Here is a 144179-nt window from a genome sequence, read left to right as displayed (position 1 = left end):
AGGTGGTGTCCTGGATACACTGAACCTGCCAGGTGGATGTTATTGATGTTATTGACAGTGGAGTCTGCTGTCATGTAATTGCATATGGGCAAATAAACTGCAAATGGCCACCAAAAAAAAATCTTTCAAGCTACTATACCCCAAAGATAACTACGTGAACGGCTGGAATTTTCAGGGAGAATCAATATTTGTTAGGAAAACATTTTAGTCTGCTTGGGTTGTCGTAACAAAATTCCACAGACTGGGTGACTTAAGTAACAGAAATTTATTTCTCACATTTCTGGAGGCTGTAAGTACAAGATCAATGTGCCGTCAGGGTTGGTGTCTGGTGAGAGCTCTTTCCTTGAGTTGCGGATGGCTGCCCTCTAGCTATGTCCTCATGTGACAGGGAGAGAAAAGGAGAGAGAAGTCTCTGGTGTCTCTTCTTATAGGGGCACTAATCTTACCAGATCAGGACCCATCTTTATGACCTCATTTAACCTGAATTACTTCTGTAAAGACCCTGTCTCTCTAAATACAGCCACACTGGGGATCAGGATTTCAACATATGAATGGGGAAGGGGAACACAGTTCAGCCCATAGCAGAGGGATAATATCAAAATATTTACCTATTGGGCACAGACACCAACCTATCAGAACAGATGCGTGCTTAATCTGGTCAGAGGCCAACTGGACTGGTGGTGCACACCAGTAGAATATCGGATCTCCCCTTTAGACCCAAAAGAAATGAGAGAAGCAAAAGTCTTCCTCTTGGTCTCCTTCCAGGTCAATCTCCAACGTGCGTGTAAGAGATGCCTTCTGTTACATAGTGCATTGCCCAAAAATGTAAGAATAGGTTTCATCCATTCGTGTCTGGAAGTAAACGGGTTGCTTTATCAATCGAAACACATTTTGATTCATCAACCTATTAATAGTGTTTATCTGGAAGGAAGGAAATTATAGGAAACTTCTACTTTATAGATTGTATGGTTTTACCATGTGCACATGTTATTTTGTAACCAGAAAAATAAAGATTTTTCAACTTATTTTACATTTGTAAATATGCCCACTTTTTAGTCCTTAAACTTTTATAGGAATGAACTGTGTTAGCTGCATAGTTTGGCCTGGGGGGTTCCTACGTATTACAATTACTCTATTGCATAAAGAGTTGGATCTGTTCTGAACATAAAAACAATTCAAGTGGACATTTATTCCTTAATCCTAGGTTGTTTTTATTTTTTTAATGACAAGAATGGCAAATTTCTGAATGAGAAGTTGAAGTGTTTAAGAAGACAATTCTAATGATATTCTAAGGAGTAGCTGTGAGAGGGCCCCAGTCACTCTTTCAGCATGGTGACAGTCTCTTTGTAAGAAATGGAATCACCCCTTCTCTTCCTCAGCATTTGAAGAAAGGAAGCCTTTTCTCCCCCAAAGAAGGTACGGTGCCAAGAGGGAAGACACCGGATCATGATTCCCAACAGACTTCCTGCTTGATATTTGTATTAGTGTCACAACTGTCACACTGCAGGACACTTAGTGTATCCCACCCACTAAGCACTAGACTCACCTCCTGGGCATTGTGACGTTTCCAAACTCTCCCTGAGAGGTAGTCCTGCTGAGAACTCCTGAATTTAACTAGGCCAGACTCCTCACAGCCTCTCGAACACTCCACATGACACTGGGCCTCTGGATCACTACATATTCTGTTCCTTATAACTGAAGTGTTCATCTGACCTTTCTTCCTGGTCCACTGAAGTACTAGTCACCCTTCCTAACTCCAGGAAGGTTTTCCCAGTTCTCCCCCACACACTTCCCAAGCTCCACTTGGAATATTGTATGTAGTAGACAATGGGATCATGTACAAATAACTGAAAACCTGTCTAACAGTGACTTTGAACCAAGATACAAAGACGAGGCCTGGAAGGGGGTGAATTCAACGCTGTTTCAGCAGCTCAGTTTTATTATTGAAAATTCATGCTTCTTCCTTTTTTCAGCTCAGCCACCCTCTGCATTTTGGCCTTTTATCCTCTAGCTAATTGTCTCATGGTTGCAAGATGGCTGCTAGAGCATCTAGCATCATGCTCTCACATGACTGTTACAGTTGGCAAAGAAGGGAATAGTCAGAAGGCTTTCTCCCAAACATGTTCTGTCTGTTTATCTGGGAAGTAAATCTGTCCCCACAGACATCCTCCATATCTCATTAGCCACAACTGTTAACATGCTCCAAAATAAGCTGAGTGAGAAAGCAAGTCTTTGTCAAGGGATAATACGTGCAGTTTATTATATGAATTATACTTCAACAATGCAGGTTAAATTTCTACAACTAAGGTATCTTAACTGTTATTAGCACTATAGTTTACAATAGATTAATATACCATTGTATAAAAAATAAAACTGCTCCTTAGCATAGAGACAGCACTTAATTAATCTATCTAGAACTAAGAATGCCTTGTGATGGGAAGGAGGAGACCAAAATGTGCTGAAATCATCAAAATCCCCTGTCATTCAAAGTCGTGCCCCTATTATTTGTCCCTCATGGATGCTACACCATTCTATAACTAGATGATGATAATACAGTTACTGTTTATATTTTACATATCCTTTTGCAAAGTCTTTCATGTAATGTTACTATCTACCCTGGAGGTAAAATGTATTATCCCTGATTTACAAGGGAGAACAGAGGCTCCAGGAGGGTAAATCACTTGCCTAGTAGCTTAAGTGACGCTGCACTCCTGTGCTGCGTGACTACACCTGCTCCCATCATGCCTTGCACTTGTTCTCTCTGACCTAGAAAATACCCAAAATCTTGAGTAAGACTCCATGAAAACCTCTACCTGACCACTCCAAAAGATATAAATAAGCTTCCACCTCCCTCCAAGCCGCTGCAGAGTCAGTCCAGCATCTAGACTACAAGAATGAACCAGGAAATAATGTTTCTAGCCCCACTATAAAGTTGACTGGCTGACATTTCAGGATTTCATATGAGTTAAGAGGACCCAACTTCTTTTAAAAGCAAAGAGATGATAAATATTTGGTAAGTATTACGAAATCCAGTGAGCATAAGTAAAAGTGTCTACGGAGGGTCCAAAATGAGTTGGTTCCTAAACAAAACATAAAATCAGACCTAGATGTTACAGAAAATGTAGCTGCTTCACTGACTAGTTTATCAAGTACATATAAAAGCAGACTTATACATTATTCCAAGTAAAGATAACAGATGAATGCCCTTTTTAGAATTAAGCCCATATGCCCTATTATTAAGAGCATTAATACAAATGTTCCCTGAATGTTTAAAGGTGTTTACTCAGTTTCTATCCTGAAAATCAGGACATCTTGGTGCTGCAAATAATTCATGCCCAATAGTTACACAAAACCACTATTTCTTCGGTTTATAGCCTCTCTTAATCTCTTTGTGGAAATCTCCAGACCTCAACTACATTCCTTGAAATTTTACAGGGCACAAGAGGAACAGAAATCAGCTCAAAATGAATATGTGTATTCAGAAAGCATTGAGATTTTTCCAACTTTTCAAGGACCTCATACAAATTAATCTTCTTAAGGGCCCTAGTGGTCCCGGAATCACTGCTTCACTTCCCCACTTCTCAGCAACCCCCGTGGTACTCTCTTGATAGGAATAACTGCCAGATCATTAAGGAAGAAAAAGTTTATTGAGTCAAATCTGGGAGGGCCCGCACAAGGTCAGGAGCAGGTACCACCAATTTTACATAATTTTTGCATCTGTACCAATTTGATTTAAGGCTATAAGTGGAATTTATTGGTGAGCATTGCATTACAAAAAGTGGTTTATACCAGATTGTCTCCTATTTATTATGATTCAGTCAAAAGTGAATTGTACATATGCCATCTGCAATGAGCTGATACAGTAGAGAGAGAGGGAAAAAAATGGCTCTTGAAAAGCACATTTGTTCTCCTTTCCATTGTCTTTCATGGTTTACTTAGGTGGAATCAAAAAATGCTTCAATACTAAAACTGTGTCTTTTCCTGTGGCACTGATGACCAAATGGAAATTATTAGAACAACAACAAAAAAAAACAAAACAAAACAAAAAAGAAAGAAAGAAAGAAAAGAAAAGGGAAGTTGAACTTGATGTATTGGGATAGTTGTAATAGAGAAGAATAGAATTGTTTGAGCAAAATGTATAAAATAAATTATTTAGGATCTCCAAGAAGAAAACAAATGTGTAGAAATGCAGTAATTCCAGAATATTCAGGAATTCCAAGTTCCTAACAAAAACAAAACAGTTATTCACTTAGCATTCTTTATTTAGATTGTATCTCTATCAGGAGTTGGCAACCTTTCAAAAATGATCCAAGTGGCTTGTCCCCAAGCAACGCTCATGCTTAAGGAGGGAAGGGAATGGATACTTACACACTCTTAATAGGATGACAATTGAGAGCAACTTAAAGGTCACTGAAAACTTCTGTTTCTTTTTAGAAGGCAAATTGGGCATTATTTTTTTCTATACCAATCTTGTCATTTTTCTCCAGAAATTTAAAAATCCCTGATTGATAGACTTGAATAACTGATTCTACCATTCCAAGAGTCAATAACTCACTCTCTAAGCTGATAGGTATACCAGAATCCCATCTCAGATGACAACCAGGATCCCAGATTCTAACTTATTCCTCCATTAATATGTTCTTTGTCATGGTTTTAATTTTACTAGAGTGCAACAGAACACTGAAAACAGAAATGTTACTTCTTCACTGATTGATGCTTAAGAGTTGAAGACTCAGAACCAGGGGCATCCCTAGGAGAAGCCTCAGAATTGGGAAAGTGAATACAGTGTGGCTATTTCTTCACCCAATTGTTTTTTTTATACAGGCCCCTGATGAGCTCACAGACACACGAGATGCTTTCAGTTAGGTTTTGTTTTGTTTTGGCTCGGTGTTCTAGATGGTCTTTTATAATATGTATGGATGAAACAATGTGATGTCTGAGATTTGCCTCAAAATATTCCAGGGAATAGGGGAAATTAGGGAGCTATAAATGAAATAAGATTAGCTGTGCGTTGGTAACTTTTGAACCTGGGTGATGGATACAAAGGGAGTTCATTATACTTTTCTCTCTACATTTGTATATGTTTAAAATTTCCCATAATAAAAAGTATTTAAATATTGTTATTAGAAAGTGGTGTTGTTTGGGGTTTTGGTTTGGTTTGGTTTGGTTTTGAAGTATTCACATGTAACTCTCTACTGGATAAGCAGGCTCATGGTCTGTCTACTTTGGACGGCTGTAGCAGGGTGGCCCTTTGCAGACAGAGACAGGGTACAGGCTTTATTTTATTATAAACAGATGCTGCTACCAATCCATGAGCCAGAGCCAATGCTAAGTCCTATAAAACCCACTTTGTGGGATTCCCTCTAAGGCAGAATTCCATCCATTGCTCCTCGGAGGCTACATGGAGAGAGCCCTATGTTCTCAACACAACTCAGCTCTCTGTAGACCAGCCTCAGAAAATATGTCTCTAACTGGAAAGCAACTGGTGCCCTTCTGAGGCTTTGTTCCTTTATATCTTGAGTGTTTTCACTCTAGTGTTGATACGAAAACCTGCTCCATTTATATAAAATTATAACCATCAGCAAACTGTGTCCTTACAAAGGTTAATATCCTAGTTGTTAGATGAAAAATGATTCTCATCACCTTAAGGACTAATCTCCAAATTTTTGAAATTACCCACCCCATCAGTGAAAAACTGTAGGGCACACACATACCTACTATTTTCATATTTATTTACTTGTAAATTATTACCCTGTTGTAATAATGGGAAAATAGTGACAAACAAGTATATAACAGTGTACCATGCTCCTTTCTAAGCACTTTACATTTACTAATGCTTTTAATCTTCACAACAACCCTAGCAGGTGGGTAATATTTTTCCATTTTACCAATAAGGAAACTACATCACAGAGAGGGTAAGAAATTTGCCCAACAGAATACAATTAGGAAGTGGCAGAGCCAGAATTCAAACCCTGGTTATCTAGTTCCAAAGTCTATATCTTAACTAACAAATCAGCACATGACAGAACTCAGGAGGTGGGGCAGGGTGGAGAGATCACCAAAGATGAGATCCTTAAAAATAAAATTAGAATTTCCACCATCTTCTTCCAGCCCCCACCCACCCCAACAGTGAGTTATCTTGCACAGTCCCAGGGCTTCCTACTGTTAAAGTAAAATAAAATAGAGACCAGGCTTGAAAATCCCCAAAGCAGGCAACCATTTAAGTCATATAAGCAAAACCAAATCTAGCTTATTTCATGAACATGAGAAACTTGAGATTTCCAATCAAGCTGACAGAATAGGTAAATGCTGGGCTCACCTTTTCTCAGGACCACATAAGTTACAACTAAACCACAGAACAACCATTATTGAGAATCACCTGAAGTCTAGCTGAACCTAAGACCTAGAACTACAGACATTAAAAGAAGTCACCTCAAGACAGGCAGGGAGGGCAGAGACGTGGAATGGCCTGGTCCCACACCCACCTGTGACCATTAAAAATCATGGCCTGGTCCCACACCCATCTGTGACCATTAAAAATCAGGAGCGATATCTCGGCTGTGGAGGTCCCTCCTGAGGATGGAGAGGTCCCAGCCCCTGTGCAGCCCAGGGTTTAGTGCCAGAGAGAGAAGTCCCCATATCTTCTGGCTGTGAAAACCAGCAGAGATTGTGGCTGAGCAAAACCGAGGACAGCTGCACTCCCAGGTGCTCCTCTTAAAGGGACATGCATGGACTTACTTGCTGACAGACTCACTCACTCTGAGCTCCAGCACTGGGGCAGCAGCAGCTCAAAAGGCACCAGGGACATGCGGAGAGGAATTGAATTATCCAGCTTCAGGGTGAGGGCTGGAGGGGCAGCTTTCTCCCAGATGGAGGAGCTGGCAGTACCCATTGTTTCTTTGTTGAGCACTACCCCTCTCTGCATGCACACGTAGGCTGAGGCTATATCTGAGAGCCTATCACCTTGTGTCTGCCCCACCCTAATGATTCCCTGAGACCAACTCCCCACCCAACTTTTGGGCATACCCAAGGTGCTTCCAGTGGCTTTTCCATATAAATGGCCTGCCTTGGCTCATGCTTCAGACTTTCCTAAAACTCTCAAAGGGTCACAAAACCCAAACAAGCAGCATCTGGCTTCAACATGTCCTGTACTTCTGGCTGAGCAGCCTTATGCCCAGGACCAGTGTCAACTGGCCTCGGTTTGTGGCTAGGCTTCTCAAAGCACCTCAGAGCACAGCACAGGTGGCAGCCATCTCTGGATTGCTTTGTGGCTCATGCCAGATGGTCCCAGGCATAGCACAGACTGAGGCTGAACTTGGCCTGTAGCGGGTCTCCTCCCAGGAGACCCTAGGGCTGACAGGCCCAGTGACTAGCTTCAGACTGGGCCAGAGCATCATCCAGCCACCTCCAAGGACAACACATGAAAAGGGAAGACTGGGCAGGCACCAGAGCCCCACTAATAGGAAACTTGTCCTGTTGGATCAGCTTCTGCACAACAGTTCTTCCACTGTAGTCACAGCCAGTCCCACTGACATGTAAACAGCAATCAAATCTCTACTACAACAAGAACGAATACACAAAACCACACAAGGGACACATCTGGAGTACCTGGCTCTGGTGACCAGGGAGATTGCACCACTGGGCCCCACAGGACACCTACTACATAAGGCCACTCTACGAAGACCAGGAGGCATAGCAGCTCTACCTAATATATAGAAACAAACACAGGGAGGCAGCCAAATGGGAATAAAGAAACATGTCCCAAATAAAAGAAAAGAACAAAGATCCAGAAAAAGAACTAAACAAAATGGAGACAAGCAATCTACCAGATGCAGAGTTCCAAACACTAGTTATAAGGATGCTCAATGATTTTAGGGAGAACATCAACAAAGAGATAGGAAGTATAAAAATGGAGATAGAAAACACAAAAAATAACCAGTCAGAAATGAAGACTACAATAACTGAAATGAAGAATATATTAAAGGGAATCAACAGTAAATTAAGTGAAGCAGAGGATCGAATCAGCAATTTAGAAGATACGGTAGCATAAAACACTCAATCAGAACAGCAAAAAGGAAAAAGAATCCAAAAAAAATTAGGACAGTTTATGGGGCATCTGGGACAACATCAAGCTTACCAACATTCACATCATGAGGGTACCAGAAGGAGAAGAGAGAGAGCAAGGAATTGGAAACCTATTTGAAGAAGTAATGACTGAAAAGTTCCCTAACCTGGCAAAGGAAATAGATATACAAGCCCAGGAAGCGCAGAGAATCCCAGACAAGATGAACCCAAAGAGGCCCACTCCAAGACACATCATAATTAAAATGCCAAAGGTTAAAGACTGAGAGAGAATCTTAAAAGCAGCAAGAGAAAATCAGTTAGTTACCTACAGGGGAGCTCCCATAAGACTATGAACTGATTTCTCAACAAAAAACTTTGCAGATCAGAAGGGATTGACAGGAAATATTCAAAGTAATGAAAAGTAAGGACCTACAACCAAGATTACACTACCCAGCAAAGCTATCATTCAAAACTGAAAGACAGATAAAGGGCTTCACAGTCAAAATAAGTTAAGAGTTGCTCACCACTAAACCAGTATTATAAGAAATGTTAGAGAGACTCCTTTAAGACAAAAAACAAACAAACAAAAAGGTCAAAACTATAAATAATAAAATGGCAATAACTATATATCAATCAACAATTCCTTTAAATGTAAATGGATTAAATGCTCTACTCAAAAGATAGCGTGGCTGAATGGATAAGAAAACAAGGCTCTTTCATATACTGCCTACAAGAAGTTCACTTCAGATCAAAAAAACACACAGACTAAAAGTAAAGGGATGGGGAAAATATATTTCATGAAAATTGAAATGAAAAAAAAAAAATCCCTATCATAGTAATACTTATACCAGACAAAATAGACTTTAAAACAAAGGCTATAACAAGTGACAAAGAAAGACCCAGTAATCCCACTTCTGGTAATTATCCAAGGAAAACCAAAACAGTACTTCGAGGGGACATGTGCATCCATATGTTTATTACAGCATTGTTTACAATGGCCAAGATGTGGAGGCTTCTTGAGTGTCTGTTGATGGACGAATAGATAAAGAGGAGATAGTACATATATACAGTGGAATATTGCTTGGCTGGGGAAGGAAGGAAATGGGTTCACTCCATCTGCAGCAGCACGGATGGAACTGGAGGGTATTGTGCTGAATTAAGTATGTCAGACAGCAAAAGACAGATGCAATGTGATTTCGCTAAGTGGAATCTAAAGAACAAAATAAACAATCAAACAAAACAGAAACAAACTCATGGATGGATACAGAGAACATTTTGATGGTTGCCAGATGGGAGAGAGGATAGAAATGGGTGAAAAAGGGAAAGGGATTAAGAAGTACAAATTGGTTGTTACAAAGTAGTCATCGGGATGTAGGTTATAGCATAAGGAATATAGTCAATAATATTGTAATAACTATGTATGCTGTCAGATAGGTACTAGATTTGTTGGGGTGATAGATGGAAGGGAAGTGGGGGGCAAGGTGAAAAAGATGAAGGGATTAAGAAGTACAAACTGGTAGTTACAAAATAGTCATGGGGATGTAAAGTAAAGTGTCGGGAATATAGTCAATGATATGGAAATAACTACATATAGTGCCAGGTGGGTACTAGACTAGTCAGGGGGATCATTTCTTAAATTATATAAATGTCTAACCACTATGCTGTACACCTGAAATTAATATAAAATAATATTGAATGTCAATAGGAATTGAAAAATTTTAAAAGGGGAGGAAGATGAAGGAGAATAAGAGGTTCAAATTTCCAGGTATAAAATAAATAAGTCATGGGGATGTAACATACAGCATAGGGAATATAGTCAGTAATATTGTGATAGCGTGGTACGGGGTCAAATGGTTGCTGGACTTACGGTGATCACTTATTTAGGTACATAAATGTTGAATAATTATTGTGTACACTTGAAACTAATATGATATTGCATGTTAGCTATAGTTTAATAAAAATCTTTTAAAAAGAGAGAATCTTGACTTAGGTTGTGTCTTGTAAATGCCTCTGATAATCATAAAAGCAACTTAAGTCATCTTCCTAAAATGGTATAAGATACCACTTTTCAGCAATCACCCACCGCCTGGAAACCCCCATTGTAATAATTAATCATTGTAAAGGTTAAACAGCTTCCTCATTTCACTTTATAAGCCATCCCATAATGCCGTGCCTCTGAGTTTCATACCAGTTTTAGATTTGCTGATTCCCAGTTTGCAAACTGTTCTTTTGTGCACAATAAACTATTACTAAATACTATTTTACTGATCTGGTTTTCATTTTTACTATTTCTGGGTCTTTGGCATTACTTTCCCCTCCTAATACCAGTTTGGAGACCATTGACCTAAATGTTGCTCCTTTGGAAGTTGGCAGTAAGCCCTCTGAGAAGGCTTGGGGGCTATTGATTCTGCAAGTTATGCTGGTATTCAGTGTAATCAGGGTGAAGTAAATAAGTTTATACATCATAACTGGTTGTCTAGGTGCAGACCAATGTTCTCCGTGTCTCCCAGCTACATTTCTAAGCACTATCCAACTCTGCTTATACATATATTATCATTTATTCTCTGAAGAACTTTGCCTTGCATTGTCAGAAAAAAAAACAACGAGGTGCTGAGGAGTAAAGTGATTATTCACGATGTTGCCTTAGAATCACAGGTCTGCAAAGTAGCTGAGAGACGGTCTGGCATGAAGGCCCAGCTCCAGCGGAAGGAAGCACCATATGCTTCTTCCTCTTCTGAGCCCCAAATCCAATGACAAACTATAAATGCAGTCCTGGCTGGCCATCCAAGGAAAGCGTCCTCGTCTATGGCATGAGTCTTCCACTCCCTTTCTCCACCACAATCAAAGTCAACACCGCGGAGATCTAGTGATATTCTAACGTAGAGAAAAACTAGCCTTCCCAAGTGCCCCAACCAAGACAAAACTAACGTGTGCCAATCCTGGCGAACTAAGCAAATCATGTGAGGACGTTGACATCAAAAATGTCCCTGTTGCCAACTCTTGTGAGAGAAGAAAGATGATTCGAACTCCTTAAGTGCCTCCTAGATGCCAGACGTTTCACATTCTTTGTATCCTATAATCTCATAACAGCATAAAATAAGGAAACTGAGGCACAGACTGGACCTCACATCAGGCCGCAAACTCCCTGCAAGGCCGTATATGATGAGGCCCCACACTGCCCTGTGACTCTACTCCATGTGACACTTTTCCTTGTGCCAGTTACACTGTCCCCTTTGCTGCTCCTCTAGCATGCCAAACAAGCCCTTCCTCAGGGCCTTTGCACGTGCTGCCTCCTCAGCTTGGAATATATATCCCCAGAAATGTATCGGCTTGCTCTCTTGCTTCATCCAGATCCTTGCTTAAGCATTACATCCTTGAAAAGCTCTTCCCTGACCTTTGCATCTATAAAGCCCCTCACTGTACATCCCTTAATTGCTTTATTGTTCTTCAGAAGCCTTATCTCTATCTGATATCTTACTATATGTAGGTATTTGGTATATTGATTCCCCGCACCCTCCAAAAGGAAAAACTCTATAAGGACAGAATCATTGTCTACTTTGTCCCTGCGATATATCCTCAATGCCTACAATGGTACCTGGCTCGCAGCCCTCAATAAGTATCTATTGAATAAACTTAATTAGTAGAAATTCAAATCCTCTTCCTTAGAAAGGCTCTGTCTTTCATGGGAAGCACCCACGTGATGTATTCTTGGGGCCTGCTGCTTGAGATAGCTAACCCTACCCACTCTCCCCGGTTGGTCAACACGCACACCTACAGCTGCTACAAATACCACCCAGTGCCTCGGGGTAAGGCTAAGAGAGAGCATCTGATCCTACGCGACATCACTGTCATTCTGCTCCAACTACCTGTCACCATGTGGGAATCCCGAGAGTGCCCTCTGAAGGGCACCGTCTTCTCTCTGCCCTGGTTCTGTGGTACAGCTTCTCTTCTCTGAAGCCATCGTGCAGGACGTTATTTAGCAAACATCCAAAGAAAATGCAAAGAACATTTCAGACGTGGTGGAGGTCGGCAGAATGTCACAGACAGGCCAAGAAAAGGACGAACTGCACAGTTTCAGTAACCCAGCAATTGCCACAAATCAGGTGGCTTTTCCATAAACGTTAAATCAAATCCTCTATTAAGTGCTGTAAGGTCCTTGGAGGGCAAGGGTGCACCCATGGTCTTCTCTCTGGGGATTTGTACACTTATCACTTATATTTTCATTTAAAAGCATGAAAGGAGACGTTTTAAAAATTAATCACATTAACCCTCAAAGAGGCTCAAATTACAGCTTCGTCGTTTGTTTTTGTGATTTTGGTGAGCCTAAGGAACTTTTAAAAGGCAAGTTTAAAGAACTAGAGGTGATAAAATTCAGTTGGGAGTAACTTCCTCTGTGTAAGGGGCTTCACCTGAAATCCTTGCAGGCAAATGATGGTCTTGCTGCTGCCGGTGGCTCTGAGCATGGTGGGCTGTTCCAAGAATAGAATAGAATATCCCAGCGTGCTCTTCATGGGCCCCAGACAAATGGATCAATGGATTCACTGCTCCCGCAGTTGTCCGTTTTTCCCTCTAGCGGCTGTCTGCCAACTGAAGGAAGGAACACGAGCTCGAAGGCCCCCATTGCCTTCAGACCCGTTCTTTCCTGCATACTCGATCCTTTCTGTGATTCCTGCCGACAGTGAGAACACAGGCGGAAACACGGAGCCCCTTCAGCGTGCGGTTACAGATGGGATGAGGTTACACATAGAACCAGGAAATGTTCTTAGCAACACAGATGTCCCAGACTCCCACCATGCCAACTTCTTGGATGCTAAGAATTAGTGAGGAAGACTTGTCCAGCAACCATCAACAGCGTATGTTGCAAATAAAGATGAAATGCCTACATAAGTGGATAAACAAAATGCAACACTCCCGAAACAATAGAATATTATTCAGTCTTAGAGAGAAATGAAGTACTGATACATGCTACAAGAATGAACCTTGAAACCATGATTCTAAGTGAAGGAGGCCAATCACAAAAGGCCACATGTTGTATGGTTCCCCATTTTTCTGAGAAGGGAACAGGACCCCAGAGGTGACACACTTTGCCCCCCTGACACGTGACCAGCCAGAAGCACACCTTCCAGCACCCCACTGCTGCCCCATAACAAAGCTGGCCGTAGCCTATTCTTTTTGAAGAATTGAGAGAACTTGAAAAGAAGTACCTTATATCCTGAACTTTTCAGAGACATGGTTGTGCAAAATGCTCAAGCAGCAGCTGATGTGAAAAGAACCAAAGCCATATTTGGATCTCACTGAAGGGTTTTCAACGATACAAAGGCCTGGGAATGAGAACAGCAGGAGCCCCAACTACCAGGAACATTCCCTCAAGGCTCATGTGTGCCTCCTAATAAATCTCCTTTCTCCTTTTTGAAGTTCAAGTGCTCCCTTATGGAGTGGCCTTCTGATCACCAGGATCCCCTTCAGACACAATAGCCATTTTCTCAGGGTCTGGGCACTCAGAGTTTGGTTGGTTGGTTGGTTGGTGGTTGGTTGGTTGGTGTTTGTTTGGTTGTTTGGTTGGATGGATGCATGGATGGATGGATGGATGGATGGATGGATGAATGGGTGATTTTTCCCTCCCTCTATCCTCTCAAAACCCAGCCAGAATGCTAAGAGCTTTTGGTTTAGCTTCCCTAATTCCCAGCAGTTTCCCTTAAAGTCTGTCCCATTAAACATGAAATCCACAGAACACACACCAAGCTACTTTTTCTCTCCCTTAATAAATCAGGTAAATTACCTCCTTTGTTTTTAGGACCATTTCAAGTTCACATTTAAGATTCTTCATTAAGGTTTTATTTATGCTGTGATTTAAGAGAGATTTAATCCACTTTTCAGCACACAACCATATCACAATACCTCCTCAATTTTTCACTCATATTATTAAAATTGAGGAGAAAGTAGTTTTCCTCAAACATGACACTGATCATTTCCAGACTGCGTGTGTCTCCCTGGCATTTTAACCCACCTGAGTTTATAAAGCCCAATAAAATAAATAACAGTTTGGTCTGCAAAGGATTGGACTGTGTTAATACATGCATAGAGAGATCTATGTTTATCTCCACTTTCTAGAAACATAAGAGTCTTCTACAAATATGTTTATACACAGCAGAAACCATGTGAGTCTCCTGGTAAATGTTTGCCTTCACACTCCTGGGGTATGTTGTACACCAGATGGTTTGGTCAAAACAAAATCACACACACACACACACACACACACACACACACACACACACACATTTGAGTACTGTGCCTCACCATTTTTTTTGGTGGGGGAGGGATTTTTTTTTCTCCTTTCATGCATGAGAAAGAATGTAGAAATACTTAGAATAATGACCAGTATGTTCTGTGTTTACTGCTGCTTTGCCTCACTAGAGATTAACTCATAAAACTTTACTCCAAATTAAACAAACTCAGGCTCTCCTTGCAGCCAGTCAAAAGCTGCCACTTAATACCAAAGGAAATCTTGACTTCCATCTCTGAGAGGTTAAATGGCCACCCCTATGGAGAGATAACAAGGTTTCTATCTTCCTATATTCTGCCTGTCCTTGGAGAAGCCAAAATTTTCGTCTGGACTCCGGCACCCATGGCACTTCATCTGGAATTAGAATGGGAGCTGCAAGAATCACAGATAGACTGTATTTTAAAATATTAGCATCTCTCCTGCTGGTTTTTAACATTGTCTAATTGCTCCAATTATAGTTATTCAGAGAATCGGACAGTCAAGGATTTTACCAACAGGTATGCAAGAAAGAATCTTCCACTGCGGCAGAGAACTTCCAAAGAAAACCGTATCTAGAATAAATTTAGGAACCCCCTCACCATCCTGTCTTTTCAGCCATGACTTCTCTGGGGATAATTAGATGTTGTCTTTGAAGAACCCAAATGAAAGATTGTATATGAAACCATCTAGTTCATTGCCTAAAGCATAGTAAATTCTCAATGGATATTAACTCCACTGGAATCCCAGACTTGGGACTATAATGTAGCAAGGCATGTAAAAGACCTTGAGAAAGAAAACAAAAAGTCTCAAGGTCATGTCATTCTGGCCCTGACCTTAGCAGTCTATTTGTCTTCCTCTCCACAGCGTCTGGGTTTCATAGCCAGCCTCCAGCCCGCCCCTCCACCCCCCGACAATATTTTTACCTGGAAGAAGCTTAGAGAGAATTTTAAATTTAGAAGGGCATTTATAAAGATCATTTGATGCAAGCCCCCCGCTTCCTACTCCTGAAGGTCTGCTTATTTTCAAACATGCCCGCCTGGAGCCATGGGTGTGTTTTTGTGTGGTCCAGTCCCCGTTTTATGGATTATTCCTGTACTCTGGAATCCCTGGAATACTTCAATTACAAAAATTACCATGTGCTGGGTCCTTTCGGGTTGACAAGACTGCTTTCCTTTCCCCCTAAGTTGGGTTGTGTTTGTTTACGTAGGAAATGTACTCTTTCTGAACATTCAGACAGTTTCCACATCCACTTAGATAGCCCCATTAAAAATAGGAGGTTAAAAAAATTAAGAAGGGAGACAAGAGAAGGACAAAGAAAATACATCTTTACATTCTAACCAAGAAGTGGGTTCAGAACAAACTTAGAAAAATCTGACGCTGTTTTTCTTTTCATTGCTGAGACAATGCCGTGCTTGTTCTTGGCGGGCAACAAGGTCTACCCCAGTTTGAATCAGTGGGCACGTTGTGCAAAGTGATTTTCATGTTTAAACTCTCTGCTTTCTTAAATGTTATCTTTTCAAAGGAAAATTAGATAACCATGTGTCCCCTGACTATATCCTGTTTGTTTAAATAGGAAATGCTAATATTTTTCTACATGTTTTGTATCGGTGTCAATGGTAACTCAGTTTGGTGGTTAAGACAGGCCCCTTTAAGCTCTGGGACTCTTATTGGCTGCCTTCCAGGAGACAGAGGTTCGTGGTAATTTTGAATAATGATCTCCATAGCTATGTGAATTATCTGTATTATTTAGCAAGAGGGAAAGTTAGATTTACCTTTTATATATGCAATTAATGTATCTTTAAATGTGTCATTTCATGAAGATTTTTCTTGATTTATGTTCTTTTGTCCCACTCCCATGTTCCTTTTTCCTTCTACCCAGCCCACTGCCAAACCAACTTTCCAAACTCCCCTCCACCTCTACTTAAAGACCCATATTTAATTAATCATTACCCCCAAGGATCTCTGCCTGGGTCATCTGTTTCTATATTCTCATTGGTCTAATGCAGTGCCTGTCACATTATAGCCCTGCCCTTCCAATGAGTCCCAAGTTGTGTTCAGGACCCTGTATCCGAGGAAGGAAGCAGGAATAGCGCAGAAACACCTTTCTAAAACAACAGATTTCCCCTGCAAACAAGCACTCTACTAGGACACAACAAACATGTCCCCCATAGACAACACTGGCCTATCCAAAACTTTTAAGAGTGAAGCTTGTCATTAGCACTTCAATCTCCATTTTTCAGTACTTTTCTCTCTTCAAACACACTGTGAAATTACCCAATGCCATCTTGCTTGAAAACCTACTCCTAGGAAATCCAGCATCGGGCTTTTATATCTTAATGTAAACTTAAGTTGGTGTGTTCCCTCTCCCAAGGGAACTTAGATTCTGGCTCACATCTAACTAAAGAATGAAGATCTAGCCCCTCTTAATCGCATTTCACCTGTCAGTGCTCAGATGGCAGAGGTAATGCTTTAGGTAATAAGACACATCCATTGTCACCAAACACACCACAAAAGTGGTTTGCTGCTCCTAAAATCCTATCATGTCAGCTTAAACCCAAAGCTTCAAAGCTGAGAATCTTCCATGCTGAATGATGATATTCCTCTCCTGCCACTCTTTACTGAAAACCAATATCATTAGCTGTTATTGGTAAGCTAATTAGTTAATAGTGAGATGCCCACTATTCACTAAAGCACAAAGAAATAATGAACAGAGGCAAGCTGGCTGTGCAGTAAGGAAGCCTAGGCCGCAGGCCCTTCACTGGACCAGCCCTTCCAAGACCTAGGAAGAGGACCTAGCCATTTCGTATTCATGATTTTATATTCTTTTTAAAGAGGGCCCCAAAACTATATTAGCTTCAGGCCCCACAAAAGCTAGATCCACGCTGTCATGGACTGAATTGCAGTCCTACAAAATTCATGTGTCAAAGCCCTAACCCCTAAAATTACTGTTTTTGGAGGTAGGGCCTTAAAGGGGTAAGTAAGGCTAAATGAGGTCATAAGGGTGGGGCCCTAACCAATAGGACTGGTGTCCTTATAAGAACAGGAAGAGACACTAGGGATGCACACAGAGAGAAAAGGTCACAGTGAGAAGACAGCCATCTGCAAGCCAAGACCAGAGGTCTCAGGAGAAATCAAACCTGCTAACACCTTGATTTTGGACTTCCAGCTGCTACAACTGGGAGAAAATAAATTTTTGCTACTTAAGCCACCCACTCTGTAGTATTCTGGTATGGTAGCCCTAGAAGACTAATAAACACCCCTAGAAATTAGGAGCCATTTTTTTAACTTTTCACTAGCAAATTTTGTTAATGATACTATTCAGAGCTAACTGAAGTATAGTAAAACAGGTAATCTCATACATAATCAAACATACATTGCTGACAGAACATGATTCATAAAAATGCTCATTCCTGTTGCCCCAGTTAATTCCTCTTCTGGGAATCTATCATAACCAAATAAGTCAGAATAATTTTTAAAATATCCACAAAGAAGCTCATTAAAGTATTACTTGTAATTCTTGCCCATAACTAGAAGCCCCCCCTTCCCATGAGTCACAAGTTGCATGGCCCTTCGATTTCTGGGGGACTCTATCAACGACTTGCATATTCCCAAATTTGATCATATATCTTTGCATGAAATTGTGTTAGTTTATTTGCAAACAATAATTTTTTTTTTTCCATTCGCATGCCCTTTTGCAATGTGATATTGCTTCTCCACCTTTCAAGAGGTTAAGTCTATTTATCTATCCGTTGCTCTGGGTTTGGCCATGTGGCTTGCTATGGCCTATGGAACATTAGAAAATACTATGCAAGCACATTGAAAAATGATTGAGAAACGTTTGCACGTGAATTTTGCTTTCTCTTGCTGCACTTGAAACCATGAGACCACCATGAACGCAATCAAGCCTGCTAGAGAGATCGTGTGCTAAAAAACCAAGATACTCTGGCCAACCGCCTGCCAACCCCAGATATGTGATCGAGTTCATCCTAGGCCATCCAACCCCAGCTCAGTCATCCCAGGCCAAAATTCTCCCAGCCATCTCAGCCAACCAAGGAATCATGAGCTAATTAGGAAATGTTTGTTGTTTGAAGCTTCTAAGTTTTGGGTGGTTTGTTATGCAGCAAAAACTAATATAATAATTTCCCCCCATCGAATGCATATGGGACAGATAGAGACTACACAAGCTATGTTAATATCCTGATATTGGGCAATCAGCTCATGGACTGGCTGGCTAGCTCTTGGGCTCCAATCTCATCATTTAAATTCCTGTAAATGCTTCAATAAAATTACATGCCCTGGGCCTTTGGAATTGCTCGAGAACAGCTGAAATCTTGAACGATAAATCTATGGTCTAGTTTACTAAACCTATGGTCTAGTTTACTCTAAAATTGGAAGTGAGGTGAATATTGCACATTACACGCTTTCCCACAATTAAGCCACTTAAAATTATAGCTCTGAAGACAATATAGAAACATGGGAAATGTTTTAATACAATATTAAATGGAAAGAATAAGATACAAATTTGTCTTTAAATTACACTGACAAATATGTAAAGAAAGATAGATAAATAGTTAGGCTGAGGGAAAAGACCATAAAGAATTATACCAAAATACATTAGTAGCTGCTTTACAGTACTGGATTCTAAGTAAATTTTTCTTTTCTATATTTGCTGTAAGATAATCATATTACCTTCATAATTTTAAAAAATTAATATATAATCATTTTTTTAAATTGACCCATCTGTTTGCTTTATAATGTTTAACTTTGCTAGCATACTAACACTGCTAGTTTAAAACTGTAACATCCCAGAAGATGAAAATGACTATAGTTTTCTAATTTATTTCAATGTTACTAATAATGCACTGGAATTTTACATAAAGCTGTTTAAACCCAACTTAAACCACCTTTTGGGACCAGGGTAAGCCTAACCTCACTAAGCTATAAATTATTGAAACCTCATAGCTGAGGCTCAGTTTGGTTGAGTTCTAAAGTGAGTAGCAGCAAAAATCATGTTGCCACTTGTTAGGCCATAGCTTCCCTGAAAATGGCTATAGACTCAATGATCTAGCTCAGAATAAATAGACCTCAGTTATTTTCCAGAGAAAATACAAGCCTGAAGTTTCTGCTAACTAGTATATATGTATACCCACAGCCAGGAAAGCATTATGAAAGAAAAAGATAATAAAATCAGACTATTTAAGTGCTTTTCTCTGCCCTCCACCCTTGGACACTTTCTTTATAGAGCAATTCCCTTGACTTTTGGCCTCTGAGAGTTCCTATTTTTGAGCCAGTTTTCCCTCATCTCACATCTAATCATTAGACAATGTGTGTAAATGAGTGAAAACGTGGATTTCATGTCCAAGAAATTTTCTTGTGAAATTTAAACAGAAAAGACGGGTCAGTTTGTAGTCCAGCCTCCCCCAAACTATCACCGTGGATTTCCCACATCAGTCATCTTATCAATTCTTACTGGAACCATGTCAGTCTCCATTAATAAACATGGTTCTAACATACAAATTCAATCATATTATGAAATTTAATATGTCAAATGGCAAAACCATAACATAGAAAGTTTACGTAATTAGAATATTAAAGAACTGTCAATCAGTTGTAAGACTTTCAGTCCCACAACAGCAAGTGGCCCCATTAATATGGAAAGGAGCAGGATTTGGTCAGCTTTATTGTTTTGTCCATCAGCCACCCAGGGGGTCGTTCTAAGAGCTGAACTTGATTCCAGGAAAAGGTCTGCCCTGAGAAAATAAAGGGAAGGAAACAAAGCTTACAAAATTTCAAGCCAAAATTTTAACCATTTGCCTGCTGCCAGTCACTCTTTTCTATTTGCCAGACAGTGTACCTCCACCTGGTTGAGTGTCAGGACTTCAAGACTACAGAGCTGAACTGGAACCTTCAGGAAAGGGTTAGCTTGCACACCAATGCTCAGAGCAGCATTACTCCCAATAGGTAAAAGGCAGAAACAGCCCAAGTGTCCATCAACAGTTGAGTGGAGAAACAAAATGTGCTATATACATACAATGAAATGTTATTCAGCCGTAAAAACGTATGAAATTCTGATGCATGCAACAACATGGATGAACCACAGAAACATGATGCTAAGAGAAATAAACAGACAATAGGACAAATATTGTATGATCCCACTTATGTGAAGAGCCTAGCATAGGCAGTCATAGAGACAGAAGGTAGAGTAGAGGTTACCAGAGGCTGAGGGTAGTGGGAATGGGGCGTTCTGGGTTAATGAGTAGAGTTTCTGTTTTTGTTTAATGGGTAGAGTTCTGTTTGGGATGATGAAAAAGTTCTGGAAGGGGATAGTGGTGGTGGTTTCACAACAGTATGAATGTACTTAACGCCATTGAATTTTACACTTAAAAATTAATTATTAAAATTGTTAATTTTATGTTGTACATGGTTTTTCATAATGAAAACATTAGAGAGAAGGCTTGAAAGATCACATATTTGGGATAAAAATAAAATGAATCCCACTTAAACAAGACTGTGGAGCACATTTGCATCCTTCTGTAACACTTTTCTATTTTTCGCAGTCCTCATTAGGAGAATTTCTTCAAGATGTCATGTAGTATCTCCTACTTTGCAGATGAGAAGAATAAAAAAATAATAATTGTCCCAAGTTAACCCCTAAGCTGGATATTCAAATGAGGACACCCTCATTTCCTTTCTGTCTTTTAGCCCAATGACCTGTATTCCATAACTTCAAGGTTATGAGACACTTACCTTATGCTATAAAGAAAGAATATGTGTTCCTAATTTAAGTTTTCTTTCTCTGCTTTTCATATAGCCAACACCCACAGAATAAAATTACCCTGCCATGCACACATCACATGCTCAGTAAACATTTTTCCATCATTAAAAGCAATTTATTATTCACATATCTGATACCAAGCAAGGTGCTATCGTTAGTGAGTTAAACAATCCCTTTCTGACTCATGTTGGAATCTGAGAAAAACAATACTCATACAGAAAGAGACATGAAACAACCAGATGGCAACCCTTGATTTTATACTTGAAGACATTCAAATGATAATTCCTTAGCACAGATTATTTGAGGGGGGAGAAAAAGGTTGGGGGATGGGTGGTTCCCAATAAGATTACTGATGATCCATAAGGACCAGAAAGCATGAGCATTTAAGGATTATTTTCCAGATCCACTTATTACAGTTCTTTAGGGCTGAGGACGTGCTAGCTAATAAAGTAACATTGGACTTGCTGACATGGGAAGGTTTCAATATCTGGTTCTTACTCACTGAAACATTGAGTTTCAGAATTTTATATATTCCATTTACTCAAACTTTCAAAGCAGAAGGAATGTCTTTTCTAAGGTTAGTTCTAAAACCTCAATGGATCAGAGCAGCATTTCCCAAACTGTTTTCTGGAGAATTTGAGGGAATCAAGGAAAGGATTCTGTGGTCAATTAATTTGAGAAATTCTGCTAAATAAAATCTCCCCCTTGAAGACTTACCATGCACTTGAGCATCTTAACATTTACCTTCCCTGTAAGAGTATAATCCACTCCTCACCTCTGCTATGCTTGCATATGGAAAGAGTATACTTCCTGGCCCCATGGAGAGGTGTGGTCATGTGACTTGCCTTTGTCAATGGAATATGAGCAAATATCATGTGTACCATATCTAAGCAGAAGCTTTCAATGTGCTTGAATAATTTGGGTCAGCGTCTTTGTTCTTGTACTCTGCCATGAGAAGACTGGGTCCCAAGTAGGGACTGTTCCTTCAGCCTAGATCCTGGAATGAAAGGAAATGTGTGGGACTCAGCAGGGCGAAGCCAAGCCCAAGATGACTTACAGATCTGGAAGCAAGAAGTAATGTCAGGAGAAGCTTTTGGGTCTGAAAACAAAATACAAAGCCCCAGAAAGAGTAAGTCCAATACTAACTGCCAAAATATTAATCAGTGGTCAGGGACTTTCTAGTTCAGGGAAGCTGCTACCAGGAAGGGACTTGCCAGTGAGCAGAAAAGAGGTGTTAGCCTTGAAGAATCACTGTTTATGGGGAAAATCAGTAAAAAAGATAAGGAGCAGTGTCCCTTGGAGATGCAGCAATGAAGGACAAGAAGGAAGAAAGTAAAAATAAGAAACCTGCAGAAACAAAAAGAAATAAGACATCTCAGCTAACCCTGGGTCACCCCACCACCATCACTAATACTATCTATTTAAATAGACTGAACTTTATTACAGTGACAGAAAATCATGCTTTTGATATAGAAAACTTGTCCACAAAATGCCTGGGAATAGAAAAAAATCCAACCAACTGCATATAATACTACTATAAGAAGAAAACAAAAATGTACACGATATTTCAGTGAATAAAAATTCTCCCCAAAAATTTAAGCATAAAGCAGAAGATACCTATAACTCAATATTACAAATTGAATTGAGTATTTTCAAATGAACATATAAATACATATATTCAAAAACTAAGCATAAAATGGACAAGAAACAGGAAGAAATATAATGAGAGTTCATCTTACTAAGGACAGAAATTTTTTTAAAAAGACAAAAATATCTCAGAAACTACAAGATGCCCCAAGGGAGAATAGATTCAACTGGAAATTACATGCATTATATAATTGATCAAATGAGTAAATGGGTTGGTGTTGTTGAGAGTCAGGGTTCTAACTGTAAAGAAAAGAAATAAAAAATGGAATGGAAAAAGCAAGGAAGAACCTATGGGATTGGATTGGAATTGGAAGTAACAATATCAACTCATAACAGATTTAATCATTTTTAAAATTTCTTTGAATTGTAAAAGCAATTACACTCCAGTTAGCTGTGAGCACACTTGGCACCCTGGTTTTGATTTCTAAATATCATTCCCAACTAAAAGGAACCAGGACTTCTTGCAGAAATGACTGACTCCAGGGCTAGGACAGGGGAGGTAAAGATGAATCTGGAATATTTGGTTGTGCCAGAAAGGAAGGAAGTGCTTACAAAACTGATAGAGATATGTCAAAAGAATACAGGAACTAGCTTACAAGGGTTCCCACTGGCCAAATCTACTAGCAATTTGAGCATCCAAACAAATGGATTATAATTAACAAAATAGGAATCCGTGAGTAATTGATAAAACAGAGAAAAGGAGAGGAGAAGGCCTTTCCTTAAAATAGAACAAAGACTGATAAATGTGAAAGGAGTGGGGTGCACGCTGGCTTTAAGCTTCCATTCACACCCTTTGTCCAGGCGACTTTGTCCAGGTCACAATCTGCCTACCTCTATTCAGTGGTCTTGGGAGCAAAAAGAAGCAACTTTTCCAGATCATCGTTGTCTAAAACCAGAGTTCTCAAGAGAATCATTAAAGTCAGGGGAGCCAAGAAAAAATAAATTCATACATAAGGCACGGCAGGGTGGGGGGAGAAGAAGTGAAGCAACCAGAGGTCACAGTATATGGGGTGCTGATAAGTCCCAGTGATGGGAACGTTGAGTCTCAGATCTGCTGACAACAGAGAAGAAAGCTGATAACAAAGAAACAAAAGACTGCTCTGCAATTCAGAAGCCCTCAAAGCCACAGAGCAAGAATAAGAATTATGTGGCATGAGCTACATAACTTCCCCTCTTGAATCATCACAGACATAAATCATCCATCATGGAGCTCTTTCCTACCGCTCTTGGACACATCCTCAGAATCTTTCTCAACACAGCAACCCACTGGCTCTTCATCCAAAGCAAAGGACATCTTCTCTATGTGTGTGAACGTTTTATGAGGTTGGGGGTAGAAAGTGGAAGAAAACAGGAAAGGGAGCCTCTGGTGCTAAGCCTCAATTCAGCACCCATGTTGGTGACAGACCTAAATCAGGGACTGTCATACTTAAGAGTACAGTACATATATTTTTTTTTAGATACAGTAAATTTTAGAGAGCTTTCAACCCACACAACTACTAAAATTTTAATAATTATAGCAATCTGGCACCTTAAAAAGTTAATTCCTTCCCAGCAATAAAGAATTCTTTCTCTAAGCAGTCCAGAAAGTTTGCATTTAACTATGGAATGCCAGAATCAGGATGCCAAACTTTCAATAAATGTACCTGAAGCGCTGGAAATTTTTATAGTCATCTAAACCAAATGCCAATCAAAAGCTGGTGTTGAACTTTTACACCTCCATTTAAGAAATCAGCAGTGTAGACCAGGGGGTTCCCAGGGACATAAGATTTCCACCAGTTTTCCTACGTTCCCTAAAGTCACGGGAGGCTAGACCTCTTAACTACAAGCACTGGTAAGTATCTTAGGGAAACAGAATGTGCAAGAGTTTTAAAGTTTTCATAATAAGGCTAGACCGTGGCCCCATTTCTCTGAGGTCCAGCTTTCCAGGCCTCGAAGCCCACAATTAATTGCTCAGCTTCTCTAGGGTGACAGAACCTCCTACTAGAAGCTCAAGTGGGTGACTTCATGTGAAAATTGGTATCAGGCTTCATACATTAGAGCAGGAGTCGGCAAACTTTCTGTAAAGGGCTAGATAGGAAATATTTTCAGCTGCGCAGGTCGTATTGTGTGTCACAACTACTCAACTCTGTTCTAGTAGAACAAAAGCAGCCATAAACAACACGTAAACAAATGGGCATGGCTGTGTTCCAGTAAAAGTTTATTTACTGCAGGCGTTGGGCTAGATTTGGCCCAAGGCCACAATTTGCTGAGCCCTCCTGACAGTGTGTTGAGCGTGGAGTCCAGATGAATTAACTGCAAAGCAGTTTTTCCGATGCAGGCTGCCAACTCCCACCCCCACCCTTGGTATAGGACATTGCCTTCTGGTGGCTCCACACACCTTTGTTTTAATATGCAAGGGGACAGTCACATACTGTCAAATACATCACTGCCTCCTGATTTCCCTTCAAAATGCTATGGAGACTACTAAGAGTTAGCTTATCAGTGTCCTCTCCGGCACAAGAACCTGGGGGCTCCACCGAAAAGCCATCTAATGCACAATGCAAATGCCATCACTGGAAATGCATTTTTTGCACCCTGAGCTTGAGTTTGCTGGAAAAGTTCATGTTTTCTTTTTCATTCCTCACCCTGCATGATGATGGCTTCAGGCCTTTAGCCTGGGCCATATTTAGGTTGTCAGGAGATGTGAACAAGTTGTGAGGGACAGCCGCACACTGGCAGCAATTACTAGCGGGTAACAATCAATGGGGGTCTTTTGTTAGCATTGTGGGATCACCATTGCGTCAAGGAAGTAAGTGTCCCAGTGGTTTAGGCAAAAGCTGAAACGGACAAGCAATTACACCCTGGCTGCTCACAAGCCACAAACCTACACTTACTCCATCAATTAATCCTGCCCAAAAAAACAGGGGTTGTTACCATCCACCACCTGCAGTCTACTGAGAGTAGCAGTGGCGAGACTCACAGAGGTTCTATTTACAGCGCCAGGAAATGCATCCTTCTTGCTTTCCCGGAAAGCGTGATTACCTTATTCCACTGTGATTCCTTCTGTAAACAGGTAAAGGCCATGTGACAGCCACTTGGAAATGGAAGACTTTGAAACTTCAGTCATGTTTTTCAACTCCAGAGATTTATTTATCAGGCACAACGACCTGACCAATTGCTCCAGTATGGAGGAGACACTCTTGATAATCCATAACGCCCATGTTGACTTGCTCTTTTCCCCTGCATTTTTGCTTTTTACACTTTCTTGCCTTAAAGTCATGTGACTTGTACAAAAAAAATCTAAGGTTGGGAGTTGAAAGAAAGGTCCATTGTGATCATCGTCCAACCCTAATTTCCATGAAGAATAGAAGCACCTAGAATTTTTCCTTCGAGGGACATAAAGTCAAAATCTCATCCCCACTTTGTATCACCTAGTTAATACAGCCTCCTCCAAGAAGCCTGCTCTGTCTGCAAACTAGATGCAATCTCTCTTGATTCTGAACTTCCATAAGAATTCTTCTGCACCACTCAATACACCACAGTCAGGCGGGCCTTGTGCTTCCACACGCACATGCCTCATCCTCCCCACCTCGTCTACATCCTTGAGAGCAGGCTCCAGGCTCCATCCATCCTTACAGTCTCCACAGCACCCAGAACAGTGCCTCAAATCAAGTAGGGGCTGAACAAATGCATCATGAATGAACAAAGCAGTTCCTGCCTCTGTCTCTAGGACTCAGGGGACTCGCATAAGCACAATATTTGACACTACAAGTCACGATGTTATCACATGGGACTTCCCCTTCAATTAAGATTAAAAGAATACAGAAGATCTGTGTTTCCTTGATAATAAGAAAAATTCAGGGGTGACCGGATGGCTCAGTTGGTTAGAACGCGAGCTCTTAACAACAAGGTTGACTGTTCGATTCACACATGGGCCAGTGAACTGTGCCCTCCACAACTAGATTGAAAATAACGGCTTGAGCTTGGAGCTGAGCCGTCGGTGGGCAACCGATTGGCTTAATGGTTAGAGCATGGTGCTCATAACACCAAGGTTACTGGTTCAAGTCCCACATGGGCCAGTGAACTGCACCTCCACAACTAGATTGAAAAACAAACACTTGACTTGGAGCTAAGCTGCGTCCCCAACAACTAGACTGAAAAACAATGACTTGACATCCTGGAAAAACACACTGTTGCCCAATATTCACCAATTTAAAAAAGGGAAGGGAAGGGAAAGGAAGGGAAGGGAAGGGAAGGGAAGGGAAGGGAAGGGAAGGGAAGGGAAGTAAAGGAAAGAAAAATTCAGACAAAATCAACATCAGACTTTTCTATGAGGCTATTGAAGAGCTGTGGAAGCAAGGCTTGATGAACTCAATTTCAGAGAGAAACAGTGTAATTGCAAATAGGAAAACATAATGCCACTTGCAAAATGATACTGAATTAGTATCTTGTTTGTCCACAATAGGGACTTGCATTCAGAACAACACTGGGCTCTAAAGTCAGCTAGAAGATATGGGGGAAGCCAAAGTGAGTGGGATAAACAGAGATTCCTATGGTCTACTCCTTGGCAGCTCCAACAGACACCCTTCTGCACACTGGGTCAGTATCTCACCCCCTAGAACATTCTTCTCAGGGGGGAATTCCTGCCAAGTTCCATAGGATGGAAAGCTGGCGTGATGCCTCGAGATGAGAACAGATAATGATGAATGAGGCCAGTTCCCAGCGAGGCTTTCATTGAGAAGTTTGCTTCTGAGCACTGACACTTTCTCCCTGGATCACTGAGTAGTGCTATTCCACAGGGGCCCCCAAGAAATGGAAAGAACATCCAGCCGGAGGAATGTTTCTCATTTGGAAATTGGCTTTGTGGAGAGGTAATTATGTCCTAAGGTAAATTTTAAATATGAGAAAGGACAGCCAGTTCCATATATGAAATTACTCCATTTAACTTTATAACCATATCTTTCCTCAAGCAGTTAAGTTAATTCTTAGATGAAGGGCTTGACTGTCCATTTTTACTACATGTAATTTGGTATTCTGTAACTTTCACAGCTATTGGTCTATCATTTCTATGTGAAAAATCATGGAGCTTATCAGGAGTGTAGTTTCAACCACTCAGCCATATCTACAGGGCCTGCAGATTTATGACAGAAGAGGGACACTTCTCCAACACAGTTTGTTGTAAATAGATTCCTGGGGCCACTGGCCTGTAGGGAGGCCCCTTTGTGATGTTTTACTTGGCACCTAGGTTTGGCACAACCTGAACTAGACCTAACTATTTCTGACTTAGTACATACATGAAAAATGGGCTCTCCCCTGGTTCAGTGTGCAAATCTGTAAAGTGGAAATAGCAACATTTACTTATGTCACAAGAAAAACTACAGTTTACCATTGACATTTTTATATTATAATTATGAAAATGAAACTAAATGACAAAAAGGTATTATTATTATTATTATTATTATTATTATTATTATTGCAGCCAAGACACCAAAAGAAAGACATGGGAAAGCAGGATTTGTTTATGTACAAAAGAGAGTGCTATACCGCCATGGACTTTATTCAGAAAAAAGAAAAAGTGGGAAGAATAAGGGAAAAAAGTTATTTTAACTAATGGAAGATGGAAGAAAAACAGCAGTGACATAAAACATTGGTCGAATCTTCCTGGGGACCATAGGAATTTCCCCAGATTGGTCAACCTCACAAATCACATGTCTTCATCTTCCATTTCTGACAAAATGAGTTTGATTCTGTAAAAGGTTTATTCCCCAGTGGCAATATCAAAGACAGTGGTTCTTTCCCTGTTTGGTCCAAACCTCCCTCTGAAAATCTGGTAAAAATCTATGGCTTTTATATTCATTTAAAATTCACATAGGCACATCACAGTAAAAACGATAATTATAAAAATAACATCTAATGTTTAGAGAACACTTTGGGGCCAGGCATTGTGTTAAGAGCTTTATATGCATCTTCTCTTTTAATCCTCACACTAACCCAATGAGGCAGCTACTATCTCCCCCATTTCACAGATGACTAACAAAGCTTAGAGGTTGAGTAACTCATCCCCCGGGCAAAAATTGACCTATGATTATAGGGATTCTTGCTGAGGCCCACCCAGAGTCGACTGAACATGCACATCAGGTTGGGAACTTGCCCTCCACAGACAGAACAGGTGACACAGAGCTCTTCAGCATGTCACCAAGAATGTCCTAAATTCAGAGTTTGTTCTAAAACATCATAAAACAACCATATGGGGAAATCTAAGATGGCGGAGTAGATAAACACAGTGCCTGCGTCTTTCCGTGAACACATTAAAATTACAACTAAATTATGGAACAATCTCCAGGTTGATTAACCTGGAGAACCATCCGAAGTCTAGCTGAACAGAAGTCCTATAAAACTAAAAATATAAAGAAGCCACGCCAAGACTGGGGCAGAGACTCAGAACAGACCCCAAACCTCCATGCAGTGGTTGAGAATCAGGAGGGATATCTCAGCCATGAAGGTTCCCCCAGAGAAGCAAGGGACCCCAACCCCACACCAGGCTCCCCAGCCCCAAGTACTGGTGCCAGGAAGGGGAGCCCCCACAACATCTGCCTGTAAAAAAACAGTGGGTATTCCGATCATCTGGGTGGGAAGGAAGGCTGCAGGAAACCCAGCCGTCCTCTTAAACAGCCCACGCACAGATTTGCTCATTCGTAGGCACTCACCTTGAGCTCCAGCAGAGGGACGGTGACTCAGGAGGTGTCGGAGGCGTATGGGGGGCAGATTAAGGTGTGAGGCTCGAGGACAGAGAGAGGGCTGGAGGACAGCTGCCATTTTCCCTGTGAGAGGTCCTCCTTCCGTGCAACCTGCAGGTGAACACCATCTTTTCTGTGTTAAGCCCTCCCCCACTCGGCCAAATCTGAATCTGATTGGCCTGGCGAGCTCTGCTCACTCCACCCTGCAGACTCACTGGGACCCCACCCCTCCCAAAAGCAGGAAGTACTTTCTCCACAAGCAGCCAACTCCACCCACATTGCACTCTTTCTTGGAAAACGATCGGAGTCCGTTAGACCTCAGATGGGCAGCGACTGGCCTCAGTGTGCTCTAAGACTTTTGCTGAGTCTCTCCAGGCTCAGCACTGGCACCAAACCAGAATTTACATTAACCTGGTGACCAAAACTCTTCCTACTCTAGAGATCCCGAGACCCTGCCTCACCCAATCTGCCTACCACATGAGGCTCTATCAGTGGCTGCACCTTAAAGGGCCAGCAGGTGGCAGCAGGCCTCAGAGTGTCCTAGCTTTTTGCGGAGCTACCCTAGGCCGGATACTGGTAACACATGTCCTCAGTTCGCAGCATGGTCTCTCCCACACAACTCCAGGTTTAGCACAGGCAGCAAACAAATGCAGATGACTTTGTAGCTCCTACTAGGTAGCCCCCAGCCGGTCAAAGGCAGTGGGTGACCTGGGCCAGCACCAGAGCCCCTCCCAAGAGGCCCCAGAACCAACATACTTGGAGGTTGGCTTCAGACCACAGCAAAGCACCACTCAATTAACCCCACAAGCAGCACACACAAAGGGTGGACTCAACAGGCACCAGAGCCCACAGGGGTCAATCCCATTTAGTGAGGTAAGCACCTTGCACTACAGCCCATAAGCTGTGGACATAGCCAAACCCCACAGGGTCAATCCCACCCACTGACACGCCAATAGCAATCAAGGCTCAGTTATAACAGAAGGCACATGCAACCCACACAAGGGACACTCCTGGAGCACCTGCAGCAGGTGACCAGGGAGACTGTGCCAGGGCCCCACAGGGCACCTACTACCTAACGCCACCCAGCTAAGACTAAGAGACATAGCAGTTCTACTTAATACATAGAAACAAACACAGAGAGACAGCCAAAATGAGGAAACAAAGAAATACATCCCAAATGAAAGAACAGGAGAAAACTCCAGAAAAAGAATTAAGCAAAATGGAGGCAAGCCACCTACCAGATACAGAGTTCAAAACAATGGATATAAGGATGATCAAGGAACTTAGTGAGAACTTCACAAAGAGATTACAAGCATAAAAAAAAGACATAGAAACAAGTCAGAAGAATTGTTATTGAAGACTACAATAACTGAAATGAAAAATGCACTAGAAGGATTCACCAGTACACTAGATGAGGCAGAGGATCGAATCAGCAATTTGGAAGACAAGGTAGCATAGAACACCTCATTGGAACAGCAAAAAGAAAAAAGTATCCAAAAAAAATGAGGACAGTTTAAGAGACCTCTGGGACAACATCAAGCAAAACAACATTCGCATCATAGGTGTACCAGAAGGAGAACAGAGAAAGCAACGGATTGAAAACCTATTTAAAGAAATAATGACTGAAAACTTTCTTAACCTCGCAAAGGAAATAGACATACAAGTCCAGGAAGTGCAGAGAGTCCCAAACAGGATAAACTCAAATATGCTCACACATTATAATTAAAGACACATTATAATTAAAATGGCAAAAATTAAAATGACAAAGAGAGAATCCTAAAATCTGCAAAAGAAAGGCAATTAGTAACTTATAAGGGAGCTCCCATAAAAATGTCAGTTGCTTTCTCAACAGATACTTTGCAAGCCAGAAGGGATTGGCATGAAATATTCAATGTGATGAAAAACAAGGAACTACAACCAAGACTACTCTACCCAGCAAGGCTATCATTTAAAATTGAAGGACAGATAAAGAGCTTCCCAGACCAAAGGAAAAAAAAAATGCTAAAAGAATTCATCATTACCAAATGAGTATTACAAGGAATGTTAGAGGGACTTCTTTAAGATGGAAAAAAAAATCAAAATTATGAATAATAAAATAGCAGTAGCTACATATCTATCAACAATTACTTTCAATGTAAATGGATTAAACGCTCCAATCAAAAGTGTTAGGAGAGCTGAATGTATAAGAAAACAAAACCCTTACATCTGCTGCCTACAAGAGAATCACTTCAGATTGAAAGATACACAAAACAGAGAAAGAAAGTAAGTGGATGGAAAAAGATATTTTATGAAAATGGAAATGAAAAAAAAAAAGCTGAGGTAGCAATACTTATACCAGACAAAATAGACTTTAAAACAAAGACTATAAGAAGAGACAATGAAGGACCCAGTAATCCCTCTTCAGGGTATCTATCTGAAGAAACCCAAAATGCTACTTCAAGGGGACATGTGCATCCATATGTTCATTGCAGCATTGTTTACAATGGCCAAGATGTGGAGGCAACCAGGGTGTTCATCAATAGAAGAATGGATAAAGAGGAGGTGGTACATATATACAATGAAATATTGCTCGGCCATGAAAGGAAATGAGTTCTTGCCATCTGGGGTGGTATGGATGGATCTGCAGGGTATTGTGCTGAGTGGAGTATGAGACAGAGAAAGACAGATGCCATGTGATTTTGCTTATGTGGAATCTAAAGAATAAAATAAACGAACAAAGCAGAAACAAACCTATAGATACAGAAAACATTTTGATGGTTGCCAAACGGGATGGGGGCTGGGAGTGTGGGTGAAAAAAGGAGAAGAGGTTAAAAAGTACAAATTGGTAGCCACAAAATAGTCATGGGGATGTAAAGTAAAGCATAGGGAATATAGTCAATGCTATGGTAGTAACTATGTATAGTGCTAGATGGGTACTAGACTAGTCAGGAAGATCATTTCTTAAATTATATAAATGTCTAACCACCATGCTGTACACCTGAAATTAATATAAAATAATAGCGAATGTCAACTAGAATTGAAAAATTGTAAAAGGGGGGAAGAAAAAAACAACATAGACATGTGTGTATATACAAGCATATACTATATACACGCATCTCTATGTATGTATGCATGAATTGCCATGTCTAGAAATTAACCATTTTTATTTTTGATGCAGCTCTCTAAAGTTGCTTAAGAATGATGAACTCTTTCATCTCTATCCAGCTCTGTTACCTGATAAGAGACGGCTATCAGGTGTTTACACCCCACACACACACTCATCAAACAAAAACTGTGTTCCAGCCGCTGTGAGCTTCTGCATCGACCCTTGGGAGGTGTCAGATAAAGTGCTACCAACCAACAGACAGATTCACAGTTCCTCAACTGACATTGAAAATGAATAAAATATTACCCTGGGCCTTGAAATCCCTCTCAGACCCATTACTGATGACCCTCCCTGTCACTGGGCTGCTCTCTGAGCTGGTGTTTAATCACAGGCAGGCAATGACATCAGAGGTCTGGCGCTGGGCTTGTCAGCAGGTTCTGGGGGAGGGGTGGTTAATGTTAAGTGCCACTGAGAAATCCCGGGAGCAGTCGCCAAGCATCCCAGACAGCCTGCAGCCGGCATCCAGGTGAGCCAGCACGGACTGGAGTGGCTCCCTGGCTGGCCCTACGCCGCATGTCCACACAGGCTTGCTGAAGGGTCCTTCAGCATCTCATCAATCTTCCAAAGGGAGGTTCAACCTGAAGAAGTCAGTGTTACCTGCAGGCTTCCAAGCATCTGCTCAATGGCAAAGCAACTTTAGGAAGAGGGTGCTGACTATCAGGGTATATATTTCCCTCTTCCTTCCCAACAAAAGTCTTTGAAGTCCAGGTGGCAAGCAAGAAAACCTCTCTGATTATCGGAAGTTGTCAGAAGAAGTTATCCAGTCCTCCGATTGTGGGAATCAGCAACGAGCTGGCTGCAGTTCTAAAAAGATGAGTTTTCCAGCTAACAAAGAGCTGAGTTCTGGGTCAAACACGTGTGCTGATCCCCTACCCAAATTTAGTAGCTTGCCACCACCAGCCAAGGGAAAAAAATGAACATAAAGAAAATTCAATCAGAACGTCATGGAGGTCCTTTAAAACTACAGTGAATGAAATGTGTTTTGGTGTCAGCCATTTCATCCGGCATGAAAAATAAAATATCCACATAAAGCCAAGATGCTTTTTCCAAACACCATCCTGAAGTTATTTACCAGCCTCCAACTTTCCAAACAAGCAGTTGTTGATTTGTTTATTTGTTACAGAACCAGACACACATGGCTGCTGAAAGCAATCAGACAGGGGGGTGGGGGGGATGGTGTGGTGTGTGAAAAAAGAATTCAAAAATAAATTGATGTAAAGAGCAAAACATACTGCAAAAAAAGCTCAGGACTCAGGCATACCTTCCAAGTCGTGTTATTCTGTGCTATTCATACCACTTTCCTTATTTATGTAGAACAATTTTTGTTTTCTTTTCCAGAAAGAATGCTGCCAATCGCCAGAGGCAGACATGTTTATCAAGCTGTGCATCTTGAAGTCTGACATAAAATCTGTGGCCTTTGGTACAGCTGAAAAACACTCTGTCAACACCATGGAGAGAGCAAGCCCGTGGCGCTGGCCTCGACCCAAGGAGTGCAGGGGAATGGACAAAAACTTGACACGAGGCCAAAAATTACAAGATGAGGGAAAGTCAAACTTGAGGCGAACAAACCTTTTCCATCGAGTCTGTTTAATATCTCGTGCAAGCATCCAAACCACAAATCGGTCAGTGCTGAGGTGAAAAGACAAGTTTTTCTCCCTTTTGGAAAGCTCTTTTGCTTAAGCTCCTATGAATACATCAATTATATTAGCCCTGAAAGTGTCTGTCAGTGCAATGTTAAAAGGTCCACTATTTTACAGACTGCCCATTTTAGAAACAAAATACCCTTCAAACTCCCTGCCCTGAATTGCTTGGGCCAAAGAGAGCTCCAGAGGGAGAGAAAAAAAAAGTGTAAACTCTGCTGGGTTGAGACAGAGAAAAGCCACCAGTTTTAAGTAAAATTGTATTAATATTTGCCCGCTTAATAAAATCCCGCCAGCACTTGTGTGCTTTCAGATTCTTCAACAAGTCAGGAACAATGTTCTTTTGTGACAGAAGGTGTGAGGCCAAAGAGAAAGTTGTCAAAGAGCCCCCACCCCCTCCAGCCCAAGTGTGCTTAGAAGTTTGAGGAGACAAGCTTAGTAACAGATCTGCCACAGAAATACTCTGTCCTGAGTTTTTCCTTCAGGGCAGGTCTCTGGATTCCCAGATGAGAAGTCTACAATATCCGGATGCCACACTGCATCAGGATTGTATCGAGAGAAGCCCAAGATGGTTTGAAACAGCCCACAGGCCTTTGCATAGAGATAGAAAATAATAATAATGATGACAGTTCATAAGTGTGCAGCTTCCAATGGACCTGGTAATCATCAGTCAATTGCAGTCACCCTTGGCTAAACTTCCAGAAGTGCAGCAACCTCACGCTGTCATTTTCATACATCATGTGTTCTTTCCAGAGTCCCTCTACCCCTGCCTCTTCCTGTCGTGTCTGTCCCCAATCTCCGCCACCCTCTGTTGCTTACGTTGGCCAACCTGCCTGAAATGGGAGAGTCTGAAGCCTTCATGCTAAGAGCATAGCCAACATTCCACAAGATTTATGTCACAAAAGCCTGCAAAAATGACAAATAGTGGGAAAGAGGGCCAAAAGGGGATGCAAAAATAAATCCAACCATGAGTTAACCAAAGGTGGCCCAGTACCTGTCCCTAGTGGGTCTTAAGATATCTTAGGGGACATGGACCCAATAAGAGAGAAAGAAAATGTTACATGTCGTTATAATATCCTTGTTTTCAATTCAAAACTTCTTTGGAAAAATTTACTTTTTTTACCCTTAAGTCAAAATCCAAATGTGTCACAGTAGTAACCAAATATCTAGATTGATTAAGTGGATGGCTAGGCACAGGGAGGGGCGGTTCTTTTCTAAGATATTTACATCTGTTCTCTAAAAAATAAGCAAAGGTTGCCTGAAGTCACTGCTGTCATACAGCTCCCACATGAGGGATGAGACCGGTCACACTGGAGGGGAACGTTCCCATAAAGTAGTCTTTTGTCCCAGCCACCATTTAATGACATAGTGCAAATTTTACCCTACCAAAAGTCACCAACTTTAGTAAGCTACGACCTACCCAACTTTAGTAAACTGTGACCTACCCCAGCCATTGTGACACCAAAAATTATTCTTAACAACATATAGAGATGCCTCTGACATAACATTATATGAACGAAAGCAAGATAGGCAAACACATTTGCAATAGAATCACAGCTATGGAAATACTCTATACAGATGGTTGGCTTATAGATGATTTTTATTATTTTCTGTACTTTGTATTGTCTAGGTGTTCTATAACAAGTAGGGATTCATTTTATAATTAAAAATAAATGTTTTAAAATAGAGTAAAATCGCTAAAAATCATCACCTACTTCTTTCAAGCACAAGATTTTCCTTACTTCAATGGCTTGGGGCCTAAGACTCTACTTTTCAAAACTAAAATGACACTGTTAAAAATATATTTCTGTTTTGAAAGCTATTTTCCTCAGTATTATTTCTGATGCATAGTAGTATTGTTGTCCTTAACAGAAATGTGAGAGGACATCTACTTGATTTTATACATACATCTAGTTTATCAGAGCTGGAATTCTCTAGAACTGCATTGAGATGTGATGTGAGTATAAAGTACCCACCAAGAATTGAAGACGTGGGGGGGAAAAAAGAGAGAATGTAAAAATATCTCATCAATATACTTTACACTGATTACACATTGAAAGGATATTTTGGAGATGTCAGGTTGAATAAAAAATAATTTTAAATGATTTCCCCTGTGTCGTTTTACCTTTTTTAAATGTGGCATCTAGAAAATGTAAAGTTACCTATGTAACTCACATATTTATACTGGACTGAAATGATCCAGAAAAGAATTCTGCATATGTGTGATTCAATTACTCATCTACCATCTTTTAGAAACATAAGAATCCAAGTATGCACAGACTGCTTGCCCAAGCCATACCTACGGCCCCTGTTCTAATTTGTATTATATTTTCAGTGGTCTGATAACTTCAGTTGTTTCTGAGCGTGGATGAATTGAGGCCAATTCAAGGACAACCGCACTTACCAGCTGCACCTACAGGTAGTCTTGCCTTCCTCAGACTGACACGACCTACATAGTTCAGAATTCTCTAACTCCCCAGTGTCTGCAATGGGCAGCCTCTATGCCTATGAATTCGCTCACACATCTGTGCAGCACTTCCTTCAAAGGGTGCAGTCCCCACTTGCAACATCCTTAAATACTGTTAGGTCCCAAATGGCTGTGCCAAAGGGACTTCCTCTGTGTAGTTCTGGGCCATTTCTCAAAGGGCCCCTCGTGCGAGGAGACTGAAAGTGATTGTTCTTCAAAAGGACAGGGAAAATATGAAAGGAAGGATTATATCTGCCTGAACTGCCAAACCAAACTCTGAGAAGCAGGTTCTCCAGAGACTGACTCACATCCACGTGATGTTTTCCAGGGGCCATGTTTTCACCGGAGGGGGAGGTGTGCATTCAACCTTCTGGCCAAGGCTACTCCAACTTTTTTAGCCAGCCCACTCCACAGCAAACGTGTACCTAGGGTCCCTTTTTCTTCCCACTCAGAGCTGCAGCATCATTAGAATTAATGAAACCCTGATGATCAACATGAGGAGTAAGGACACACTATCTTTGCAGTGCAGAGAGGCAAGGGGATGATAAAAAGAAAAAGGGAAGGGAGGGGAGGGGGAGAAGGGGACAGCAGGGGAGGGGAGGGGAGGGAAAGAACAAGTAGCAAAGCCTGCTGGTGCACAGTACCCATCACCCAAAAGTAACAAGTTATATTCTTCCGTGAGGGGCTCTCTCTGACAAGGCAAATCTGTGATTCCCAATCCCCTTCAGGACAAAAGAAGGAAAGAACTTAACTGAATTTTCCACTTATGATAGCCTTCTCCCTGTAGTTTATATTGTTGTTTGAAGGAAAGGAGAGAATGTCTCTTGAATGCGGGCAAACCTCAGCCACTACAGCCTGGTCCAGGCAGCAAGAAGAGACCCAGGAAGCCACAGGTGGCAGTTACTATGTCAAGGCTCATGTGACTGAACTGAGTTACTAACTGCTGATTATTCCCTCAAAGATGACTAACGCACAGCCCTAGTCTAGCAGTTCTCATGTTTTAAAATAAGTTTCCATAGGTTTCTCTTTAATCAACCTCAGCAAATTCAGTGTCTTCATAAAACTAAAGTCCCTTTCATTCCAAAGGAATAGCTTCAATGTGAATTTTCCTCTGGGGATGAGAATTCAAAATCCTTACCCTGAGTGTGCCATGCTACCGAACTATCTTCATTTTTCTCCCTGAATTGTTTTGGCCCAGCCTACAAATTAAAATGTTAAAGGAAATGAAATCATAAACATAAAAAGAACAATAAAGATCATGATTTGTTTGATTTTTAGATTCTTACTATTAAGACAGGATTTCGGAAGCAAAAACTACACTTAATTACTTTTAAATATACCTCCAAAATCACTACATTAAAGGGTGACATTATAAGCACATTTAATTGACATGATGGGGAAGGCGGGCTGGCAGCCCACAAGAAAGAATCGAATTTGAAAGAGAATTTGTTAATTTTAAAATGTCATCCAAGTAATTACAGTCATTATACCTCCCCATGTGCAGCAAAGAAGTAAAAATACCAAGCTCTCCCGCAAATTTTCCAATATATGTATGCTGTTAAAACAGACACGTGCGCACACAAACACACACAGTGAAACCAGATTTTAAACTTCAGCTCGCGCTTGCCAAGGTTCACCCTAGAGCAAATATTTACTGCGGAGTTACAAAGTTTTCCTAAAAGAGGACCAAAAGGGAAGCGTTTACAAACGCGCTGCGAGTACTTTCTATGCGCGGGGGCCACAAGAAAGATATAGTTTAATAAAAACATTTATGGACTTTGAAAGCAAACACAATCCAAGAGGTTTGCACATGTGGGAAAAGATATTTCAGCCTAACGCGTTTTCTCTTGATCCTTTGGCTGTTTGCAGTGAACAAGCCCCCGTTTCCTCCGAGGCCCCGCTAATCCGTAGTGTAAAACATTCTCAGGAAACAAATAAAAGAATCCGATGCTGCCATCGGGGACAGGGGCAGAGATGTGGCTCTTTTATACGCAGACAAAAACTTTCCAGAATTTACGAAGGTCGCTGCACTGGGGTTCTCTAACCTAAACCATCCCCACCTCCTCCCCCACCCTGAGAAAGTCTCTAACTGCATTCCCCTGCGTTCATTCTCCCACCCCATCAGCCTACCCCGCTTCTTGGTTCCAAAATGAGCCCCACATGTGCAAAACAATTAGAAAAAAAATACACGAGTATGCGTCCTCATTGTTTCAATGCTTTTGGCCCTTGTCTGCACTGCTTTCTCCCTGCCTGCGAGCCCACTATCTGGTCTCAGAACTAAAGTTTTACATTTAAAGTTAGCATTTTGCACGTTCACTCCATTTTGTTTGGCCACTGAGTCTTAGGGGGTGTGGTATCCTTTTCGTCATTAGTGCTTTTGTACTTCATTCCCCAAGAACCTCATTCAGGCTGTATCCAACTACCACAGGGCTGATGACCAAATGGGATCTTAAAAGAAATAACTGCGCTATTTACAAGTCACGCAGATAGGAAAAGGAATCAACACCGAGTTTGACAAACTTTTGAAAAAGACCTTGTGGGGGGCCCTGCTGCTCTATCCTTGGGCTCTATCGCCCCCTGGTGGCATCTCCGAAACAAACTTGGTCAGGGCTCCGCGGCTCAAAGGTTCAAGAGTCCTGCCCTTGGTGGCTGGAGCCGCTCTCTGGGATGCCCTGGTGCCAACTGGGGGGTGTGAGGACGTGTGGTTTGGAGAAACAATAAACGTGGAGGGAAAGAGAACTTCGGGAAACCCATCCGGCAAAAAGGTTTCTGGATTCCCACCCCCACCCCCCAACAAAAGAACATTAGAGCTGGACAAAAATGCCAAGATCCTAAAACAGCCCCTTCATTTTACAGAGGAGAAACTGAGGCCCAGATAGATGATGTAATTTGCTCGGGGACTTCGGTTGCTATTGACTAATCTCCCCACCCTTGGTCACGCTGCTATTTCTGAATGACGAGGTTTGGGAGTCCAGGCCGCCGGCAAATATTGAGGAGTCGGCCTTATTCTGTTGGAAGATGCAAAGGAATGATCAAATGAGGGGGCGAACAGCACCGGAGACTTGCAGGCTTCAGCTACACCCGTTACACGGGGGATGGGGTGGGGCGGCTTTCGGGCCACATCGCCCCCTCGTGGGAACGCACTGCGCCCCCCGCACGGACCCGGAGCTGCGGGACCCTGCTTCCCAGGCCCGGGGCAGGCGGCTGGGCGAGACACAAAGCAGGCCCTGCGGGCGGCGCTCGGGGCTCCGGGGAGGGCGGCGTGGGCTTGATTGATTGATTCACAACGTTTAACCCCCGCCGCCTCTCCAGAGGCGGCCGATCCAGCTGTGGCCGCGGGCCTCGTGTGGCCGCGGGCCGGACCTGCGCCCCCTGCGTCCCCACGCCCCGCCCCAGCTCCGGAGTGAGGCTGGGGGCGGCAAGGGGGGTTGATTTACAGCCGCGCCGGCCGGACTCTAGAGAGATCACTTCAACCCGGGAAATCTACTCCCAAGGCTCAGCCCGGAAGAGGCCCGGAAAGGGGAGAGGCGCCCTGGCCAGCGACAGCGGAGGGGGCGGAGGGCCGCGAGCCTCAACTTCCCGCGCCGGCTGGGTTTCCGAGAGCAAACCCCACCGCGTTTCCTACCTCTACCCACCTTTTATGCGGGAGCTGAGCTCACGCGAGAGCTGGGGGCCGCAGCGTCTCTTGCCCCCCCGGACCGCTGCCCAAAGCACCCGCCGCTCAGTCCTCTGGCCTTTTCCACCCGGCTGGGCCCGGCTCCCGAACGCAGCGTCCCGCCGTGCGGGGGACGCCAAATCCGCACCTTTGGACCCGCCTTTCGTGCGGGGAGCAAAAGAAATTTAGACGCAGAGATTAAAGAGGGTCTTGGGCGAAGCCTGGAGAGTCCCTAGGCCCCACCTCTATCTGTTTAAACACATTTTGCTCCCTTTTTTGCAGCACAGAAAACAGACATTAAGAGAGCAGCGAGATTGTGCTTAGAAACTAGGTTCTCTTGTAAATGGCCTGAGAGTTTACCTTGCTGAGTTAGTTCTCTACCTCGCCTCGTCACTGTCCGTACTCACTAAGAGAAATAAGCGCTCGCTACAATTTTGGTTTTATCTTTAACCTCTGTATGATGCTCTCTGATCATGTCTTGCTTCGGAGAAAGAAAATACAATAGTGCAATAAAATAAGTAACCCATGGTTCAACTTGAACCGAAAAATCCGAGGTGGTAGTTCTAAAGTAAAAAATAATTTATTCAATTTTCCTACCTATATGTGACTGGGTGTGAGGAGTTTTCCTACCTACACTTTGGGAAGTTGATCACTAGAAACTGATGGGGGGGCGATGATGATAATGTGCAGCTTCTTCTTCTGCAGACACTAGGGACGATAAGGTGTTAGGTTAGACAATTACCCACTGTTAAGATGTCATGGAGACTGGAGTTCATGTGGGCACCCTCACCGTTCTTTTCCAGCTACACAAAAATCAACAAAGCACAAGGAACAAAAACGCAATGAATCCGATGCCTTTTTGTAAGCTGAGGGCTTAGTGGCAATTTTCAGAAAGATTTTTTAAAGTGATAATTTTGTCCACTTTAGATCTGTTTTTAACTACTTACTGCAATAATTATAGGATAGAGTAATGGAACGTGAATGTACAATTACTCTGCTTGTACCTATAAATGGACATGTTACTTAGGTATTGTCTTTTCTCCTCCCTTCTCTCTGAAAATGCCATTAGCTCTGAGTCTGGCCTTCAAGCAGGGGCAGCACAAACCCCTCTCTTCCTGATAAACCCAAACAGAAAAGCAGGTATAAAGACGAAGACATGAGACGTGGAGGTCCATACATTCCAGGGTCCCATGCCCAAAGTCACTGCCTAGGGTTGGCAAAACAAAGGAGCTGTCTCTGACTATAGCGACTTGTGAGTGGAAAGAAAGTCTTCCCTATCTGTAATCCGGACCCCAAAATGAACCCCTACAAAAAGTCACGCGGCTCTGACAGCAGCTCCATCCAAAAGCAGCGATCCAACCTCGGCCCCAGTGGTCCCGCCAAACTCCATTCCCGGGAAGAACGTGGCTGGGAAGTTTAGCTTCACCCTCCTGTCATCTCAATCCTTACGAAGCCCCGCAAACGACACTCTCAGAAAGGGTGCGGCTTCTTACCCTTACCTTTTAAAACTCGCTTGGTGCTGTGCTTGTGGTGCACACTCTAAGGAAATGTTTTTACAAACACTTTCACTTAATTAGTATTTTACTCGCAATCTTTCCTGGACAAAATTTCAAGAGGAAGTTTCATGTTAAAGCAGCAACCAACAAAGCTTATTTTCGTAATATGTAGCTCTTTAACAGTGCGAGTACATTCTCACTTCATTTAGCTATAAAATAGAAAAGTGTTTGGTTTTCAATTTTTCTAAATCACTGCGGGGTACGGGGTGAGGAGAGTGGAAGACGATCTTTATGCCATCTGGCGGTGCCGTGCGGAATTTCGCTGAAGATGCCAAATTTACTGACCATCTGTGCCTAGAGTGGGTTTCTCCAGGGAAAGGCTTTGTAAATCTCGTCCTTTTGAAATCAAGGGGTGGGTGGGGGGACAGCCTCCTTCACCAAGGATTAATTTAAAGACAGATTCCCTGTGTTGGTGGGAATAGAGAGGGAAAATCAGTGCGTTGGAAATCCACACTTACATTACATAGATTTCTAGACTAAACCATCATATATGTGCACAACGTAACTCTTGGGTTTTCTTAGAAAAAAAAGATCATTTATATTCCAGTGACATAGAAGTTTGGAAAGGCCAGGGCGAGTTGTAGAGTTGAACATTTTGCTACATTTATTCAGAGGGCGGTGCAGGCATCTGTGCAATATCCTCCACTGAACACATGAGGGCGTGCTCAAGTCTCTCAGGTCCCTGGTAATATGACTCCTTCCTTTATTTGCATGAATTGTTTTGATTGGATATTAGGCTTTTAAAACGTCAATTTTACGTCAATTCGTTATCAACCAATCAGCAACCTACTCCAGCGTGATTGGTTTCTACTGTAGGTGTCAATCATCTGAAATTTGCATACTAGTCCGTGGTAGCTAGGAGCTTGTCAGTAGGCTGTGGCAGCTGGAAGGGAAGGAATCGGACGGAGAAGAATGAAAAATCACTTTGTTCTAGCAAAGCAAAATAAAAGTATTATTTTGCTTGTTATTTTAAAATGTAAGTGTATGCTCACCTAATAAAATAAAGACATTCAATTAAACAAAAATAAGCAACGATCAAAGCTTTGTTTACTAATTTTACTTAATATTTGCTGCTTTAAAATATCAATTAGTCAAAGGCATAATAAAACACAAAGACAATGAGTGCTAATAATTTAATGTAAAAAGTGATCATTTTAAAATTAAAGGTAAACATTAAGCTTCAAAATAAAATTACTATGATAGTGTAAAAACACTGCTTTCAATACTTAGGTAGGCTAAAAGCTCTGCTTCAAAAGGAAAAAAAGTGCACCAAGTGGGGGATTTAAAAGAACATTATTTTGCTTTTAACAGTCACATATTTCTCACTCTGCTTTGTTTTATTTAATTTACAGTGCACTCACAGGCAGTATGTGCTTGAATGGAGCGTCTGTAATACTTGTATTTGTACATTTCTCCACACACACAGCCCAAAATAAAAACAAAGGAAAAAAATCTCAGGGCCTGCGAAGAGGTAATTGCCAGTTTTAAATTTCAGAATTCGTAAAACCGAAGCTTTGATTTGCCAGCTACAAAACTCTTCTTGGGCTACTGTAATTTAAAATATGTGCAGAGCTGTAAGACATTTATTATCTCCCAAAAATACGTGCAAATATGAACCAACGACCAAACACCTTATAAGAAGAAAACACTCTCGGGCCTTCCTCTGCCCGATTCTAACCCGCCAAAGAAACTTGTCCGAAGCTAGCATTTGGATGCAACAGGGCAACAGAGCAACGCTTCTCTCCACTCAGCCAGCCCTCGCCTCTGAAGAATTTTGTACTAGGCGTTAACCACCAGCATTGCAATAAACTGGAGTTGTTTCTACGGCATTAACCGGATTAGGAAGTTAATACCACATTTACATTTAATAGCCAATGGGTTTTTCCCTCGGTATTTTATTTATCTGTGTCACTACTGTTTTGCTGGTTGCTGCATATTTCTAGTTTTCTTTCTCTTTCCTCTTTTTTTCTTTCTCCTTCGTTTCTTCTTTCTCTTTTTAACTTCTTCCCCCCTTTCTTCCAGTTAAGGATTATCAGTGTTCCGGATGTCTTTGAAAGTTCACCCTGGTTTGCATGACTACAGGAGGCTAAGATAACGTGCGTACCTGTGCCTGACTACAGCAGAATCAAACCGGGCTAAATCGGCGCTAAAAAGAGGAGTAGGGGAGAGGTGTGTGGCACGTATGAAGGTTGGGCTGTGATACGAAGTGTGATTTAGTGTTTTACAAGAAATGCACAAATAGACATAGCGGTTAAATTAAATCTCTTCCTCAGGGTTTCTAAGTTATCTTCTTCAGACATAAAGTATGTATTCTACGTCTTTACTACCTCCCTAATTAGCCTGCTGATGGAGACCTTCCTCGGTAAAAATCGCTTCCAGAAGGTCTCCCGAGCCTATGAGTGCAGGCTCGGTGACTATCAGCCTTCTGACTCAGCGGAAAATGCCCGCAAAGAGGACTACAGCCTCGGAGTGGGCAGAAGCAGCTTCGATTCGAGCACTCATCGCCACCACTATCACCCCCATCACCCTCTCCCCCCCTTACTCCCCCTCCCACACACACACACAGACGCATACACCCACACGCGCACGCGCGCACACCTCTCCTTGCTGTCAATCATGCACTCACACCATAAGGCGCATGCGCGCTGATGAACTCCGGCCCAAATCGACCCCACGCCCTTTCTACGTCACCCTGCCCAATAGACCAATAAGAGGATGGATTTGGGGGCCGGGCTACAAGGACCCAGCGAGTGAGAGCGCGTTGGGAAGCCAAGAATTGAAAGGAGTAAATCCTTCCGCAGTCCACGTTCAGCCGCCCCCGCGATGATTTATGCGTCCCTTTTATTATTTGTAACACTTTGGGAAGTTATTAAAAGGAAGATCTACTGCTTCCTCTTTTTAGGGGTGGAACTGGATGGCAATATTTGTCACTAGGCCTTATTAGGGAAGAGAGGCACAGTGGAAAGTGGTTGGATGCTAGGTTTGTGTGCGTCCTGTTTTTTATTACAAGACAGATTATCCTTTTCATTACGAGCTGTAGACAGGGCCAACTTCGAAGGTCTTCGTGGCCGAATGATCTTCGATCACTCAGGGAGCTGAAACCGGATGCCTTCCCACTTTCGTGTCTACTCTTGGCGTTGGGAAGAGCCTCTCCGGAAGGTGTTGCAACCTCTGGTTGCAAGAGAAAGAAATAAGCAAACTACCCCACCCCCCATCACCCCAACACAGAGTAAACCTCGGCCTTTTAACGCTTGGATGCTCATTAAGAGTTAGTTGACTTTGTAGCGGATGCAATAAAACTTGGATGGTTTCAGGCCCCAAACAATCCTGGTTTCTGTTTTTCTCTCGCCCCAACCACACCCCCAAGGAAATTGCCTTTTCAGCAGGCGCCTGCGGGAAAGAACCGCAGGAGACAGATTCCCCTTGGAGAATAGCAGTTTGGGGGGTGAGGGGAAGGGGCGTCTGGGGGGCTGGAAATAAAAGGGGCCAAGGTAAGAGGGCAGGGCGGCGAGGGAGGTCCTCATGTTTGGGTTTGAATTTTTTGGCTACTAGGGGACGAATCCACAAGCCCGCAGGACCTGGAGGACTCAGAAATTAGTGGTCGCCCACAACTGCTGGCCACCCCAACCCTGGCTGCGCGTCTGCTTTGCGGGGGAAGACCAATCCCCAGGGCAGAATAAGCGGGAAAGAGCCAAAGAAAATAACGGATACAAATTCGCTACTCCCGACATTCAAATATAAATAAAGTTTCAAAAGTAAAACAAAGATTCCAAGAAGTCGGGGATGTAGACAGTATGCTGCCCTTGTTCTCTAGGTCACAGTCAGGAACTCCCGTCGCTGATCGGGAGATATTTTTATTTGAAATCATGAAAATCCATGCAGAAAGTGTTGCTGGGGGATAGAAGTGGAGTGATGAGAGACCCAAGGGGGAGGAGAAGGAGGCGGGTAGAAAGAACCAAGAACTGTTTGGGGAAGGACTGAGTTGAAGGAAAACAAAACCGTGAACTTCAAAGCTACAGCCTAATCCCCCTCGGGTTAATTTCTGCTTCCTAAAAAGTTGATCAGGGTCATAAATCACCCGCCCCGCCCCCGCCGGTCCTGCTAGGTTCCAGAGAGGTTCTCTCACAGCCGCTCGCTGCAGGGGGCGCGAAGTGATTCTCCTGGACGAGGTCGTCTGCGGCCTCCTGGGACTGTTGGGCCCCTGGGACTGGGTGGGCGGATGGATGCGCGGTAATCTGTTTACTGGAGGAAGTGAGGGTCTCGGGAAGATGCTGGAAAGGGGCAGGCTCAACAGTGCAGGCGTCCTGCAAATATAGCTTTCATTCTGCAGGGCCCTAACATAAAACTCAACCCTCAAGTGTGTCTGGGGCTCTGTTTGAAGAAGGTTACAGCGTGTTTAGAGATTTGCAAAGCTCTGTCGAGCAGTAAAAAATCAGAAAGGCCTGCCTGAGATTTGTCAAATGACTTCCGGCAGCAGGGCCCCTTTAAACCCCGGCGAGCCTTGCAGCCTCTGATCTTGGCTAGGTCGGGGCCTGTAACTCCGCGCTGGACAGCGCGCTCGTGCCACCGCTGGGCCAGTCGCGGTGGAGGATCAGGGAAGGGTCCGCCTCCGGTCCGGAGGGAGGCCTGCTTTGGGTGCAAGGGTAAAAGTCAAGTCGAGGCTTTTCTACCGCTTCTCCGCGCGAAAAGCCCCAGGCGGGGACCAAGAGTCTTGCAGTTTACTGTTAGATTGGGGGAAATGTCACCTGAGTCCAGAGGCTTGACCCCCTAAATAAAAGCCATCGCGGTGGAGGTTAGGGAGCAGACCTGCCTAGGAAGGCCAGGCAGTTCTTCGTCATAAAGGCCCATGTTCCCAGCAGCAACAATAACTAAACAAAATTTAAAAATAAAGGCAAATAACATTTTGTCAAAAAATCTTAAGAGACAGTGATCCTCACAGTCCAGGACGCTTAATGGACTGCAGCTCATAGGTATTCCCAGCCTTTCCGGATTATTCCCAGGCGGGCATAGACGCGGGATTTCTATCCTCTAAAATGACAGTTTGCTCCTCCGCACGTCCCAGAGCTGCGTGTTAGATCGTGCGGGATGCGACTGTCGTAGAACCTACCACACCACTCTGGTTTACATAAAGTTTACAGCTTGGGCTCACCAGGCTAAAATAAATAACTGAAGGAGACTGTTAACCAAGGGGGGGAAAAGAGGTGAGAGGGGAGGAGAGAAGAGGGGAGGGGAAGGGAGGGAGGGAGGGAGGGGAGGGGTATCTGTTCTTGGACGTCTCAGGTCTCTCAACTACAACTGGAAGATTTTTTTTTAATATTATTAATGTTCCTGCATATTAGATACAAAGGAGTAGATCCGAAAATGAAAAATCAAGTCTGATAGAATTCGTTATCCTAGATGATTAATTATTTATATTCACACATGCAAATGTTCTTTTTTCCGTGGAAGGGAGATTAACATGGTTTGTCTATCATAACGCGCGCGCGCACACACACACACACCCACACACACACAGAGCAGGGTTATATTTCTATTTTAAAAAACATAAAATAACTCTAAAGTCGGTCAGTGATGGATAGATTTTTAACGGATTAAATGTTTTATGATCCATGAGTAAAAGCAGGATTAAATTCCAGGAAATAACGGATTGGAGATTTGATCATTTTCCCCATTTCGGGTGTGGGGGGGAATGATTGTCTCCTAAAATAAAATTATACCATTGATAAAAATAGAGGACCTCAAGAGAGAAAGAAACTAGGGGAAAAAAGACTGTGTGATGCATTAAGGCATATTTAAAGATCAGGCGCCAAAATAATTACATTCAAGGACAAATTAAAAGAAGGCAATGAGAGTTTATCTGAAGCACTGACGCCGCCGTAGGTGGAGTAGCCACATCTGTCCCAGATATCAGACAATTTGCTCCACTCTTTTCATCTTTGGTTTCTGAACACAGCAACCAGTGCCGGAAGGGAGCGCCTGCAGCCCCAAAATACAATGCAGGCTTCGCCTCTGGATGCGTCATGAACTCTGCCCAGAAAATATGAAAGCTGAGCCTAGGACTCAGGTGATCTGTTTCCCAAACCACAAGGCGGGCATAACCAGAATAGAGTTTTCTCTCTCAGCAAGTCCAGCCCCGCGCGGCCGAGTGAAAGCAAATATTTTCGACAGCTTCGGAATTAAAATGATTTGCTAATAATCACTGCTTGCACTTTCCGGGGCCCCGGCCTGTCCAAACGCGTGGTATTTGTATTGCTAGAAGCCCTGCTGATGAACACGCCAGGCTCTGGTGCCCTGAGCACCTAGAGTCCTGCACCCTGCCTAATAACCCAGGGCAAAATATTTTCAAGACTTGCCCCCCCCACCTTTGTAAAGGACTTGGGGGCATTCATCAAGTCTGCAATGCGTTTATTCATTGCTGTAGTTCTGAGCTTTCTAAATGAATAGGAACCTATTATTCACATCCGTTCCTTGCACAGATATTTATTATCTGTAGGTATATTTAAGGGTCTGTATTGGCTGGTCACCTTTGACAGGCGCCGTCACCTCACACTCTCGGGTAATAGACCACACTGTGGCTGCATTTAATTTATTGAGGTGAGAAGTTACTGCGGGTGGGGGGGGGTTCCCAAAGGGTGACTCTGCCACGCAGAGAGTCGGAGGCCCTCTGCGTAGGTGTTTAAAAGATTATATTTTTGTCTCAGAAAGAACATACTCAAATGCAGCCCAAAATACGAAAAACATTTCCTTAAGGTGTGGGTTGTCAACTAGGGTCCACGGATGCTTAGGGGTAAGTGAATTGGTCTTAGAATTCCCTGAAACGGAAAGCTAAATTTTGGTTGGCTGTGGTGGAGCTAACCTTTGTAAAATCAAATTCTTAAAAATGTATGTAAACACCATCCACAGATAAAGGAAGAAATTATTAAGAAGCCATAGTTGAAATTTACACCAAGAGCTTGGAAGTTTTGCAATGGGCCCGAATAGACGAAATCTGAGAAGCCGGTATAATTAGCAGCGAAGTAGGCACGATTTTTCGCTTGCTTTAAGGTAATAGATCAAAACAAGCAATACTGAAATCCTTTAATAGCCATGCCATTGTGATAAATTCAAGAGAGCTTAGGGAACTGGCAACCGGCTACCTGGTGTTAATATTAACGAGTTTTTAAGCCAGAATATTTCTATGACTCCATATTCCATCTAAACTTCAAGGCAACCCAAGATCTCCTAATATTGTCATTACCACGGCGGACAGAGGGAACCCGATCCGATGTGGTTCTAAAACAAAATGGGATATTAACCGTGTTTGTTTTCACTTTGATCCATAGGAAATAGGTCCTGCGCCCTGTGACCCATTAAACTAATAAGATTATACACATCAGCAGAGCGGAGGTTCTAATTGTTTCCATCTGTCCCAGATCTTTGCATTTTAAAAACTGATGAAAATGAGACTTGAGTTACAAAAAAGAAAATATATTGACAGCGAAAGAGTGACAAAGCTGAGCTGGTCGGACCACACATGAAATCAATTACCGAGAAAAAAATAGGTGTATATGGTGTGGCGCTTCTAAGGAAGAAAAACGCAGGAAACAATCATTTAATTGATCTGTGCTCCAGGTTTCCTAAAGCTAGCACGCGTTTGAGAAAACCAGCCAATCAGAAGCGTATCCGGGAGACATTCTACACCTCCCTGCCTCTTCATGAATATTTAAACATTAGATTTCTAGCTTTCTCATTTAAATGTTCAAGGGAATGTGCCACACAAGTTCGTCTTTCATTGGGTTGCTCACACAGAGGTGGAGCCAGAGGGAGAAGATGCGTTTGCGCCTTCATTTGCTTAGACTGCCCTCTTTTATGTTTTCGTTACAGCTAAACCAATCCGTGAAGCTCACTTTGACAAGTTCCTCCGCCCCTCAGTCCGACACGCCAAGCCTGCCTTAGCCAATAGAATGGCTACATGCAAATATTCCTCGCTCCGCCTATTTCCACACCTCTTCCCGGGGCGTGGAGAACCAAGCTGGGTGGGACGTGCCGACTGAGGGCGGGGCGGAGGGAGGGAATGAGGAAGAGGCGGAGAGAACCAAAACACGTGGGACTGAGTTTACCTCCCCGTTTCCTCCGCCTGGTTCCACCTCCCGGCGGACGGGATGCCGTTTGGTCATTGGCTGGATTAATGAGGGGCAGGGAGGATTTATTTTGCATAAAGAGTGGGCGGGCATCCAGAGTGCGCGAGGTAACTCGAGAACTGGTGTCCCACCCTCTTCTCGGGGGGTGTGGGCGGGTCGGGGGTGGGATTTGGCCAGCCTCGCCCCGCTCTCGCCAAGGGCTTAAAGAAACAAACGGTTTTCTGAAAAGATTCTTTTTAATTCAACCTTTAAAGGGAATTATATATTTGTAAATGTATCTTCCCGTTTAATTTTTATGTCACTCAGGGATGCACCATGATATAGAGGTTGCTAATACATCCAAAAAAAATTTCAATCTGAGTAAGGTCCGCTGCTCCGGCTGGCCTTTTGTAAGGGAAAAGAATAATTTTTTTGTAATAAATTACTCTTTCACTAGAATTCATTTTTGCCGTTACTATGGATTCCCTGTCTCACTAATTTTGTACTATCGGAGCTAAGGGAAGCCGAGTTGAAGTGTTTAAAAAGCCGGGACAGGGTGGAAAATTCTTGCGGACTAAGCGTTGGTGAATTGCTTGTGGATGATGCAAGTGTTAAAATTGTTTCCAACGGTAATATGCCCCAGGGATACTCGGTTGACGTTTTTCAAATAAGAAAATTATTCTTGTGATTTATTTGGGGTTTTTTCTTACAAAAAAAAATTTTGTTTTATGTCCAGCTGAATGTGGACTCCCCTTTTCGGGACTTGTGAAAGATGTCAGGTGGCAAATAATTGGAAAATGAAAGGACGAACACGGATTCTAGAACTTGAGTTTTCAAATACCATTTGTGTGCTTATATTGGATAACATTTCTACAGCTTCCAGAAAAGTAATTACGGTATCTTGTTTGCTCCGAACTAAAATTTGGGAGTGGTTATTTTTAAATTTAGATTACTCATTAAAATCTGAATCCTCAACAAAGCCCTTTGATGACATAAAGATGGGGAAAAGAGCTGATTTCTTTGGGCGGGCTTGCGGGACTTTATTTAAAAGGAGAAGTTAAAATTCACAGCAAACACTAATATACAGTATCCCGCCCTCCAAATTTTGTCTTTGTCTTCCTCCGGGAAAACAAATGACACTTTTCCAATTCTCCAATTCCTAATCCTCCAACGTATATAAATAGAGGTTCCAAATAATTTCTATATCAGTAAAACCTTGAGGGTCTCTCAACGGAGAATAATGGTTCCAGGAAAGTTAAGATCAAGGGTAAAGGAAAAGTTTCCTTGATAGGTCAACGTGGTCTAACTTTTCTCTTTGAAATACCTTCTGACGTGTGATAAAGGTAGACAAATATGCTTAATTATAGCCTTCCTGCAGTTGTATAAATGTGTTGATTACATTTAACTCAACTCATACTTAATTTTGTAGTCTTAAAAGTAAGTGGCTTGAAACATTATTTTATGACTCCTCCATGAAATTATATTTAGAAATACTATTCATTGCTAACAGGCAATCTAAGGTTAAAAATACATGTTAATGCCTATGATAGTCCAAGCATTTAAAATAATGTAAATCCATCTTTAAGCCAAGAAACGTTGTCAGTTGATAATTTGTCAAAATTGTTATTTGAAATTGAACTATAGATAAAATAGATTAATAAAACATTCGAACTTTTATACACTTGATTCTTAATAATTATAAGTGGTTAATTTTACAACTTAATGGCAAAAAATTATATGTTCAGGTTAATCAGTTTTAGGAATTAGCTCTATATGACTGTTAATTCTGTTTTAATACTAAGCTTTGGGATGAGGAATAAAATACTGAGTTAAGATTAATCTAAGTGGAAATTTACTTAATCCAAACCATCACGTTTTTTTGTTGTTGTTTTTTTTAACAAATAAGGCTTTTCTAGTTCTGAAGTAATATATGTTTTTGGAAAAAAAACTGAGAAATAAAGGCATGAGGGGGGAAAAAACAAAATATATACATATTCTCAAAATCAAGAATTAAATCTAACATTTTCCTATATATCCTTCCTACATTTTTCTATGTATTAATTAAGTACTGGGATTGTTCTCTTGTTAAAAAATTCATATTGGGCGCTATATTTAAGAACTTACTGTTCAAAGTTCAGATTTACATTGCTCTTATTTTCTGCTTGAACTAAATTTAACTTTGTAAGAATTTAGTCTTATTACGTTCATATTTTTTATAAAGAAATACATATTCATAAAATAACTTAGAAACTACCAAAAAGTAGAAATAAAATATAATTATCTGTTCATAAATTATTTCCACTGTCACTTGTTTGCATTTTTTTAGAAAAACACAGTATTGTAATTTTAAAACATAATTAATGGGACTTTTGGGTCAAAAACAAAACAATACACCCCAAATTAATTTACCTTTTGCATATTTTAAAAAATAACTTATTAAAAGCATTTTAAAATTCAAACTAGCAAAGGCTGATTTGAGGGTTTTCTTCATGTTTAGCTTATCTCCTACAACATATGCAATTCCAGTATTGTTCATGCAAACATTTTTCTCTGCGTTTTACAAAAATCCTCCTTTCCTGTACTTTCTATTCCTCTTAAGATGCGTGTGTTGATTATTCCTATTTCAAAGCCTGCGAGAAGGCATAATCACAGCAAGCCAACACATTAAAGACATTGGTCTGTTTTCAAATTGCAAAATTTTTCCTTTAGCCCAATTATGTTTTACTAACAGCATCTGCTTCCAATCTATTTGCACTTTTAGGAATACAGATTTTTATTAATAGCACCTGAAAATACCAGCAAGCCACAAAGGACATGTAATTAAGAATATCATCAAGCAAGTACTTAACCAAATGCATGATTGGCTATGTTTGTGGTCTCTAAATGAAGCAAAAGTACATATCTCACCATTTTATTTTAGTCTCAAATGCTACTAACTTCTAACTCATCTTGATATTATGGTTCCAGTAACAAAGCAAATAGCCCTATTAATCATTAAATCATGAACTCATAGCAATACAGTCTTTATAGTATATCACATATCCTGTAAATTTCTAAGCCAAATTATTTCATTGTGGTGGCAGATGGTTGTGGAAAGAAATCCGTTTTTACATCTTGATTCCCTTTAGCTTACTGTAACATCCAACTCTAATATAGTCCAACAAGAGTTCAAATGATAAAAACGAACCTTATTTGAAATATATAAAGTAAATTGCCAAACGTGAGAAAGTCTAAATCTGTGTTCTCTGCTAGTTCATTTAATTTAAATGTATGGATTATGTGAAATGGATAATTTCTTCCATTTTCCCAGGATAGTTTTATAAGAAAAATACATGGAAATCGATATGCTACATAGAAGAGCAACAATTTAGGCCACTCTTTTTATGGATGTAAGAATTCCGTAAGAATATACGGTGGCATTTTAAAATCTCTCTGAATAAGAACTGATTGACCAATTACATACTCACAGCTGGAAGGCGCTTGCTCTCTATACATTTTAAAAGACTACATTTGTCTTTGTGGATAAACACCATCCACAAGAAAGGAAATTAAGAAAGTAGGGAGTGTTTGTTTTGTTTGTTTCAGGGTTTCTTTCATTATGAATGTTTGTTTGTTTGTTTGTTTGTTTGTTTGTTTTAACAGCATAAATTCACCATTGGAGATGGAGATAGATATATCTCCAATTTTTTTATTTTTTTTACAAGAACTGTTTTGTGAGCAGAGTGCCATAATTGGGTCATGAAAACAGACTCTTAAAATCTGAGTGGCTTTACTAATAGTTACTGTATTTAAGGATCCTGTACTCTATGGCTGTTTCTATAAGGTAGTGAAGTAGTTATGAAATACTTTCATTTTCATTTGCTATAAAATATGCAATATAGAGAATAAAAACAAAATAGTGCTGGAATACTAGCTTTCCATGCAAAGAAGAAATGTATGTGAAGAGAGAAAGAAACATAGCCTACCTCCAAAATGTAAAAGGAACTTTTTTTTTCCTTTAAGCTTGGATTATGTTGAAAATTGCTTTAATTTTCTCCCTTCACATCATAGATACAGGAGTTCGAGTGAGGTTTCAAATATTCAGCATCCCCAAAACTAAGTAATCTTATTTATTTAAACTTGATTGTAAAATGAATTTTGTATAGAAAAAATACCTAGAGTCCCTGATGAATCAACTTCTCGGTTACAGTGTTATTTGCACATTCTCATGATGGTGAACAACATGATGTGCAAAATTGTTTCTTTTTTGAATTGTGAAATAGTACTTTAAGTTCTAGAAGTGGCAATAGTACATATTTTTGGAGAAAAAAAATCACTCCTGGGAAAATAAATGTATTATAATGTTTCCCTTCTCTTTTTTAGTTTATCCTCTGTAACATGTATAAAATGTCAGTATTATTCATAAGAATATTTGAAGTATTATTCGAGGCAAATTAATAGTAGCTTGAGGACCAAATTAAAGTGTGAAGTTGGTAGGAACTTAATACATCTGGGATCAGCTTGTTTTGATTTTAAAGAGTCATTGATTATTGAAAATTACCATGTATGAGATAATAATGCATTTTCAAAACTATATGTATATATTTTTTTTCAACCAAAATAACATGTGCATTGTAGAAAACTTTTAAAGCTCAAAGAGGGAAGCAAAATTCACCGCCAACCATAGACACTACTGTTCAGATTTTATATGTAACCTTGAAATCTTTTTTCTGTGTACATACAGAGGGTGCCAAAAAAATGTACACATATTTTAGGAAAGAAAAACTGTATTAAAATTGTAATACTCAATATCTACCAATAACAAAAGATGAATACAAGTCACATTTGACTTCTGCAATTACAAGAGGTGCTTAAAGTGGTTACTATCGGCGTCCAGACACTTCTGATTACTGCAAACTACTGCTTGAGCAGCACTGACCAAAGTGTCCACTTGTATACATTTTTTCCCCGGGCACTCCCGGTATTTGCATTTCAAAAATTAAACATGTCACATGCTGTTTTGTAAACTGTTGAGTTGTTTTTTTCTTTGTCTAATTTCAATGATCATAACTGGATTTATTCAACACATTCCATGTCATGAGCCATATAAGTTGTGTCTAATTTTCTGGCATAAACATGTGCAGTAGTAAATATGACATTATATCTTCGTCAACAGCTGTGACTAGCTTTGTAGGGTTAATTCCTATGAGAGGCACTGCATATTTTCAAAGCTTTTCTTTTTTTTTTTTTTTACATTTTTTCTTTTCTTTTTTTTTTTTTTTTTTTTACCTTTTCTTTGTGTGTGTGGTTTTGGTTTTGGTCTTCAGATTGTTTTTCAATCAAAAAAGTGACCCACATACACTGTCTTCTTGCTTTTAAAAAATCAAAACATTAAAAAAATTTTAAAAGCTAAAGTTTCCATAGACCAGCTTACTCCTCCTCAGTTTGGTATGTAGTTTAATCCTTTGTCCATGCAATTTACAAATAACATATGTATATCTACAGATGTACATATAGAAAATATGTCGTACTGATGTACAGACTTAAATACGTTCCCATAATTTACATTGCATTCATCCTCAGTGATGATTATACATCACTTAACAGAACAGAGGGAAAACAAAGAGGGTAGGAGAGAGGGGAAATTGAAGGCATGACAATCAGGTAAAATAAAGATATATCCTAAGCTAAACAAAACAATGACATCCATATTTCCTTTACACAATTCAAGAAGCCTGCTTCAAGGTTTTTTTTTAATAGTGATTTTTTGTTTTGTTTTGTTTTTTTGTTTTTTTGTTTTACCTAGTGCCTAGTCAGCCCACAGTTTATTCAGTCCACAGAGGTGATGAGAAGGCCCCCTGGACTGCTAAGCAGGCATTCCTCTTCCAGAATCAAATCCCTAATAGTCCTATCGTGCAGTTGTGTACACTGGTTAACAGCATCAAAAATGACATTAGGAACTGTCCAAAAGATTTGTGGGAAATGAACGCAAAGAGAGACTTTTTCTGTTTTAATAAGCGATTTTAGAACTAGGAATAGAATTCCCTCAGTCAGTACCAAAGTGCCCAGAGAGTACCAGTGACAGAACTGAATTCTGAGTTTTCCACTGTCTTTTTCATAGTTTCAGGGATGGCGAAGGGAGACCCGGGAGAATGGGGCGTCCAGCAAGTGGGTGGCTTTGTTACCTCCTTAGTGAAGCAGATGCCTTGTAGATGAAGTGCTCCGGGAAGAGAGCTTAGCACATGGAAGTGCTTCTTGCAGGTATAACACGACCCGCTGAGCAATGCTGCCTCCCCACACTCCCTCCCTGACCCACCCACGCATTCCACACACCGAACAGTTGGAGACAGACGTGTCATGACGATAGTACAGGATACAGCTGTATCATCGCGGTGGCACGTCAGTTTCTTTCTTCCTGACCCTTCCACAAAGATGAGTCCCTAACTTCCTTCCTTCTATTGTGAGATCCACCATTATCTGTCTCCCCAGTGAGGTCACTCTTTCCTAAAATAAAGGAGGGGTATGGTGGGGGGGGGGTCGTGGGGGGTGGTAATGGAGGATTGAGAAGAGGGATAGATGAAAAGCAACGTAAATAATAAGAATAAACTATAACTCCATTTTTGTTTCTCCTCAAATTTTTTTCCTGTATGTAAGTCAACAAAACTGAACTGACTTAAACACAGTGGAATTTAGAAATTGACCAATTACTCCTTTTTCATTTCTGAGTGTCAAACTGATGCTAAAATGCCATGGAAACAAACTTCCTGTCAGTAAAGGCACAGGCTTAAAGCTTATGGAAAATACTTTTGAGGCATACTAGACATCAAATAACTGCTACAAAACATTTTGGTACATCAAGCCTAGAAGTATCAGAAACAGATGGGCTCACTTCCTCTCAGTATTTCACACAAACTCCAAAAACTAAAGGAAGAGCCTGGAAAAAAAAGAAAGCTTTTCCATTTGCTCATCCTATGTTTGAAAATTTTGGAAACACACCCAACCCATTCTAATTATATGGGTTTATTGCCCTGGGAAATTAATTATTATTATTACTCCATTAGAGGTGCTGAAAAACATTTGATCTTTCAAAAACGTCTGGCTCTTCTTTATGTAATCTCTTTCACAAAGGCATCAAGTCTTTGGAAAAAAATCCCACAGAACTTCTAGTTTCTGTCATCAGAGTTGATGCCATATTGCCTACAAGCAAACTAAATATTTGCACATGCATCCTTCTTGAGGTCTACTTTCATGGCTCAAAAGAAGGGAGATATTTATTTTATTTCTAATTAATAGGAGAAATAGTAGTCCTAATCAGAGGAATCCTTCCTCTCCCCCTCCCAAAAAAAAAAAAAAAGAAAAAGAAAAAAGAAAAAGAAAAGAAAAAGCCACCTGGATTTTTCTAGTTTTTTTTTTTTTTCAATTTTATGTATCAACTAAATATTTTTCCAAACCTCCACTTTCTGAGCTATAGAAAAATCTAGAGACTATATCTCCATCTATGCCTATCTATTTAAATGTTTGTAAATGTGTCTGAATGTATGGATCGCTAATATGGGAGTGCTTGGGGTGGTACCATAGTTCCTACTTCATGTGAAAAGATGGTAAAATTCTGGACTTGGTAGATTGCGTTTGTAAGAAATATTTATTCTTGAAGATCCCACCCAATCATTGTCTGCTGCCCTCTTTAATTGGTCATTCTGTGTTTTTTTTCTGGTAAAATTCATCAAAACTTAGGATCAAAGATGGAGACCCAAAACTTAAACCAGCTCATTTCCTTCATCTTCTGTTTATTAAATCAAGAGTTAAGACCGGGTGAATTCAATTACTCCTTTGAAGACCACATCTTTGTTTTGAAAGGCAGATCCCTCAAAGCAGCATAACTCGAGCATCTGTTCATCTGAACAGCCCAGAAACGTGCCCAGATTGTGCCAACTTCCAATTTTAAACCCAATCTGAAGTGTAGACCCTGGAGCCAGGCTGCCTGATTTGCTGGCTTGGCCACTGGCCACCTGTGTGACCCTGGGCCAGTTTTGTAGCCTTTCTATGTTTCTATTTCCCTCCTAGGTACAATGGGAATAATCACAGTATCTACAACCTCATGGGACTGGGGTGAAAATTACGTTAATATTCATAAAGCTCGTAGTGCCTGATACTGCAAGCAATCAAAAGATTTCTTTTACTAAATGTTTAAGAGATAGATAACCTATTTGACTAACTAGAAATTCCTTTTACCTAGAAAACAGGATATTTAGACTCTTTTAGGATTTCTCACAAAGGCAATTTGGTCCACATATTGTTATGTAGCAGGGGGCCTGGGACTATCTATTCCACTATCATATTTAGGTCCCTTTAAATGCAAATTCTTTCTTTCTTTCCCCTTCCTTCCTTCCTTCCTTCCTTCCTTCCTTCTTTCCTTTCCTTCTTTCTTTCCTTTCTTTTTTCTTTTTTTTTTTTTTTTTTTTTGGGGGGGGACATATAGAATTAGTGCCAAGCCCATAATAGGCACCCAATAAAAATTTTCGGAATGAATGAATGAAGAAAGAGTGGACTATGATTTCAGGTTTTAATAATGGAAGGCTGGACGGGGACAGTGTATGTGAAGGGTGGATGTGAAAGTACTTCCCTGAGCACCTGCTGCAACTTGGGGTTATCACCAAGGACAGAAACTGAGAATTCTGAGTCCAGTGACCAAAGAAAGAGGTTTTAACCACAGAACCAGTGGCAGCTGACAGAAGCAGAGACAGCTGTCCTGTGTTGGGAACAACCCCTAGGAGTCAGGTTCCCCCATAAATGGTATAATGTCGGGCAAAAATGGGGACAATGGCAGTAACAGAGTAGAATTTTCCTCCCATGGTCCTGACCCCCCCATCTACTAAGCTAGACAAGCCTTGTACCACCTGAACTTCAATTCTCCTCGCTAACAGAAGGATGCTAACGCAGCAGGTTCTGAAGAGGAAATGAGTATGTTCATGAAAGTGTTCTGTACTCTTCATAAAACAGAACGAAAAAGAAAGTGAAAAGAATTGTCATATTGGAATTAGAAAAGAAGTTAGGGTTAGCCATAAGGAAAATGTTCCTAAAAACGTTGATGATGTAATTGCAGGCCAGGTTTTAAAAGGAGATCGTGGAATCTCCATTTGGAAACAACTTGAAGAAAAAAGGAGAGGAACATCTCTTGGAGGGCGGGGGTTGTTTATAAGGTTCTTGGCCGTGCTTTTTGGTTCTCGGATCATATAATTATGTGGCCTCTAAGAATCTGAACTGGGGTGCTGAGAAGCGCTTGCAACTGAGTAGGTGCCACCTTTCCTGTGGCGTCCAGAGGCACAAGCCAACATGGCCCAGAGGTGTGCTGGGATGTGAAAGCGGATGGCATCTGGAAGAAATAGAAAAGCCGCAGACTGGGCTGGTTTCACAAGATCTTGTGTGATGAAGAATCTGTTTTTAGAGAGAACAGTCTACCCGAGTCCCATTTCATTTTAAATACTACAACCAGGCTTTGCACGGCCTGAAGCTTACACAATTCGGGGGCCTCTCTTTGAGGAAAAGATCATGAAATTACAATAAAAGTAGAAATGAAGCACAGAGTCTTGAAATGGGTTCGTGCAAATGAAGGGCCCCGAAGTCTGAGCTTCCTTAGTGGCCTGATAAACCAGCCTTGCCTACAACCATATTATTATCTTTGCTTTACAGATTGGGAAACTGAGGTACAGAGAAATGAAAGGATTTGTTCCAGGGCATACAGCTCACGAGTGGTGGAACTGAACCAGCTCCCCTCCCAGTCATCCTCATTTGCATGTACTTACAACAGAGTGGAGAGTCTCTCTTCTCACCTGTGTAAATAGAGGATTGCTTGATCCCCTACTTCCAGGAGAAGTGTTTGCACCTGACTCTGAGAAAGCACTTAAATGCTGAACATCCTCCTGTGTGAGGGTTGCAGAAAACCTAGAGGTTTACCAGGCCTGCAATGTTTGGAGGTTTGATTATGGGAGCCTTTAGTGAGGGCAACTGACATCACTGATCATCTGTGTTAAAAGAAGCAAGTTGATGGAATGATAAAAGATGTAAGCTCTACTACCTACGGCAGAAGACAAGAACATGGTCACAAAAGTAATCTGAAAACTTTAAAGATGCCAAGGACTCAGCAGCACCATCTTTCTCCAATTGAAGATGAAAACTGAGGCCCAGAGAGGGTAAGTGACTTGCTGATGGTCACACAGCTTCCAGGGGCATAGTTGAAACAAAGAATCTGTTCCTGGAGTTCCAGTTCTTCATTGCCAACATCATTGGGGCTCCAATTCCACACAGCATTCTTCATGTACTTCCTAAACAAGGATGGGAATGCTGCTTTCAAGTTGAACACTTAACCGTACACATTGATTTTTACCTAATCTCAGTGACAAAACAGTCTCCATGTATTTTTCTCACCCTACAAGACGCTTAGGAAAACCTCCAATGATGATCCTTGCAAAAAGAAAGAATTTCCCCCAACTTTTTACATTTAGCTATTTAATTTAACTTCCTGGTGCTTTCTACAGTTGACTACAGAGTTAGCCCAGTTGGGAATAGTAGTGAAAAGAAAAGTTACCATGTCCTTTTGCTTTGGTGTCAGTGAAGGACATATTTTCACATTCTTCTTATTAACTCTTTTATCAACTTTTAAAAGATCATTGCCTATGACAAGACTTAAGATGGTTCATCTCTAGTAAGCTAGTTCCATCATTCCCACGATTCCACACCCATAGATAAAGTTTAGTGGTGATGAAGGCAATTATCCCTTTCATTTCCTGCCCTCCTCCTGTTTTTTCTACCCTGGTTCCTTCCCGGGCTACTGAGAAAAGGTTCAAGATTGTTCTTTAAGTCTGTGCTACCCAAAGAGAACATTTTGCGATGATGGAAATGTTCTAGATCGTCACTGTCCAATATGGTAGACACCCTTGTCCACTGAGCACTTGAAATTTGGTTATTGGGACTCAGGAACTAAAATTTAAATTTCACTTTAAATTTACATAGACACAAGTGACTAGTGGCTATCCTATTGGAGAGTGTAGATATAGAGCATGTCCACAGAAAATTGTGACACAGCATGGATCTAAAAGGTTTAACCCCAAACAAGAGCCTTGAGACTCTGCCCTTGTCTGACCCTGAGCTGGGCTTCATCTTTTGGGCTGAGGTGAAAGAAAGGCCTCTAAGAGGGCTTGCTGAGGGATTCCTGGGGCATTGAGATGAAAAGACAGGGTGGAATAACCTCATTGGTCCCTATACAATAAAACCCAAGCATATAGAACAGAGAAGGGACCTTAGAGATTCCTCGTCCCTGCCCCTCTTTACAGATAAGAAAACTGAGGAGCAGTGAATGAATGACTCGGCAAAAATTAGCATAACCAGTTAGTAACGGAGTCAGTCTCCTAATGCCCCAGCCAGTGCTTTCCCTGGTTAGGTGCAGGCCTGGACAAATTCTGAGAGGCCAGGACAAGTCCCTCTGCCTTTCATTCTTCAACATATCCACATGTGTGTTTCCTCTATGCAAGGGTTCCTGTGTGTAGGACGCACAGGGTAGGAGATGTGAGGTGGTGCCTCTTGGTGGAGGAAGAAGTGTACTTACTCATTAGCTCATCTCAAAGGGCGGCGCATGGGACCAGAGAGGGTGACCCAGCATCCCAGCTGGCCCAGGACTGACCCAGTGTTAGCATTAAATGTCCCACATCCCAAAAAGCACCTCAGTCCGGGGCATCAGGGCAGCTGTTCACCCAAAGACAGATAATAACATCACTGACCTTCTGGAATCCAGATGAAGCAGAGAATCAGGGCAAGTACTACACTTGTGTGGGTGGCTCGTGTCTTTCTTGTATAGATTTGGCGAGTTTCCTTGGTAATATCCTGGTATTTTTCCCTTCATCTGCATTCAATTGTTCTCCACCAGCAACCTGCAAGCAGCCCTGTGTTTAAATGGGCCATGCCTCCTTGCAAAACAGTACATTTTAAAGCATACTTTTAAAAGACCATAACATGATTTTAAAACAAAGATATAGAGTGATTAACCCACAATGTAGAACTGTGTTCTGGAGGCGGAGACCGGCTGTTACAAGGTGAAAGCATTTACACAGCCGTCAGTCATCTGCAGCAAACCTTGCCTTAGTGGAGGTCTGGGGATTTCTAATTGCCTCTTTAAGAACGTCCTGTTTCCAATTGAGTCAGTCCTGGACAGAAGCATTATTCAGGTGCTTGTTGACCACCTACCTATGGCATCAATTTTCCAAAGCCCCAGGATGAGGGAGATGAGGGAGACAGTAGAGCATATCAGAAAGAGTCCAGGGTTAGGAGACAAGAATTTAGGTTCTTGTTTTAATTTTGCCATTAACTAGGCTGTGTGACTTTGGCAAAGTCACTTAAAGTCTCTGGGCCTGCGTCCTTATGGGGACAGAGCCAGGAGTGCAGTAAAGGGCCATCAACTGTGATTGGATGGCCATCAGTTGTGGCTAGTTGGCCGTCAGCTGTAACCAGTGAGCCATTGGCCACTAATATAACTGCCATGGCTTTCCTAGCAGAAAATGGGGGCTAGCAAGAAGATGGTGGCTGGGCTGGCAAGCGCGGATTGCAGTTCGCATGGCGGAGTGCGGGTTGCGGATTGCAGGGAAGTGGACAGCAGGTTGCAGACAGTGTGGCTCCTGCCTCCTGTGTCTCCAACCCAGCCGCCAGTGAGACTATAGTGGTATGACTCCCGTAGCTATGGCTCCGTGGGTGTTCCTTTTTGGCCTCACCATATCCTGCGTTCTTATGTGGGGAGCGGGAGCAGAGACCCGCAGGCCGCCCTGCATGACAGTCCTCATCTACGAAAGAGCAATTTGAATGCCTGCTCTGACTGCTCTCACAGGGAGGTTGTAACGAATATGAAAAGGCTTTGAAAAGTACAAAACATTACACAAGGATAAGATATATAGTGTGGGGCCTCTGAGAGGTGAAGCTGACCTCTAAGAATGTAACTGTAAGTGCAAATCAAGCATAATTGCTGGGCCCTGAGATGAACCTTCACTTAAATCACCTGCCTCCCTGAAGGACGAGGAAGGAGAAACATGAAGACAGGAAAAGGACAGCACAAACAAGCACTAGTCCAGAGAGAACATATCAAAGGTCTAGAGAAGTCAAAAAAGCTACATTGTCTTCTTCTGGCATGCTCTTCTGTAACAAAGACGTAACCACAAACTGGGTCATTTAAAACAAAGCACCAGAACAATGGCAAGACCCCAACAAGACAGCAATATGCATTCGACATATACTCTATTAATGTTTATTTATCTATGGAGTCTCTAGCCTTGGAATGTATGTCCAGATACTTCTTTCTTGCTGTTTCTGCTCGGGTACAGGACATCACAGCACTTAGCTCATCCTCATCTGAAGCCCAAATCGAGTTCCTTTTCCTAGAACATTTTTTATGATAGTCTCTAAGTTAGTTAGTTTCGGTCACAATAATACTGCCTAACAAACAACCACCAAAGCTCAGTATCACACACCAGTGAATATTTACTTTTGCTCATGAGTCTAAGGGTTAGTTCTGCTGATCTTGGCTGGGCTCTCATGTCTGTTTAGGGGTTGGCTAACTAATACAGAGTTCGAATCATCAGGCATCGCCTCGAGTGAGCTCACAGATAAAATATAGGACACCAAGTCCAATTAGAATTTCAGACAAGCAAAAAATAACCTTTAGTATTAGTATCAAAATATGTAAGGCATAAAAATATTTTATATATAATGTATATCTATTAATTTTATATGTGATTTAAAAATACACAAACTATATAAAAACATATAATAATGTTTATAATTAGTCCCAAATAATTACTAAATCTGGCAAGCCTACCCGTGTGTCTCTCCCGGCCCTCTAACACGTTCCCATGGCAAACTAGAGAAAAAGCAACAGAAGCACACACAGCCCCTGAGGGTCTGGGCTCAGACTGGCACATCACTGCATGCTATCAGCCGAAACAAGTCAGACGCCCAACACACATTCAAGGATGGCAACGTCACCTTGAGAAAGACATGGATACAGGGAAGGTGAGGAATTGGGGCCATTTTGACAATCCATCTACCACAATCCCCAACGGCAAAATCACCACCAAATGTCAGCCCAAAAGCCTACAAGAAAATGTACACAGATCTCCTTGGCCATTCTACTCAAATATCGGAGAGGCGTGGCTTGATGAAGTGTTCAGGGCGTCCAACTCCAGGGGAGAAGGCCTGGTGCTAGCCTGACTTTGTAATTCATTTCCTTTGTTTTCTTGGGCAGACCGGTTTTTCTCTGGGGCTCAGTTTCTTCATCTACAAAATGGTAAATTTGCACTCTGAGGGCCTCGCAGCTCTAAGATTCAATATTCTTGAATATTTTAACTGGAGCTACTTGCCTTCTTCCATCATTTCCCTACAGCAAACTCTTCCAGCCTAATCGACTTTATGACTGTATTAGCAATGCTATAACTTAAAACCGCCCATTATGGTCCTCATTGACTGCTCCTGTATTCAAAGTAAATTCAATCTCCAATATATATCCAATAAAAAAAATGGAAATCTCCAGGCCAAGGGGACATCAGCTCCTGGCAAGGAACAAGCCTCTTGAATAAATAAATCTGCTTTGCCCAATATTTCCCCCTCTTGATTTGAAGAGAGACAGTAACCCTTATTTCTGTCATTGAATTAATTTGCTAGAAGTGGCTGTAATTTCTATATAAATCCTGAGATTGTTTCTAATTTACATGTTATATATGAATGTTTATGCATGTGGTGCCAGCCTAATGTTCTCCAGGGATCCTCTTGGAAACTGTATGAATCATGTAAACAAAATTAGACTGAAATAAAAAGAATGTATGATATTTTCTTCACTAGTACTAATTTTTTTCTAAGTTTGGTTTTCTCCATAATGGTCTTCCTGCTGACTTTAATTATATTTATGGCACAATTATCCTGTACTGGGCACAGCCTCATTTGGCGTCTGTCTGATTTGGGGGGTGCTCGGCAGACAGAGGGGTGGTATGGCTCATTCGCTGTTTTTCCTCTTTGGGGCTGGTGAGGAGGGAGGGAGATAGAAGGTATCCTAGTGGCATCTATGTGGCTTTTTCTTCCTGCCCTGTCTCACCTCCCTTCTTTTCTATGAGGATGAATTCAGGTCATGGGCAAAACTGAAACCAGGTCAGGGAAACTCCTCTTTCTGTGGCCTCCCCAGAGAGCTATTTGAAGACCATTACTGCTGTTAATTAATGATTTGCCAGCTGTCTGCACTAATTTTATAGCATTTATGTATGCACATGCATTGTACTTTAGTCTGTTTTCTCCAACTAAACCAAACGCAACAAACGTGAAATGCGAATTAAAGTCTCTGATCTCAGCTTTGGGCAAAAGACCTGCTTAGTGGAGAGTGTTCTATCGCATAATCTCGGGGGGGGGGCTATGCCCACCCACTGGTTGGTAAGGATATGGCCTTCTGAAGCTCTGCTTTCCTGGGAGATCCCTTCAGGACTAGTGTCACGAAGGGAGCAGACTGCCATTCCTATTCCGGGGTCATTATCAGCTCAATAGTCTGGATGGAAATGTCACAGCTCTTTTCAGAAAACTAAACTGGTCCAGATTTCCCAGTTTAGAAAACTTGGTCAGAAGGAGGTGTCAACATCTCCCTGGGATCCCTTCCTCGTCTGAATCTCATTTCTCTAAATAGTAAGTACTGTCTTTGTGATCGTTTTGGTCTAAAAATGGGTCTGCTCCTTGTCATAATTCATCCTAGAGGCCGTCGTACTCAGAAATATGAGACGTTTGCCCTGGCTCATCTCCAAAGCCCCTTGGGATTCAGAATTTTGGAGTGTTTTGCCATGAGTATCTTGCTTTCTGTCACTTCTCTAGGTTAACCCACATCACAGCGGGTCATCCCCATCCAAGCATTTGACCACTCCCTTCTCGAAAAATCAAGGAAAAGTATAATCTGCCTGTGATAAAGTAGGATACAGCACAGTGGCTCGATTTTTGCTTCCCCGTTCAGCAAACAACACAAAAACACTGTGAGGTATAGAGGAAGATACAGCAAAGATGTGACATGATCCTCAGGAAGAAAGGAGAGGCCACCAGTGTTTATTAATCACATACTGTGCACCAGGCTTTGTGTTCTGTCTTGTTTCATCTTCACAACTCTGCATATACAGGTAACCCACGTATAACACAGTTGTTAGTTTCCTTAAAAATGCCGTATTATACGAAGCAAAGAACTAGTACAAAAACGGGGGTTAAGTTCCAAAAATAAAAAAACATACTATTATATTTTTATAATTAAGAGAAATATCTTTATTAAAGCAATTTTCACCCAAAGTGTAACATATTAATAGCTATTAAATAATGTTTTCTTCAGCATCACTACTAAGCTTTTATTACGTTCCATGTTGTTCGAGGATTTCCCTAATTTCGATGAGATATTTTTTGCTCTTAAAAGCTCTTATTACGCTCCGTGCTGTTCGGGGATTTCTCTAATTCTCAAGCCATGTTAGAGTGAAACTGTGTTCCAGGGTGCTGTGTTGTACAAGGGGTTTCCCCAATTCTCGAACCATGTTAGGGCAAAACCGTATTATAGAAGTGCCATGTTATACAGGGGTTACCTGTATTATCATTTGGCAGTTGATGAATCTGAGACTCAAAGAGGTTAAATTATCTCTAGGGGAGAAGAAACACCACTGAAGAGAACATATTATTAAGTACCATGCCAGGCTGTCCCTGCCCGAAATGCAACAGAGGATTGAAAAGAGACAGATGAGCAAAAGCTGAAGTGGCTGGCCAGGGGAGCACATGAAGACTTTCGTGAGAGCTGGACAGCTGCAGAGGTAGGAGAGAACATTCCATGAAAGCGTCTGAGTGAGGAATGAACACAGGAGCAGTGAGGGTTTTGGCCGGCCTGAAGGCCCAGGGTGGGGTGGGAGGAAGCTGATGGGCTCGAGACTCCACACTCCAGACTGGATTTAAAATGGGAAGTTGACCCAATCTGGGCACATGTCTGAGCATTCAAAGGGTCATAGAAGGAAGCATGTTGACCCACTGGGACACAGAGTTCCACAGGTCCTTCTGCCTCCTGGGTGGAGCCCTCAATCTAGCCAGAATCCCTTCTAGACTCACTGGGACAATTAAACTCAGTACATAAACGTATATGTAAACACTGCTCCCCAAAATAATCATTAAGGTGAGTGTCACAGTGTGAATATCAAAGCTGTACAACCTTATGATTCTGGACGCCTGAGAGGAAGCGTATTGGCATGAAACGTGTCTAACATAACATCACTACATTCGGGGTTTTTTTCTTATTTCTAGGTTTCTTTAGGACATTGCAATTAATTCTGATATGTTTATGTTCTATTCATATACCTCACACATACTATCATGTTTATTCATCTGTCCTTATGAACATGACGATTTGGGTTAAGGTGGGAACGAAGCGGAGTCAATTTGGGGAGATGATAAGGCAGAAATCCTTTTTAAAAAGTTTTCCTTTACCATACTGAATCATTTGGAGAAGAATTCAATCTACAAGGTCAAACCTGGGTCACATATCCTGACTTCCTTACACCCACAGCTTAATAACCTAAAACTAAAAATCAATTCTTGTCGGAGAGTTGTGAAGAGCTCATAATTGCTTTAGAGTGGAGCTCAGTATGGCTGTGCCTGCTCCCGCCTTCCATTTCTTAGAGATGAGAATATCATTTTTCACATCCTGGGCACTGTCAGTATTAGATTGCATGGTAACCAAGTAGAAAAATCTCTGTTTAAGATTAAATCATTCTCATCATTACACTCTTTAGGCAGAATTGAGGTGCCTTCTTTAATGCTGCCTATAAAAATGGCAAAGAAGTAATACAAACCATTTGTTGGTTAGAAATGTTTTCCCTTTAAAAAACATTGCTTTACAATTGTTTTTCTTCCTGGTATCATAGTAGTATTTTGAATCAGGAACTTGCTTTGATTTTTATAGAAAACTGGTTGCCCCTTTCCCAGCTACTGAATTTTTCTTTCTCTTTAATCTCAACATCCAGATGGGTTTGGAGCTTCAATACAGCACACACTTTAGTTGTGAGCCTGGGTGGGTTGAATTTCTGATTTGTTTGTTTTATTAGATTTTGTGCCGTTCAATAAAACCTTGCATTTCTAGAACACTAATGTATTTTCCATCATTGTTACACATCCATTTGCATATGTGGATATTTGTAATAGGGACAGCTTTCCATTTTTATTAGCACCTTCTTATAGAAGTATTGAGCCTTCCAACGAGTTTTTAAAAACCAATTCCCAGAGTTTTCATGAAATTTTAAAGTACCTATCAAGAGTCTTTTAACTGTAAAGATCAGCCGTAAGATGGAAATGGAAGAGTCCATTAAAATCTCATTATAGGAAGAGAAATTCTCTGCCACTTTTTCTTAATTCTACCCCACGGGAATGTAACTGCCCTCCCTCCTTCCTCCCCTGGCTATATCTATAGGGCCCCCCATTAAAATCCAAGGGCCGGTGTGGGAGGTGTCAGTGGAGAAATGGGCAAGCAGTCTGCGTCCTCAGCCTCGGTGGCGAGTACATACATGCTGGCCTCTGCTGCGTCCATCCTTGCACATCACCCCAACCCTGCTTCATCCGTTCTCCATCCACCACCATCCTAACAAAAGGAGCGCCACAGCCCTGGAGAAACAGAACATTCATCCTGAGTCTCCCATACCCTATTTTTAATCAAACTTTAGACATTTCCACAACCTGATTTCTTTTAGACCAAGCCAACTTTCTTTTAAGCCTGGTCTGTTCTGTGAGGCCAGCTAATTAGCCTGCCTGTACCAGAAGTGCTCACTTTTTATTACCTTTAGAAAACAAAGCCAGGTTTGAGGAAGTGTTGGATGTAAGCTGTCTCCAAAACCTCAGGAAGGGAACCCCCACCTTCCAAACCCCCTCCTCCTCCCCAGTAAGATTTGTGGTCTGGTTAGAAGGACCATTTAGATGATGAAAGGAACCAGTGGACAGCCCCTGATTTATAACCAGTGTGATTTTTTTTAATATCCACCAAATTAATATTTTTATGTCTGTTCCCCCATCAAGTTGCTTCGGTTTGAATTTCAACGAGGGGAGCCTGCCAAGATCATGTAGTAAAATACAAACTGGATCGTAAATCCCAGCAGGGGTGGGAGAACGTAAGACAGATTGCTAACACCTTTAAAAAAGAAAAAAACATTTAAACAAAAAAGGCAGGAATTTCCTTTAAAGTACACCAGGCCCAGGAGAGACTGGGAGAGACACAGCCGTCTGAACACAGCAAGCTGGTTTGCTTTCCCAGTATCCCTTCTTTGAGGACTCCAACCTATAGAAAGCTGTTCTGGCAGGTAAATCAGTAAGTCGGGCTTTTCATCCAAAGCCAGTGATGTCTCTCTGGGATGTGTGTTAGAGATAAGGCAGAAATACTCTCAAATGAGCACCTTCCAAAAAGCTGAGTCTTTCTGCATCCCTCCCTCTCGACTGACCACTCACACAGCTCATCAAAGTCTCCTTTCATTAGTGCCAGGCCGAGGGAAATAAATGCAGCTGGCAAGACAGAGTTTGAAGCTATAAGAAGAAAGCCATGTGTTTCCTTCCTAAGACTAAAATCATTTCCCTATGAGGAATAAAGAGCTTTTACAAAATTTCTGGATGGATATGTCTTAGAGGGGAACAACTTGATTACTCTTACACCCCCACTGGGCACCAGCAGGAGAAACAGAAGCCCTTATTTGCTTGGTTTTATAACAGGTTTATTATATGTGAGCATATATGGAAAAGTAAACACCCTTATAACCTAGCTTATTAATACACCGATTTGGATAAACCACAGGTCAAATCACGTCAGCTGAAACATAACTGCTACCCACAGGAGAACCCTGATATAACTCAGTTGATAGCCTATAAAACCTGTCTGTCAACACCGGCATTATAAAGGCGTTTCACTAATCCTCCTTGGTGGACAGCACTAAATCCTGAACAATTTTGTCTTTTCTTTCTGTCCCTGGGCTATCTCTGGGTCTTAGGACACAATTTGATCACAGGAGCCAGATGACCTACTCGTTAATAATGAGTGACATCTCCAGCGTCACAACTTCACCAGGAACTGAGTTTCACAGAAATCCATTTACAGCCAAATTGCCTTTTCTCATAACACTTTGCCAAACAAACAAACAAACAAACAAACAATCCAACCCCTTTGGATCTTTGTTTGACCCACTCTGGGTTCAGAGCCAAAGTCACTGCTGAGACTTTCAGAAACCTCTGCGCAGACAAAGAGGCAGCTCCCGAGAAGGACCAGCCCGGGTATGTAGAGACTTAGCACTGAATGGACACACACTGCAGAACCCAGAATCTGGTTCTATATTTTTGGTTCAAGGATATAAGGATATAAAGATTTTCAATGTATCAGTTACGGACATTTAATTACAACCATAGGAGAAATATATATGCTGAGTTTTAGTTTAATAGCCTAACACGTTAGCAAACTCACACAAGTCCCCACAAGTGAGACTCAAGTTTCACACAAACCAAAAGTAAGTGAAAGAATTTTTCCTTAGAAAACGAAAGTTGTAAGAACAATTACCAAAATTTGAATAGGACCTCTAAGTTAGATAATAATGCTGGAGCAATGCTGATTTCCTAACTGTACTTAATAACTGCACCATGGTTATTGAAATGAATTTAGGAAGTACACACTGAGGTTTTCAGGAATAAAGGGGTAGCATTATCTACAACCTCCCACACCATTCAGGAAAATATTCATGCGTGCCTGTGCTCGTTTGTACACACACACACACACACACACACACACACACACACAGTGATAAAGCAAACATGGTAAAATATTAACATTTGAGGAATCTGTATGAAGGGTCTACAGGAATTCTTGGTGCTACTTTGGCAACTTGAATGTGGATCTGAAATTACTTCCAAATTAAAAGTAAAAAAGAAGTCTTTCTATTTAGGCCTCCCAGAGTTACTGTCTCTTTTTCTTTTTAAATTTTTTTTTTTTAATTTTCATTTATTTTCTTAATTTGGGTATAAATGACACATAACATTATATTTGTTTCAGTTGTATAACATAATGACTCAATATTTGTATATATTGCAAAATAATCACCTCAATAGGTCTAGTTAACATCCATCATCACAGTTACAAAATTTTTTTTTCCTCGTGGTGAGAACTTTTAAGATTTACTCTGTTAGCAACTTTCAACTATGCAATACAGTATTATTAACTACAGTCACCACACTGTACGTTACATCTTCATGACTTAGTTCTTTTATAACCGAAAGTTTGTACCTTTGACTCCTTCACCCGTTTAGCCCCGCAACCCTCATATATACCCCACTCTTATTTAAAATAGAAGCCTAATAGAGTATATTTATAAGTTCCTTTATTTGTTTCCCCACATTAATCTAAAAATGGGTTTGATGTAGATTCTTACCATTTTGGATATCATTTAGAACTCTTAACCTTGAAGAAAAACAGATAGGGGAATCCAGAGATAAGCCTGGTGAAATACAAATTGCTACCAGTCAAGCAAATGTCCAAGAGAAGCGGTACTCTGGAAGCAGAAGGCTCTGAATTCTAGGCTCATAGAGTTCCTACCTATGGGCTATTGACCTCTGTGACCCTCAACTTCCTCGTGTTTAAAATGGGCATAAAGGCAGGGCTGTGATCAACATAGGGCATCACGTCTTGTGATGTCTAGTCTCAGCTCTGCTACGTCTCCCAACCTCAAGTGTCCGTTACTAGAGCAATGGGATGGCACCCATGCCATGTGGTAGGGGCCACAGTCAGCTCCACATTTTCTGAGTATCGCTGACAGCCCCTGGGAAAGGCAGTGATCACCAAGGCTCTGCTTAGGTTCCCCGGGGGACCTTCCTCAGCCCCGAGACAAGCCTTTCCCTGTATCCCTTTGGTAATGGAAACATCCCAACCACACTCCTTCCTGCTAATCAAATCCCATTTGAGCTGAAGGCCTGCTGACATTCATTAGCCCAAACCTGCTTTTCAGAGATTTCCACTCACTTTGAGCTAAACATGTGGGCCCCAGCCTTGGACTGAAAGGAAGACTGTGCTTTCTTCTCTCTCTTTTCGACCAGAAACACCATTCTGCTGCCACTGGAAATTGATGCATCTAAGTACAAAATGTCTGTTCCCTGCATCCTTCAAACGTGGTGCAGGTTCAACCCAGCACACACACGCGCGCATACACGCACATGTGCATATTCTCAGCCCATAAAAGTCAACTACACCACCGAGCATCTAAAACCCACCACTCAGCAGACACTATCTCCTTTCTGGAACTTTTGGGGATGTCGACAGCATCCTGTCATGGAGCATGTGTGCAGCTTGAACTGGCGATAAATTGAGGCACTAATCCCGAGGCACAACAGCACCTGCAGTCACGGAGAAGAACGTCTCTGCAGACGATGCACGTATAAATCACATTTATTTTCACAGCACATTTAAATAACGTTTCGGCCCTGGGGATTTTTCACCAAGTAATGAAGCATCACCCAATGAGAGTCTGCAACGTTGCTCCGATCTGTAATGCCCCTCACAGCAGAGGGATAAAACCTATGATTTATGTGGATGTCATCAGGGTGGTGTAGGGGCTTCCTTTCCTTTGCACAAGACACTGCTCTGCATCCGGATTAGAGATGAGATTTATCTGCAAAATAAACAAAGAACAGGGCCCCCGTTTTCTCCCTTAATCACACCGATGAGATATTACACACTCATACACTCACTCAACAGTGCACACATACACACACATGCAATAGAGACAGGTTTATTATGAGATAGGAGAGAAAACAATCTTGATAAAAGATGGTAATGTGTATGTTGATAAAGCTTTGTTTTATCAATAGTTCCTTGCAGGAGGCATCTAGTGTGTGGGCTTCAGCTGTTCCCCTGCAGTGATGTCCTGCCTGTGTCAGTGTGGGTGCCTGAGACCCAACACACATGGAGAGAAAGCAAATCTCTTCTACACGTTGAAATTCCAGTTCACCTGCCACCTTCTGTCTTCTTGTTCTGAGGGAATATATGGCCTCACTTTAACAAAATTTTCCTTTGGATGAGTTATCCCCTGGTCATTTAGGATGAATTGCAAATTGTTCTGCTGAAACCATCAAGAGTTCTTCCCCCCCCCCCCCCCTTTTCTTCCTTTCTTTGCTTGGCAGCCATTGTTCTCTAGGGCTCACAGGGACTCCATATAGGTCTTAAGTTGAGGCTACTACCTGCCTTGCTAAGTGCAAGTTGGTTCTGACAGTCAGAGAAATATGTAAACTACATTTCAGTGGAGCATAACCCTGTGAAAACACGATTTATTGTGCGTGGATTTGGACATGCTACACTTCATTCTGCAACTGCCAAAATATTTCAACTCTGTCTAGAACACACTGAATTACGAATAGTAACTCATACTGTTACGGTGCTTTACAGTTAGCAAAACACATCCATATACTATGTATTAGTATCACAGTTGGTCTTCACACACACTTGTGTGACAGGTAGGGCAGGAGGCAGGCCATAATCTTAGATGCAGTTCTTGTGCTTAGAGAAATCACTGTTGCTTCAAGGACCCAAAAGTACTTTACATTTTTGCCTTAGGTTCACATGTCTCAGGATCACTGGAGAAACCCAAGAGCAGAAAGTCTCATACTTTAATACAGAAAACCATTCCTTGACCAGCCAAGAGTGGATAATGGATGGCTGATGGCAGCCTTGAAGGCAGGGATACTACACAGCCAGTTTCACTTGAATCAACCTGGAGTCGAGTTCAGGATCTCTGGATGCAACCTGGATATTTCCAAATGAGGGTTATTTCCCAGAAAAACACATTCTCATATTTACTGATATATATTCCATTTTCAAGCCAAAAGGTGAACTTTTCATTTGTACAACTCTGACTTTTGTGTAATGGAAGGAGACTATACTATTACTTTGTGCAAAGTTTTCTAAGCCTAAGGTGAAGATAAGTACATTTACATATTTTGGCCCAGGCCACAAGTTTGAAGTACAGAAATGCCTGCCCAGATTTCCCCTTACCCTTTGCAGAAGTCATGTTAGAAAGTCCTAAGTGGTCGCAAATGTCTGGATGTAAATATACTCTTTGTTTCTTGTCATTTTAATGTCTAAAAATTATTCTGAAGTTGCACAGTCGCCATCCATAGAGCAAAGGAAAAATTTTAATTTATAAAGATAATTGCCCCAAATTAACATAAAAAAAGACAATTAGAAATAACAGCATTACCTAGCAAGACTAATTGAGGACTGTTGGAGAGGAGTAGCATGACCTTAAAAGTAGGGTAACCACCCTACTTATGGTAGTTTGCCTGGGGCAGTTCTGGCTTATGTTATTGTCCTGGCTAAATTATTAATAGCCTCTCTTTGACTTTCACAATTGTCCCCGTTTGGATGCTAAATTATAGAGTCACCCTACCTAAGAGCTCTAGGAAAATCCAGTTGAAATAGGTCATATTTTTTTAAGGGTTTTGAAAACAACCCAGTAATGAAACTAGAGGAGTAAAAAAAAAAAGAAAAAAAAGAAAGAATTTGTGCAGTCCGTTCAATTGCTCAGCCATAGAACGCTTGGTGAGATTGTATCTGTTTTGTTCATGTAATTGTAATTATGAACCAATAATGTGGAATGGAACTAATTCTATTATAACCACTAGTCTGCAATAAAGCAAATGCACAGAATAATTTGTTGAGTCATGAGGCCCAGACATAGATTAACTCAAGAGCTCCTGTGGGTGGCAACAGAAAGAGCCATCACGTCCTATCTCATCTCATGCCTCATGGGTGGTGGGAGGGAGGGAGCTTGTCTGCCCTGAGTTGGGTTCGTGAATTCCAAGTAGATGGAAATACCATCCTAATTAGATTCTGGACAGTGTGAAAGCTGGGCCCATGGGGATGAGTGAGCAGTGGACACAGCATGCCTCCCTGCCTGGACCGCAGGCGGCACACACAGGGGCTGCAGGATCCATATGCCCTAGCGATGGATAGACCCTGGCTTTAGCAGAAGGAATGGTGGCACTTTTCAATTATGGGAGTTTGGTCTCCCTTGAGAAAAACAAGGCTGTGTCTTTTCACTCCTGCTGGCATTTGATGCTCTGCGTAAGCATGCGTTGGTTGGTTGGTTGGTTTTTTATCTATCCCCGCCATAACCACCTCAATGCCAAACGTGGAACCAGCATTCCCCAGTCCCGACGTCAGAGAATCCAGATGCATCATCTCTGCCTGACAGCTCCATCTTGTCCTCTAAGACAAAGGCCCCCAAACATTCCAGGAAACCTCCTCTGACTAGTCCCACCTTTATTTTCACCCAACCCCAGGGTCTCCCCACAATAAGCTCTCAGAGAGAGTAAAGCTGGTCTTGGAGTTTCCACATCCTGCTGATCACCTTCCGGCCATAGCTCCCGCACCCTGAGTAGCAACTCCCTCCCCTTCTAGAGCCTCTGCTGCTTGTCAATGACAGTGTTGTTCCCACGGACCTCCCCGGCTTAGCCCAGTGTCTTGCATACAGACATTTGGTCCTTGTTTGTGGAATGAATGTGTGATGCGGGCAGGCTGAGACCCACCTGAAAATAAAAGGAAAAGTCTGATAATAGATACAGTGTATTTATTTGTTCAGCCTTTAACCTCTCTCCCCTTTTCTCTCCATATATATAAACTTAGTAAAAAAAAAAAATAAAAAAAAATTAACACGTTATTTACCATCTTAACCATTTTTAAGTGTACAGTTCATGGTGTTAAGTATATTCACATTGCTAAGCAACAGATCTCTAGAACTCATCGTGCAAAACTAAGTGGCACGGTGTATTTGAGTGTTTTATAAGAGTTACCTCATTTAAATCTCACAGAACTAGAGGTACTTGGGGTAATTCTTAATCCCATTTTGAGGAGAGAAGTTAAGCAACTAACTTAAGGTCACACCGCAAATGACTGGTAGAGCTAGATTTGAAACTCATGCATCTTCAATAGACTCTGCCCAGCAGTTTTTATGTTAAGTAAAAATTCCATAATATTGTGGATTTATAGAGATTGCAGGGTTTCATTTCACCTTCTTCCAGATCTTTATCTTTTAAAAGCAGTCTTAAATTTTTTACTGGAAAACAGTATGAAAAAAGAAATCCATGCCTCTTTATGAAGTTCATTGTCAGGATCTAAGAAAAATGAGGCAGATCTACTATAAGAACAGCTGCTGTAGACGACAGTAGAATTTTAGCATATAAGGCGCACCTGACATGTAATTGAACTCAGCTCCGTTGTTTCACACGTGTGAAAACTAAGGTTCAAAGTCATGGTAGAAGGAAATCAAAGCACAAAGCTCTTACCACACACTCTGATGCTAGTTAGAAGACATCTTGGCTTGATTGTTAATGATTGTTTCTTTCTGGTTAATATGTATGTCAGTCCTCGCAGCATTGTAAATTAAATGTGCTTTCGTCTGTGTTTCATTCAGGGTCTCCATACCCAGCCCCAGCCGGGGCCCAGCTCCAACCAGCTTGATGCTGACCACTTTCCCTGTCTCTCTTCCCCCATCAATGGTCCTTACCCTACAGCCCCTTTTGAGAAACACTCTTCTGCTAACACCCGCCTTTTCTCTCCAGAAATGAAATTCATGCATAGCATACTGAAACACGTAAGTTCAACACCACCGACAAAAAGTCAACATAATAGCCTATCTGTAATTTAAAGGAAAGTGAAAGTAATTTGTGATAAAATATATACAGTCAACAAGTAAATGTTCCAGCATGAGTCTGAGAAGACACGCCTGTTCCCCTGGGTGGAACCCCTGTGGATGCTGCAGCTAGAAGTGTGGACCCACAGAGGCACGCTACGTAGGTGACTCAAATGCCATCCATCGGCAGCATTTGTCCCATAGAGCAGAAAAATTGGTAGTAGGGCTCTCAACACAGACAGGTACCACCCTCTCTTCATGTTCATGGTGGATGTTCAGAGTGCCAAAACTTTTTTTTAAAGTAAATTCTTTCCGTTTAAATATGACATTAGGCTTGGGTAGTTATAAGCAGGTGTCTCACCTATCAGTGACGGTCGGGTGGGGCACCGACTGTTGAGCAGAAGGTAGGACGGCGCTTTGCTATGTGTCTTCGGCACGTGGGAGCTCTGGCAGGAAAGCCTGTCCACTGAATGGTTTTCACCGCCCTCTCCATTTTGGTGACCTCCACCAACATCAGTCCCAATTTCCTCAACACACCACAGGGTTCTCCTCACACCCTTCTGAGAACCTCTGCCATAGACCCTGCCCTCCTTCAGAACGTGGACTTGTCTTTGCATCAGCAACCCCTGCTACACTGTCTGCACAGGCAAACCCTCAACCCATGTTTGCTGAAGGGAGGGAAGGAGGGAGGGAACACGTTGGACAACGAATTAAGCTACACCCAAAGTTGCTCATAAAACACCCCCAGGAGACCAGGATTTGAGTTCTAGTACCAACACAGGACTGGCCTGGGAATGTAATCAAACTCATCCAGTCTCTCATTGTTTTCATGTTTGTATAAAAATAAATAAATACTTCTATATTTATATAGAAAGAGAAATACATTAATCTATTTCATGAAAATACACACACACAGAGATTCAAAGAAGGCTATGTGAAACCTGAAAACAGCGCATAGTATTAACTAATTATAACTATCTACAACTGTCATGCAGGGTGGTCTGCGGGGTCTCTGGTCCGCTCCCCACCTAAGAACACAGGATATGTTGAGGCCAAAAAGGAACACCCACGGAGCCATAGATAGGGGAGTCATCCCACTGTAGTCTCGCTGGTGGCTGGGTTGGAGACACAGGAAGCAGGAGCCACACTATCTGCAACCTGCCGTCCACTTCTCTCTGCCAACCAACCTCACTTTCTAGCTGCAATCCGCTGTGCTAACAGCAATTGCTCTTGCTAGCTCAGCCACCATCTTCTTGCTAGCCCCCATTTTCTGCTAGTGTAGCCACGGAACTTATATTAGTGGCCAATGGCTCACTGGTACAGCTGACGGCCAACTAGCCACAGCTGATGGCCATCCAATCACAGTTAATGGCCATTTACTACCTGAGTGAGCACTTTCCATGTGAGGCCGAGAGCCTGGAAACTGCACTCCTGACTCTGTCCCCACAACAACTTTTGTCTATACAGTGACACATTTTGATGTGAATTTAGTGATGCAAAAGGAGTTATTGTTTTTAATATTTTTTTAAAAATGTAAAGCTGAACACAGGATAGTTTGTCATTACTTCAGAGAATACGTGCGGTACCATTATTTGTCTTTCCTGCCTTCCAGAACAGTGAGCCAGATGCTGGAAGAGTTTTTTCTTAATCAGTAAATTCAACAATCAGTAATAACAGGTTTGGGTGTGTGCTAAGGGTTTTAAATGAATTATCTTGTTTAAGAAGGACTCTGCATATAAAGCAGCTCATCCCCTTTCTGCAAATGAGCAAAGGGAGGTGCAGGGAAGTTTGTGATGAGGTTGGAACTCCAGGCCAGGTCATCCTGACTCGGAAGCCAGCTCTCTCAGCCACGACTCATTCTGTCCTCCCACCTGGCTACAATGAGGACACGAACGGCCCTAATTCAATGGCACTTTCCCAAACAAGTTACCAGTCCCAGAATCATAGGGTTATGGGCAATATTGCCCCCAAACGGAGGGCTCCTTTACCAGTTTTTACTTTTGTCATCACCCTCGCAAGATAAGATGTTGGCAGAGCTGCCCCCAGCCATTCTCCTTAGTCCTTCATTTGATGCCTATTTTTTATTGTCTTAGAGCAGTTTTAGGTTCACAGCAAAATAGAGAGGACGGTATAGAGATTTCCCATATGCCCCCTGCCCACTGCCCACAATCTCCCCTACTGTCAATGTCCCCACCAGAGTGGTACATTCGTTACAATCAGTGAATCCACAAGGCTCATCATTATCACCCAAAGTACATAGTTTACATTTCACTTCCTTCTTGGTGTTGTACATTCTATGAGTCTGGATGTCTAATATACATTGTAAACATAGAATATACATGTACATATGATACACATTGTAAGCAACATTGTAAACACATGATATACATTGTAAGCAAATGTATAATGATATGTATCTATCTTACAGTATCATACAGAGTAGTTTCACCACCCTAAAAATCCTGTGCTATTCATCTCAGCCCACCCCTGGCAACCACTGATCCTTTTATTGTCTCCACAGTTTTGCCTTTTCCAGAATGGCATGTAGTGGGAATCATACAGTACGTATTCTTTTCGGATTGGCTTCTTTCACTTAGCAAAATGCATTTAAGGTTATCCATGTCTTTTCATGGCTGACACCTCATTTCTTTTTAGTACTGAATAATGTCCCGTTGTCTGATGGACCACAGTTTATCCATCACTACTGAAGGACATCTTTGTTGCTCCCAAGTTTGGGCAATTATAAATAAAGCTGCTAGAAACATTTGTGTGTAGATTTTTGTGTGGACTTAGGTTTTCCATTTTGGGGGTAAATTCCAAGGAGTGCGATTGCTGGATCATATAGTAACAATACGTTTAAAATGGTAAGAAACCGCCAAACTATCTTCCAAAGGGGCTGCGCCACTTTGCATCCCCACCAGCAACGAATGTGAGTTCCTGTTGCTCCACATTCTTTCAGCATTTGGTGTTGTCAGTGTTCTAGATTTTGATCAACGGCTATTTTTAGCACCAGTAGTGCACATGACCGAGGGTGACAAAGTAGACACAGTCCCTGCCCTCATGGGGTCTACAGGCCAGAAGAAGGAGCAGGCATTAATTGTATAATCATATAAAAATATTTAAGTGCACACTATGGATGGTTTCAGGAGGCTGTGAGAGAGCACACAAAGGCCTAGCTTGGTGTGGAGCTTTAGTGATATGAATAATTTTCACTTTAATAAAGATTAGGTATCATTCACAGAGCACCTGCGACGTTCCAGCCCTTCTGCCAATCACATCTGAAACACCTTCTCCAGGCCTGTAAAGTAGGCATCATCGTGCCCACTTTACTCCTGAAAAAAACGGAGGCTGAGAGAGGTCAGGAAACCTGCTCACGTTGGCAGGGTTTAAATGAGGACCTGTCAAGCGCCCAGGAGCTCTTGCCTTTTCTTCACCCTGCACTCCATCCTCATATGACAAGGATCTCCATAAGCACCGGTGACTGTTCTCACAAAGCCAGGACAGAGAACTGGAGATGCCCTACTGTCGCCCCTGAAAATCTGTGGTCTGTCTTAGCTGGTTCCCTCCAACCCAACCTCCGTGGGCTAGGTACCAGGCTGCTCATGTCCCTCTCTTGCCTAAATCCTCCAGAGCACATCAGCACTCTGGTGTAAAACCCCTTGGCTTAGTACAGCACACTGGCGGTCCTCTCAAGATCTAGCCCTCCTTCCCTCCACACACCCTTGCTAGAAAGCAGTGCTATGCTGGTTTCTTGGCCTGTGCTGGTCCTGTTCCTGTAACGTCCTTAACCCTCTTTCCCACTGGGCTAATGTCTGTCATCCAAGGTCATGTCCTCCAGGAAAATGTCCTCTAATTCCTCCATCGGTACAGACTCATCCCGTGTGCTCCCTCTCTAGCACAGTGTCCGTCCTATGGATTGTGAATGGCAGGTGTTGCCAGCGTGTCTCCCTTTGGGCCTGGAGCCTGAAGGTCAGGGACCCCACTATGCCACCACCAAGCACAGTATGTGGCACATGGAGCTACACATGAAATATCTGCAAACTGAATTAAATTAACTTTCATCATCACAGATGGCGGAGGGCGGGGGGGAGAAAAGACCCTTCTTTTTTCATCATTCCACAATTTTGGCTGCAGCATTTAGAGTTAAGCCAGATTCATCAGTAAATAACCAACAACCCCAAACTCTTGACAATTACCTTTCACCATTTTCACTTGCCAAATCTGTGTAATTTAACTACTTTCCCATTCCTTGGACTATAAATATCCCTATTGGAATAAATTTCAATAACACTTTTTAAATGACAAAATACTGTCTTTCACAATATTTTAATTCTTTGCACAACATTCTTATTTATAGACTAGCTCTGTGTGTCTTTTATTTAAATGAATAGGTCTCAAGAAAAAAAATAAAGAATGGCTCAATTAATACATGTGATAATCTCTGAAATTAAAAACTGTCTTCTGTCCAACTGATTTAGAAAGAACCTCTTAATGGGCAAAAGAAACTGCTTAATAATCTGCCTTCCAGAAAAAAAAAAGCCAATAATTTTTTGGAGGTAAAAGAGCTTTTTTACAAGATAACAAATGGCTTCAGTTTTTAAATCTTATACCAGGGTTAATGTACTAGTTATGTTGACATTACGGTGGAAACCCATTTGAAAAGGGGCTGAAAGAAAGGATTTTTCAAGCGGCAGTGCCCCACTCTCTCGCCAAGTAAGCCTGCCCCGCAAAGTACCAGACTCATAAATAAGTCAAGAAATATGCTAATGACTAGAGCTGAGCACAATTTCAGGCTTTGCCAATTCCAAGGAAGAGGCACCAGGGGGCACTACAGGACCATGTTTTGTGATTTCAGGCGCCATTTTACCCTTGGATTTGAGAAAATAATTTCATGAAAAAACTTAACCTTCTGAGCCCCGGACATCGTTTTATTTATTATTTTCAATATGCTGTTACCGCTCGTCTTAACTAGACGGCATGGAAGCTTATTTTGAAGGACAGTGCCCTAAAAAGGAAGATACAATCAAGCTTCCTCTTCGTGTTACCTTCCTGGGGGAATGTCGCCCTGGGGGTGTGGGTTTTATTGTTAGCTTTACAATTAAGGAAGCCATTCAGGAAATCCATAACTGAAATGCAGGGATTACCCCAGTGAGAAGGTGGTTCTTTTCGCTCCTGCAGCCAGGTTTAGTCTTAAAGCAACAAAATCCCTATGTGAGAGGTGATAGGTCTGTTTAGATTATTTCTCTTTTCACGGCTCTCCAGAAATATATTTTTTCCACAGAAAATAGTAAACATCACTGCTGTCTAGATGTAACAGTCTCAGACTGAGCACAAAGGCTTAAAACTTGCTTGCTGGAACTAACTGCATGCTAAGTGACTGAATTTTTATTAATCAAATAAAATAATGCTTGTGGAGGTTTTGTGTTTTCCCTTTCAAAGTCCTAAGTCAATTAGAATTTAGCAAGAGATGGAGGAACATGCCACCACTCTTAGCATCTAATGGAGCATGTTTTCTGGGCTCAGTTGGGTCTCACTAAGGAGTCCTGGTACCTAGGGTTGGTCAAAATGGGACACAGGAAGTCAGTCTGTTTCCTCCTCCACGCTCCTCCATCTAGTCCCAATGGTTTGTAAAAACAAGGTGAGACTGTAGTATGACATACACATTTTACACCTATTATCTCATTTAATGCTCACAATGACCCCACGACCCAAGTTATCCCCATTTCCCAGCTGAGCAAACTGAGACAGGAAGAGGTTAATTCTTTGCCCAAGTTCACACAATCAGTAACCAAATCCAAGTCCATTCACCTGCAAAGATCATGTGCCTTTTCCTACTCAAGATAAACCTGCCATAGACTAAAAATGACATAGCTGTGTTATTGTCCATACCCATTCATCTTCTTCCTGAGCACACAGTTGGACTATATTCCCCAGGCTCCCTTGTGAGTAGCTTCTAGCCAGTGGGAGATGTGAGGTACCCCACTTCCAGACCTGCCCATCTCCTACATAATCCTGCACTCTTCTCTGTCTGTCTCAGTCCAACAACTAACTTCAAGGCCCCTGAGGATGGGGGAGCCAGCCACAGGATAAAAGATGCTCGTGTCCCTGAATCACTGCATGGAAGGTGCCCGCTAAACACTGACATTAAATATTTCCACAAGCAAGATATAACTTCTGCTGTGTTAAGCCACTGTGATTTGGGGTTGTTTAGTAAACAGTTAGCCTTCAATAAATAATACACAAGAAAAAATTATGGCATCCATGAAGGTTTCTGTTCACCCACCCGGGGCCCTGGGGCCTTGCTTTAGTTCTGTGATAGTGAACTGGTCACAATCATGGGGGAGGGGCGGGCGGGCGGGGGGATCAGTAAAAGAAGAGCATTGAACCAAGTGATTTTTCAAGTCTTTCTCTGATCTGAGAAAGTCTTGTAATTCTTGGCGCAATCTCTTACTCACCCAATTTTCCTTCACACATAACACTTTTTCCTCTACTCTGCTGAGCAGCTACAGACAGCTACACCCCTCTCAACCATGGCAGCAACATGAGATGTAAGATGTACCATCAGGAAGATGGGAGTCTTCAAATGGCTTTGCCCTGTCATGTCATAACCTGCCCTGTCCCACTCCTGCTTCCTTCGTGGCATGTATGGGAATATAAGCATCTTCCTCCAAGAGTAGGGCTGTCTGTAGACCAAGACCTTGAAAACAGGTGGGCACCAGAAGAATAAATAAAAGGAATTCTGCTCTTTGAAAGCACTGAAACTTCAAATGATGTCACTTTGACATCTATAAAACATTATGCCTAAAATATTAAGAGTATCTTTAGTGGTTCCAGTGATATCAGTTTCTGTCACTGACTATGACATGGTCAAAATGAAGATAATGCTAATATAGAGAAAGGCGGAACTGAGAATTTTAATCACACAGACTCCTGGCCAAATCAGGAAAGGAGTGAATCGTTTGTAATACTGTTGATTCCAGCTGGGTCCCCTGTGCTGAAATTGATTTCGCCCTCTTCTGGTCTACCACGGCACTTCCAGCGAAAAGATGTGAATGTTCACAAATTACTCCTGTCACTGCCTACCTTGCCTTCTGAGGCCTGCACGTGAGACCTGCCCCTGATAGAACTTGGCATTTTCGTCCCCGTGGCCTCACTGTGTGTATGGCAGGGGTTTGTTGCATTGAATACTGTTGGGCTTTCTAGAAAAACCAGTGAAGGATTTTGAGAGTTGTGACAGATTGAGAGTGCAGACGTAAAACCCCAGGCCTCAGTAGCATATGATGGCAGTATGTGGCTTTCTGGATGTGTCTGAAAAGAAAGAGGCAGCGTAGGGCCTTAAAACATGCTCTTAATATAAAATAGTAAATATGAAAATAAATTTTATTAACTATTATGGTAGACACTGTTTGGGGGCTGGTCACTAATCTCCTCCTTCCTCGCTTGTCTGTAACAGACTCCTGTCTCTCTGATGTCAGGAGGGAGAGTTGGGGCATATGGGGTGGCTGCCTGACACAGGCCCTTCAGAATCCCTTCTCCTCCTTCACAGTCATTGGCCAAACAAAACCCATCCCTGGGAAATTCCTGCTGAACCATGGCCCCTCTACTTCCGTCCTTCCAAGTTGTTTTTCTGTCCTTTGTGAACTAAAGAATCCCAACAACTCAAGGTATTGACAGGACCCACACTAGGCATTATTCTAAAGCACTCGCACCTGACTCAACCCAAATTATAAATTACCGTAATTACCAAGGGTAACATCCAAGGTTAATGATGAAACAAATTAATGCATAGTTAAAATATCTAAAAGTGTTCTATAACTACTACAAGATGAAATAAGGTTAACTAAAGTAATTTTCAAAATATTAACAGAACCATAGTTCCAGCGAGTTCAGGAACATTATCAGCACATTTGAATCATTAAAGGATTTAAACAATTTATAGAGCCATGGATAGAGCACTTATATTTATGAAGGTCAAGAAGAGAATAAACCATTTAGCTTACTTTTGTGTGTGTGAGCCTATTTTGTTTTTTGCATACTGTGGCATTATTACCTACAGGAGCGCAAATGCTTTAATATCATTTGTCGATTTCTATTTATGAAAGGTTACTTTGCTTATAGAAAAAAATAACCGATTAAGTTTGACCATTCACAAATGGACAGTTATTTGTAGGTGCTTAAACATGATGATCTAGCCAAGCTTGGTCATTTGTCATTTTTAGTGCTTATTTGATTGCCTGGAAGAGCACAATGGACTGTAAAACGGCAACGTTTCTGTAGTGCTTCTGCTACTGTGATTGATAATGAGAAGATACGGCTACCATTTTTAATTTTTAAAATGCAAGATTGTCCCAGAGTAAGTTAACCTAATCACACAGTGCAAGTAAATTAATATCAGTTCATTACCTAATAGCAAAAATAATATTAACCTAAAGAATCTAAATCCACTTCTGACACATATTCAATTTTTATAATGTTGCATCGACAGTCTTTTCTGGGTTCTATGTGGTGGTTCCCAGCATTAGCTTCTCTGCTAATTGCAAATGTTGGGAGTGAGGACACAAATATTCCAGAGGTGCTGCAGAAGGTTGCTTCCAGAATTGATCTAGCTGTGTTACAATTCGGACACCACTTCACTCACACACCATTGGGTATTTTGCATGGCAAGCCTGCTAGTATAAATTCCTCCAATGAGAATGTCTCAGGGCTTTTGCTCCTGTGGCATTATGTGGATTTTTGCCAAAGCTGCCCAGAAGCTCACATTTGGAGAATTCAGGTTTTCTGGCCCTTGTTTCTCCCCAACTGTCTGCCCTGGGAGAGTCCAGCAATCCAAAGGCACTGCCTTCCACAGCACCCCAAGGGGCGGCGCCCATGTTTTCCCCAAATGGGGCTACATGTGGGTCACACAGACTGGAGGAAAGGGCCTGAACTCATAAAATGTCTCTTCGGCCTGAAGAGCTTTCAAAGTTGGGAAATTTATGTTGCAACCTTGAGAAAGGCAAAGTAAATAGAGAGCATGCCAGCTATTTGTTTTCCTGTTGATGAATTCTCCAAGTTTAAACTGGAGGCCCTCCAAGGACTGGAGTTGTCTCAAAAAGCAAAGTGTTAACCCTGGAGCCCTCGGCGTCTTTTCCCACCAGTTCTGTACTTCTTTCTCTCCCACCTAGAAAGTTCCAAAGTATCTCTGGGCTTTTGCTTGCTGTGTCTGTTGCTCTCTGATGAGTCTGCTCCTCTTTATAATGCAGAACAAACCAGGGACAAAGTCAGTGAAGGAAGAAGCCAAAAGACTACGTGGAGGAAGAACTTTTAAGACCTTAGAGCGAGGCTTCCCAGAGCCAGCTCCTACACGGTTAGTAAAACTTGTTTAGATCATAAAAATGAGTCAACTGTTTAGAGCCAGATTTTTCTAGCTTTAAATGTTTGCCACACATTCTATTGCAATTGTGGTTTTCATTTTGTATCATAAATCCTTAATCATTTCCTTGGAAACATAACAAATTAGCATTACACTTGTTTGTTTGTTTGTTTGTTCGTCTTTTCTGAACATGAGACATACAGTTTATAGACAAAGCTAGGTAAAACGATGACTTTAATCCCTTAACCACTCTTTATTTTTAGTGTTTACCCAACTGTTGTTACCATTTTTAAAATGTAAAATATAATCCTTTTCTAATTATACAATCACTACATTCTCTTTATAGGAAACATGGGAAATGGTTATAAATTTTTAAAATATTATTTGTCATCTCATCACCCACAGTTAAGCATTGTTAACATTTTTGTATATTTCTTTCTTTTTTTCTTTTTAATCTGCTAACTACACTATCTGGACGCTGAATTTTTTCATTCGATCTTATATTTATAAATATCTTCTCAATATTTATTATTAATAATCTTCAAAAATGAAGTCATTTTTAATGACTTCAGTAATATTTCATTGTTGGAATGTACCATAATGTTCTTAACTAGTCTCTATTGTTGGATGTTAAAAGTGGCATTCCAGTAAACACATTTCTCTGTAAATCTTTGGCTGTAGCTCCCATGGATTACTTAGATTCCTAGAATTACAATTACTGGGTCAAAGTGTAGGAACAGTGTTAAGATGCTTAATACATTCTCCTGAACTGCCTTTTTTCAAAGGATGCTTACCAATCTGTGCTCCCACTAGCAGTCACTAAGATGCCTGTCGCCCATGCTGAGGATTGTTGTTTTTTCATCTTGGCCAATACAATAGATACTTCCACTGTTGAAATAAGTGGTGTGGCCCAGCAGTAGGGAGGGCTGTAGACTGGGAGTCAAAGAACCTGAGCTTGAATTTGGGCTCTTTCATTACTTAGTTATGTGACTGTGTGGAAAATCCTTAGCAGGAAGGGTGAAAATTTGGAACAGTATTGACTGCCCAAATGAGATGATGAAAATGTGAAAATACTCTGTAAATGTAAAATGTAAAGTTTTCTTATTACTGCAAGGTGCCTAGCCATTGCTACTAGGACTTAAGAAAAATTAGGAATTGAGTACGCAAATTATAACACCAAATGAAATGTTATGGGAATATTGGTTTAAGGTTTCCTTTTAAAAAATAAGAGAAGGTAACTTTCTTATTAGCATATTTTCTCACATCTCTTTCTGAATACACACACACACACACACACACACACACACACACACACACACACCAGTATCTGAAATCCCAGATGAGCCTAACTGTATGAAATAAATATATGAAATATATGCGATAAAGTTGACTACTGTCTTGGATTATGCAGACTCAACCAAGAGTTAACACTGCAGGTGTAATTGGGATTTAGATGGAGATGGCATGAACTCAAGAAATCTTTCAACTTTAACTGCCACACCCCAATACAAAGCTTTCCCTCCACTCTGGCTGCTCCATTCCAGGGTCCTCCATCCATATTATTTCCCTCTTCTCAGCAATCTATAGCTGTATTTCTGCTGATCTCCTTTCTCCTGCTGTATTTCCCAGCTACCCAGAGTAGGAAGAGCAGAAGGCTCTCCCTTCCCAGGATTCTCACCTGTGCAGCTCACAGGCCAGCTCTGGATTACCCACTGCTTTGTAAGGTCCTTTCATCATTTCTAATCCATAAATGTTCCCCCCCTCCCCATTGGCGCTGTAAATGATTAAAGGAGAGAGAGTCTTCCTTTGCATTTGCAGCTCTGCACATTCTCAGCCCTAAATTAACTGGTCCCTGAGGCTGATAAAAAGAGAAAGTTTTACCCAGGGCCAAGGAGTCACTTTCCCAGTAACTCCCACTGGGGAAACTTTCTCTAGACCTCGTCGCTCTTGGCGTGATGGGAATGAAGGGCAGATCAGTGCCTCCAGCCACATTTCTTCTGGGGACTATTTTTCCCTCATTAATTGTGCTGACAGGATAAGAATAGCTCACAACCCAGCAGCAAAGGCTAATATGGACAGTTTTGTTCTTTCCTAATTTTTTCCTCACCTTCTACCCTCCTAGCTAAATATATAAATATATACCTCCTTTCCGATTAAATGTCACTGTTGTGTGTTTGGTTTTTTTTTGTTTTTTAAATGCAGACCGAGGCTGCATTTCGGTCTCATCATTATGATTCCCAAAGAAATATTAATGTTCCAAGGGCATGAATGTCATAGTCACATTTTGGAGGGTGAAACGACTATGTTTTCGTGTCAATTCTAGATAACATTCCAGTTTTCAGAGGAAACAGAAAGCTACCAAAATTATTCATGTCAAAGGACAAAACAGAGGCTACGTTGGCAACACCAGCCTTTCTGTCACATCGAGCTTGAGCTCTGATTTATAAAAAAAGGGACACAGGCTTTACAAGCACTGAGCAGGACTTTCAGTGCTGGAGGAAGGAATTGCTATGCTAACAGAAAGGTAAGATGCTCGGCTTCTCATTTGGCAACTGGTAGGGCTCAGAGAACCTTCCTAGTGATTGAGAGCCCCCACTTTCTAGTTGAGAAGGTTGATGGTGCCTGGTTTCAGCTCTAATGGAATCTACAGATTGCAGCCATGTATGTCTACAATTGGGGCATTAGGTCCTGGGCAATGACCCAAGACAACTTTCCTCAGACTTTACAACACAATTACAAAAAGAGCATTTGGCAGCTATCCTGAGAAGATGTTCTGAGAAAGAACTCAGCAACCCAGCCAAATATAATTGCCTCCTAAAATTAGGTCAAAGTTGTCAGCATTGGTTGAGGACCTAGAGGCTAAAGTTAGAGCACTGGCCAATCAATCTGTAAACAAATTCATTATTGGCCTTCTTCAGAAACCAGTAAAGGGGATCTTGCTGCTATACTGGCAATAGTGTTTTGAGAAAATACATTAGGAGGAACAGTTGAAATTTCAGTTTCCCATCACTACCACCAAAGCAAATTATTCCATAATCCAGAACTTTCAACTACTCATATCTTTCCATGCCGTTTCACATTTTATTTTTATTTTAGTGCCCTTTTCATTTAAGAATCATCTCAACTTTTTTTTCATCAGTATTGAAACAAAGATACTAGATAAGACTGTGAACAGCTTTCAATCCCAGGCTTTCCACACTTTGGGGAATGGAATAGTTTTACCCTGGCTCCCAGACTCAATCCTGCCAGCTCCATCCCACCCACGTCCTTCAAATCTTTCCTCCAATCTTCTCAGCTTCCACAAACACAGGCAAGAAGAAGCCGAGCCTATAGCTGACACCGCTGATAGGGAACAAAAGATACGGTAGCCGTGTACCAAGATTTAGTTCCCATCATGAAATAAATACTGCTTCTGACTAACTCTGCGTGATAGACCAGTCCCAGGGGTTGAGCTCACAGGATGTACCCTCCTGACACTGTAGACCTTGTTTCCCGGGTACCACAGCTGTCGAACCTGAGAAAACGAAAGGGAAGCACAGCAGTCCCCTTGACTGTCAGAAATTCTCTTTCTGTTACAATCAAATTAGATGAAACATGTGGAAGGCCTTTGAAAATAATAAAGTATAAGGAAATGTGAGGCCATAAAAGAAGTATTACAAGGGGAATCATGTCACCCATTTCAGGTAAAACTTGAATTACTGTCATCACGAACATTTTGAATTCAAAGTTTAAAAGAGAGAATTAAAATCAAACCAAAATCAGTCTGTGGAAGAGGCAATAATGCTCTCCAAATGATGCACGTGCTCACCGACATCTCCAGCCTCAGTTGTGGTTAGTCCAGGGGCTCGGCGATTACCTCTTGCCAAAAGGCTGTGAGCAGAAGGGCTGATGGACTGGGTATCACCTTGGTTCAAAGTACTTAGCAACAGAAATGAGTTCTCCACACTTGTCTACCTCCTTTTTCAGTGACCCTGGAAACCACTTACCGAGATGAAGGAAACCTGGATCCCCGAATCACTGGGTGGAAGAGTGCCTTCCAACCTAAGCCACAGAGATTCCAGTGGGTATTTAATACCTTAGCATAATAAAGACCATCTTTTAAAATACATTGATTTTTTTTAAATTAAATTTTATCAAGAACTTAGTGCTTTCCAGAGATGCTCATGATGAAAGGAAATAATTGTAAATGGTGTAGTTCTTGCACTAGGTCTACACCATCAATGATCTGGGTATTAAAGAAAAGAGAGTCAATCCCAAATCAGAAAATGCCTTATACAGTTGCATAAACTTCTAACCTAACGGTTCAGTGGGTGAAATAGAAGAGCAGACTTTGGCACTCAAAGGTCTCATTCTGATCCAGTCATTTAGTCTCTCTAAGACCCTAAGTAATTTAATCTCTTCTCTTTGTTTTGGTTTTAAGACATAGAGAAGGACCCACCTCAGAGGGTTTTGGTGAGCAATAAAAATAACTGTAAAACACTTTTCCGGCACAAAGTGCTACATAAATGCTTAATGATTTCCTTTAATGATATCATGGACAGGGAGGGGTACTGTACTTTTAGGTGAAATATTTTCATTTGAGTTATAGCATGTAATACTCTAGATGTCAAGGCCTGATGGATGGCTGAAATAAGGATCTTTTGTTTTTTTTTGGAGTCTGGATAATTTAATCATTTCCCCTTCATCGCCAAAAATTATATCTAATTAAACACATACAGGACTCGGATCTCACAGAAGAGGCTAATGATGGCCTATATAAAGAGAGGAAACTTTGTCATATGCCATGGATGATACAGTCTTAAGGTCATCAGTTTTGGTCATGAATTCTGCTTTGGACAAAAAGCACTCAGGAAAAGTGGAAGGAAAAGTTTGGCTTTTTTCATTTTCTTCCTTTTTTCCATTTAAAAAAATAATTTACTTTGATTTTAAAAATCACAGCCTTATGTTATACTGAGCCCAGGTCAGGGTCTCATGGGACAGGCATTTACTCTCTAATGCAGGTGAGTATTTTGTTCTCTAGATCAGAAAAGAGAGCAGTTGGTTAAATATATCCAATCATGATAGAGAGGCCGCATTCTTTGTAATTATTATGGATAAATAGTAAAGAGTAAGAAGAGAAAAGGTAGGGAATTTTTTTTTTTTTACAAAAATGTAGTTATAGAATCCATATATTATTTTCTATATTTGTCATAAAATAAATGAGTTTGAGAAATTCTGCCCTACAGGGCAGTTTGCAAACCTCTAAACCTTCATTCACATAGATGCGCCCACCTCTGAGTTATTCTAATTCTCAAATGCCATATGTGCCCTCTCCCCTTCCCACTTATCCTCTCACAACAGCTATGATGTGCTGAATGAATGCTTACTTTGCGCCAGATTTCGCACCACGCAATGCACATGATCTCATAGAATCCACACTATAGTCGTATAGGTAGGAAGTGTTTATCCCATTTTACAGAAGAGGCCATGATGCTCTGCAAAGTTAAAGAATTTACTCTAAGTCATACAGCTAGTAAGGAGCAGATCCTTGTTTCAAGCCTGGTCTAGCTGCTCCCACAGGAAGAGCTTGGAATTTAGACAGGAAGTGGGGCAGATTGCGATTCCAAATAGGATGGCCAGAGCAGGCCTCATTGAGGACATCTGAGCTTATCTGAGGGTAAGGCAGTTAGCCTCGTGAACGTCTGGGGGGAGAACATTCTAGCAGAGTGAACAGTCCGTACAAGGCCATGAGGTAGGAGCAGGAAGCAGGTCTGCGGTGCTGAAGCAGAGGGAGCAAGAAGGAAAGAAGGAAAGAGGTGAAGGAGTTAAGGGGGCCGGGGTCGTGGGGGAGGGGGCCGTAGATGATGCAGTCCACTCTAAAGACCAGGCTTTACTCTAAGTGAGATGGGGAGTCACTGAGGCATTTGTGGGCAGAGGAGTGATATGAGACTTAGGCTTTAAAAGGGTCACTGGCTGCTGTGGGGAGGGGGGCAGGGATAGAGGCAAGAAGACCGATTAGGAGATACTAAGGTATCTAACACTGATACTGTGATTTATAATAAGAAATATATATTTATACTTATAATAAAAAATATATATATTTGGTCTGTAACCCTTCCTGGCACAGAGTTCCTAAAACCCCTGTAATTTCCTAAGTAGTGTGAGAGTGATGAAGGTGTCTTTTGTTATGTTAATGAGGTGACTTTTGCAATGCCCCTAGGTCACCTAAGGATGGGCCTGGTCATGCGAGGAACCAAACAGGTGGTTAGAGGGTTGGAACTTCTAGTCCAACCCCTCACCTGGCCTCCCACCTCTGGGGAGTGGGGGAGAGGGGTTGGAGGTTGAATCAATCACCAATAGTCAATGATTTAATTACTCATAGCTCTGTAAGGAAGCTTCCATAATTAAACACCCCAACAGATGGATTTGGAGAGCTTCTGGATTGGTGCACACATGCAGATTCCAGGCGAGTAGCACACCCAGAGGGCATGAAAGCTTCGCACCCTTCCCCCAAACCTTATCCTATGCATCTCTTCCATCTGGCTGTTCCTGAGTTACATCCTTTTATAATAAACCAGTGACCTAGTAAGTAAAATGTTTCTTTGAGTTCTGTGAGGTGCTCTAGCAAATTAATCTCACACAAGAGGGGGGTTGTTGGGACCTATCTGTAGGTCAGTCAGATGCACAAGTGACAATCTGGCCTAGCAACTGGCCTGTGACGTGAGAGGAGGGTGGCAGTCTTGTAGGACTGAGCCCTTAGCCTGTGGAATCTGATGCTATTTCCAGGTAGATGGTGACAGAACTGAGTTGAATTGTGTGGACAAAAAAGGGGCCACATACTAAACCTGACAAGCTCAGGGGAGGCCAGCATGGTGGGCCTTACAAACCCAGAGACCAAAAGGAACCACACAAGGTGGTCTGAATATCTGAATATAAAAATTCCTAACTAAAAGCGGGTCATGGTGGGTAGTCAAGTCTAGGCCTGTCGCTGCCTTGACAAAGGTCAATCTGCAACTTTAAAATTGTCTGTTGTCTTTGTGCATCTAAGATAACATACCTTTGAAATGTCAGAGTAATCTTTTTTTCCAGACCCCTCGAAGGCACAACCACCAGCACCAGAGCACAAAACCATTGTTATCTTGTTCTCCGAATACCATGTCTGTGTGCTGTAAATGCTAATGCTCCTGTACCCATCACTGAAACAGAACTGTGTGTCTCTCCGTTTTATTTTTTATCCAGTCTCAGAGACTTCTCAGTTTTGCTTTCTCCTGTCTCCCTAATCTACAACCAATGGATTTCCTGTAACCCTCCTTACGTCTCCTCATTTGATTCTAATATATAAAATAAGCTACAGAACCGCTATTCTCCGGAGCATTTTCTCAATCCGTTGAGGTTTTGCTTGCCAGCAATTGTTATCAGCTTGGGTCACATAAACTCTTATAAGACTTAGGCTGGACATTCTTTCATTGACAATTGTAAAACACCCAGCTGGTGTCAAGAAGTTGCTTATTGAGTTTGTGGGGAACCCACCCCCTATACACACACACGCGCACACACACACACATTGGAGGTGGGTCCAGAATCTTCACTAACTGAAGTAATCCAGATGACAGATGAAGGTGACCCAGACCAGAACTGTAGCAGCAGAGGTAGGAAAAATGCTTGGATTATGGATATATTTTGAAGAAAGAGCCACAGATTTTTCTGGCAGACTGGATGTGGGGAGAGGGGATGAAGAAAAGAGAAGAGTCTAAGACGATGGCAAAGTGTTTAGCCTGAGCATCTGGGAGGCTGGAGTTGCCATTTCCTGAGCTGAGGACACCGTAGGTGGTGCCGATTTGCAGTAGTGAATTCAGGAGCTGGGGGGGTGGCCATGTTAGAGATGTGAGCCTGTCTTGGGAGGAAGGTCTGGGCTGGAGATGAGAATATGGGAATTAGCCAATAGGAAAGCCACGAGACTGGACTAGACCACTAAGGAGTTATGCTATTGGGTGAGAATGACCCGTTCATCCAAATGGAGAATTTCATTTCCCCAAACTGGTAAGAACAGGGAGAAGTGATTAAGAGCAAAAGGATTGCTTGACAATCAGGGAAGCAAATTTAATTTTTAAATTTATTTTTCTCAACTATGGTAACAGCTTTTGGCCAGGGGCCCCAGACCTTGGTACAAAAAACTCACAGATGTTTGGACAAGGAGCAACCATGGGATTTATTGTGTGCATGAAAATGTTGGCACGAGACAAAACCAGAAAGTGCGGTCGAGTCCCAGAGGCCATGCTCTTTAATTACTGTCACTGGGAGACTAAGCTTCATGTCTGCAGAGCTGGCCTAGCATCTGACAGCCCTGGACACAAGGAGAGAGGGGACACACAGGTCCTTGGTGAGGGAATCCTAATTAAGTCCCATGTCACCTCTACTGCACTGGCAGGTACTTACATTGAAATTTCAACCCTTTTGGAATCTACCATCATTACTATCATGAATGGGAGGCTGAATATCTTGCACTGCACTAGAATTTCCCCCAAGTGGTAGGTTTGTGAAGTTACCAGTGCCGATCATTCATTCATTCATTCATTCATTCATTCACTAAGTAGCCATTTCAGCTTCATCCCCGTACAAGTGAGAACTGGGCCTGCCCTGTAGGACTCAGCTGATACCTGCCCCAGGGAGGCTCCTGCCATCCTTGCTCAGCAAAGGAACTACCGTCTCTCAGTTGGCTTCCCACTGGCCCTGCCTCCGTGTCGTGCCATCCCATGCTGCTGACACAACCAGCTGAAGCTTGTTGGCAAGGAATCCAGCTGTATTCAATCTGCCCTCCTAACGTACACGTGCTCTCAGGAACTCACTCGATGCTGCAGTTGGTTCAGAGTCACTGGATGGATTTGCTTTATCCTCAGAGTTGCAAGCCGTCTGCAGGATTCTACACTACATGGCCACGCAACCAGACCCCAGCGTTCTTCAGCTCTGCACCCTCCCCATGAACACTGGGGCGTTTCCTTCCCTCTACAGTGCTCCAATTGCTACATATCAAATTCTCTCTTTCTCTCGCTCTCTTTTTTTCTCTTTTTCTTTTTTGGTCAAATTACACAAGCCGCGGTCTACAAGTGCCCAATAACCCAGATGTTGTGTGACAGGAAACCAATCTCTTCTCGCTTTGTGACTCCATATTCCCCTGTAAGCGATAGACGGGAACCCTGTGTGCCTGTATTTCCACAAGCCAGTTCTCTCGTTCCAAGCAGTCCTCCAAGGAAATTCTCATTCTGCTGGCATCAGTGCGGCTGCTGTAATTGCTCATAAAGCCATCCTTGGGACTTTGCGGCAGCCGCCTTTACTAAGCTCTGTAATTAATTCTTGGAAAGCCATCGAAGGAGCTTGTTCAGAGCACAGTTAAATCAAAAGCAGGCTTCCTGTTGGCCCGCTCAGATGGAGCTCTGATACTTTAAAATAGATAATGAACCAGGCCGAAGAAATCTCCTCACAACCATTCATTCCTCCCGCAGCCGAACCCATGTGCCACCCACGACAGAAATGGTGTGCAGGGGCCACATGCTGAAGCAGACACTGTTCTCCTCTCCCGTGCAGAGAGGTCTCGGAGCACCACCTTTCACTATTAGCCAGACACTTGTTTGCTTCACATTATTTTCTTGAACTCATTTGTTTCCTTCTCTGTTTGTTTGTTTGTTCATGGACACTGAGATCGTTTGGATAAAAACATTTCAGAAAGATGTGTGGGGGTGGCAGGCATCACGAAGGGGGGTGCTAGTGAAGCTGGATGATGGGCCCTGGTCTATATGCGGGAGCTCGGTTTGGGTAACAATAATAGTAAAAGCTGTAGTTTATAGAGTAACAGCAACGTCCCCACAGGCTTTGACCCGTGTACACACAGTCTCCCAAGAACTCTAAGAGGACAGAGCGATAGCCTCCATTGTACAGATTGCAGCCTGGTGTTAGAATGTCACCGTGTAACACAGGTGGCTTCATGGGAATGAGGCAGATTACAGCTTTCCGTCTCTGTGCCTAAATAGAACAGCTCTGTAAAAGCACAGTGCCTTGTACACATGAAAGACTCAGGAAATGTGCTTACTGACTCAATGGCCCTCACACTTAGTCACTCGTTTTAAAAGGGAACTTGCCATTTCTCAACTGGGGGTGATTTTGCCCTCTAGGGGCCATGTGGCAATGTCTGGAGACATTTTTAATCGTCACAAATAGCGAGGCACGGTCTTTGCTCCTGGCATCTAGTGGATAGAAGCCCAGGGTGCTGCCAAATACCCTGCAGTGCACAGGACGGCCCCGCTAACCCTCAAAAAAATGATCGGCTCAAAATGTCAACAGTGCTGGAGTTGAGAAATCCTGATCTATAGTTAAGGTCAACCAACAGATCACATCTGCTGATTAATATTTAAATTATAAAATGCCAAACCCAGGAATGAAAATGGTTAATCTCACAGGCTTGGACATTAGATTTTATACCACAATTGGCCAAAAATGTGTCCTTTGCATTCCCAACTCCAGACAAGTATCTAGCATAAATATTAATACCATACACCTTGGTTTGGGAGCTATCTGAGAAAGCTCGAGCTGTCAAGCCCAATTTTGTGTACAAGAATTAATTCCAGCTACCATGTGAAATGAAAATCCAGCCAATATACCAGTATAAAAGTCGGCTGCCCCTAAGGCCTATACCAAATCAGAAGAAATTTTCAACAAATTCCAAACAACGAATATCATGGAGACTATGTTGTCTGTCCACAATAATATAAAAATTACAAACCAAAACTAAACTTGACAGCAAAAATTTAAAAACAGTATTTTTGGAAAAGAAAAAAATACACATCTAAATAATACTTGGATTAAGGAATAAGTCATACTACTTTATCATTTGCCTTTATCAACTATTAATCAATCATAAACATTTCTGTTATACCTTTAAAATCTGTTCTAAAATATGACTTTTCAGGGCAGCATAATAGTCCTACATATGGATAGCATATAATTTCTTTAACCAATCCCTCATTTAGGTACATTTATAGTATTCTCAATTTTCATCTATTATAAATAATGCTATGATGAACATGAAACATTAATATTTTTACTTCATTGTTCACAACTATATTTTGCACCATTGAGTTCTTCGTATGTTTCTCACCATTGAGTTCTTCGAATGTTCCCAGTTGGAGACCAGTTGTACAACAACTTCGTCTAAAGGAAGAAGAGCCATAAAAAAAAAAAGAAACCCAAAATCCTGTATTTCAGATCTTTCTAAAAATATCATATTGCTCCAGGAAAAAAATTCAAGCCAAATGATGGAGGTTTGTGTCACCATTTCAGAAAGAATAAGGAAAAGGACAGTACAGATACTGCATTTCAGATGCCACCATTATAATTTAGAGATCTCACACATTAACGCATAAGTTCCAGACACCACGTTACTTCCTCTGCAGGCTGCCTCTAAATTGAACTAAAAACTACATTCCTGAAGCTAAGGCAAGCTAGAACAGTAGGACGATAAATCAAACAATGATATGAGTTTCATTTAACACTGAGAAAACAAGCGTTTCTAGATAACTACGTGTCGTGTAAGACAAACAATTCTGGAAACAGGAAACAAATGGGTGAGGCAAAACTAAAAGGAAGAAAATTGGATGAAATTCATCAGGACTGAAAATATTGGCAGTTCCAGGACAGGGGTATTAGCTGAGTAATCAGGTGAGATGCATGTGAACACTGACACAGTCCACACTGCCTAACTCTGAGGGAAGTAGCACACGGCGCCTGTTAAGAGCCCACCCTGGCATCAAACTGCTTTGGCTCAACCTTGGCGGTAGAGCTGGGTGGCCTTGGCCAAGTTCACCAAGCCTCGGTTTCTATATCTCTAAAGTGGCTGTAATAACATCTTCTACCTCATAAGGATGCTATGAGAATTAAATGCAAAAACCCACACAAATAAAGGGGTTAGCACAGTGCCTAACGCATTTGTGTGTGCTCAAGAAGTATTAGCCATTACTACACGAGCTTCAAAAGATTAAGAAAAGCCAGATGGCCTGTTGAGAAACAGGAACAGGATGTTGTTACTATGCCTCTGTGATAAACTCTGTAGTTCATTTTAACACAAGGACATAAATTTGGTTCTACAACCATTTTCAAAACATTATAAATTCCAAATTTAAAGTGCTATGAAATCTGTGTGCAAGTTTCCAGTACAGAGTCTGGTCATCAACATAGATATTTATAGATATTAACATAGATATTAACCTAGATAATAACATAGATATTAACATTGATATTCCTCATGGGAAAACTTTAGGCAGAAGTGTAGGTAGACCTGTGACTTTAAGGGACATAGGATTGGGTAGCTTGGGCCACCTCGAATAAGCTGCCTCTGATTAGAGGTTGATTGCGTTCTTTCAAGTGGTGAGGAGGATACAGGCCTACGCTCCACGATTTGGCATAAAACAATAAAATTGATATATATTTGCCAAACACATTCCCTTGATGACGGCTGGATGCCAAAACATTGTTTTCTGGGTTTTTTTGTTTGTTTTGTTTTGTTGTTGTTAAGGATTTGGCTTTGAAATATGGAAATTCCCAGGATGAGAGGCCACTCAGTAAGGCCACTCAGTAAGATGATGCTGAACACTTAGCAACTACTGAGAGCTCCTTTCCACTGAGTCCATCAAACTGTCCCAACTGGAGATGACTTCAATTTCCTTCTAGTCAGAATCCAGTCTGCCTATAATGGACCTTTTTTGACTTCATTATTTCCCTAGGTAGTATTTTAAAGCATCTTATTCATTTATAAAATTAACCAACAGGTCATCAGCTTGCCCTATCTGAAAGCAAGTCTGATCTCTTTATTCTCAAACAGCAAACATAATAATCCTATAAATTATGCATGGACAAGATTTATATTTCCAGAGATTTTTTACCTTCAAAAAAAGTGCTGCTTATGGAGTGGCTGTCTCTCTGCGAAGTGAAGGGGAAGTGAAGTAGTTGCCCTGGCTTTCTCTTTGGCCCCTCAGTGCGGTTCCGTCTGTTTTGCCTCTGGTTAGCAGCTGGATGCTTTGCCTTGGCAGAGAAAGGTATTGTCTGTTTTAATGCTGACCTGTGATGTTTTATTCACATTTTAAATCTTTTATCGCCTGTGGTTCCTGTGAGATTTTCCCTTTCGTTAGCATTTTTCCCTGATTGGTATTGATTCTCTGTTTTGCCAAAGGGTTAGGATGCTACTGCCCTGCTGGCATGATTGCAAAGAATCTGACTGCTGTTTTCCTCCCACAAAAGAAGTATCTATAGCCATTTAATTATATAGTTTATTTTTAAAGCAAGAATGAAAGGACCAGGGATCACCTTTCACTTAAATTCAGCTTAGCATGTTCTCAGAACGTTTAACATTCTCAGTTCCTTCTGTTAGAGAACTGGGTGTCCTCATCTAAACGAAAATCAATGCATTGGGTTTTACCCAGTGTAATGTCACAAGATTTTATTATATACTGTTTGCTTTCTTCAGATAGAAATAGAACCCATAACCTCAAATATTATCAAAAAGAAATATATATGCTCTGTGGGAAAAATAACTCCTAGGACATTACAGCTGCAGAATAAATCCTATACCTTCCATCAGACACAGCCTGCATATAATGGTGACCCCAAACTGCCTTAAATACCCAAACCGAAGCTGTTCCTGAATTTTATACGTAGAAGACACCAACATGTTCTCTGGTAGCCAACTTTTAATGTAATAAAAAGTGTTATTCATGGGTAAGATCCATAGCAAATAGGCAAGAATACATCTACTCATGTACACTGTCAAAGGACAAAATGGATGTATCCAGAGACAGCTGACCATCTAGATTAGAGAGAAATGTTTCCTCAATGGGGAATGACCCATTCTGGGCCTCCCAGAGTTCCAGATGTCACAGTGCTCTCTGCTCCACAATCACCTTCCATTCACACATACATACTCTTATCTGTGAACTTGATTTTCCAGGAGCCTCCACTTCCTCGATGCTCCAAAGCTCCAGTTTACTGCATGGTACTTACTGCAGCAATTTCAAAGACTTTGTAGATAGAGGAATTACAGGGGAGAAGCCTGAGGGTTAGAGGCTGAATCTTCCTGATGTGGAGGAGACTCCTTTGCACACATGGAAAGAAAGTCATCAGTCTGGTGCTTTCTGTGTTCATCTCCACCCCAAGGAACAGACTCAGATCTTGCGATCTCTAGGAATGGCGGAAGTCTCATAATGTACCCTACGACTCCTAGTCCTTCTGGGTCTCCCCCAAACACACCCACACTCTGCACTCTCCAAGCCACTTCAGAGGAGTAGAGAGCTGATACCTTTGTCGGTGCCAGGACTGGTAGCTGACGCAGACGCCCGCTGCGTATCTCCAGTGCCCTCTGGGCAGCAGGAAACACCAGGACACTCCCACTTGGGGGTACTCCAATGGCTCTGCCAGCTTTGGGGAACTCTGGCCCTTCCTTCAAGGGAAAAGGATGAGCCCCTAAATTTCTAGTGGAGATAGGGACACACAGGTCAGGACAGAGCTAGGAAAACAAGCAAAAATGTCTCTACCCCACATCTACCAGGCAGATGGGGCTCCAAATACATAGACGGAAGCCACAGAAGTGCTGGGGGAGACACGTGATGGGTGATACTTTCCTACTATTTTGCTAATTTTTTTGTGTGTGGTGGTAATCGAACCATCCTCAAGCCTTACGAGCTTAACTGCAGGTTAACATTTATTTATCCTGAGCCCAGGAACACAGTTAGGCCTCACCTGCCCAACTAAGGACCACGTATCCTCCCCCAACTCCACAGTTATTTCTGGAAATCTCCCATGAGTGTTCCATTTGCTCAAAAACAAACCCACCCAGGTTCTCCAGGGTGTGGCCTCCTTGTGGGAGCCCCTGAGCCACTGGAGAGAGGAGCCACTTCCTGGCCCCGGCTGCTGTGGTCCCAAGAAAGACCACTTTCTTTCTCTGCCACACTCTTGGGCACCACCACTGCTCCTCAGTTCACCAGATACTGGCCTTGCTTTCCTTGCAGAAGTCAAGGTGTCCATTTCCCCTCCTCGGGACTTAAGCCTCACAAGGATCCACACTGAAAAACAACCCCTTTCCATCGGCCTGCATCCACTGTCTCTATAGGAGTCTCAGAAGCTTTTGGACTTCGTCACGCATGGGATCACCTGGGGAGTTTGTTAGAAATGTAGAGTCCTGGGCCCCACCCCCGAGAGCCTGACCCACTAGCTTTGATGAGGGGTCCGGAGCTGCTTTTAAACAAGCTCCTCAGGTGATTCTGAAGCAGGTCTGGATGGCACTTTGACAAAAAAACTGGAAGAGACCACATGATGAAGAGTAACACACAGTAGGTTTTATATGGAGAGGGAGCCAGAGAGCATTTGGAGAATCTCCATAGTAAAGAATTTGGTCAGTATAAATGGTAGGTGCACATAAGGCTAAGAGAGGAGAAAAGAAACATAAAGCATTAAAATAGAAACCCTGGTAAGGAATCAAAACTCAGAGATTGCCCAAGAAATGAATGAAGCACCACCCTTCCCAGCTTCTTCCCACCCAAAAATAGGGAAAGAATCCACCAACCAACCACTCCTTCCCATTTACCCAATCTTTCTATGCTCTTTTTCAAGCTGGCCAAACACAGCAACCAGAGAAGCCATCTCTGTTGCAAGGATCCGTCATATGAAGCGGGAAAAAAGTGTAATGCAAAGCAGTCTGGACATGGCATTTCTGATAACGTCTTTTAACTTTGTGATGAAACTTGAGCTCTTTGTGCAGCTAACCCTCTAGTGCCACAGCCTCACCCCACCTCCTCTTCCTGTCCCTCTTTCATCCGTCTTGTCCACTCCATGACCAGGGTAAGAAAAGACCTCACATAGGTGAGAGAATAGGCCTGAAAGAACAAAAGAGAAGTGGGTTTGGGAGAGTTTGCATTGTTTCAGATCCCAGAGCAGATTAAATTTACGGAAAAGCAGTTTTTCATCTCTGCAAAAACTAGATGAGCATAAACTCAGTTCTCCTCCACTTCTCTCTCTTCCTGGGGGAACACTGGGTTGACTCCCCCCAATAGCCACCTACCCCCACATGATTGGTTTCAGCCACTCAGCACGTGGCCTTGCTATCCAGTGGCTGTCCAAATTGTGTCCATAGTTGGCCACATTAGACCAGAACACTGGTGTCCAATAGAAATGTAACACAAGCCACAAATGTAATTTAAAATTTTCTAGAAGCCACATTTTAAAAAGTAAAAAGAATCAGATGAAATTAATTTTTAATATAATTATGCAACTCAATAGATCCAAAATATTATTTAAACACATAATCAGTACAAAATTATTAATGAGATATTTTACATTCCTTTATTTCATACTAAGTCTTCAAAATTTAGTGTGTTTTTTATATTTATAGTATATGTCAATTTGGAATAGCCATATTTCAAGTGCTTAATAGCTGTATACAGACACCACTACCATAAAGGACAGTAGAGTACTAGAAGGTAGGGCACCACGTTTGAGATTGGGGTGGAGAGAAGAGGATCTCATTTCTTCATTGTCCTCCTCCTCCTCCATTTCCTCCAGGTTATGAATAAAAAGCATATGGCCCTTGTGGCTGCTGGCAGCTATCCTATGACCATGAAGTGATCCAGACTACCTCCTTGGATCCTTGGTCATGTAAGTAGCTTTGCTACTTCAGAGCCTGTCTGCCTCTGAACTCCCAGTGATAGGAGCTAATACATCTCTCTATTATTTAAGTCATTTGAGTCTGCTTTCTGTTACATGGAACAAAAAACATGGTAATCTACATACTCCTCCTGTCCATATTCTAGCCACAAAGGCATATTTCCAGTCCACGGTGTGATGAGTTTGCTTGCCATTTCAAGCAAGTGAACACAAGCCAAACACATTTTTCCTCTAGGCTACAAACTGGAAGAGCCAATAAAACTCTAAGCTGCCTATTTCCGTGATGAGTAACTCTTCTCTTTACTCTTGTTTGAATACTACTGCAGTTGAACTATTCTTAACAAAGTTAAGGTAGCACTTTACATTAAATATTTTAGAAGCAAACATAGACTCATTTCATCTGAGCAGTATTTCAAACAAAATGAGTCCATTGTTGGATATAGACATAATCACAATAAAACATAATTACTTAGGTCCAAAATAAAATTGGTTAGTGCAAACTTGATGGAATTGTATAAACAGGAAGAGCCCCTCCAAAGTCTCAGATGCAAAAATTGCACGGAACTCTGAAACCAAAACATAAGCAGTGGGCAAGACTTTAATGAGTGTACCTCAGCTGGGGTGAAATGCGGCCAAATGTTCACTGGATTTTCCTGCAAAGCTACAAGAATAAGTACATGTAGATAGCTCCACTTAAATATGTTCAAAACACATTTAAAAAAAAGAAACGTCTCAAATAAACAACCTAAATTTATAATAGCAGGAACTAGAAAAAGAACTTAAACACAAAGCTAGTAGAAAAAAAAAATAATAAAGATTAGAACAGAGATTAACAAAAATAAAAAATAGAAAAACAATAGAGAATCAAAATCAAGAGTTTGTTCTTTGAAAATTCAACAAAATTAACAAAACTTTAGCCAGATGACTAAGGAAAACAGAGATAACACTGAAGTCAGAAATGAAAGAGGGGACACTACAATTTATTTTAAAGAAAAAGGATTGTAAGGCAGTACTATGAATAATTGGACACCAACAAATTGGATAACCTAAATAAAATGGATAAATTCCTAAAAACACAAAATCCACCAAAACTGAATCATGAACAAACACAAAATCTGAACAGACCCATAATTACTAAAGGGATTAAATCAGCGATCATAAAACTTCCCAACAACAAAAGCCTAGGACCAGAGAGCTTCACTGGTACATTCTTCCAAACATTTAAAGAAAAATTGACAGCAATCCTCCTCAAACTCTTCCAAAAAATTGAAGAGGAGAGAATACTTCCAAACTCATTCTTTGAGGCGGGTGTTAACCTGAGAGTAAAGTCAGATAAAAATACTACAAGACAAAAACAATAGACCAATATGATGAATGCTGGTGCAAAAATTCTCAACAAAATACTAGCAAACAGGATTCAACAGCACAGTAAAAGGATTATACACCATGACTAAGTGAAATTTCTTTCTGTAATGCAAGGATGTTTCCATATACAAAAATCAATCAATGTAATACACTATATTAACATAATGAAGGGGGAAAAGCCACATGATTATCTTGGTTGATGCAGAAAAAGTATTTGACAAAATTCAACACTATTTCATGCTAAAAAACACTCAACAAACTAAAAATAGAAACTACCTCAGTATAATAAAGGCCATATGTGAAACACCCACTGATGACATACGCAGTGTTAAAAGACTGAAGCTTATTCTCTAAGACCAGGAACAAAACAAGGATGCTTCCCTTCACCACTTCTAGTCAACACAGTACTGGAAGTCCTAGCTAGAGCAATTGGGCAAGAAAAATAAATAAAAGGTATCAAAATTGGAAAGGAAGAATGCAAAATTATTTCTGTTCACAGATGATATGATCTTACATGTAGAAAACCCTAAAGATTACACATACACACACATAACCTGTTATAAATAATAAACAAGTTTTCAAAATTGCAGAATACAAAATCAATATTGCAAAAATCAGTTGTTTCTACAACCTAAGTGTCCTTCGATGTGAAGGGGGCCAAATATATGGTGACAGGAGGAGACTAGACTTTGGGTGGTTAGCACACAGTGGAGTATACAAATGTTGTATTATAAAATTGTGTACCTGAAATTTATATAATGTTACTAACAAATGTTACCCCAATAAATTTAATTTAAAAAGAGAAAAAATCAGCTGTTTCTAAACACTAACAATAAACAATCAGAAAAGGAAATTAAGAAAACAATTCCATTTACAAAAAGAATAAAATACTTAGGAGTAAACTTAATCAAAAAGAATAAAATACTTAGGAGTAAACTTAATCAAGGAGGTGAAAAATTTGTACGAAACTACAAAACATTGCTTAGAGAAATTAAAGAAGACACCAAGAAATGAAAAGACATACCATATTCATGGATTGGGAGACTTAATATTGTTAAGATGTCAATACTATCCAAACAGGTTCAATGTAATCCTTACCAAAATCCTGATAGAAATAGAAAAATCCATTCTAAATTCATATGGAATCTCAAGGGACCGTGTAGAGCCAAAAGAATCTTGAAAAAGATTTCCTGATTTCGAAGCTTACTACAAAGCTACAGTAATCAAATCAGTTGTGGCACTGGCATAAAGACAGACATATAGATGAACAGAATAAAAAAGAGAGCCCAAAAGTAAACCCTCTCATTTATGGTCAAATGATTTTCAACAAGGATACCAAGACTATTCAATGGGGAAAGGAGTCTTTTCAACAAATGGTGTTGGGGAAACTAGATGTTCACATGCAAAAGAATGAAGTTGGATGTTTACCTTACACCATATACAGAAATGAATTCAAAATGGATCAAAGACTCTTCAAAAAAAATGTAAAGGGAAAGCTTTATGACATTGAATTTAGCAATGATTTATTGAATAGGACACTAAAAGCACAGGCAACAATGAAAAATAGATAAATTGAACTACATGAAAATTTAAAATTTCAATGCATCAAAAGATACAATCAATAAAGTGCAAAGGCAATGTACAAAATGGTATATATGATAAGGAGTTAACGTCCAGAAAGAACACCTGCAAATCAACAACAAAAATCAAGCAACCTATTTTTAAAAATGGGCAAAGGAGTTGAACAGACATTTCTCCAAAGAAGATATACAAATAGTCAATAAGCGCATGGAAAAAAAAGCCCAACATCACTAATCATGAGGAAAATACATCACAAAACCACAGTGAGATACCACCTCACACCCATTAGGATGGCTGTTATTTAAAAAAGAAAGAAAGAAAGAAAGGGAGGGAGGGAGGGAGAGAGGGAGGGAGGGAGGGAGGGAGGGAGGGAGGGAGGGAGGGAGGGAGGGAGGGAGGGAGGAAAGAAAGAAAGAAAACAAAATAACAAGGCCTTGGCAACAATATGGACAAATTGGAACCCTGTGTACTGTTAGAGGGAATGTAAAATGATGTAGATGCTATGGAAAACAGCACAGCAGTTCTCTTGATTAAAAATAGAATTACCATATGATCCAGTAATTGCACTTCTGGGTATATACTCAAAATTGAGTTGAAAGCAGGGACTCAGAAGAGATATTTGTACACCCACATTCACAGCAGCATTATTCACAATAGCCACAGGGTGGAAGCAACCCAAGGGTCCATGGACTAATGAATGGACAAATAAAATGTAGAATATATACATAATAGAATATTATTCAGCTTTAAAAGAGAAGGAAATTCTCATGCTACAATACGGATGAACCTTGAGAACATTATGTTAAGTGAAATAAGCCAATCACAAAAAGATTAGCAATGGGTGATGCTACTTGTCTAAGTTATCTAGAGTAATCAAATTCACAGAGACAGAAAGTGGGATGCTGGTTGCCAAGGGCTGGGGATAGGGGAATTGGGGAGTTACTGTTTAATGGGTACAGAGTTTTAGTTTTGCAAGATGAAAAGATTTCTGGACATGAATAGTGGTGATGTTTGTGAAACAACATGAGTTTACTTAATGCCACTGAACTGTACACTTAAAATTAGCTAAGATGATAAAGTTAGGTGTATTTTACCACAATTTTTTTTAAAGTTTCAAATCTTGCTCACCTTAGTTCCTATAAAACTTAATCATTATAATTCAGTAAGTCCATTTCAAACATTAACAATGCTTTTTATCTTATCCCTTGACCAGGACTAGCACCCCTTTAAAATAGGAAGGGGCCAAAACCAGATGTTTTTCCAAACTCCAGGGGGAAGCAGTATAGTACCCGTGCCTGGATTACTTTCTCAGGAAAATTTCTGACCTCCAACTCATCAACATCCCTCTCTTTATATCCATGTGCCTTGTTCAATCGACATTTATTGAGGGCCTACTATGAGCTAGGGATCAAGGATACAAGGAAAATCAGGGGTTGACTCTATCAGGCCTCCTTCCAACAAGAGCCTCGACTTGAGCTAGATTTTGAGGGGTAAGTAGAATTAGCCAAGAGGCAAAAGATGGGGATTGGCATTCTCAGAAGTAGAAAGAGCATGTGCCAAAGGTACGTAGCTGTGAAAGGCCTGGGCCCATCCTTGGAAATGGGAGACATTTTCCTTGGCTGACCTAAGATGCTTTTCCTCAGGTCTCTACCCAACACCAGAGACGGATACCTAGTTCTGCTACTGCTGAGCTGTGTGAGAGATGCTCAGAGGGCAGAGAGCAGGAAACCCATTCTCCCTGGCTTCATGCCTCCACACTCCATGCCACACATGGTCCTGGAGACCTCGTCCACTGCCACATTCCACATCTCGAAGTCCCATCTCTCCTGATCACCTTCATGCACATAATAGATTCTCCCTCCAAAATTCCCTATAGAAGGGATGTTTTAAAAATCAAATTACATTTTAAACACATAGGGGTAGCTCATTTTAAAAGCTCATGCCGTGGTAAATCCTTTGGAAAGTAAATTATTATCCTTTTTTTTTTTTTTTTTTTTAAATTATTATCCTTAATCTATCTGTTGTGTAAATACAGATTTTTACATTCTGGGTTTACTTGGGGGAGAAAAAAGTACATAGATGAAGTCGGGCAATTAAGTTCACGAATTGTAGCAACAATGTTGCTAACCTTTTTTTGATTATCAGAGGGATTATTCACGATGAATTTGTACCAACTGGACAAACAGTTAACCAAGTTTACTATTTGGAAGTGCTGAAAAGGCTGCATGAAAAAGTTGCATGACCTGCAATTTTTGCCAACAATTCATGGCTCTTGCATCACAACAATGCACCAGCTCACACAGCACTGTCTGTGAGGGAGTTTTTAGCCAGTAAACAAATAACTGTATTGAAACACCCTCCCTACTCACCTGATCTGGCCCCCAATGACTTCTTTCTTTACCCAAACATAAAGGAAATATTGAAAGGAAGATATTTTGATGACATTCAGGACATCAAGGGTAATATGACAACAGCTCTGATGGCCATTCCAGAAAGAGTTCCAAATTTGCTTTGAAGGGTAGACTAGGTGCTGGCGTTGGTGCATAGCTTCCCAAGGGGTGTACTTCGAAGGTGACTGTAGTGATATTCAGCAATGAGGTATATAGCACTTTTTATAGGATGAGTTCGCGAACTTAATTGTCAGACCTCGTGTGTGTGTGTGTGTGTGTGTGTGTGTGTGTGTATTATATATAAAAATTCAAGTGTATGTATAGCATATATATCATATATTTTATATGATATATGACATGATATAATGTAGCATTATATACATATATATCATATATTTTATATACGATATATATGATATATATACAGCTACATATCTGAACTAAATAGGCCCTAGGAGTAAATTGTTCCTCCGCATCAGCTAACAAACTGCTGTTCTGGACGCTGACTGCTTTGGCAGCAGCAAGTAGAAACTAGAAGGAAGACAATGGATCAGGTCTCCAGCTCCACGTGTGGCGATGACTCATTCAGAACCCTCCACACTCTTGTGGCATTTGTCCCCTTTTAAATGCAAGGCGATCTGAGTCATAACCACCTAGTTTTATTACATCAATTCTAAATAACATAGTTGTCTTAACTACAAGCTCCCAACTACAAGAAATATTTTCTTATTAAGCATAGACTTTACCTGTGTAAAAGTATGCCATGCAGTTTATAAGCATCACATATGCATGAATTAATAAAACAAATATTCAGAGAAAAGAAACAGTAAGCACCTCAAAGATTATGTACTTACTCTAAGGATTAACTAACATTCCTTTATTAATAACCAATTATACATCTAATCTAAAACACAAATGCTCAGAAGTACTGAATCATCCCTTTGGCAAAGCAAATGCCATAAATATGAATGAATAAACATCATTTCCTTGGGTCCCCTCCCTCTTGCATCTTTCTAGTCTGAAACCCTCACTTCCGGAACTAGTTGGGCACTGCTTCCTTGGTGCCACCCCCAGCCTTGTAAATAGCCCCCTGCCACAGTGTGGTACAGGGGTTTGTTTACACTTATCCATCAGATCAGGTTCCGAGTTTCTGTAGGACAAGAACTGCATCTTACTCATCTTTGTAGAACCAGTACTTGACAGTATCTGGTAACAGGCCCTCAAGGAATGTTAATTGAATAAACAAATCCTTTGCTGAGCGGGATATTCGCTCTGAGCCTGGGGTCCCTGCAGCCCACCAGCATGCCTGCACTCGTGTGCCTCTCTGCTCTTGAGTGGCAGTTGGCTGGTTCTCTGGCCAGAATCTCAACTGGGAACTGTGCCATGTGCTCCTTGGACAGTGGCCTGACCCCAGAGATAGCTGTTTGGGGGCACACTCGTTTACCTATAAATGCTCATTTGTAAAACAAGCAGACAAAAGCCACTATTTTGTGCCAACTGTTTCAAAGTCAAATTATGACCCTTGTAGATAAGAGAAACGACTTTAGTTTATACGGAGCAGTTTGATGGTAACCCCACCCTGAAATGTACCGTTGTATAAACCTCGACATACTGAGGTGTGTGATATCAGCTGTTAAGTTAGGAGTCTGTGAATTCTGCAACTTTGGCACTTTTCAATCCATTTGGTAACAGTGACACTAATGATTTTTAGGGTCAGGCAGTCTGAAGTTACTTAAATGGTACGTTAAGACGCTGTGGCAGCTTCTGATGGTGGGTACATTATAGGATGAAAGGTGGCCAGGAGGCCCTAAGGAAGGAAACCCTGAAGGACAGCCATCAGGCATAGAAGCACCCGTGGGGACCCGCTGCCACTGAGCTCTGCAAAATGGTCCTTGGGGATCCGGATGGGATCCTGGCTCCATGTCCTGGCTTTGCCATTTGTCAACTTCACGAAGTTGGGCAAGTGACAGCTTTATGCCTTCGTTTTCTTATAAATTGGAGATAACACACCAGAGTTACTTCATTGTGAAAATTAAATGAGATAATTTACGGAAAGCGGCTAGCACAGTCTAATGCCGGTTAGCGCCTCATAAATGTGAGCTCTTAATTCTATTATCATTAAAGCAGAAGAATCAGTATCCCCGAACCAGACTGCCTGGGATTGAATCCTGGCTCCACCCTTTCATAGCTCAATGCCTTCGAGCAAGTTATTTCACTTTCCTGGGCCTCATTTGCCTCATCTGTAAAATGGACACACGATTAGGTCGTTGCAAGGAATAAACGAGGTGAGGTCTGTAAAGTGTTTAAAACAGTGCCTGGCACATTAAAAAAGACAGCCTCCAGGTTGGTATTCTTTCCAAGGGTGCCTTTAGGAATAAGATATACAGGACCTGGGCAGTAATATTGGGGGTAGTAATTAGGGTTAGAGTTAGTACTATCATACTAGTGAGCAGTAGCAGCTGCATTACTTTTTACTAATTAATGATAGCTTACATCTACTGCATGCTAGTGCCCTGCTGGTACTCATGATAGTCTGGAAGCTTCTCCTTACTTATCTTCCCCCCAACAAAGCTCACCTGATCCTCCCCAAGAGGTTCATACCAAGCCCAGCCAAGGACAGTTCATGTCCTTTTGCTTACCAGCACGTAATCAACCCTTAGCACAATGCCTGGCACGTAGTACATGCTCAATAAATACTTGTTGCATGAAGCACAACAGAGCTGCCATGTCCACAACATGGGGGGCTGCACATAATGAGCAAGCTCTTCCTAGCACAAGGTTCTGTCACACTTCACTTTGTTCATGCAAAGTCCCTGTGAAGGGGGCCCCACAGCCATCACGCTTGTGCCTGAGTCTGAATCGCTCCAGGATTATGGCTGCAGCATGTCTTAGAACAGTACCTTAATTTTGTTATTATAACTTTCTGGCCTCTGGAGTTGACAATCCAAAATGACTACAAAATTTAATTAACTCATATTTATATATTGGTCACTTAAAAGCAGTGATTATTAAGTCAATATTTTATGTGATCTGCACACTTTTTTTCTAGCCCTCCAGGAAAAGCTTTAGTAGATTCTGCCAAATATCAGTTACAGCCAGGTAATATTGTCACATACAGAGGGTGCCAGAAAAGTGTATACACATTTTAAGAAAGGAAAACTGTATTAAAATTGTAATACTCAATATATGCCGATAACAAAAGATGAATACAAGTCACATTTGACTTCTGCAATTACAAGAGGTGCTCAGAGTGGTTACCATCAGCGTCCAGTTGACTAACATGTCCGCTTGTATACATTTTATTGGCACCCTCAGTGTTTATTGTGCCACTCCACCTACCAACTCCCTTTCCAAAAAACATAACCGATAGTTTGGTCTTTACAAGTTTATTTACATAGTCCCCCAGTCCCTTTTGCCTCAAGAGCTTTGAAAAACAATGTGCCCCCTGCACAAATTTAAGTTGATACTTAGTATCGTTCATAAGTTTAACTAGTTACAAAGGATGTAACTTCTGGTAATCATAAATATTGAGATTTAAAAATTAAGTTGTGATATTATTCTTTTATATGTACCCAACGAAACAAATATCATAGTAATTTGATGCCAAATAATTATCCATTTAAAAATATATGAACACGCTCTTATTTAATAATCAGAATATAGTATTCTCCTTTTTCTGGAAGCTATAATTCACTCTACTTTCCCCACAGAACTTTTTTAGGATGTAATTTTTATACTTTTATTGATTATCCTATGATACTTCTCAGTTGTCAAAGTACATATATGAATTGTGGTTTAAATTTGTTTTAATTTCCCATGACCATGACACTCCACGTGTTCGATAATTTTTCTAGATTGAGTCTTCATGACAATCATTACAAGTATACAACTGAGAAAAATCAGGTAAATATGGTGTAAGTTTTGATTAATAATTATTAAACATATGAAGGAAAAGTTTCCTGGAACCCATTTTTCATGAGGTTAATGAGGAGGCTATAGGGCCTGGATGAGAGGAAACCGCCCAGCTAACACTTGTCTTGCTTCTGAGCATCTCTTCCTGCTGGAATAGAAGCCCCTGAGGAGAGACTCTTCACTGTGTCGTTCACTGCTGTCGCGCAACATCTAGAACTATGCCTGGTACATAGCAGGTACTCAATAAAGATATGCTATCAAATAAAATAGTCTCTTTGTTTGATATTGCAAGGGTTTTTAAAACCCAGTCAATGCACTTCAGGAAGATTTGGGATGAGTGATTGCAAAATAAAGAAAGCGTAGAGTGGGAGATGGGTGCTGAGAAAAGGAGAGAGAGGCGAGGATGCATAACCTCAGGCCCAAAATGATTCTGATGAAAATCACTGCTAGTGAAGCTGAGGACACAGAATCGATTCTCTTGACACTTCCGTGCCTGAGTTCCCCCTAAAAAGTCTTCATATACCTACTGGGGTGTGCAGGTCCGAGTCTGAAGATCTCTGGGCTTTATAATATTAATCCAAGTTGTAATGCTATTGTTTTAAAAGAGAGAAGTGGGTGCGTTGGCTTCAGGAAGAAAAAGGAGAAAAGCTTCTTTCAACTGTAATCATTCCAGTCTGGAAATTTCCCAATCCAGGATCAACCTAAAAAGAAGTGCTGGAAGAGAAATGAATGCTTTAACTAATTCCACAGAAGAAAAACTTGGAAAGCAGATATTGTGGAAGGATGTGGTTATCTCACCTATTATCGTATCAAACATCCAAGGAGCCAACATTGAAAATGAATTGACATTATGTTAACTCTCAAAGTAAAGATACTTAAACACACACACATTAAGGTCTGGACCCACAAACTCATTCACCATTCAAATATTTATGGAATGGTCACTATGTGCCAGGAGGAATGAGAACTATTGCAATGTAGCAACAAATTAAGTACAAATGGTCCCCACCCTCAGGGAGCTTAGAATTGAAGCCAATGTGGAGAATATTCTGGGTTTTGTGCTACAATTTATGTTCAATAAGTCATATTTCAGAAACAAAAAGAAACCTCCATGATTTGCATTGGGGAGGAAGAAATGATATAAGAGAGTGAAAGTTTCCTACTATTTCCTGGTTTTCTATTCAAATTCAGGTTTTCAAGGCAAATTATGCAAAATTTGTTAACAGCAAAGAGCCTAAAATAAATTCAAATTTACAGTTTGAAAGCTAGAAAGATGAAGCTAATTCAATTTTCAGTTTTCACAGGATACAGATAAATCCTGATCAACTGTTAACATCAGATGGTTTAACAGCCCCAGCTGGTTTTACTTAACCATCCTCTTCCTTTTATCAAATCCCCAGACACAACCTCATGACACCCTAACAAACCAATTCTCAGTGGGCTTTCAAAAGCTGCATTAGTTGTCCTTTCTCTCCCCCTCCCCTCTGTCTCTGTCTCTCATACACACACACACACACACACACACACACACACACACACACTCACACACAGCTTAGGAAGATTTGAAAAACTGGAGGCGTATTTTCCATAGCACTTCAGCTCATGGTAATAACTTCAGTATAAATGTTGACTCACAGGGAAAACAGTAGCCAACTGGAATCGTAGCTTAAGAAATGCAATACAAAACAAGAGCTTATCTGCAGGTACCGGTTCTTTTTCTGTGCTGCTGTGGATTTATCCTCACCGTTGAGATGAAACACATCTTTTTGACAGCAGGCAGCACGATCAGGAAAACAATTCTAAAAGTTCTCTAATTAAGGGAGCCATTTCTACCAATGAAGACCAATCCAGTTCCAGCCCAAGAAATTGATAGACACAAGTCCCCTCCCAAATGCATGCATGAAAATGGCACCTCCAGCCCCTTCTGATGATCTTTCATAATAAATATCTGCAGTTTGTCACATCCTTTCTTGAAGACCTCCTACCCCCAAGAAGAGGTATGTGTAACTGAACCTTTAAACGGAGACATAGGATGATTTTAACGTTGATTAGAAGCTCTTTAAGATAATTGTCTCTTCCTGTTTCATCCTCTAGCAAGATTTCCTCTTCTTTAATTTGGTCACAAAGTGGTTTCCTTCTAAAAGGACTATTCAACTTTTGGAAAACCCACAAGAAGAAACAGAGAATATTCACACACCACAGAAAATGGGTGCTCAACTGCTAATAAATGTCATTGTCCTCTCATCTCCAATCCTTCCGCCATCAAACAAAGTTAATCTGAAATCTAAAATCTTATAGTCCTTTTGAATCAGTCAGCTCTTGTTCAAAAAGAGAGAAGGGCAGGGTTGGGGACAAGGATGCCAGAGGGAGGGTTAACTACTCAGTCCTCCCCAGCCCCGAAATAAAGGTCCTTTACAGATGAAAACCAAGGAACACAAGCCTTGGCATAGGACTTGGCTCAGACTTGTCTCCCTGCCTCTTCTAATGAGACAGAAGCTTTACTTCACTAGTCAAACCTCAGTTTTATACATAAAATGATGGTGTGAGGACAATGCCCAGAGCTTAGTAACTGCTCAACCAATGTTGGTAGAAATGTTCCTAGTAACAATTACCATAATAATGGGTAACTTTATTGACAATTTACCATGTACCAGACACCAAGAATTTTAATCTGCTCAATGGTTCTGTGAGGTAAGTACTATCAATATCATTGTTTTAATGACTAGGCAATGAAGGAACAAAGATGTTAAATAACTTGCCCAAAGCCACATAGCTACTAAGAGACTAAGCCTACACTTGAAGTTAATGCAGCCAGGATGAGTAGCACTGTGCAATAGACCTTCCTGACATGACTAATTATTCTATAATCTAAGCTATCCAACACGACGGGCACTGGTCATATGTGGCCGCCGAGCACGTGAAATGTGGCTGGTGTGACTGAGGAAGTGAACTTCTCATTTTATTTTATTTTAATTAATTTACATATAAATAGCCACATATGGTTAGTTGCTACTGTACTGGAAAGCCCAGTTCAAGAAGCTGCACTGTTAACTACCAAAGATTAGGTGCATCCAGTGTGGGCATGAGACTTCAGAAAAAATAGTAATTAAACAGGGATTAATCGATTTATACATGTGGCTGTACTGTGGGAGAATAGTATCATCTAATTACTAGCAATATACTATTGCCATGGTCATATTCTATTTCCGTCTTCCCATGGGGCAAACTTAATTTTTTTAAGTCACCAAAGTATTACATTGTGTTAAAACAAGTCAAACAACCAAAAGTATATAACCTATTAAGTGTAAGTTTCTCTCTCCAACACCATCCCCCATCCTAATTCCCTTCAGATCAGAACACACAAACTCTAAATATCTATTTCGATTACATGTGTACACGAGTGCACAATGAAAGAATCAAAACCAGATCAAACCCCCTTTATTGTTCTATAACATTTTCTTTACTGAAACAACATCTCATTCATCAGCCCATATTAATTGCATACATACCTCGTACCTCCCTCTTTACTAATTATTTTGTTGTAAGGCTTTACCATAATTTATTTATCCGATCCTCTATTGATGGGCATTTTGGTAAATTCTAAATTTTTGCCTTTAAAAATACTGCAGAAGACAACCAAGATGGCGCAATAGGTAAACATTGTGTTTATCTTCTCTCACAACTATATCAAAATTACAACTAATCTACAAAACAACCATTATTGAGAATCGCCTAAAATCAAGCTGAACTGAAACCTTTCAACTAAGGACGTGCAGAAGAAACCACCTCCAGACTCGTAGGAAGGTCAGAGACATGGAACGGACTGGTCCCACACCCGTGTGTGACCTTTAAAGATCGGGAAGGTTATTTCAGCTGTGGGGGTCCCCCCCCAATTCCCTAGAGGAGTGAGAGATCCCAGCCACACCAAAGCCCAGGGTTCCAGTGCCAGGGGGAGAAGTCCCCACAATTTCTGGTTGTGAAAACCAGTGGAGATTATGACTGAGTGAGACAGTGCAGCTGAACTCACAGGCGCTCCTCTTAAAGGGATTATGTGTGGACTTACCCACCAATGGAATCACTCACTCTGAGCTCCAGCACTGGGGCAGCAGTGGAAAAGGTGGCAGGGACAGATGGTGGGGAATTGAGTTGTCTGGCTTGGGACCAGGGCTGGAGACGTGGCTTTCTCGTGGGCGGGAGAGCCGGCGGAGGCCACTGTTTCTTTGTTGAGCCCTCTCCATTCCAAGGGTCTGAACATAAGTGACCACCATTTCTGAGTCTCCGCCTTCTATTCGCCCTGCCCTGGTGATTTGAGATCTGGCCCCGCCCAACTTTTGGGCACACCCAGCCTGCTTTCAGTGGCTCTTTTATGCAGACCATCTGCTTTGGCTCAAGCTGCAGACTTTCCTAGGGTTTCTCAAAGGTTCGTGGAACCCAGACAAGCAGCATCTGGCTTGAGCATGTCCTGTACCTCTGGCTGAGCAGCCGTAAGCTGGCACTAGCAGCAGTCAGCCTTGGTTCATAGCTTGGCTTCTCAAGGCATTTCCAAGCACGGCACAGGCAGCAGACATCTGTGGATTTCTTCCTGGCTCCCACTAGGTGGCCTTAGGTGAGGCACAGGCTGTGGTTAAGGTAGACCTACAGTGGATCCTCTCCAAGGTGGTCCTGGAGCTGGTGCCCCCAGTGGCCAGCTTCAAAATGAGCTTGAGCATCACCCAGCCGCCTCCACGTGTGACATACCCAAGGGGCGGATGGGGCAGGTACTAGAGTCCTGCTGAGGCAGAGCCTGCTCTGTAGGGTCAGCCCCTGTACAACAACTCTTCCACTATAATCAAGGCCAGTCCTTACAACCAGTGAGCCCAAGGGTCAGACCCTCACATTGATGTGCAATTATCAATCAAGGCTCAACTACAAAAGGAGGGCACACACAACCCACACAAGGGATGCACCTGGAGTGTGCGGCTCAGATGATCAGAAAGACTGAGCCACTGAACCTCGCAGCACACCTACTACATAAGGCCACTCTACTAAGACCGGAAGACATAGAAGCCCTACCTAATACATAGGAACAAACACAGGCAGACAGCCAAAATGGGGAGACAAAGAAACATGTCCCAAATAAAAGAACAGAACAAAGCTCCAGAAAAGGAACTAAGCAAAATGGAGATAAGCAATCTATCAGATGCAGAGTTCAAAACACTGGTTATAAGAATGCTCAGTGATCTCAGGGAGAACTTCAACAGAGAGATGAAAACCATAAAAAAGAACCAGTCAGAAATAAAGGATACAATAATGGAAATGAAGAATATATTACAGGGAATCAACAGTAGATTAGATGAAGCAGAGGATCCAACCAGCAATATAGAAGATAAGGTAGCAGAAAACACCCAACCAGAACAGCAAAAAGAAAAAGGAATCCAAATATTGCAGAGAATTTAAGAGGTGTCCGGGACAATATCAAGCATACTAACATTCGCATTAGAGTGGTACCAGAAGGAGAAGAGAGAGAGCAAGGAATTGAAAACCTATTTGAAGAAATAATAACAGAAAATTCCCTAACCTGGTGAAGGAAATAGACACACAATCCCAGGAAGTGCAGAGAGTCCCAAACAAGAAAAACGCAAAGAAGTCCACACCAAGACACATCATAATTAAAATTCCAAAGGTTAAATACAAAGAGAGAATCTTAAAAGCAGCAAGAGAAAAGCAGTTGGTTACCTACAAGGGAGCCCCCATAAGATTGTCAGCTAATTTCTCAACAGAAACTTTGCAGGCAAGAAGGGAGTGGCAGGAAATATTCCAAGTGATGAAAAGCAACGCCATTGCTCTACCCAGCAAGGCTGTCATTTAGAATTGAAGGACAGATAAGGAGCTTCCCAAACAAGAAAAAGCTAAAGGAGTTCATCACCACCAAACCAGTATTACAAGGACTCTTAGAGGGACTTCTTTAAGATGGGAGGGGGGTAAAAGATGGGTGAAAGGGGAAGGGACTAAGAAGTACAAATTGGTTGTTATACAATAGTCATGGGGACGTAGGGTATAGCATACCCTGAGGAATACAGTCAATAATATTGTAATAACTAGGTATGGTGCCAAATACCGTGTTTCCCTGAAAATAAGACCTAGCCAGACAATCAGCTCTAATGCATCTTTTGGAGCAAAAATTAATATAAGACCCAGTCTTACTTACTATAACAGCAGGTCTTATATAATATAATATATGACTGGGTCTTATATTAATTTTTGCTCCAAAAGGCGCATTAGAGCTGACTATCTAGGTTTTATCTTCAGGGAAACCCAGTAGGTACTAGATCTACCAGGGTGATAGAAGGGAATGGGGCTGAGGGCAGGGTGAAAAAGGTGAAGGCATTAAGAAATATAAATTGGTAGTTAATACAGTATGGGGAATATAATCAACAATGTTGTAAAGACCATGTAAGGTGCCAGATGGGCACTGGACTTATCCGGGGGATCACGTCATAGACTGTGTAGATGCCTGACCACTGTGCTATACACCTGAAGCTGAAGTAGAATAATAATGAATGTCAACTATAACTAAATATATAGGTATATACAGTCATGGGAGGTGGAGTACAGCATCGGGAAGATAGTCAATGGTATTGTAACAGTTATATATGATGTCAGAGGGGTAGTAGCTTGGAGGGTGAGTTATCACTTTATGAGGGATTTAAATGTCTATTACGTTGCTTTGTACACCTGAAACCAATAAAAAAAATAAAAAAAAATAAAAGGAATTTCTAAAATAATAATAATAATAATAATAATAATGCTGCAATGAGTGAACAATCACCATGGAGTTGCAGCTTTCTAAGACTGCTCCTTAAAAGACACTTTCCTTTGTCTACCCAAAAGATTCCCCCTATCCCATCTCTTCTTTGCTAACAAAATTTATTTGGTTCAGAGTCCACCTCAATTTCTTGAGTCAGAATTAAGTCCTGATTGGTCTAGGCCAGTCACATGGTCCCATTCCCATTGACAGTCATTGGTTAATGACTGGTATCCAACTCCATTCTGCCCAATGGGAAATAGCAGAAAGCGGCTGGGGCTTTGAGAAAACAAGGGGCTCAAGAACATTCTTCTGTCACATCTGGAATATGCAGCCTTCACACAGCCACGACAGGACCTAGTCTGAGAATGAGGTGAAGAGGCTGAGGGTGGCAGATGGGAAAGACGGAACCAATCGGGACGCTTAATGCCCTGGTGAGCTGCTGAATTAACCAGCTCTGGGGCTTCCCTTCCTCTGGACTTCTTGTAAAGTGAAATAAGTTACTTTTCCCTTCGGCCGGTTGAGTTTGGGTTTATAGTACATAGAACCAAAACTGTCCTAACCACTACAAATGGAATTGCTGGTTGAAAGGGTATGCGTGGATTCTATGCTGATAAGCACCCTAAAGTCATTTCTGTTTAACATCTTCACTGCAGGAATGCAAAGAGGGTATCAAGGTTTTGGAGGTATGTTTTTCATGCTCTGGAATGGGAGCTTTACCAATACATTAGTCCAAGCACATTTGAGCAGCTCTTGCATCAGTATTTCCTACCTTCTGGTTCACACACGTAATACTGTATGAAATATAGAGTCAGAAATCTGGCCAGACTAAAGATGAGAATCTCCCAAAGCTGTGCTTTCCTAGCCTTTTTCATATCACATGACACATAGTGAATGGTAATATTTTAGGGCTCACGGGGGTAAGTGGATAATGTTACTCAAAGCCAACAGTTTCCAGCCTAACGGTTCCAGCTGCCCTACTTCCTATCTGGCCTCCCTAAGGACAGAAGAGAACAATATTTTAGCCCACCTGAAACCCATTCATGGAAGCCGGTTGTGAGCGCTACTCCAGAGAGATTCATCATATTTCATTGATGCTAAGCAACATATTTTTCCACATTTAATCTCTCTGAAATTAGCATGCATCTTACAACTGATAACGCCTTTTAAGTGCTGTCAGCCAGGCAGCAGGCATCAACTCAATGCCATTTTCTACCTTTGGACAAATTCAATCTGAAAATCTTCTGTTGGTCCCTTCTTGTAAGGTCAGTATTAGGTGGAGTTATTGTGTAATGGGCACAGAGTTTCATTTTGGGACGGTGAAAAAGTTCTAGCGATAGATGATGGTAATTGTTGTACAACAAACACTTTGAGTGTATTTAATGCCACCGAAATGTACACTGAAAAATGGTTGAAATGGTGAATTTCATGTTATATATATTTTACCATAACTTTTTTTAAAAAGGCCCAGCATCAACCTTGAAGAACACGTGTCAGTGGCTAGGATGCAGAGACAATAGTGGGGCACCCTTCTAAGGATCTCTGCATCTTCACTTGTGCTCTTGATGGCACAGATGATAAGACTGTGAAAAGATTAGACATTTGAGGACTCTGAAGATGAAAATATCAAGCACTACTTCAAGCAATTTATTACTCTGATAGTTTTCCTTGTTACATAGGCACAGAAGTGACACAAGACAAAAAACTCTGTTCTGGCCATTTTTGACTGTATTTGACCCTTCAGATGCACTTTCCACCCTTTCCTACGCCTGGAGGCTGACCTCTGTGGACTGCATTGGCAAGGCCCCTTGCTCTGGCTTCCAGTTGGGTTCAGCCAATAGGAAACAATGGCAGGAGCCTGGAGAGGTGGGGGTATTTACCCCCTTCCCCAGCTCCCTCCCTGCTGGGCTGTGCTTGGCAATAGCTGCCTTTCTCCACCTATGGCAGAGGCCATAGCTCCTGTTGGGCTCCCTTCAGGGTCTGTTCCTTACCCCTGGCAGCCTGGGAGTGGTACCTGCTTCCCACTGCTACCAGCCCCAGGGCGCCTCACTCTTCCTGGTTGGTTTCCCTCACCCCATCCACACCCTTTGTAAATATTCTTGCATCAAACCATCTACACTGCCCCCACCTTTTGAGGGTACTCTTTGTTTCCTGCTGGGATTCTGATTTTTTAAAAATCTGTATCTAAACCAATCTAAAATTTAAGAAAATGTGAAAATCTTAGTGATACATAAGTACTGTGTCATAGTTTAATTGGCAGCACTCTTTCTTAGCGGTACATAAATAACGGTGCATCTTACATTCGTTGACTTCTTAGATTTGACAAGGGTAAAATCTCCTTCATGCCATAAAGGGTTAAAGAGATGTTTCCAATATTACACTTCCAGAATTAACCTGGGATTATAGCCAAACAAGTTTAATATTTCGAAATATCACACACAATGCAGTTTAGTGCCAATTTTATTCCCTGGGTGAGTACCAGCAGCAAAATGTATGTAAGGGCCTCTGGATCAGGGTCTCCTGGAAGTTCTGAGTGTTGCCCTAGGCCAGCTTGTCTTCCTGCTTTCATCTAAGCCCCTCCACACCCCTCCTGGGCATCCCACTGGCTCTCATCCATCTCTCTGCATTACTTTAATAGTTTCACAACTGGCTAGTCCACCTTCAAACAATTCACTCTTCCCTTTGCTGCCAGAATACGTTTTCCAAAAAAGCAGAGCTGATCAGGCCACTTCCCTGCTTAAGATCCTTTAGGTGCTTACCATGGCTTTCAGGATGAAGTTCAAACTTTTTAACATGACACACAAGGCCCTTCATGGTTTACCCGACAATCTCCTTAGTCTCCTTTCCTGTCACTCACTTACAAATGTTTAACGCCGGCCAGAGGACTTCCTGACTTCTAAACACACCATACAGTTGCACATTTCCATGAGTCTGTACTTGCAGGTCCTTTGAACTAGATAGAATGCCCTCTCCACCCTTCATTCACCTACTCATCCTTCAATATTCAACTTTGTTACTGCCTCCTCTGGGAAGCCTTCCTAGATATCCCAGGATGAGTTAGCGGTAGTGGTCAGCACCCTGTGCATTTCACACTACCTGAAACTGCTTACATCCAGGGGCTTTCACATGGTAGGAACTCAAAGGTTGTTAAGGAAATGCATGAATACAATTTAGTAATTTTCTGCTTCTATCGCTTTTCTTGTATCAAGAACATTTTTTGAAGAAACTGTTTTCTCAGCATTCAGTTCTGTCCAGTGGCAAAAGTGGTCAGTAGACTCAAAATAGCAAAATAATCCCCACAGCCATGCTACCACAGGGCCCTGGAAACCAACCTCACATGCTAAGGACAGACTGAAGGTTTGCATTGAGCTAAGCCCTAATTATGTTCAGTACTTTTAACTTTGAGCCTAGACACCCAGGCTTTGTACTCTGCTGGAATCAGATAACTGAGTGATACCCAGTACTGCATAGCTGCTAAGGTCATAAACTCTGATCCAGACTGCCTATATCTGTACCTTCCTTCTAAAGCTACTGACTAGCTGTGTGCCTTGGGCAAGCTATTATGCCTCAGTTTCCTTATCTGTAAGATGGGAATATTAACAGTACTGACCTCAGAGCAAATGATTTAACATACGTAAAGGCTTATAACAGAACCTAGCACAGATTGAGTACTATTTAGCTACTATTTTTTGCATTTTTCCTATTACATGGAAAAAAAGGCATATCTGAGGCACAAAGCAGAGAAGTCATTTCAGGAGTGGCTTTCTGCCGTGGTAAAGCCAGTTAGCGCTCCTACTGCCCCTGTAATGAATTCACAGATCAAAATCATGAGTTCTGTCTAATATTGCACGGGTCTGCTGACATCACTGTCCTTCCATCTGCTTTCTCCAGTGCTACCCAAGTGACACAGATTTTTATTCCTTCCATATCACATAGAGCAGTGTGAACAATTGAGGTCTGCCTTTTTTATTTCCTGCCCATAGCTTTTGTATTTATAATTTTTCTCTGTGTCTATAGTGGTTATCCATGAAATCGCCCTATGCAGACAGCCACACGGTTAAGACAAATAATGAGTTAAGCAAAAATGTGGTTCCTGAAATCACGTTAACCAGCTGGTGGACTCCGCTGGCTCCTGGGGATCCCAAAAAATATGTGTCCACTTCCCCCCCGCCCCACTATTCAAAGACAGTTTGAGAGCACTTGGGAGTTCTTTGGAATAAACACTCTTAGAAAAATGCAAGGTTATCTAGAATCCTACAATTTTGCTGCTCGAAGATGGGATTGGACATGACATACAGGTGAGGAACAAGCAATGTGGTTCCCTAGCCCCGCATGGAAGATTTTCCAGCACCCATGTTTCCCAAACTTTGCACTTGAAAATAAGTGTTGGGGTGGCCAGTGGCTCAGTTGGTTAGAGCGCAGTGCTCATAAACCCCAGGTCATCAGTTTGAGTCCCACATGGGCCAGCGAGCTGCGCCCTCCACAACTAGATTGAAAACAATGACTTGACGTGGAGCTGACGGGTCCTGGAAAAACAGTTCCCCAATAAAAAAATTTTTAAAAAATGCTCTTTAAAAAACACAGAGGCGGCCTGGTGGCTCAGCTGGTTAGTGTGTGAGCTCTGAACAACAAGGTTGCTGGTTCGATTCCCACATGGGCCAGTGAGCTGCACTCTCCACTAGATTGAAGACAAGCTGCCACTGAGCTTCCGGAGGGGCAGCCGGAAGGCTCGGTTGGTTAGAGCGCAAGCTCTCAACAACAAGGTTGCTGTTTCAATTCCTGCATGGGATGGTGGGCTGTGCCCCCTGCAACTAAAGATTGTAAATGACAACTGGACTTGGAGCTGAGCTGCACCCTCCAAAATTAGATTGAAGGACAATGACTTGTAGCTGATGGGCCCTGGAGAAACACACTGTCCCCCAGTATTCTCCAACAAAATTTAAAAAAAGAAAAAGCCCACAAAGGCTACCAATGTTCAGCGATAGTTTCCATTGTACCTATTATTTGGTTTATTCACCTGGAATGTTGAAAAATGAAGACAGGAGGGCCTAGACCACACAAAGCAGGCTGCTGGTGATGGTGACCCCAGTCTTAACAGCACCCCGCCTCCCCAGTGCTGTTCTCGCTTTCCTGGCGTGTTTTCCACCCTCCTGTTTTATATTATCTGCCTCTGGCAGAATGACTTCCAAGAGGACTGGGATTTGGGGCTTATTTTCCTCATTGCTACATCCTTAGCATCTAGAGTAACACCTGATACTCAGGAGGCAACAACACACAGGTCTGATGACTGAGATCTGAGACAAGGCAAGCTTTACAGTAAGAACCTCCAGACTAATTTTCCTAGTTCCTACTCCCTCATCTATATAGCACTAGAGTAAACCACAGCCTGTCTTGTTAGTCCTTTCACTCACCAGTAGTCACAGGTGGGAGACAAAGTGAAGGATTTCTAAGCAAATCATTTAAGCATCAAGTCAAACCAGACACAATCATGGCAGGAGCTCCAAACCTTATCCTTCTGTGGAGACTGCACTCATCTCTGCTTGGATGACGGCTCTCCCAGTGAACCACTCCAGCCACACCCTCAGAGCCACAAGCAGTCTCTTGCAAAGTTGGTTTCAAGTTTTGTTGGAGGTCAGTATTTTTCAGAATAGACCCATTTAGACACAGAAAGCAGGGAAAAGAATTCTTTTTACAAGTAAGCACATCTTAACATCTCAAATGAATACAAGTACATGAGTTTGAGTCGCTTTATTTTACTGCACAAACATAATTCAGACATCTTTGGGGTAAAGGATTCAGGAACTGAAGCAAAAACAGTCCCTGGCGGAGAGGTGGGAGAATGGGTGACAGCCACGTAAGAGAATACACAGGCTGCTTAGGATCAGGACACATTATTCCTGTGAAAAGCAACTGCTAAGTGCTACCGTTCAGCTCTAATATCCAGCAATTCATTACTTTCCCCCACAATTGATCCTTCCTCTATTATCACCCATCCCAATAAGCCAACTGGAATATAACCAAGTAGAAAGATGGTTGTGTTCTTTTGTTTTTCTTTTTTACAATCAAGGACCTCTGAAACACAGACAATCCCAAAGCTTCAAAGCATCCCACAAATTATGTCAAAAGTGTGTCCCTTCCTCACTTGTCAGCAACATGGCACCGGAACCATTTCCTTTTTGCTCACCACCCTGTGCCCAGTGCCTGGCACCCAGCAGGCACTCCATAAATATTTGTTGGATAAATGCCTTTGTTAATAAGTTTTTATAATCCTTTGGATCAATCAGCTCTCCAGCCAAAAGCTCATAAAATCAAAATAGGGCAATGTCGATGGAACAGGCCTGGATTCCAGTACCAGTCACTGACCCATTGCACAGAGCAGGCTATGGACAGGAACGCACCAACCCAAAGCCACATTCCAGTGGGGATGAGGAGAAGAGCAGTGTCTCCATGTAAAGTATCTCTACTGCCCCAAAGTGTAAATACCAACCCATCTCAAAACCAATTAAAAAAAAAAAAGAGTGAATTGGACCTAAATCAGAAACCGAATTGACACGAGATCGCCAAACTCAATCCTTGCAGGAGCTCACTTACCTACATAGCAGGTCACTTGAGTAAAAGGACCATTATCTATGACTTTCCTACATACATTTCCTTCTTCTAGGGTAGAGAATTTAAATTCCTGTAAGGCACTAAACACCCACACACCCACTGCTGTATCTGTGGCTCTCCTCTCCTAGCTCAGTTAGTCCGGTCTTTTGAGTACCTTTTAAATAACCTTGAAAAGCCCAAAGGTTTTATTGTTTAAACCAAAAAACTGCAGTCAGGAGTCCACCAGGGTAAGATGAAGTATGGGACATTTGGGACGATTTTGTTCCCATTTACGTGTTTTAACCCACCAGCTTCAAAGGTAGATCAAGTTCCTGGAGCAGCTTTTGAACATCCCCCTCCCCCCCCAATCGCCCTTCCCCCAAGGGAAAGGCGCAGTGACGTGGCCACCAGGTTTACCCTGCCCGGTGTCCCAAGGCATCCAAAGCCCTCGAGGCCGTGGTGGTGGCAGCGGCGGGCGACCACAGTCTCTAGAGACAAAGTTCTGTAGTGCACTGACTTCTATCATATACAGAGTCGGAGTGTCTCAGAACTTTGCCTCAAAAGACCAAACAGGCTGTCTTCCTCCAGAAGCTTCTTCCTGCAGGTGTGCTCCCCCCACCCCCAGCTAAGACAAAGAAGAATAACTCATTAAAAGCAATTTAGCTCAGGATGCGACCGATAATGGAACGGGTCATTAATTATGGAAAGTTACTGCCGCAGTCAGCAGGGGCAAATGCCCAGCAGAAATGGTGTATTAACAACCCGGTTCGACAAATTCTGGTCGCAATGTCACAGCAAACGGGATATAGGAATCACTACCTCCCCCTCCTACCACCCATCCCAAATTAGAACCCCTTCCCGGTCGAATCCCGCTTCTTCCTCGGTCCTGTTATTTAAACTTTTGCAAGCTGCTAACTCACTCCATTTAACTTGTGGCAACTTTTTACCTCCCCATCTGGAAAGTTGGTGGGGGAGGGGATCGCACGAGGACGAATTCTCGGAGCTGGAAGAGTTAAAGGGGGGGGGGGGGCGAATACAGGCCTGGGAAATGCCCGGCAGATGGGACAGCCCAGGAAAGCAAGGCTTTGCGGGGCCTCCACTGCTTCGCCCCTTCCCCCAGCCATTCCCACCACTTTATTCCGGTCTGCCCGATGTCCGCACCCAGCCCCAGAACTCGCGTCTATGCAGTCCTCTCCCCTCCGCTCCACCCACCCACTCTGTGGGGCTTCTCCCTGCCCCATTAGGCAAAAGGCTTGCCGCGGACCCAGTCTGCACGCAACCTCCCCCTGCACAGTATCCCCAACACTGCCTCTCTGCTCTTAGCCCCTGCCCTGCAACCCTGCCCCTGCAGTACCGGCTGCCACTCCTTCCCAACACCGACAGCCCCCTCCCCCTACATACCGCACCTGAACAGCTGTTGCACCCGTGCAACAGGTCTGGAAAGTGTCTTCCCCACCTCTCCCCGCCAACCTCCCGCCACCGTCCCCTCCCCTACGACCCCCTTCCCTATGACTCCCCAGAGCCAGAGTCGGAGATGCAGTGGGCTGCGTTCCCCCGGCTGGGGTGCACAAGCGGCTGGCGAAGTGCGGGGAGCGCAGAGGCACCTGGGGCTGGGGGCGGGTGGTCGCGCTCCGGCCTCCCTTGGCCGGGGCGCCCTCCCGCGTGGCCCCTTCTGCGCCCGCCGCAGGCTCCCCAGCCTGTTCCTCCAGCGCCGGCCGCCAGGCATTCCCCGGCGGGCTCCCCCCCTCGCGCTCCGCTCCGCTCCCTTCCATCTTGACTTTTGCCGACGTGGAAATTTTGGGTTTGGAGACGACCTGCGCTCTTATTGGCTGCCGGCGGGCGGGGTCGGAGGTCACGGCTGCTCTCGCTATTCCGCGCCAAGAGGAGCCGCACAGCGGCTCATGTCAAGTCAGCAGGTTCCCTCCGCCTCCCCAGGGGTCACGTGCGCCCCGGGCGGGCCCTAGAGCCGCCTCCTTATGCAAATAGACAGGCCGTGAGGGGAGGGGGGAGGGGCGGGAGTGGGCGGTAGCGCGAGGGGCGGGGGCGGAGGCTAGGCTCGCTGGCCCGGCCGGGGGTGGGGCTTGGAGGGGCGGGGCGCTCCAGGTGGCCACCTGGCTCCGCGTCCTGCCCCGCCCCCCTGCTGGCCTCCCTGCTCGCCTCCCTGCTCACCCCCACTGCTACCCTGCCCCTTCGGCCTCCCGGTGGTCTGCGGGACCGTGTCATCCGGCAGCCCCACCGGACCTAGGAAACCCGCGTTTTGCCAGGTGCCTCTGAACTCCCGCCTCCTCCCGAGCCCTTTCCACCAGAACCGACCCGAGCCCAGGCTGGGCCCAGGTCTCTTCTGAGCTGGGGAAGAGGAAGCGGCGACGTTGCCTGCGGGGCAGAGAACGAAATGCAAACCTTGGGGAAGGCAGTTTCCTCCTGTGGCAGGGAGTTGAGAGAACTAATAGCGAGATTCCCGGTAAGAGAATTCTAGGACAAAGCAAAAATCAAGAATTCATCGGGGTTAAAAAGTACTCCCTTTTAATTAACTGCCTACCCAGTGGCCCCCAAAATAAAAAGGGGGCAGAATGCTAACTAAAAGTGCCAGTTCTGATTTTTTTTTAAAAAAAACACGTCTATGAGGACTTAACCGAAAGGCCAGTCCGTCTCCACCCGACTTCTGCTGAGAGTGGAACCCAGGACACGTTCTCCTCCCACATCTGGATGGAAGTGTGACTCCGGGAGCTCAGAATTTCCTGAGAACTCACGGGGCATGTAAAAGGAACCAATTCTTAACGTGGTTCCCTAAACACGTCAAAGAAAGTGCTTTTCTAGAAAGAAAGCAAATGGATGAATGGCCCCATGACCTGGATGTCTTCCTTCCCTCCTCCGCCTTCCCCAAGGAAAAGAAAGTAACAGCATTGCAAAGGTAGAGCCTATAGGGTAAAAACTAACTCTTGGATGGTTGGTTACTCAAAGATCTGCCAGCTTCTAGTCACCAAGAGAAAGGAAAGGGGCTACATTTTAAAAATATATAAGTATTTCCTAGAATTGGCCTATTATTTTCCTTCGTGTAATAAAATATCATCTTTATAATTTACCCATAAGTCCGACCAAATGATCCAGAAAAGCAAAAGGAATTTTCATGGGAAGAGTCTTACCTGTAAAATTCTTCCCATCCTCTCTTCTTAATTTACTCTCTCCTTCTCCCTATTTCCCCCTATGGAAAGATAAATCATTGCTCCTTCCAACTGTTTTATTCTCAAGGATATTTCTCTTCACTCCCCTTTCTCTTCTGTCTCCACACTCGGTTGTTTATCTGACCCTTCCCGGGTTTGCAGGGGCCTCTCCCTGGGCATTGTCTCCTCCCGCCCCCCACCCCCTCCTGTCCAAGGCTTGCCGGCAGTGCTTGCTGGGCCTCCCCCGAGTTGGTGCTGGCTCTGCCGCCTGTTCTGTTGTGTGCACTGGAATATTGATTTTTCAGTGTGTGTGCGCCGGCTCTGTAAAAATCAATATTTCAGTAGCTCGAGCACAGCGCAGGGCAGTGTAATGGAGCCGGCCTGCTGATGTAACGTGCGGGGTCCACTCTCAGCGATTGAGGTCAGTCAGAAAACGGCAGTGTGTTTTCCTATTTCATGTTTGCTTCAGAGAGAGGGAAGGAGTTTGTACACCGGTGTGTACATCAGATTCCAGGACAAAGTAGCCTTAGTGCTATTGAGTAACACGCAAACCAAGTTAGAGAATGATACATTCTAAGGCCAAAAAAGGTGATGATGGAAAACGGATTGTCTGCTCTAAAAACTCCTACATAAAACATTATGGGGGGAGGGGATTACTGTCTGCCATCAATCCTACCAAATTTCACAATGAGAAAATTAAAATAGGCTCAATTCCAAGAAAGGGCTGGAGTTTATCTTTGATACTGGATATATGGATTATTAATCTATAGCCCCTAAAATATGCTTCTGATCAATGAGGACAAGAGATTTCTGGCATACTTTACAGAAAAAAATAATCAATAATGGTATCACTTGGGGACTATCTTCATGACATTTGCAGCAGATATGGAAGGATGCTGGACTTGGAGTCAGACCAGTGGGTTCTGAACAGAAATGCCCCACCTCTAGCCTGCTGACCTTTCTGGGCTGCAGGGACTTTACCTATAAATGAAGGGGTAAACTAAATACTCTCTAGTACCTATGAGTCTACAGAAGAGAAAATACTACAGATAAAACCTTCAAAAACAAAAATACAATTAAGTCGAGTATATACCATAGATAAGAAAAATAAATACCAGAAGTGTTGCAGAAACAGAAGGTAGATATGTTCATGCTCTAGTTATGTGTTTTATTTTCTTTTAAATTTTATTCTAGTGTGACCTTATGGAGGGTAATTTGGCCATTTTTTAAAAATGCCCTTCTTTTGACCTAGCATTTCTAAGAGTTTTTCCTAAAGAAATTATTAGTATCGCTAGAAAGATGTTTATCATTGCCAATTTAGAATACTGAAACATTAGAAACAACCTAAGTATCCAATAATAGGGGATTTAGTAAATAAAACATGGTAATGATATATTTATTCAGCGGAACACAATTTTAATATGGTTGTGCTAAGTGGGTATTAAAATAATGTGGAAGATTTGCACTTATGGAAATGTATGTACTACTTAAATCTCTATCTACATCTCATAGTGGTAAAGGATATGAGTTCTGGAGCCCAGTGGCTTGAGTTCAAATCTCTCTCCACAGCTAACTAGGTATGTGGCTTTGGTCGGCTTTAAAGGAAATGTATTAGTATCCCATTGCTGCTGTAACAAATTACCACAAACAGTGGCTTAAAAGAACACAAATTTATTATCTTACAGCTCTAGAGGTCAGAAGTCCAAAATGAGTTTCACTGTGCCAAAATAAAGACGTGGGCAGGGTCAGACTCCCCACAGAGGTTTAAGTGGAGAATTTGCTTACCTTTTCTAGAGGCTACCTGCTCGTGGCCCTTTCTTCCATCTTCAAAGCACAGCACTTCGAGTTCTGTTCTTGCCATCACACCTCCTCTCTGACTCACCTTCCTGCCTCCTTTTTAAAAGGATCCTTGTGATTACATTGGGCCCACCTGGAGAATCCAGGATCATCTCAGCATCTCAAGGTTCTTAAGCACATCTACAAAGTTTCTTTTGCTTTGTAAGGTAACATATTCGTAAGTTCCAGAGATCAGAATGTGGACATCTTTTCCGCCATTATTCTGTCTACTTCGATAAGCTAAAATCAAGGTGTCTCCAGAGCTGCATTCCTTTCTGGAGACTCTGGGGGAGAATTTGTCTTCTTCCCTTTTCAGCTTCTAGCGGCTGCCTGCATTCCTTGGCTCAGGATTCCCCCTCCTTCAACTTCAAAGCCAGCAATGGCTGATAGAATCTTGCATAGATTGTATCACTTTCACAGGATTCTTCTGACTCCTTCTTCCACACTTAAGAACACTTGTGATTACGTGGGTCCACCTAGGTAATCAGGATAATCTCCCTATTTTAAGGTCCACTCATTAGCAACATAATTCCATCTGCTACCTTAATTCTCCTGTGCCATGTAGTGTGACATAACCATAGGTGCCTGGGATTAGGACGTGGGCATCTTTGGGAGGTGATCCTTCTGCCTGCCCCACTCAGGATAATGGTGATAATTTGCATTATAAGGTTGTGGAGAAGATTAAACAAATCAATGCATGAAAAGTGCTTAGAACAGTGCCTGGCACATAGTAAGCACTCCATACTAATTGGCCCATAGTAAGCATTCCATAATAATTATTATCGTTATTATCCGGAAAGGAAATGCAGACTATAAACAATTGTTGCATTGGAGGGTGGGATTAAAGCTGATTTTCTTCTTTCTTCCTTTTGCTCATGTTGGTTTTTCTCCCATGAACATGTATTACTTGGGCACTTAAAATTTTGTAAATAAAAATGAGACAAATTAAGAAAGGAGGTTATCATAGTATAATAGGAAAATAATTTAATTTGGGGTTAAAAAGTTCAGGTGCTCATCTCAGCACTGGTTCTAAAAGAAATTGTGATATGGGGTGAGTTTCTTTACCTCTCTGCATTTCAGTTTTTCTTATCGGTAATATGAGAGGGATGAACTATGCATTTTGCAACATCCTTCCAGTTCTAAATGCCATGTATCTAAAAATTGAAAGATCAGTACATTCATAAATGGTAAAGAACACTTCTTAGTATATAAAGAACACATACAAAATCATAGAAAAAAGACAGCCCTATTAGGAAAAAAAAATGAGTAAATGCTATAAGCAGGCATTTCACAGGAGAAAAACAAATGGCAGTAAGCATAGGTAAAGATGTTAAGCCTCATTAGTAACCAGGAAATGCAATTTAAGACTAAACTGAGACACAATTTTGTACCCGCTAGGTTGGCAAGTACCTCCAAAAGTTTCTTGCAGCTTGTCCTCTGTGTGTCCCCAGAGTCAGCCATTTTTTTTGGCACCTTCTGTATTAGGAACAGAGATACGTGTTTCATAACTATCCAGCCAGCCGAAGTGAATTTGTTCCTTCTCCAATTCATCACAGTGTTGATTTCAATGCTGAAGAATCACATTCTTTGTTCCCCTGACTTGTCTTCTGTCATTTCATAAGGTTTGTCCATCTAGTCACAGTCCAGAGGGGCTGGATCTCAGAGTCCTGCAACAGTCCTGACAGTCACGTTATTTTTGACTTCCATCTTTGATCCCATAGTCTCCCCCCAAAATAAACGGCTTTGTCTTTTTCTGGGGGGGGGGAGGAGTTCTATTTTCTTGACTCTAATTGAAGCATTTGGAAGCAATTATCAGAACTCAGGTGTACCTTAAATATCACTGTTTCCAATGAGAGGGTTGGCTTGCATAGAGTTTGCAAAATGAAGTTGGTGCCAAGTGAGTTGAAGAGGATGGGCAAGAATGGTCTTTGAGGCAGCAGTGACACCTGGCATCTACACGTCAGCGCTTTCATGTGCCTTTGGATGTTAGATTCTACGACACATCAGTTGGGTGGAGTACTGGTTTTTAAGACTCACTACTGAAGGCAGAATGGCCCCCCCAAGTCATTGCATACCACTTTGCATGAGGTCTTCAGTTTTGGAGACAAAGATTTATTTATTTTTAACTCTTTGTCATGAAAAATGTTCAAATATACAAAAAGAAAAAGAATATAGTGTAAATACACTCTGTAAAGTAGATATAAAAAATTATATAAAGGGTATAATGAAATCCATCACCTGTCATGAGTTCTAATAAATTATAAATCATGAACTTTCTTATTTCATTTGTCCTCCCCCATCCTTTCCAGGCTTATTTTGAAGCAAATCGCCAGTACCATGGGGTGTAGATGTTGTGAGGAGGCCATCATGATAAGCAATCTCAAAGATCAAGAGAGTATTATTAATGGCAATATTGAGTAAAATCCCTCTTTGCAACATTATTACAAGCTATTTATTTTAATCAATTGAATGCCAAAGTTCTTCACACTTAAGACTACTTTTAGCTTCCATAGCAACAGAATATTGAAAGAGCCAATGAAATAATGCCAGGTCTATTACAATAGTCTTAACCAGTCTCTATAATCCATCCTGTGTAAAGCCCATGTTTGCCCATTCTTTTAGTAAATGTGAGTGCCTATTATGTGCAAAGCATAGTACTAGGCACAGGAGGAGATTCAAAGGTGCATCAGATGCGGCTGCTATTCTGTAGCAAAGAATGTGTCTGGCTTTTGTCCTCAGTTTCTGGGTGGGGGTTTCTAAACCCTTGGAATTTTCCAAGTGACAGGAGTGCCTTTGTTATTTATGGTGGGCCCCCGGACCACATCTGACTCCATGATAACGAGATGACTCCTGATGGAAAGACCCAGCCATGTGATTAGAGGGGTGAGGCTTTGGTCCAGGTGATACTAACCTGATCTCCAGGAAAGGAAGAGGGACTGCAGATTGAGTTCAATCACATGATCAATTATTCAATCAGTCTTGCCTGCATATTGAAACTCCAAGCAAAATCCTGGACTGGACAGCCAAAGCTGGGGTGTGCTTCCTGGTTGGTGAACACATCATGCCTAGAGCATGATACATCCCGAGTCCACACCGAGAGGACGAGGAAGCTCTGCGTTTGACACCCTCGCCCTATGTGTCTCTTCACTTGGCTGGTCCGGATTTATGTCCCTTGTATTAAAACTGTAATCATAACCATAGTGCTTTCCTGACTTCTGTGAGTCCTTCTAGCCAATTACCAAACCTGAAGGCGTCGTGGGAACCCCTGAATTTGTAGCCAGTTGGTCAGAAGTGCAGGTGGCCTGGGAACCTCCTGCAGCACAGCTAGTGTCTGAATCTGAAGTGAGGGCAATTTTACTGAGGACCATGTCGTTCACCTGTGGAGTCTGCAGTAGCTCAGAACTGCACTGCAGTTATAGACGAAAAAAGGAGTTCTATGGAAAGTAAGCTCACAGGGTGATCTGATCATAAATTCCTAACTGGACAGGTCGTGGTGTGGAGTCACGTACCAAGCGTACAACTTCATAACTAAAAGGCATATCTTTGCCTTCAGCAAGCCCTGTCCATTGATTCTGTGCATTTAGGTGAACACACCTTTGAAATGTCGCCTTGCAGACCCCTGCTTCCGATACATGACCACCCTGTCAGGCCCTGCTGCTAAAGCAAGCAAGAGGTAATCCTATCCCCGTCCTCCTCTTGCTTTCTCTCACCTTCATGTAATCTTCCTGACATTCCCTCCTTCATCTCAAATGCATGAAAGAAAACTGCAAACTGTTATTCTCAGAAGCATTTGTCTCAGTCTTTCGAGATCTCGCTTCCGGGAGTATCTTCTGTTTGGCTCAAATAAATGTTTATAAACATTCTCTATAAGGTTTGGACGTTCTTAAGTTGACACTGTATTCGACTTCGATGCTAATGAAACTTAAAAGGGTCAGGCAACAGTTACAAATGTGCTGTGGAAAACGAGAGACGGGAAAGAGAACTTGCAACTAGGGAGACTGGAGGAAGCATTGGGTGAAAGGTGGGCCTTGCCTGGAGCCCTGAAAGGTAAGTGAGATTTGCACGTGCAGATGACATAAGAATAAACAAGTATTGCATGCTTCCTCTGCTCTGCATCAGGCCCTGCTCTAATGACTTAATAAGTTAATGACTTATTAACAGGCACAGTCCTATGAAGGTACACTAATATTATCTGTCCTCTACAGGAGGGCATGCAGAGCTCAAACAGCTTGCCAGGAGTTGCACACCTAATAAGTGGAGAGCTGGGATTTGAACCTAGACAATATGAGTCCAGTGTCCACGCTTTTAACCACTACACTTGACTGCCTTTCAAGTGAGAGGAAAGAACATTTCAGGAGGAAGGAATAGCAGAAACAGATGGGAAAGCAGAGGTATAAACATAAGGGGAAAACAGGAATGTTAGATAAGTACTTTGAACACCAAGGAGACATTGGGAAACCAAAGTTTCTTGGGGCTGGAGCTTTGTAATGGGAGTCTGTGAACTTTTAGGCACTGCAACAGTGTAAGAAGTTACCATTGAAAGCACAGCCCCCTTCTCCAAGTCAGGGTGCTACTCTTGCACCCCTGAAGGAGGAATCACTTGCCACCTGGTACTCAAGTTGTGGTGTATAGATTAGAGACTCCAAGGGGAACTATGGCTTTCTCATCGTTTCATCTCCCAGTTGGCCTAATGCATACTGGAGGCACGTGAGTACCTGCGGAATGATTGACTACTATACTAGACTGTACCATATCAATTGCCAATGTTTGACCCTTTCTCACCTATAAAAATAGCAATGTGTTATGGTTTCAACCTATGAAGACACTGTATTATAATTATGCTCAGAGAGAGGCTAATGTTAAAATTCAAGTACATGACTGTTAGAGGCCGTGAAATAGGCATTAGAAACTTTACAAAGGACTATTGCTAAACTTAATGTATAGCATTTAAACTAGTATATAAGAATATGTAGTATATTCTACACATATACATTTGTAAATATGCTATAATACATATATTAGCTATTTTAGTATATATACATATATATGGAGAGAGACAGAGAGAGAGACAGAGAGACAGAGAGAGAGAGAGAGAGAGAGAGAGAGAGAGAGAGAGAGAAAGAGAGAGAGAGAGAGAGAGAGACCTATCTGCAGGTTAATTCTACAAGGACTACTATCCATGCAATCTGATCTTGATGTGAAATCAGAAGCTCAAATTCCATTCAAGTCAGGTTTATAAACTTGAGGTAAACCTCAGAACAGATCAAAAATGAAGGAGGAGAAAGAGAAACAAGAAAATCGGATAAACTTTATTCAATAGTTGCCGTTAGACATAGTGTTTCATAGAGGATTCTGTTTCAGTGCGTACGAAGAGTTCATTGTTAGCTGCCTTCCACCAAGAAGTTAGGACATTTTTAACGCTAGGTATGTGTCATTAGGGATGATGCCATCAATCAAAGGAACAAGACCGGCTGATGTGTATTTCTCATAAAGCAAAAGAGACCTGCCCATCTGTGAGCCTACCTGCTGAGCTCATGGCTGATTCCACAGAAAGTAGAGCGTTATAGCTAAACCCTCAAGAGTGGCCATCATCTGTGCAGCTTACCCAACAGAAGGGAACTGATGAATCAGACAGCATAAGTAAACTATATAGTATGCAGCCCAGAGTTTGCAGCCACCCCCAAACTTCTAGTGAGGAGTTTACACGTATACAAGAGTCACAACTCAAGGAGAACAGTTTAAAGTAGACTGAAATGCAACTCAAAATCCTGCCCAGTAAGTCGTATGTTTGTTTAGTTTAATTGAACAGATTGTGAAAAAACAAACGATTTATTCCTGACAGCAGGAATGTTTGTTGTGTGCTGACTCCCCTGAAGCAGGCCTACTAATAGGTAAGATTTTTCCTCCTAAAGGTTCGTTTTAAAATAAAATGCTCTAAATAATTAATAGACATAATTGTTTCTAAGCTGGAGGAAGTAGTGAAGCTGGACTAGCTATGTAAATCACGTGACTCGATTTGTACACAAAGGGTGCTCACTCACAAGGTCTGAAGGTAAGGCCCAATAGAAGTGTGAAATGATCCCCCTAAATTAAAAAAAATATATTGATCAAAGGACATCGGATGTCTCTTACATTTATTTACAAATCGCTGGGAAATTCCGTTACTTTCTTTAAATCTCTCAATTTTGTGTCCTGTGGAAATAACAGTACATTCCTAAGAGAATAGCTCTTCTTTTACTCCAGGTTCCCAGAAGTTTTCTTTACGAGGGAGAAGAGATTTTAGGATCCGTTCTCCAAGCTGGATGTTTTGCAGGGTCTTCTCTCTAATCGTTTGTAATCCTACAAAGTCTGGTGGCCCTGCCCAACCAGCTCCCCAGTTGCTCACTTTTGTTTTGCTCCCTCCCCTCCCTTCTATCCCTTCTGTTCTAACAGGAAGAGCCTGTTTTTCCAGAAGCCTCTCTTGCCTGGAAACATCTGAAATTCCAAGACTCAGGATGACCATATAGCACAGACCTCTAAAAGGAGAGACTGATACTAAGCGCTTAGAACCCTCTATACCTGATTTTCACACTATCTGGGGCCTCCTTTCCTGTTCAGATTTCCATTGGGGCTAAGAGGTCTGGACAAGTGCCTATTCCTTGGCCCTTGTAGCTTTTCTCCCCTCTTGTTGCTCTCTGCTCCGAAGAGCTTTCTCTTCTTCTTTAGTGATAAAATAATGATACAGCCCCTCTTCTAGAACTATGTCCAGAATTACATGAAATAACACACCCACCATCACATTCAGAGCTCCCACCCCGCTTACTCTCCTGACCATCTAACATAGTATATGCTTACTCAGTGGTCTCGCTCCCCACTCTCCTCAAAACTGTGAACTCCCTAAGGCAGCGACTTTGTCTTTCACTGCTACAGATGTCCCCAGAGGCCAGCACACACATCATAAGCATTCTATAAATATTTGTTGGATGAATGAATGAATGAGTGAGTGAATGTGCCTAGATTGGAGGAGATAAACAAAGAGAGTAAAGAACAAACTTGCATAAAACAACTTTCCTAATACTTTTGAAAATCTGGGAAAGGGTTACAGAGTTACCCAATGGGTGTTAAAATGATCAACGACATCCTGAGCCCACTTCTCAATGTAGTAGGAAAAAAATGACTTTTGCTTTCAGATATGTACTGTAGCCTAACATTCTTTGTGGGGACTTTTTTTTTTTTAAAGGAAACAATCTGTTAGACAAATATGTGAAAGCTTTTTATTTAAAGAATATAAAATATGGAGTCCGAGCGTCAAACTCAGTGTTTTTCTTTCTTTGTGTGCCTCAACCACCAACAACCTGATATACTTCTTAAAGTAATTTGATTCTCTTTTTGGACAAAAGTCACCTTCACCAAAGATGTTATGAATAGCACATGTGCCTTTAAAGGAATATCCTTTAAAATACTGACCACAGAATCATATGATATGATTCTAAAAGGTTCCGAACAAGCCAGAAAGTTTGTTTCTCTAAAAAATGAAAGAAGAGGGAAAGAGAGGAGAATATGTTATAAGCTCCCTTAACCTTCCAGAATGATTCACTTTTTATAATTTTATTTCTCCATATATTGTCAGTATCACAGTAAAGCGTTTGATTTACCAGCCTATACGGCAGGAGCAACTCTGCTTCGGATCCAGTTTTGTTTATTAAGTATGAGTTGCACTATTGGAGTTGGGTCCTCAGGCTTATTTCTACTCACTGATGGGGTTTTGATTGCAAGAGTCAATGACGGCAACACTCTGACCAGTGGAGGAAAGCTTTTTGCAGGACGCAGAACACTAGATAGTCCAGTGGTTTGCTCCTCCCACCTGGAATTCTAACTTCCTTTTGGCTTACCAGGCACCATTCAGTTGCTTTCTCCTTTCTGCTTCAGTAACACTTTCAACAACTCTCACTAGAGCACCTATCACAGATCCATAAGTTACACAGGACCATAGCTAGCCCATATGGCACCTCTGTGTAAATGAGAAAAAAACACCCCTTCCTTTGGGTGAGTCAGAGAGAGATGGGGTAATACCAACCATGTATTTTTATAAGTTTGGGGAGAAAATTAGGGCGGGGGAGGACACTCATCTTGCCCCCTTCTCAGCGCACACCTCTACCACCAAACAGGAGAAGGATCAGTCAAGCACAGAAATTTTTTTTGCTGTTTAGTTCCATTGTGAGATACAGCTGCTAACAACAGTGACAGTTTTCCTGCACAGACCACATCTCTTCCAGAACAAATGGAACCAGGTCAACACTTTGTGTGAGAAAGACTTTTTTAGAGACAAGGCACTTGATTTCCAAGTGCGTGCTTTGCAGGCTGTCAGCCATTCAGTGATCTCTTACTGTTTTACAGATGGTCCTATATTCCGGGTTTTCAGTAAGAATAAGAGGAACAATGCAATGATGCTTTCTTCTTGTGCTTGAGACCACTCCAGAAAGAACCTTGATCATTTATCCCTCCTCCATCTCCTTTGGGAAGGAGGGAGACAGTGGAGAGGAGAGGGAAAAGACTGAGGTGAGAGAACGGGGTGAGAGGCAGCTGCTACTTTAATCTCAAAACTATCCTGGTGACCACAGTCTGGATGAATTGGAGCACTGGATGCTTCTCTCGCTGGTGTTGGCCAATGATGGTGATGGAGTGTGTACTCTCTCTGGAGAGTCCCCTTCTCGATAGGCTAAGGTTCGTCCTGACAGGCGGGGAGTTACATGTGCTTTTCCACTCCCATTTCTCAACCGCGTACGTTGATGATACACTCTGACAGGCGTACTAGTAGGGCTAGGAGTGCCTGTTTCAGGGAGTGTTAGGTTTTAACCCTAGAGATAATCTCTTTCCATGTTTTCAAACTTCCCTGTCTTGACCTCATAGTAAGAAAATATTTCATATTGCAACCCTGTGCACACATGACTATATAAACATAGATTTCACTGAAATAAAAGTTTTTGGAAACATTATTTAGTCACATAACATGTAATACACTCTAATCTTTTCTACTCTGTTTTTAGAACACGCTGATCACAACTCACTAAATTGATTTCATGATTCACTAATGGGCTGGGACCTACAGTTCGAGAATCACTGATCTCTTTTAATCCCCTTTTGTTTTAGAGCAGGAAACCGAAGTCAAGAAAGGACAGGGTTACACAACTATTGTCTAGTGGCAGACCCAGGACTCAAACTCAGGTAGTGAAATCATCTAATTTAGCTAATTATTAATAACAAACACTCTTCTTGCAAAACAATGAGCAAATGCTATGCTGGTACGGTGAAGGATGCATGCTGTTACCAAAACATGTAGATTTGTTTTTGGTTTTTTTTTGTAGATTTGTTTAAATGGTGGAAAATTAAAATCACTCAAAAAGAACTACATGAAATGTCATCCTCCAAATTCTCACACATTTATCATTTTCAGTTGCAAACTCCAGTGTCTAGAGGGCAAAGTTTTTATATAGGTATGAAGTTTATATAGAGATATAGAATTTATATATCTATATCTATATCATCTATACGTGTTATTTTACAAGCATGTTAAATTACATCTGCAACTTGGCTCCGATTTGCTGGCTCATGTAAACCTCCTTTCACTGATGTCTATAATGAAATGGAAAGAGACATGAGCCACCAGTCTTCCCAAAGATCTTTACTTAAGCCTGCTTGGTCAAAGAAGGGCTGGTGGGCATCGCTGTGCTCAAAGGGAGGCCTCTCAGTTACACTAGGGGACACCACGGAGGTATGAATGGGAGGGTGGGATGCCTGAGAGAAAGAGCCATGAGCAATAGTGCGCGTCTAGAACAGTCTCAGCGAAGATCAGCAACTTCACAGCCCATCATTCTTAGATGGTTGACCTTTAAACGCTGCACACATAATAACTGCCGTTGTCTCTGACCTCATTACCACTCTAAGAGTAGTATTTCTATTAACATAAGTTAGTCTTTAAAAACGAAGCCCTAAATTTCAGCAACCAGCATACTTTCCTTCAATAAAAGCATGCATGCCTTCCTGTTCCACCTATTTTTATCCCATTTCAATAATAATAATAAAAAAAAGCCGGCTACAGCCAAAGCAAATACTTTCTCTCTCTTACCAGCAGCAGGGCTGGTCTCCAACCTGCCCAGGCTATAGAACTGAGGATGGAGCTGATTTTGTCCATGGCTTTTTTTTTTTTCCCTTTCATTGACATGGTACCTGTTCACCGGTTCACGTGTCAGCTGATGAAAGCAATGATGACCTTTTCCAACAATTGGCCTCTGTCTTTACACTGGCTTTCTGCACTTGACTGGAAGCCATGAAGATCACCTTAAGGGCAGCTTTCAACCTATTCCTGTGAAATGGCAACAGAACAGAAAATGACACAGAAGTAAACGGACATTTGTAGATACACTGAGGACTAGGTATAGGTACTTTTAGCTTGTGAATGTGAAAAGGTCACAGGTTGTTTCTGAGCATGTTCCAGCTGGAGGCAAAAATGCTTTGGGGTAAACAAATGGACCACATGCACAGACGCACTGAAAATTAGGTATGAAAGTTACATATGCAAAAGTACCACAAAAATTCCTGCTGTGATCATCATGAAATTACCTTGGAGTGTGGGTTTCTGGCTCACTTTCCAAGCTATGCAAGTCCTTTCATAAAATCTCTAGGCAGCATTCCCCCCCCCCCCGCCCCCCCGCATTGGTTTGCCTTACGTCAGCATAGCACAGTAAACGTTTTGTCTCTTCCAAGCTCTAACTGCTAGAACAATTGTGTAAGAGGTGATTCCTTTTGGGGGCCGGGGGATAGGAAAAATAAATCAGAAGGTTTGATTATAACTTTTAAAAATCAAGTTTTAAAAATTGGTATATTTCTGTACTTTGTAAAGACAGACATCTTAAATAGTGCCTCACCATGTTTTGGCAGACACATCGCTGACTCTTGGGATGGGCAGGCTTCCATATCCATATTTATGGGAAATATGTCAGAATGTAACCCATCCCACTGTCTATGAAGGGATCAACAATTACAAGTTATCGTTGCCCTGTCATTACATTGCTTTACTTCTTTTCAAAGACTGACATAGAGATTGCTGTGAGATGGAAAATAATCAATCCTCAGAAGAAAACAGAACATTGGCTCGTACAGCTGAGGAGAAGAGTCGCATGTATAATGTTTCATTTCTCATCTCATCTTTGGGTGATGCAATGTTAACACACCACAACTCAGTATTATCAAGGAGGTGACATTTCACAGAATGACTACCTGCATGGCGGGGAGGGGGTTCTATAAGCCGGATTTGCTACTGATGACACTAGCAATTCAGTGACACTAAAAAAAAAAAAAAATTGAGTACCATTTCCAAAAGACATAGGTACCTTTGAAGAAATAATATTGCCTTTTCTTTGACTTTCATGCTCCAGTTCATCCCCAACAGATAGGTGCAGTCAAAACCTGTATCCGTAATGTGAACAATATGCTTCCTTTAATATAAGTCCCAGGTGAAATGAGATTAGTCAGGAAAGGCATGATAATCTCTCTGATTTTACTAGTTAACAGTTCTCCAAAAAACAGACATGTGATTGTTGTTATTCTAGCAAGTCGGTCATTTACAAATGGATCTGTGTCCAAAAATTTCACTTATGTGTTTGGAATATGGAGTGTCAAGTATAGGTGCCCATATATGCAGCATAAAAATGATAGGTACCCAGACTGGCCCAGAGGCATCTATTTCATTCATATTTTGCTGATGATATTGGGAGAGACAAATAAATATGCAGGATCCAAAGAGTAGTAGTCTGCTTGGGAAGACAATCTGTGGCACAAGATCTAAAAATAATCTCCTTATAATTTCTACCACTTCCAGGAAGGAAGGAAGGAAGGCAGGCAGGAAGAAAGGAAGGAAGGAAGGAAGGAAGGAAGGAAGGAAGGAAGGAAGGAAGGAAGGAAGGAAGAAAGGAAGGAAGGAAGGAAGGAAGGGAACAAGAGAGGGAAGGAAGAATCATCGTATTAGCCATGGTCCAACCAGGAAACAGAAAGCACTCAGAGATTTTGGTTTCTCAGGAGACAACAAAGCTGAGTAACTACTAAGAAGAAGCGAGGCAACCCAGAGATCAGCGGCAGCAGGAAGTTAGTCACTAGCGCCCCTGGAGTGGAGGGTCAAAAGGAAGAGGTGGTGTTAACAGAATCTGGAAGCCAAACTGCCCTGTGGAAGCTGGAAGCATAGTGCGCCTGTCCAGTGGGGGCTGGAGCCATGGAGGAGCTGCCACAGATGCTGTCAGGGAAGAATCTATGGATTCAGGAAAGGATGAGGAGAAACATTATGGCTTCTCTCTTCCTCCCACCATCCAATTGCCACTAATGCCTTCCATTGACCAAACCCAGCCAGAAACCAGCTGACACAAGATCTTAGGAAATTCAGCCTTTAGGGATCAGCTTCCTACAACACAGAGCAAAGCAGGGAAGGGCAAAGAATGGGTCTCAGGACTCACAGGTCAGGTCTGGCACATGAACCAACTAACTAAAAAGAAGGGGGGCGGTGGGGAATCTAAGCTCAATCTTAGCAGATTCAATAGGAAAGGGTTGCTTATTAGCTCTGAGAATAAAGATCATGTACAATCAACATGAAAAGTCATATTATGATACAACAAAGATAACACAACCAGACATCAATATGAAAGATGCTACAAGATAAACCATGACAGCTGTCAAATGATCATGAGATGGAGATACTGTGAATTGACTGGGTTCTATTAGGTTGGTGCAAAAGTAATTGTGGTTTAAAAGGTTACAAATAATTGTAAAAACCGCAATAACTTTTGCACCAACCTAATAGTTCAGAAAGAAGGAAGACTGGGATGGACGTAAGGCTTGTGGGGCACAGAAGCCTCCATTGATGACACAACAAGTGTTTTACTGGGTCAGCTCTACATACTGACAGTCAAAAGACCAATGAAACCTGAGGAAAGGTATTGGACTCCTTGGTCAGGAAGAGTAGGTAGCAGGCAAGTGACCCATGATCCTACTGCAGATGGCCCCAGTCTAGTCTAGAAGCCATACTGACTAGGTGTGGTCACATTGCAAAGTTTGGGAATGCCTGGAAAAATGAAAGGCACTTGCAGGGTGGCAGGTTTCTGCAAAGGTTCTGGTTTGAGGATGGAGGAAAGAGACAGAGGGAACAAACACCATGGTGGTGGTGGTACAACAGTGTGAAGGGACGCACTACCACTGAGCTGTGTACTCAAAGAAATGGTTAAGATGCTAAATTGTATGTTATGTGTATTTTACCCAATAATTTTTTTAATTGTTTAAAAAAGAAAAAAGAAAAAGAAAGCAACACCAATAGGCAAAAACCTGCACAACAAATCACCGGCCAGTCTTCCCTTACAGCCTGCAAGCTTCTCGGGAAGGAATTTGCATCGCGTTTGTCTTAGTCATCCCAGGGCTCTGAACAGTGTCTGACATGCAGTAGGTGCTCATTGCAGAGTTGTTAAATGAATAAATGGGTGAAGCTGAAACTGCATGAAATTAGGAGGGAAGAACCACCAAGCAGGTCACATGAAAGATGCTCTGACGTGAGGTGGCAGCATGGAGGCCTGCTGGAAAACCCCAGCGGCAGCCAGACCTGCGTGGGCAGCTACAGTCAGAAAATGAGGCGGTTCTTTTTGAGCAAATATGCAGTCATAAATAGTACAGGCCTATGCAAATGGCCACAGCTGCACAGCAAGGACCGGAGTGTGCCCTGGGCCCAGAATGCATTCCTAACCACCAAATTCTTCCCAGCTATCTGTCAGCTCCGAGGGGTCCAGGCCTGC

The 144179-nt window shown here is 41.9% G+C and overlaps 2 long non-coding RNA genes across 9 annotated transcripts in view; both read right to left on the bottom strand.

The window, feature by feature from the left end:
* The window catches only part of LOC148758328 (uncharacterized), a 228676-nt gene extending 188089 nt beyond the window's left edge, over positions 1 to 40587 (bottom strand). For 3 of the 7 annotated variants that reach the window (XR_016021040.1, XR_016021047.1, XR_016021038.1), the window contains exons 1-2: positions 40352 to 40582; positions 29435 to 29575 (exon numbers count right to left, since the gene is read on the bottom strand). This is a non-coding gene — a long non-coding RNA (uncharacterized LOC148758328). Of the gene's footprint in view, positions 1 to 29434; positions 29576 to 40351 lie in introns of all 7 variants that reach the window. The other 4 variants (XR_016021046.1, XR_016021045.1, XR_016021044.1 and 1 more) reach the window with 4 other exon arrangements.
* Positions 40588 to 60113: 19526 nt separating this feature from the next.
* LOC141573093 (uncharacterized) lies at positions 60114 to 128686 on the bottom strand. Of its 2 annotated transcripts, XR_016021037.1 has the most exons (4): positions 128521 to 128686; positions 98989 to 99127; positions 61780 to 61929; positions 60114 to 60327 (listed from the first exon to the last, which is right to left on the bottom strand). It is a non-coding gene; the product is annotated as an uncharacterized LOC141573093 (long non-coding RNA). The 2 variants fall into 2 exon arrangements; XR_016021036.1 differs by lacking the exons at positions 60114 to 60327; positions 61780 to 61929 and adding an exon at positions 72491 to 72711.
* Positions 128687 to 144179: the final 15493 nt, after the last annotated feature.

Source organism: Rhinolophus sinicus, chromosome 4, assembly GCF_057876585.1.
Source record: "Rhinolophus sinicus isolate RSI-liver-muscle chromosome 4, RSI-T2T, whole genome shotgun sequence".
In the NCBI taxonomy this organism is placed as follows: Eukaryota; Metazoa; Chordata; class Mammalia; order Chiroptera; family Rhinolophidae; genus Rhinolophus; species Rhinolophus sinicus.
This window is presented reverse-complemented; position numbering and strand designations above follow the sequence as displayed.